This window comes from Calonectris borealis, chromosome 8, assembly GCF_964195595.1.
Source record: "Calonectris borealis chromosome 8, bCalBor7.hap1.2, whole genome shotgun sequence".
Taxonomy (NCBI): Eukaryota; Metazoa; Chordata; class Aves; order Procellariiformes; family Procellariidae; genus Calonectris; species Calonectris borealis.
Genome location: NC_134319.1, coordinates 16897991 through 17003797, shown reverse-complemented (window position 1 = coordinate 17003797; position 105807 = coordinate 16897991). Strand labels below are relative to the sequence as shown.

Genomic DNA, 105807 nt, shown 5'->3' with positions numbered 1-105807 from the left:
CTCTGCTATTAAAAAGTTGTTTTAAATTACTTGTAACTGCAAAGAATAAATAAGTTCCATTCCTGCCATTAACACATGTGTTAAAGTAAGCGATAATTATACTTTAGATCTATCTATCCTGTAAAACTACGACCATAATCATTAAATAATTATATTTTATCTAGATGCACAATAAAATTTTTTGCATCCCCACTTACTGTGCTCATTACCATATGGTATTTCTTCTCTGATCCTGAATGGAATAAGAATATGAGCATTTTGAGGCACTAGTCTATATGTATTTATAGCAGTAAGGAGTAGAACTGCCAAAATGCATGAAATACACTTTTCTGTTACTGCTTTCAGAGAAATCAATATGAGAGCTATCTGCTTTCGGTGCTGATTTTGTCTGTGCAGTTATGTTGTGAAAGGCATAACTGGTCCTCTCCACTTGATTTCACAAACACATTTCAAACAGAACTGAATTTATGTGGTCAGCAAAGCTATTGGCAAGCATATTCACTATGTGAACTGACTTCTCCTAGCAGTTTATTAAGACAACATTCATTCCTTTCAAATAATGTGGCCGGCAGTGTTTGTACGTCTACCTAAAATTAAAGCGGTTGGATTTCCACAACATATTAAGTTGCTATCAAATGAGGAAGGACTTTGAAATATCAACAGATCAGACAGAAGTGTGAGCATCAGTGCAGAGTATCTGTACCACACAGCAAATAGTAATTTACAGGTCATCACAAGTCCTCAGGATTTCGGGAAAAAAAATTGTAACTATCAGTTTCAAGACAACACAAGAAAAGGTGAATGAGATCTTTTACTGGTGTAATTAGGCATAGTTCCCTGGAGCTGAATACAGACGTGTGGTTTCCATAGAACTAAATGGGACAAGCTGATTTTTGGTAGGAATCCTGCTAATCAAGTAAAAGGATATGAGGGTTTGTATAATACATAGAAGGTTGCTGTTGGTTTTAACAACAGTAATTCAGTTTGATCTGCTTTTTTAGTCTTTGTGTTTGGAATATGCTGAGGTGCAAATCTTCTTTTTGAGTTGTGCCAATCTGTGGGATAATTCAGGCGAACCCTGTGAAACCTGAGCACTGGGCTAGAACCAACTTCATGAAGGTCAACAAGGAGAACTGCAGAGATTTGCAAGTGGGTGGATCTGTACAAAATAGGAACCAACCAACCAGGATCTGAGGGTTACTGGGGGCTCCCAGGATCACAGGCTGCAACTGTAGGCTCCAGGTTCACAGTCTGCAACCATGCAAACAGTATACTGGGCTGCACTAGGAGGATCACGGCCAGCAAACTGGGAGAAATTATTATCCCCCTCTACTTGATACTGGTGAGCCCATATCTGGAATACTGTGTCCAGTCTGGGGCTCCCAGGTCAAGAGAGAGATTGAGAAACTGGAAATTGCCCTGCAGAGGACTACCAAGGTAATTAGGGGTCTGAAGCACGTGGCATGGAAGGAGAGATTTAGGGAGCTAGGCTTGTTTGGTTTGGAAAAGAGAAGTTTAAGAAGGAACTAATAGCAACCTATGGGTACTTGAAAGGCAGCTACAAACACAACGGAGACATTCTTCTCAATAGATGCAGAGGATAAATCAGGCAGAAGTTGTGCCTTGAGAGGGTCATATTGGACATTAGGAAAAGCTTTTTTACTACAAGGGTACATGATCCTAACAACGAATACACAGAGATAGGCTCTGATCTTCTTACTGATGTTCAGAAAACAGACCTTGAAGTCCCATAGATGCTTTAGCTCAGCGTTCCCTCAGAATCAAATGTTAGGTGGTATCAAGTGTGCCTCATGTCCTGCTGGTTTACCTGCTGAAGGCAGTGCCCCCTGTGCTGCCTCCGGCCCCTGTCGTGTGCAGTGGCACTACTTGTCAGGGAAATTGTGGGGAGTACACGCAATTGTACTGTGTGTACTATTTGTCTTTCTGTCCGTTTCTGAACTGTACCTTAACTGCTCCATTTCTCCATTCTTTTTCAGCTGGTGAGTTAGAGGCATCCAGAAACCTTTTGGTTAAGTGATAAGGAACAGCACAAGTTCAAATGGAACAAACCGATCACCCGCTGCCTCCTCAAGCCTTTCAACCAGCGTCACTCCTTCCGTACTACCTGCTTCCTACAGAAGCACCTAACCGTTGTTCCCCTATGGAGGGGCAAACAGCTATCGAACATTTCCCTTTGAGGAAGAAAAGATCATTTCACATCTATTCTGTGATTAATTACAGCAAGAGTTATTGCCACCAGCCTGGGTGTGTTAATACTGAAGCTAATCCATGTATCTTTTCATGTTTTATAGCTTCTTAACTCTGACACTTAGAACAGCATATTAATAAACTCAGTAAAATAGCCTATTGGAAATCTTTCACATTCTTAGCTTGATTTGTGATGTATTAATCTGTCTGTTTGTCTCTAGCACTAATCTTAGTGCCAGGGAAGCTGGCAAAAGAACTGCTTGCCCTTTGCAGGCACACAAGGGAAACCACAAAGTTGTTCACTCATGTGCATACATACACGTATATAGATGTGTGTATCTCTCCCTCTCTCTCCATATTCTCTTTCTTGTGGATACAAAAGCTAATTCCACTTTAAGAAGTTTCACGTAAATATACAGTTTCATAGTTGCATTTGCAAGTTATTGACCAAGTCAACACCAAAAATGCACCAAGCATTTACAAACCAAGGCAAAAGATGCCTTGGGGATGGGAATTCATTCTCAGGCAGCTGGCTCCTGGAAGGAATGGAAAATGCAAACTAAGAAAAGCAAGAAATGCTACAGACAAATGTCATTGCATCTTACTGCTGAGCTTGCAAGGTCTTTTCAGGCAATGAAGGGGAAGGACAGCCTGCAACACCTGCGGGGTGCTGCCAGCTGGTCAGCTGGCTCCATAGAAAAGGGAAACGGAGACTTGGGATAAACATTAAGCAACTCAAGTTACATTGCAAAGGGGTTGGGTCCTTTAGAAAATATTAACCTGCATCAATCAGCATTTTTAAGCCTTTGGTTTTTTAGGGAGTAAAGGTATAGTTTTGGTGGAAGACTTGCAGGGGAGAAAAAAACCAGCATGTGCATTATTCCTCTTGTATCAGTGCACCCCAGTTTAGCAGCCATGATTTACCAAAGACTTTATCCCCCACTTCCCTCAGGCAGCCTTTTTGTGCCCGGGGGCACCAGCAGCATCTCGCAGCAGCTGGTTTTTGATTCGTGAGACCCATTGAACAATAACTGTGTAAGTGCAAATGGCATGAGCCACCCCCCACTTCTACTGCTGGAGCTGATGCTTTCTTGCCAAGCTGATAAAATAGCATACTTTATTAAAAATGCTGTCTGATAGCAGGAAAACTCTTATTGCCTAATTTTCCCAGGGCAGCCACAACAACAATTTACAAAGCACTTACCCTAGCCCTATCTCCTCTTTCTCTCCTGGCTGGCGTAGTATTTCTGGCATATTTCTGGGAAGTATGTCCATCAGGGAAACAAACGGTGTCTTTCTATTATTTTCTGTAAGAGAGATGTCAACTATTGTAATTCAGCATAAACTTCCACAGAGTACTAATCTCATTTTTTAGTCGTGGACATCTGAACCTGTGGTACCTAGCCGATGCTTTTTTTTTTAAATTCAACAAGTGACTTTTCCCCTGCAGAGAAAGAAGGGCAGAAGTGGATGTAAGCCATGCTGAAGGTGAGGAGATAGCACGGGAGGTAAATAGTCAGAGTCCTGCAGTTCTCTCCCCAGTGGTCTGTTTGCTCAGCCAAGTGAATCCAAAAGTTGATCCTGGTTGTACTAGTGCAACCTATTGTAACAAAACCTGTGGGAAGACTATAAATGTGAGGAATGCCCTGCGCCTCTGCGTGTTGTCCAGGCTCCTTGGTGCCATGTGTCATGGCAACAATGCTGCCAAAGCTGACTTTCAAAGAATCACTCTTTGACAGCTTTGTCTCCCAACAACTGCGTAGCTGTCAGCTCATGGGAATTCCTCCTTCTCCGGAGGATGCGAAATGCCAGCTGAGAAAACGCCCAGTTCATTATCCGATAGCAGACAAAACAAATATTGTGTTTCCCCTGAACGAGCTATATATAGAATTAATCTGACCCTGGTAAGACTCTGTGAGATAGCTCGGGTTCAACCCAGGCAAGGGAAAATGCTGCTCCCCAAAAGGGTTTCTCTACAGGCTGGCAGATGCAGTATTGATTTACGCCGTCTAGAAGAGGTTGGTCTTCTCTCCCAGGAGTGATCTGTTACATAAAGAATAGATGGCGAACTAAATCTGTTCAGCATTTGGAAAATGCAGAAACACTCGGGAGCTTGTCCATGCAGTGGGGTGAAGTTAAGTGAAGTGACTTGTTGCCTCACGTCTTCAGCTCCTCTAAATGAGGAGCCCAGACAATTATTTAATAAAAATACTGCTTCACTGAATCACTGTGGTTTTTTTGTATTACACTACTAGAGCAGAAATTGAAAACTTCTGTCAACTATCTGGGTGAAAACCTCTCTAAGTTGCTTTTCATGTATCTAAAGCATGATTAAAGTAACATTTTTCTCTTCTATGGCTGTGAGTAAGACCTGATCCTGTACTTTTGCTAGGAGAATGACCCATTGATCGTAATGGGAGCTTTTCCTGCAGAGCAGTGTTTGCTTCTATTAATATAATGGCATTTGGCTGTGCAGTAGTTGCACGGTTTTCTATTGAGGTGAAGAAATATTTCAAATTTGTATTCCTTTTAAAAAGTGAAACTTGGTGTCTCTTCATCTTTCTGGTGCAGATTCCCATCGCCATAGCGGGACTAAATGGCTCAGTTGCCATCTTGTCCTGGCTTTTCACTGTCTCAAGTTTCAAGTAGCATTTCATTAATAGCGTGAGAGAGGTCCATTAAGGCTTCAGAGCCAGCGATGTTGTTCCAGCATCTGCAAGAGATGCTAAGTGTGTTCAAACTTTGCAGCCGTCTAGCACACCCGAGCAATCAGCCCATGTGGTATGCGTTTGTATTTGGCGGTGATCCAAATTCTCCTTTGTCATGGTCACACAAACTGTTCAACAGCAGTGACCAGCCGTGACCTTCAGTCACCTAGTGGTGCACGTAAAGGTTGCACATATGTTATTGGGGACATCAGACTCATCATTACGTAGCTGTTTTCCCTAAAATTATCAATCATTTTCAGTGTAAAAACGATAATAGAATCATAGGACTGGAAGGGACCTCTTGTCATCCATCCTTCTTCCCCAGCTCTGGCTTTCTGCTCCTGGCAGATATTTCTTTAACTTCTTCTTAAAAACATCTGTTACGGAGGCTGCACATTCTTCCCAGGCAATCTTTTCCTCTGCTCCTTATTGTTAGAAAGTTTTCTGTACTTCTACCTTGTGGAAATTATTCCCTTCATCTTTGTGGCAGCTTTTTACACAGCTGCAGACTGTTCTCAAGTCACGGCTGTAAAAAAAAAAAAAATCTTATCGATATGCTGCTGGTGATTTTGTCAAATGGATGAAATTTCCCTTTGTGTATTGATGACTTTTCTGTCATAACTTTCAAACCGTACCTCCTTTTGCAATATCTATTCCTTTCTCCTGAAAGCAAACGCACTATAAACATGTTTCCTCAATTACATTTTGCAAAGCAATTTTCTTCTCTCTGTTACTGCCACCAGATGACTCTGTGTAGTGTCAGTCACAAAACACCTGGATTTGCATCCTTTTCTGTATTTTTCTGTATGAAGCATTTTCTCCTTTCTAAATACAGCTTTCTATCATAGTGCTTAAGCGGTCTGCAATCCATCTTCTATTGCAAGCATGGTTTTCATCGTTCTGCATGAATTCCGTAGTGTGACACAGCTTTTTTCTTTGCTGGGGGGCAGCTTTGCTCTTTTACACTAGTCGCTCCAGCAGGGCAAAATTACAAGAAAATACTGGATATAGAGCAAGGTAGACAATAAATACTGTGTCGATACTGTAACTGACCCATTTTGTATTACTGCATATGATGAATTTTAACATCACTCCCGCAAGACAGTGTGAACACATTCTATTATGTAATGTTAATTTGTGAGTAAACTGATATTTTGTTAATCTTATTATAAATACGCACAATTTCGCTCTGGCTGCATCTGTTCCTACATTGTTAATGATGCCTTTCTGTTCAACATAAATAATAGAACAATCACAATCAGCAAACAGATCTTCATTTGTATTTAAACTGCACCTTTTTATACATGTATGGAAATACAGATTACTTTTTTTTTACCTGTAGTCGTTACTTCTGTAACCTTGTCTAAACAGCTGACGTTTTGTATTTCCAAAACACATTGTATTCATAGCATACCACTATCTCATACCACTGCACCTCATAAAGAGATTTTCCCTCCTCCAGCCTTGTCTCCCATAATGCGGAAAGGTATTGAGAAGCTGTCAGAAGTGATACCTGGCCAGCTCCCAGGGAGCAGCCATGGCCACCTGAGGTCAGCCTGGACCGGTGAGCAAACCTCACTGTCCTAGTGTATCATGTGCGTACAAGATGACTGTGTGGCATCACATCATATCTCATATTCCTGTAATCTTGGTGAGATCTAAAAATTGTCATCACTTATAAATTCATAAGGTATTTATGGATGTCAAAAAAATCTGTATTGCCTAGAACTTTCTGGTCCGTTGGCTGCAAGAACAACTATTTTTAATACCTTTTCAGATAGGAGCCCTGGCAATTTTTTAAATTACAGAAGGATAGTAGCATTTTTTTGTCTGGCTAAAAGTCATGCTAACAAAAAACAAACCAAAGCATGCCAATGGCCATATCCCAAATCTGTAATAAGTAAAAATAGGCTTTAATGACTGTGGAAGGATCACACATTATACCAGAGACGGTATAATACCATTTGTAGTGGTTTCTCAAGAATTTGAAATGTCTGCATGATAGCAACTCAATTACCTGTCCATTTGTTTTAAGGAGAAGAATATTTGCACATTATTCAGTGAATGAAAGTTATTCAAATAACGGCACCTATGCACATTAAGTAAAGGCAGCCTTTACTGGTTATTTGGAGAACGTGTGGAAAACGCAGATGAAAATCTAGTCAGCTGCCATTTTGGAAACACACTTTGATATTTCCTTTGTGCTATTCATTAGCCATATTCCTAAATGCTGAACATGTGCCGATGTCCATGACAGCATGGCCGAGGCAGCTGCCTGGGTTTTGTCTGAGCACCGAAGGGGGAACACGAAGCTGTGTGCTGTGGGGTCCCCTCCATGACCAGAGGGACACTTGCAAGACCCTTGCCAGTAAAAGAAGAGCTGGAAGGAAAATTCATATTCCTCCTCTCTTCCCGTCTGCTCCGGTGAGGAGAGACCTCGGAGGTACCTGGGAGGGCGGCAGCAGGAGCGGTGCAACCCGGGGCTGGTGCTGTGGATGTCGCCCATGGCACGAGGTCTGGCCCAAAGCCTCATTCGCCTCCTGCCTGGAAACCAGAGGTGTGTGCTGGAAAGGGCTGGCCCTCGTCCCGGATAACCTCAAGTCAGGATGAAACCTGGAGACAATGAAAAGGGGGGAACTAAGGGATTATTTTAGGGGAAGGGTGGAAAATGCTCATTGTTTCAGTCCCTGAGGCAGAGGTGGAGCAAAACGCTGGTGTTCTTTCTACCCCACAGAGGTGGAAACTCTGACAGCGTAAAGGAGTGGAAGAAGGGGGACTCGCTCTGCAGGTGAGTGGCGCTGTAGAAAGCCATGATGAGGGATTAGGAAGTAGCTGGGCTTATTTCCTTTGGATTTGTATTTGGAACTGCCTTCGTCATGGGATAGTCTTCCTTTGGCTGCATGGACAAACCGTGCGGCCTCTCGCTCCGCCGCCGGGGAAGCAGCAGGCGGCCGCAGAGGGCACGCATGTGTCCTCGAGCACGAGGAGCAAGCAGCCTGCCCCCTGCCCATGCTGAGCTTGAACGAGCATGGAAATGCGGGAGACGCAGGTGTTTGAATTCTGCCAGCGCCGTTGTGTGTTTATACATAACTACACGAAACTACTACGTGAAACCACGCTGCCCCTCAAGCCACACTGTGGTATGGAGCCCCAAGGCAGGCACAGGCAGCCCCAAAGCCCTGCCCAGAGACAAGGCCTGGGGCAAGCACCGGGGCTGCCTCCACGGAGGGTCGAGGCCCCATCGCCTCTCCCCGGCCGGGCCACGCTGCCCCTGAGGCGATGGCTCCGGCCACGGCGCTCGGCCCGGCCCTGCCCCTCAGGGCTAGAGCGGGTGGTGCCGCCGCTCCCGCCCGCTGCACAGGTAAGCGGCGCCCTGCGGCGGGCGGCCAATGGCGCGGCCCGGCCGCCGCCGCCAGCCAATGAGAGCGCGCTTGGCGGCGGCCCCATGGAAATGTGCCTGGTGGGGAGCCAATGGGGCGCGGCCGGGCCGCGGGCGGCGCTTTATCAGCTGCCAGGGCCGGCGGCGGCGGTCGCGGCCGCCTGTCCCTCCCGCCCTCCTCCGCGCCCCGCCGTCCCCGCCGCGCAGCATGGCCGGGCTGGGCGGCGGCCCCGCCGCCTTCGGGCGCTGCACGCACGCTGTGGTGCGGGCGCTGCCCGAGTCGCTGTGCCGGCAGGCGCTGCGCAGCGCGGCGGGCCCCGAGGTGGACTTCGCTCGGGCGGAGCGGGAGCACCAGCTGTACGTGGGCGTGCTGCGGGGCAAGCTGGGGCTGCAGGTGCTGGAGCTGCCGGCCGACGAGAGCCTCCCCGACTGCGTCTTCGTGGAGGACGCGGCCGTCGTCTGCGAGGAGACGGCGCTCCTCACCCGCCCGGGCGCGCCCAGCCGCAGGAAGGAGGTACGGTACGGGCCGGGCCGGGGCCGTAGCGAGCGGCGTCCGCGCCGCGCAGGTGGGCTCGGGGCGGCTGCGCCGTCGGGCGTGTCCCCGGGCCCGCCCCGGAGCCCTAGCGGGAGCGGGGTGGGGGGGCGGCGGTGCAGCGGCAGCTGCAGGGATCGCTCCCGGAGCAGCAGCCCTCCTCGGTGGGACGGCGCGGCGGGCCCCGGGCAGCGGCTCTTGCCCTGCCTCCAGCTGCCGCCCTGGCAGCGCCCGGTGCCGCGGAGCCCGGCCGCGCTGGGGGTTTATCGGAGAGCGGTGTGCTCCTGCTCCTGAAAGCAAGTGGACGGTGTGAACTATGACTCATCCTTTCTGGGGCGTGCGGGCTCCCGCTCCGTGCGAACTTGCCCAGCTCGGTCCTGCGGGATGGGTCGCCAGTCGGTTGTGCAGGTTTGTGCTGCAGCACCGCTCAGTCCAAACCCCGTTTTCATTACATGTTCAACCTGAGCTCTGTTCCAGGCAGTGCATTACTGATACCCACGGTAATTGTGCCTGCTGGCCTGTGCGCAAGAGCTAGTGTTTGTTTTGGTGTGCTCAGTGTTAGCCTGAATGCCCTTGAACCCGATGTCGCCTTCCCTGTGCAGCCACTGCAGGCTCTGTGGGCTAGAGGTGCGTGGATGTACAGGGGACGCGGGCCGTCTCGTTGGAGAGAGGTGTGAAGGATGCACAGCTGCAGAAGCCTTACTTTAGATACTCTTAGGACTTTTTTAATACGCTCAGCCCATTCATAAACTAGTTCATTGGGCAGTGCATGCCAGTTAACTCCTCAGTGAGTTGTGAGTACCAAATTAAACAAACCTTACCCTGTTTGAAGCTGCAAAACTACTACACTGGCAGCCTGCCTTCCTGTAAGCATGTCTTAACATAACCCTCTTCTCGTCTCTTCCAGTTCCCATCTTCTCTGTGGTACCATAGCTCGTCTTGTGATCCACAAGCATGTACTGTTGTGCCTTGGGTCAGGGCTGGGCCACTAGCTGTAGTATACCAGTAGCTGCTCTTGGCCATTGAGTGCAATGGATGAGTGTCTCCACTTGGGATTTTTGACATAGTGCCCTTCTAGCAATAACAAAGTTTACTTGAATTTTGTCCAACAGTGTAACAGTCTGAGATACTGCACAGATCTTGTACATGTGCACTTCCTTGTGCATACCCATGTGTATTTACTCTTTGAAGCACATCTGAATGCTCTTAAAGGTGACAGCATCAGACTAAAGTGTGTTTGCCACATGCTGCTCTCAGAAGCAGCTGTTTCTCAGCCAGAGTCCAAGTGAGTTTTCATCACTGGTCCTTCCCGTGACTCAGTGGTATGTAGCTATGTGACTCCCATTGCCATTTGCACAATTTCCCCTTTAGGAGAAATATCTTAGTTATTGAATTTGCACAAATTGCAATAACTGAGATATTTCTCCTAAAGGGGAAATTGTGCAAATTCACAAGTGTGTGTGTGTGGGGAATCGGCTCTGGCTCAATATGGTTTTTTCCCATTTTGAGGTCTCACATTGTGCCAATGCACAGTGAATTACAAGAGACAAGATACGGCAGCAGTGCTAAATGTGAGAGTGGCTGTAACTATTTGCTGTAACTATTTGCTGTACCGTTTGAGGTGCCATAAGGAAATTAAAAAGCATGAAATGAAGAAGTAGAGGGTGTGGAGTACTTCTTACTCTCTACAAAGAAGCAGGTTAATTTCTCTTCCTCCTCCCTTCGGTGTCTTTAGTTGTTCTGGCTCAGCAAAGGTAGTGGACAAAGACACATAACCCAAGGATGCAGGAGTAATGGAGGAGAGTTAGTGATGTGTGAGACAGAGAGAAGGGGTTTGCTGGACCCTTGAGCAAAACAGTGTTGGGTGTGAGTACCTGACAGCATTAGCCCTCTCCTGGGGTTAAAAACAGCAATTTAAGCACTAAATTAGTTGTATCCTGCCTGTTATAAGTCAGGTAAAGCAAAGCTTTTCTTTTTTTAACAAAAACCCCACAAGATGTCACATCTACTTTTGTAATCCTAAATATGTTAAATTGTTTTAAACCATAATTAGATGTTATTTCCCAGCATCCACAAAAATTGAGAAGAATTGTGCTGCAGGGTATGCATATGGTAACAATTTATCATTGAATAACACAGTTTATTGTCAGTTTGAGAATAATACAAAATCTATTCTGTTTACATTCTGGGGTTTTTTTTGCTTGGCCCATGCCTGCTGGCCCTGAGACCAGGTTTCTTATTGATCAGCACTCCCTATTTTGCATGAAGTAGTAGTTCAGAAGTGAGTGGAAGGAAAGCCTGAACATAGTAAATTTTTACTAGAAACAGCAGAACAGATTTAATTCTTTCCATGGGTGACTTGTCCAGGCAGAGTCATGAATCAAGAGGAGAGAAAAAGCTTTGAAGCATAATTTGAACCTTAGTTTTCTTCAGCGATGGAGCAATCCCTCCCCTGAGTTTCTTGAAGTAAAAAGAAAAAGTAATTGAACAAACATCCTTTTAAAACTGTAACAATGCATGACACTTCAGTGTAGTGCTTGTCTGAACATGTAACTTCATTATTTACAACAATTCTTCCTCTTGGGAACATCATTACAGCAGCGCTTTGCGGAGAGGGGGAGAAGATGCTCATCTCTGCAGGATGATGCCTGGCTGCTCCTGGTCCCTCTCCCCTCTGAGGCATCTTCTGGGGCAGCCTCCCCTCCCCTGCATGGTGACTGTGAGTCAGTTGTGTTTAGCCAGTGAGTTTGCTTTGTTTTAGTAGTTAGTGACCAGGATGTCATCTTGAAAGCAGTAAGATGGTCAAGGCTTTAGAAAGCAGAAACGAGTACATGACTACTTCACCCAGAGCTCTGTGTGCAGTGGTGGAGGGCTTGGCATGTGCCTTGGACATCTTAGCAAACATCTGTGATAACCTTGCTTTCATAAAGAGCCCCCCCAAGAAGCAGCAGGGTTTCTTGTAGCTTCCTGAGAGGGTATTTCCTATTGTAGCCAGAGTTTCTCTGCTCTTGCTGCCTTCAGCCCTGGTTCTGGAGGTACCAGCTGCAGGTGCTCAGGCAGTCCAGGCACTGAGGCCTGTGGCCATCCTGAGCTGAGGGAGCCCAGTGCCTGCTCCTGACCCTCCTGTTTATCTGGGTGGGTGGCTGTTGGCAGCCTCCCAAGGTCTTTTCTGAGGTCTGAATTCCCCATTGAGATAATTCCTGGAGGCTGGTGGCAGCCCCAAACTGGGCAAGGGTGAGAGGCAATACCCATGAGGTCCAGGCTGCTGTTCAGACGGACCTCTCCAGGCTGAAGGAAGGGGCTGACCCATGGGGACCTTATGGAGTCGAACAGGGACAAAGGCAAAGTCCTGCCCCAGGGAAAGAAGGATCCCTAGATGGGACTGAGTGGGTGGGGGACAGCTCTGCAGAAAAACCCCTGGGGGGGTCTGGTGGGCATCACAATGGCCATGAGCCAGCAGTGTGTCCCTGAATACAGAAGGCCAACAGGATCCTGGGCTGTATTAACAAGAGCAGAACCAGTAGACTGGTGGAAGTGATTACCCTCTCTACTTGGCATGTGCAGACTGCATCTTATCAAGAGCATGGAGCCAGGCTGTTCAGTTTTGTGGCAGGAGGGCAAGAGACAACAGACACGGATTGAAGCATGAGGTTTTAATGGGGTATAAGAAGAAGGCTTTTCAGTGGGGACAGCCAAGCAGTGGAACAAGGGCCTGGAGAAGCTGTGCACTTGTCATCCTTGGAGGTTTTCAAGACCCAGCTGGATAAAGCCCTGAGCAACCTGGTCTGTTCTCATAGCTGGCCTTGCCTTGAGTGGGAGGTTGGCCTAGAAACCTTAAGTCCCTTCCAACCTGAATTATTCTGTGAACATGAAACCTGTTGTATGTTAGGATACATGGAGTCAGGCATTTGTCAGTTGAACTGCTGTGAAATCTTCACTATTGAGACAGCGGATAGTCATTAAATCTGGATGGCTTCTGGTATGATGGATCCGCTGCTAGAAAATCAGAAGGATGAAGCCCTGTGAAACCAGTTTCTTCATGCTGCCTCTGAAAGACTGTATTCCTACTTCAGCTGGCTTGGTCAGCCTGGTATGAAAGTGAACCAAGGCTGTTGTAGTGCATTGTCACTCGTATGGTCAACTGAGTGACAGAGAGGGAAAGAGGGTGATGCAGTCTATGTACAGCACCAGTTTCTCAAAGTGCAATCTCTTATTCTTTTTATGTAACATAAGCGCAAACCCATGAATATTTTAGCAGTACAGTTGGCGTACGCTTGGCTTAACCCAGTTAATGTAAAGCCTAACTCCTGAGCATGCACTCCTGACCTGAGCCTCCTTGTAAGGGAGGACTCAGCCAGGCTTGTCCTGCTGATCTCTTAACTGTTTAATGGACTTCTGTACAGAGTGGGCAGGAGCAGTGGAGGAAGGAAGGGACGAGGGAAACAGGGTTGAGGGTACTGTTTCTGCGAAGAATTAATAGAGGGAGATCTTGTGTCCAGGAAACCTGCTGAGAGGCATGTGGTAGGTCAGGCTCTGAAGCCTGATCAGACCAGTGAAAGTTGAAGGGCACAGGGGGCTGCCAAGGTGCATCCCAAAGACGACAGCCTGGTTGAATATGCAGCTGGAGCAGCGCTGTTTCAGGTGTGTTGTGCCTCCTCATAAACTGTCTGCCAGATGTGTGAACTGAGCAGCACTGTCTCCATCTCCCCTGTTTCATGCTACTGAAAACCCATAATGCAATATTTAAGAACTGATGCAGCATGTTCTTTCACTGACTAGACTCCTTATTAAGAAGGCTTGTCATCAATTATTGTAACACTGTATACAGCAGGCAAATTTCTGCAGTAGTTTGTAATAGCATTGATTGAGCTTTCAGGCTTTATAGATACTATTGCTTACCCTTCCAGCACCATTGGATTCTTTACTGGTTGTCTGTCTGGAACAAAACAAAACAAAATCTGGGATTATGTCTGTTCTTGCTCCAAGTTACTGTAGGGAGAAAAGAGAGTTGAATTAAATTTGGTTATGTTCAGTCAGTACTGGGAAAGAGCCCAGTATTTTTTTAGTAAAGTAGAAAAATTAGTCATGCGTTTAATGATTTGTTTGCAAGAGTCAGACTTATTTCAAGGCATTATGTTTCTGTGTTATCAACTTCTGAACTTATTTTAAAATTCATGGTTTCTGGGGAGTTTTGAATTTGGCAGAAAGGTAAAGCTTTTGAAGTGAGCCAGGGCTAGATGGCTAATGTGGATAAGCTGCTGTTTTGTTTAGCTGTGTGCAGTCACCAGTGTGCTTGATGTTCAAGTTGAGTAACTCCAATGGAAATGTTGTGATCGCTGATCAGATTGCCAGTTCCAGCACCTTTTGTTCCAGCAGTATGTTCTCAGTTGTTTATTCCTCTAGTATAAACTTTTCATGTCACCTAACACAACAGGGTTAGTTGCTGAGAAGAGCCCTCATCAGCACGTTGCTCTTGCTGCCTAGGTTGTCTTAATGTGCTTGGGGTAGCACAAAACAGCATTTCCACTGTTTCTGTGCTTATGCAGACAGATGGAAACCCAAAAGCTCAGCAAAATGCACCCACAGTGACCTGGCCTCTTCTCAGCTGCTGCGTAGGGAAGGGAGAATAGCTGGTGCTGGGAAACTTCAGGAGCTGCTTCAGAGATCACTGTGGTTCCTTCCTTGGTTGTTGAGAGAACACTTCCACCCAAGAGTATTGTCATTCCCCACCCCTCCAAGAACCACTGGGGACAATTTGTGGGGCTGCATTTCTGTGGTGTAAGAGGATAGACGGTAGTCCTTCAGCAGTGAGGACAGAGGATGAGCAACAAAGGAGTATGTTTGTCAAATCCCATCCTCTCAACAAGCATTGGAGGAGCCTCCTAATTGCCTTTGGAGCATCTCTGAGTACCTCTTTACAAATCTGCTTGCTGGGTCACAGGGCTTTGTCCACAGCAGTGCTTCTGCAGAGCTTCCAGCTCTGCTGGACTGGGTAACCCACTCTCAGTAGTACCCTCACCTGCTCAGCTGCCTTCTCCCTCCCACCCTGCATAGCTTCTGCAGGGCTGTGCAGCCATATGTGAACTAGAGCTTGCACCCTGTGCTGGGCTGCAGTCCCAGCTGCAGCTTACTGCTTGCAGGAATGATTCTCAGGCCAGTTGGTGGAGGCTTCTGAGAAAACAGAAGGCAAAAAGAGTTTAAGTTATGTATGGATTGCATAGACTCAGGTAATACTACATAGCTACTGCTAAGTGCTAGATACTTCCTCCACTCCCTCTGTAGACAGTCCTGTAGGGTGATGATGTCTATTGCAAAGTAGTAGAAAAGCTAGGCTCAGGAGAAATAAATTCAAGGCTCTGCTAGCTCCTGAGCTTAATTAGGTTATGGCGTTTTTATTTTACTCTACAGCACATGCTAGTACAAAAGAACCTGTATAATCACTTAAACCAGCATCTCTCTGCACAACTGGCAAAGATCTGTCTTATTTCCATGGAGGATTAGCACTTGCTGATCACTAGAGAGGCAAGAGATTAAAGCATTTTATTACCACTTTAATTCATAGTTCTTTAAGCTGTCATAACAAGTTGTGGAGGTCTTGTACATTTGCACTGACCCCTTTGCATCTCCTTATTGGGCTTTACCCTTGATGTTGCAGACTTAACTTTGGTGTTCTCCTAGAAAGCTTACAATAGAAAGCACAGAGGTTACCACTGTGTCATTGCTTAGTGCTTAAAACAGCAGGTGAGTAAACATGGGCAAAAGCTTCACATGAGGGTTGACAAAAATTAGGAATGGCACTAGGTACCTTTGCACACTCTTGTCAGATTGTTTTTTCTTGAATACCTTTCCCATTCTACACTGAGCCATATACATGCTCCTTTAGCCTATCCTTTTCACCATCTTCTCAGTCTAACCTCAAAATTAGAGTGAAAGCGTGCAAGATGTTGTCAGTGTGTTTTCAGTATAGCTGAAAACAAGTTGAGAAATACCAGTCAGGCTTCAGGTAAGATGTATACCTGAGTTTTAACATGGGTTGTGGTTGTCTTTTGCAGAGCATATAATTGGCAAAACCAAATGTATCGATCTTCCACAAAGTGTGTGTCACTTGGAGACTTTCTCCAGGAGCAAATGGGTAATGCCCACCATGGGGTACAGAAGGCAACAAAATAACTCTCATCAGAATCTGTATCAGTGTTTTCTTTAATACATTTCATTAGCTTTCATTTTCAGTGTTTTGGTACTAGCATATAAATTAACTGAAAAGCACCCAGTAGAGGAGAAAAGCTTCTTAAACAGCACTTAAGTTTGCTCTTAAACAGTATCGAGGAGTTTAAAAAATAATCCTTTGGACAGTATTAGGTAGACCTGTATGAGGAGCCTATGTAATGGTAGTATCAGCAGACGTGAGAAGGGATGTTTTAGCCTCCTAAAGCAGACTATTTCAAAAGCAGTTTGATTTGTTTCTGTGGCTCTGCCCCTTCCATCTGCTTTGCAGTTTGAGTGCTCACGGTCTTAAAGTTCATTGCTGATGTAGCTCTGACCCTACATTAATTGGGCTGACACTTTGGGTGAATTGGCTATGCCAAGAACTGTATTTTTTCATTTTCAATTTTGCTTCTGTGATCACAGATTTAATGAAAAGTTAGGAAGTAGCTTCTAGTCAGATCAATATAAGTGGACTGTATTCATTGTAATTGGTTTCTATCTATAGAACTGTAAAACAATCTTTAAGGACAGTCTAGGAGCAACTTGGGTTTCATGCTTTTCTAGCAGAGGCAATATTTAGACCTTGTTATTAAATTGCAATGTCAAGTTTCTCAGGAATATCTAGGTTGCTGACCAGAAGATTAAAAAAGGCAGAACCCAAATTAAATGCCTGTTTTCAATCTCCTGTGGACACTGATTATTATTGTGCAAGCCTGATGTCAGTTTTTGTACCTTGTTAATCACTGTTCCTTTAGCTGTGATAAATATCCCTTGCTGAGCTTACGGTTCAGTGCAAATGCTAAGTGGTTAAAGGTTCCAAATAACTGTAAGCATTTCCTTAAAAAAGTGAAAAGAGCCTTTTCTGCTGCTCTGACTTACACATGTGGCTTAGAACTACCCTGCTCCTTCCCCAAGAGATTCTGCCCAAACTTTCAAATTGAACCTAAATCTTTCTTTGGTAACTGCCTCACTTAAAAGCATTGTAAAAAACTAGTTTACAAAGTCACTGCTGGAATTTTGGTTTTGGGTTTCAAAGGTGGGTTCCTAACATACCCAGTGTAGGCTGCCTAATAGTTTTTTTTAATCCTATATTCCCTACAAGCCTGCAGCACCCTACGCTTTCTGCAAAAGAGGGTTAGTATGCAGACTGCAGTGCTGTCTTGCTCATCGTGGGATCTGACAGCATCTCCTGAGAGTGGCAGAGCAGAGCGTGTGATGCAGAAGAGCTCCTGTGTGCTCTGCTTCTGCCTGTTGGCCTCTGAGATGCTCTGGTATGGAGAACAAAGTCCCCAGCTGAGGTTTCCCGTGCTGTACCAATGGCACAAGCAGCAGCTGCTCCCAGTGCTGTGTTAGGACACACATGCACAGAAGCAGCATATATCTTCATTTTCCCTCCTCTGCCTCCCACGTGCTTCCACTTGCAAACTTGCCTCCAGTCCCATGTTTCTCCACCTGGGCCCCTTTCTTGCCCTCCATGTCTCCAAATAAGCCTCCCATGGCACCTGTGTAATGGTCCCCTGAGCCAGGATCCTGATGTGCCCTGCCCACCTGCAGAGCGTGGGCTGTAGTGCTGTACTGTACTTCCCATGGGAAGAACGGGAGCTGGGATGGCCTCTCCACTGGCAGGGAGGAGATGCAGGGCTGTGCTGTGGTCAAGGATAAGTGCAACTGTTCGCTGGTCATATGTGTGGAGTGCCTGTCTGTCACTTCATTAAAGTTCCCAAAACTTGATTAATTTCCCTGTTCACTAAACTTTTCAGTAACTAATGCATTATAGGTTTATATAGCAATCTAGCATTTCCTCCGAGTAGTGTGATGCTAGGCCTTTTAGGTGATGTGGAGCTTTTGTTGTAAAGCACTCTGTCTTAAGACAAGATGTACAATGCTCGTTTCAAGGTCCTTTACTCCACTTTCTAGGAAGAGACATGTCTCGTGTTTTTACACAATGTTATTTGTCTAGCTATGTATATAACCCAGTGGAACAGATATTCCTTAATCTTTTACTCCCATTATCTTTTAAATGTTTGTGTTTCTTCTGGCAGTTGGCTTTATAAGAACAGTACTTCCCACATTCTGGTGCCAAGTTCATTGTGCTCACTTGTTGCCCCCAATGCTGCATCTTGCCAAGCTTCCTCCGATCCTAGGGTCCTGATTATTTTATACAAACCTCCTAATGCTGCATATAAACCAGTGTGATTCCCTTGATGCTAATTCAAGAACATCAGTCTCGGCTCTGGCAGTGGGCAGGCTGGTTTGTTGTAAAACATACTTACTTCTGATGTAGAAACATAAATGTGGCAGAGGCAAGAACCTCTGGTTTGTTACTACTTCTCCCAAAACCACATTTGATCAACAAGGCCAGTTGTGTCCTTAAACTCACTGCCTCCAATTGTCCCTCTTGGTGAGGTGACCAGAGCATGCAACTCTTGACTGTCTTGCAAGCATGACTGGTCTAAACACTGACTTTTAAAATTAAAATAAACACATACAGACTTTAATTTCTGCCTACATCACTGGTTATTCTTCCCTTGCTAGTTTCTCTGGAGTGACTCTGGAGCAGGTACTCAGCCTCCGCTGCAGACACAGGATGACTCCACTGAGGATACTGTGGGAAGTGACAATATAGCAAGCTTTAACTTGTAATACTCCACTCATACTGAGTATTTTGTGAGCTTAGCACCTCAGATTAGCCCATGCAAACTGTCTATTCTCCTGTGTTGTTCAGTTTTCAGAGAATTTCTGATGTTTGTCAAAAGTCTCCTGGATCAAAAATGAAGACCTGATTATTAAATGTTTGCCCTGAAACACAAGTCACCTATACAAAGCAGATTCTTCATTGCCTGTAAGTTATCCCAGTACGTACAAACATCTGTGTAGAAGGCATTGCTTATGGCAGGCTTGCAGAAGTTGGTGGCTGCAGAGAATGTGTTCCTACCAAGAAAGAAATTAGTCAGTAATTACTGATCATTAATTGCTTTAAAAAAAAATGTTGTTTTTTTTTTACAGGAGCATATGTCTAATCAATTAAGTTTATGGTGTAAGAGAGCTTCACTCTTGGTATCAGATCTGGGCAGTCACAATTCTAGGGTGAAGATAAATGATGCGTCCACAGTGTCAGGTGACAATATCTTTTCTTGCTGCCTCTTTTGTAGCAGTATTAGGAATTTTTCTTTCAGGAAAAATTGAATGAAACGTTTTATGGCTGAGATGTACCTGAGTCAGGTCTTGCATTCATCCAAGATCACTGATCCCATACAAGTCAGCTGACCCCACTATAACGTACCATTTTTCTGTCACTTTGAGTCAATAGCAAAACCAAACAAGTATTTCAAAAATAGTTTGTTCAAGACTTGTAGAACTCATTTTCAATTCAGTAGAGATTCAGTATTTGGCACTATCTTTAAAAAATAATTGTGATAATTTGTTTCTGGAAGGTTTATGTATGTTAATAGTGAAGGAACTGGCTATCCATGTCTCTCTCTGGATGCCAACTGACGTTCTCTGGCAAGATGAAATCATCTGTCTCAGCTCAGTCCCAGCTGGCCACTGAAGCATACTGAAGCAAGACTGCCACATAATTGGACATTATTGGCAGTGTTGTGATTGATTTTGGATTTATCTTTTCTTTTTCTGAGGCTTAATATAAGAGCTGTCAGGGAAGCTGAATCCCATACCTCATAAAAGGGTGATCTTACAGGACAAGAATCCTCCTTGTGCATATGTCTCTGTACTTCAGTATGGTTGATGCCCTATCAGTCACAGACCAGCAGCCGTGGAGATGGTCATCTCCATGCAAACCCAAACTAGAAAGGCAAGTGTTTTAGAGATGGAGCTAGTTTTTGGCCTGCTGTCCAAAAATAGCAAACCAGGTTTTTTAAAATACTCTAAATGGTCAGCAGTAAACTGCAGACCATGCCTCTCTGTAAATGTGAGAGACATTTACTGGTCCTACAGGAGTTAATTTTGCAAACAGTAAAAGTGCTTTGGAGAGTTTCACCTACCGAGATAGCTGAGTGTGCCTGTCATCACTGTGCTTAAAACAGTAAAAGTGATGAATCTCAAGTATCTCGTGTTCTTCCCACACTGTACAGAGGAGAGGTGGTGTGGCTATTGCTAGTCACTAGGCATTCACTGAAGTTCAATGCAGTAGTTCATGGCTAGGTATCCGTTACAAGCCTCTGATGGGAATACTAGTGCCTGTGCTAGCGAAGTGTGGTGGCAAGAGCTGAAGTGAGCAGTGCTGTTGAGGGGCAAACAGAAACTGATAGAAACAATAGATACTGATGGAGAATGATATGACTTGGATACCTGTATTTTTCCAGCAAACACTGAAGTCCTCTACAAGTTTGCGTGCTTTTTGCAAGGTGACACAGGGTGACTCCTGCAGCCACGTGTATTCAGAAACTTCCGAATATGGTGCTTTCCTGGAGTAGAGGGTGTTAGAGGAAGAGGAGGTGGCAGCACAGGGTTGTGATAGACCCTCTTCCACGTTCCTCCTGGCTGCAGCAGCTCAAAATGTGTGCAAAGAACAACTGGTTTTAGTGTAGTTTCTAGAAGAAATCAGGCAGATAGTACTCTGCTGTTGACTTTACTGATCTTTGTCCAATAATTTTTGATCCTTTTGACTGATCTGAACTGGTTTTAAGGAAGGAAACTGTCTGAAAGGTAAAACCCCACCAATGCAGAAAAAATAGTCAGGGCAGAAGTCGAGGTAGAAGAGACATGCTGGCAAAGCCGGTATGAAGAAAAGCAGGGGGGTGACCTGACAGTCTATGTAGGGGAAAGCCTTTGTCAGCACTTTAAGCATCATGCTGGATGCCATGTCTTCACTGATGCTGGCAAGTCCAGCTGTGAAACTCCAATCCATATGAAATGGAGCTTCAGTAGTGACATACAGCAATCTCTTATTTTTTTTATGACCCTTAAAGTAAGCATTTCTGTTAATCCTCCTCTTGTTCTGGGATGTGACCTTATTGTCACACAGTAAAACAACCAGCTTGCCTTGACCAGAGGGCTCTGGGTTAGGACAGTCCCTTCTAGATGAGCATTTCCAGAACTCTTTTAAATGCTGTATACCTCCAGTATTGCTGAAAGGCCATTTTTTTTTGACTGGGCTTAAATCGATTATCATCTGGACCTGAAATGCTGTGTGAGGTCCTGGTTACCCATCCTGGAAATGCAGTGTAAGCAGAAAAGGTAGGGGTGGACAAGAAGACCTTGCTGCAGTGTAGGACTGCTTCTGTATGAAGTGATGTTAATTAGGTAAATGCCTTCAGCTCAAAGTTATTTTGGGAAGGGGAGGGGAGAAATAGGAGAGCTCTACAATATCTCAAATGGTACAGAGAAAATGAACTGGGACTGGTAGTATGAAACTTGATGACATCCAGAGAAATACCCAGGCAGCAAATTCAAGCAGAAGGAAGTACTTTGTCATGCAGTGCACAACTGAACTGTCAGATTCATTGCCAGGATGTTGCGGGGGCCAGAAGTACAGCTGGGCGTCAACTAATGAAAGAGAGATCCATCAATAGCTGTTTAACACTTTGATCCAGATGCAATATCTGGCTTTGGAAATATGTACACTGCCCCTTACAGTAACCTCAGGAAAATATACTGGAGACAGCAGCACTCTATACTTGTCCTCTTTCTGTTATTCTTTCCTTAAGCTGCCAGTACCAACCACTGTTGGAGTCAGGCTACTTGGATATACAGGTCTCTGTGACCCACTTAAGCTGTTCATGTATTATGAATAAGCTGTAATACTGATAGCTGTTTAGCAGACTCGTTATGAGTCACTTGCTGTGATACTGAAGGTCACAAGTTGTCCAAGGACTGCCGTTTGGGAAGCAGCTGCCCTGCCTTAACCCTGCAGAGATCTTGCTGGTGTTTCTGTCCCACCAGGCAAGGGGAATCTGTGTTCAAGCTTAATCAGGGTGTCCGATGGCATAAGATGGACCATCACTAGCACCAGAAAGGAGTGCTCTGAGGTCAAATGTTGATTTATTTTTTCTTCCCTGCCTCAGTATATCCATCCTAGCACAGATAGTAGAAAATGGAATGATTCCACCATTGAGACAGTCAGAGATATTTTGTCAACAGTATAAAAGGATTGCCCCCTCCCCCCCCCCCCCCCCGCCCCCAGCAAGTCTGATTAACCTTAAGAAACAGTGCACATTTTGTAAAGCAGAGATTTCTCATTGGGAAATGTTGTTTCTAGCTTTTCCACATCAGCTGTGAAAACATATTGCCATCCAAGCTTTGCAAAATGATTCTTAGAAAGGCCTAGCAATGAATAGTTGGCATACAGAGGTTTGATATATTGAGAGCCAGGCTTAACATTATGGAAGACAGTGTCCTAGAAAAGCCTTTGCAGAAAGGTGCCGTGAGGAGGATGGTCTCCCATGGGCTCTGGGATCTATGTTGTTGTGGGGCAGTTGATAGCAGCTGATAACCTGCCAGTTTGTGCTGTGGAGGTGATGGACAGGCTTTTCCCGAATAGCCTGATATAGATCGAGTAAGCCTGAAAATACCAGCATCAGAGCGTTGTTCATTTTCAGAGCACAAGGAACCTTTTGAAAAAGGCACCACTCTTTTTTTGCTCTTCTGCCGCTGCTTCACAGCTAATTGAATCATTAAAAATTTGCAAAGCAGAACTGCTGGTCTCTATGCCTGCAAACGGCAGAAGCGGGAGCCATTTCTAGGTGGGTTTGATGAACGGCAGACTGCCAGGAGTGGCATCCATCTTGTTATCTGAGATAATGCCATGAGCAGCCTGAAGGCCATTTCTGACAGAAGACTACCAAACCAGCTGTGCGTTGTGCAGGGTGGACTGGAGAGCTTTTACAGGAACAGGACTAGAACTGGCGTGGCCAGTGTTGGCTGGTAAGCGCTCTTCCATGGCTGTGTTTCCAAAAGTCCTCCTAGCTGTCAGCCCTTTGCGTGGGAGCCTGGTGTGGACCCATGGCATTGGTGATGCCCTGACCAAGCAGGGACGGTGAGAGCCTGGGACCTGCAGGCGTTACAGCCGAAGAAGGGCTCTTGTGCTGCATCGCTGTTTGCTTTGGTGCGGCTCGCTCGGCTGCAGTAACACTCCCTATGGGTTTGCCTGACCCAGTAGCTGGAGCCGTGGCTCCCCTGCAGCCCAGACTGCTGTGGCACTGTGCCCTGGCCATTCAGGATGACTGGAGAGTAGCAAAAGTAAACGCCAGGGAGGGTGAAACTAATACAAAGAAGGGCAACTGCTATCCAGGCTCTGACAAAGGCAGCTGGGTTTGTGGTATCGGTGGGAAAATACTTCCGTGACTGTACCCTCTGCTAGCAGCGTGTCTTGTCCCTCCCAGGGCTTGCTGTTTCATGTCCTGGGCTTTGATATTTCCCGAGCATGGCTTTATCTTTATCATTTCTCCATCCTTAGGGGAACCTTGGCACAGATGTCAGCAGCCACCAGAAACCGCCAAAAGCTTTTGTGCAGTTGAAATGTGCTCTGTTCGCACTTCATCTTGAGGACTAAAGGCACTGCTTGTAATTCTGCACCAGGCTTCTCTGATTTTAACCCAGTTTCCACTTCGCTTAGTTTCCTTACCCTCTTTACAAGATTGCTGCACACAACCGGAAGCCTAACGGGAACTCCTAAAGGTCTGCCAGCCTTCCAATGCGCAGCAGTATTCCCAAAACTTCTTAAGAAATGGGTTTGTATTTCTCCAGGACGGAATGTAAACGAAGGGCTGCTAATGAAACAGTGTGTAAGGTCTTACTCAGATTTATATAAATCCTGAGACCATGTCTAAAATAGTGCCCTGTGTTGCATTCCTGAAAGCAGATTCGCCGCATACCTATGTCTGCCATGAAGTGCTATGCTAGTAATAAACTGGACTTCTCGGGAGTGGTATTAAAAGTACTGAAAACCCATTTTAATTTTATTAGCCTTACAAAATACATATCGGCAGTCATGTTAAATATTTAAACACATGGAATGGACTGCAGCCTTGGTACTAGCAGGAGGCATCCAGTGTGGGAAGCAGCCTAGAGATGTCCATTGGAGAAGTGCAAGCGTTGCTCTGAAGCTGGTGGGATTTGGAGCCGGGAGGAGTGTGGGGGAGCTGGATGTAGATCTAGCTGATGGTTTCAGTCCAGGAAGGAGTGAAAGGATAAAGACAGACAATGGCTGTGCATTCTGATGTTATGTTAGGATATAGGCCTGTATCAGAGATAGTGTGGCCAGCAGGAGCAGGGAAGTGATTGTGCCCCTGTACTCGGCACTGGTGAGGCTGCACCTCGAATCCTGTGTTCAGTTTTGGGCCCCTCACTACAAGAAAGACATGGAGGTGCTGGAGCGTGTCCAGAGAAGGGCAACGAAGCTGGTGAAGGGCCTGGAGCACAAGTCTTATGAGGAGCGGCTGAGGGAACTGGGGTTGTTTAGCCTGGAGAAGAGGAGGCTGAGGGGAGACCTCATCGCGCTCTACAACTACCTGACAGGAGGTTGTAGCGAGGTGGGTGTTGGTCTCTTCTCCCAAGTAACTGGCGATAGGACAAAAGGAAATGGCCTCAAGTTGCGCCAAGGGAGGTTTAGATTGGACATTAGGAGAAATTTCTTTACTGAAAGAGTGGTCAGGCCTTGGAACAGGCTGCCCAGGGAAGTGGTTGAGTCACCATCCCTGGAGGTATCTAAAAGACGTGTAGATGAGGTGCTTAGGGACATGGTGTAGTGGGTATGGTGGTGTTGGGTTGATGATTGGACTCAATGATCTTAGAGGTCTTTTCCAACCTTAATGATTCTATGATTCAAGGAGAGGGACTTTTTCTTTTAACTTTAAAGCCTTGTGCCTGTGACATAAGTATATAAGTAGCTGGGGCTCAATCCTGTAAGGTGCCAGTGCTTAACACAGAGCCTGTAAAGCACTTAAAGTCTTTCCTGCCCTGTGTCTGCTTACTTACCATCTCTCTGAGCTGATCTCATGATCATGTTTTTCAGTAGTGGAAAGTCTGACATAATGTAACATTTGTCAAAATGATATGGCTTTAGCTTTAAAGTGTTTCTTAGCCTTAAATATTGACTAGGAGATTTTAGACTGTAGCGTGGTGCCCGTGAAAGTGTGTGGTTAATAGTACAATAGAACTTGCATGCATAGTAATATCAAATACAGCATGTAGCAATATTAAATATGTCCTGCAATGAGTTTTAAGGACAAGCTAAATCCATGGGGAGTATGGATCTTAAAAGAACACTTAATCTTTGTGCCTTGCTTTCTCCATGCTCCTCCAGGGCTGGGAAAAAGCTGTCTCTTCATTGCTGATGCATAAAGCATCTAACATGCCTCCCGTATGTGTTGACCGCTCTAGTAATGAGACTTTCTGTAGGTTTACCCCTTTATACCTAGTAGAAAATAGATGCGCTCATTTAGCTTTTTGGGAAGGTACTCCAGAGGAGCTGAGGATGAGGAGGTGGCTGCCGGCAACCCCAGCTTTCCTTGGCACGTGTACCCTGTCTGGTGCAAGGCATTAACCCCAGCCCTACACAGACACCGGCGTAGGTGATAACTCCTGTAGATGAGATCAGCAGCAGAATCTTTTTAAAGTATTTTAACGTGCCTGAATTACTGCTCACACCGTGGTATATGTCCTCTGACCCCTGGCCAAAGCTCTGAATGGGAAGTACAGGCTCAGTGACTCTGAAAGGCAGGCTCTTTCCTCCTGAACCTACACGTGATTTAGGAGCCCAACCCAGCTATAGGCACTTGTACTGAGAAGCTTGGGCTTCTGTTTCTAAACTCATCCTTAAAACTTGAGCTGCCTATATGCTAGGAGTGGAGTTTTTGTTTTTCACAAAAGGTGTTCTTGCCCCTACTTCCCCCGCTTTTGCTGCTGTAAAAAAGCCAAGCATGAGGCAAAGGAGTGTGCCATTGCACGCAGGAGGTGGGAAAGGTGTGTTTGAAAGTATCTTAAGCTATGATTGCTGCTTGTATCAGCACAGGCTGTAGGAAGCTGCGTTACCAGTGAACAACTAGAAGAACGCCTGAGGGTCACCCCTCTTGAAAGGAGCCAGGACCCTCCACAGCATCCAGCATGGTCCTTACTTCAGGCCAGCGGCATGGGCATGTGTTCAGGCTCTCCTACGAGGTGAGACCTGGTATGAGGAGAGGGGATTTGTCTTGAGTGCATCTGTATGTGGCCCAAATTCTGAATTTCCAGCAAGGCTTTTTCCCAAGCTGATCTGTCAGTGGGAGTTGTATTGGCCCAGCAGTGATGCCTAGAAAGATGCTCCCTGAAGTACAGGTGTGAGCTGTAGCAGCCTGCAAGGGGCTGTGGCAGCCTACAAGTATCTGAAGTATTTACTGTGAGACATTAGTCACACTGAGAAATGGCCTTGTCCAGCTGTAGTGCAGGCTTGCATGGTAATTCAATAGAAGAGACCAGGAAACGTGGAAACTCTGGCCTCCTCAGTCCATCATGAGTTGCACTTTTAGGAACATGCATAAAAGATCTGTAGGTCTTGCCTGAGGCTCCTACGCAGAGTTTTCACCAGCTAGGTCCTCTTCATAGAAATGCTTGCTGGAAGTACCCCAGGACTCCTGGAAAACCGAATTCAGTGTACTTGGAGGGTCAGTCGTTTATTCTTTCCATAACACTTGCTCCTCTGGAGTAAACTGCTCTGACGCCCTACTGTGGTGGTGTCTTACCAAGCCGTTTTCTGGGAAGCAAATTTTTTGGTGATACCTTCAGCACTGTAGCTTCCATATTCAGTTAGCCTCAGTGGAAGCAGTCTTTTAGTGTGGTTGCCAACCAGACACCCAGGGCAGCAGAGGGAAGAGCTGAGTTATTTTAAAATTCTGAAAATTAAAAAGTGTTTTTTTCACTTGCATTCCTGGGTCTTGGCCTGAACAAGGAGTGGAGATGCCAAAATACTGCGAGAGCGTCTGTTGTTGCAGTATGTCTGGCCGAACCAGAAGCAGGAAATTCTTGTGAGAGCCTGTCTCATGAGATTGCCAGCCAGCTCTGAGCCTTGCCGGTTGCTCATTGTGAGCGTGAGCTGGTGAGGTGGGAATGTGGTTGAGAGAGAAATATTTGAATGTGGGTAAAATGGTTCATTAGAAGTGATAGCAGAGTATGTGTGCATGGGGGTGGTCGTTTTCTGTTTCGAACATAAAAGCAAGAAGTGAATACACGAAGCGAACTTGTATTGCCCTCTTCCTTCCAGTGGAGGAGGAAACGGGGACAACTCACTGTATAGGTTGAGCGCTTCTCTGCCAGAGCTGGTCTGCGTCTGTGCTCTGCCTTTGGGTCTCCCTCTGGTTTGAAGGGGGCCAGATCCATCCCCCTGGTTCATAACATCCTTTTTAAAACTTGTAGGTCAGGAATTTTTTTCTTACCCTAGGCTAGACTCTGCTCTAAAACTTTCCATGTCGTTGTGTGCAGAGCTGCCTTGGCAGGAGCAGGGATGCAGGCGCTGCAGTGAGAGCCCTGGTGCTTTAACCCCCCTCTCCAGTAGACTTGTTCCACCTTGGCTCCTTTTCAAGACTATTTAAAAGGCCGTAGCCAGTCTATGCTGCCGTTTTCAGCATTATTGCTCCTGGTGGAGCTGTAACAGTGGGAAACCTTAAAGGAAGAGGACATAATGGAAACTGATTAGAAAAGTGGAGAACGTCTCGGGGTACAATAAAGCATTGCCTAAAGAAAGGGGAGGGGGGGGTAAGGTGGGGCCTTAAAAGGCGCGTATTCGATCACAGCAGGGCAGGAAATAGCTTTAGGAGAATTTTTTTCTTTGGTCCATTCATAACCTGGTTTGTACCTCATTAACTTTCCGTTAGTGCTTTTTTCTTCTGAAATCCAGGGTAGCTTATTCCCACTGAAGTCAATGTGAAGAGTCATTCAGCACCGAGCGCATGAATCCTCTTGTGCAGGTTAAACAAGAGAAGCTCCCAGTGTTGCTCTCATCCTAAAGGGATGAGAAGCATGTTGAGGATGTGCTGACGATGTGTGCTTTATTTACTCCATTTCCATGGAGCTACAATAAGCTTTCCAGAGGTGCCTTTTCCAGGGTGCTTGCACCATTTTTCTCTAACAGATTGGATGTGCAAATGACAATCCTTGTGAAACCAGTTGCGCTCTTGCTACTAGTTGCATTAAGCCTGTTAGATTGTTAGAAGCTTCTGATTTATAAAGCAATTGCTATAAAAGCTGCATCGCTTAAAATGTGCCTGATTGTTTAAGATCTTGGATATTCTTCTCTTTTAGCCATTCCCTGCTTACCTAACAAATGCTGGTTTTGCAAACTGTTGTTCTGCAGTGCTAAAATTGGATTCCAGGTATTTTAAACTGTACTTCATTATATGCTTTAGGAGAGACAGCTGGGGTTTTGTCCTGCTGATGAAGCCTAATTTGAATGACTTTCCTCATCAAGCCCATTTAATTAAAGATTCATTACATTCTGTGTAGCGTAACAGTGAAAATGCAGAACTGTCCCCTGGCAGCCAGCTGCTGAAAGGGAGGGATTAGCTATGGCAGATAGGGTAAGAAGTTGTGGGATTAAACTGCAGTGAGCAGGATACAGATTTGATAGTAGGGGAAAATGGGAGGGATAGTGAAATGTTAGAATAGGTTGTGTGGATATCTGGGGGCTTTCCAGTCCTGGAGAGCAGGGTAGGTGTGCATCTGTGGGATGCACTTATCCTGCCTGTGCGTAGGAGGGTGGACCTCTCGCTGTCCTCTGCTGCCCTCTAAGAAGGTTTAGTGTAGACAGCACAAAAGATAGAGGATGGACTCTTGCAACCTTTTGCAAAGCCTGTATGGTTTTTAATTACATGGGGCTCATTAGGGAATGAGGAAACAGCAACCAGAAGATGGAAAATAGAAATCCGTAAAATGATGCACCAGGTTTGAGACAGGACCACTGGTCATACCCCAGCTACTTGGCTTAGTTTTTGTCCCTGCATCACAACTGTGTGTGTGTATGGGGAGAGGAGTGGTTTCTCAAGTGGCTGTTCAGCAACAAACACTTCCAAAGACCCACTGAAAACCTTTTGTGCCAGGGTCCTTGGTGGCGGTCGGCTCTGCACTGGAGAAGTGCTTCTGTGATTCCCCCAAGTGATGCAGCGGTGCCACTGGAGCATCCACACAGGCTATTAAGTTGTAGATCCAACTTCTGCTTCAAGGCAGGGATGAAGAGTTGTGTATTGAGTTTTGGGGAGCTTAGGGGTTTTTTTTTGCTTGAAGTGAGAGAAGATTTGTTGGGTCTTATTTGTATTTGAAATTTGTATTTGAAAAGAGGAATAGCTTAAATGGAGAGGGGCATTTCAGTATAAATCTCATGAGCCTGGAAAAAACTCCAGGCGACATTTAAAAAGCTTGTTTGTACTCTTTCTGAAGTGTCTGTTGATCTTGTTTGCTCCGATTGAGAGGGAAAATCTTAAATGAGCAAATAAACCATCAGAAAACCTAGCATCACTGGTCAGACCTGCCATTCTGCAAGGAGCCTACTGAAAACCAACACATTTCTTCTGGTCCTAGTTCTTCCTGTTTGTTCAGGTTTGCTTTTTGCTTAATTGGGTAGGGTTTTCTGTATTCAGAGCAACAAAACAGCACGTGCAGGTTCTTCTCTAGCATGAGTTTTGTGGCTATCACTCACTCAGTTCCTTAGCATTTGAATGCATTTCGGTTCTCTACCCACTGCAGCCACCGGTTGGTGGCCAGGCTCCCCCTCGCCAGCTCTGCTCAAGCAGAGCTGTGCCACCAGGGAGCTGTGCCCTGGCACTGCCATGCCATGTGCAGTGGCAAAGCACTGGTGGGGAGCCGGGAGCTCCCCTGCTCCCAAAGGGGGCTGCTCCCAAAGGGGCTGGAGCACCCATAGCTTTCCTTGGCTGAGCTGGCTGGGCAGAGATGCACCATTTTCTGTCCATCCACAGCAGATAATGAACCCCCTGAGCTGCAGAGGTATGGGAAGCAGTCATTAATTTCTGTAAGAGCACTTGAAAGCTGTTGTTTTATGTGCCAAGTGTTTGTTATGTGACTCTAGATTTCAGCTGCAAGTGGGGATGGAGAGACACAATTACATTGTGGTTCTGTAATCTGAGCCTTCCACAGGTGGCTCTGTCAGGGCTCCTCTCTTCTCAGTGTTTCCACATTTTTGGGAGGTGTACCTGCACATGAGACTTATTAGGTTGATTTGTCTGTTGTTGCAGTTAATCCAGAGGGGTCCCAAGGCACTGTAGTCTGTGTGGGTTCCTGCACAACAGGACTTTGCCTGGCATCATCCCCCTCTGCTGAGCCAGGCTGCATCCAAACACGTTCACAAACCTGCATACTACAGGGCCTCTTTCTGCTGTCCTGTTATGTTCGCGAAATTCCTTAGAAATAATCATGTGGAGGGATGACACAAGTGCTGAGCTCCTGTGCTCTGCTAGGTCCAAGTCCCCTTTGCAGGAGAGCTTGATGCACAGGATTAAAGTGTATAAATCCTCTGTGCAGTATGTGGAAATAAAAATGTATGCCTGGTTTGGGTTTGCTTCCTGTTGGATCCAAGGTCTAGAGCAGCTCTGTTGTACCTGGTTTCTCTGGCTGAGCTGAGGGTGTGCACAGGTTCTTCAGGGGCCTTAGGATCTTTTGGACAGGGAGCTCCATCCTGTTTTTAATGCTGCAGTAGTTGGTATGTGGGGTCTGATTTGCTGTAGCATGAGCCCCAGTAACTCTGATAGAGGGTAGAGCATGAGCTTGTCCAAACATAGCAACTCTCTTTTTTCAAGGAAAAGCCATGTAGCATTTCATAGCCAACCCTGAAAATACTGTTGGAAAGTTTAACCCTCCATACATTTTAACTGAGATTTTTTTTCATTTTATTTTTAACCCCATGCATGGAGACCACAGTGTCCCAGGCACAAGTGCTGCTCCCTGGCAGAGCAGGCAGGTGGAAAATTAGGTATCTGAGACTTTGCAGGACGTGATCTGAACTTACAGATTTCAGTAAGAGACAAAGAAAACACAAAAATAGTGTTTTTCTGTGGGAGGCTGTCATGGTTTAACCCCAGCCAGCAACTAAACACTATGCAGCCGCTCACTCACATACTCACACCCCCACACCCCTCCGGTGGGATGGGGAAGAGAATCGGGAGGGCACAAGTAGAAAAACTCACAGGTTGAGATAAAAACAGTTTAATAATGGAAATAAAACAAAGTAGAACAGTAATAATAACAATGATAACAACAACAATAACAGAATATACAAAGCAGGTGATGCACAATGCGACTGCTCACCCACTGCTGACTGTGTGTTGCAAATGGGGGGGCGAGTCCCCCCACCCCTAGTTTTTATACTGAGCATGATGTCACATGCTATAGAATACCCCATTGGCCAGCTGGGTCAACTGCCCGGCTATGCTCCGCCTCCCCCCTGCCTCCCCCTCCCCCAGCTTCCCCTGCACTTGGCAGAGCATGGAGGGGCCAAAAAGTCCCCCACGAGAGCACACCAGCAACAACCAAAGCATCAACGGGCCATCAATGCTCCTCTCATACCAAACCCAAAACACAGCACCCCCCCAGCTACTGGGAAGAAAGTTAACTCTGTCCCAGCCGGAACCAGGGCAGAGGCTCTGGTGAGGAAGGGTGAGCCAGGCAGTGTCCTGTGGAGCATCTCTGCCAGCACGGGGTTACATCAGTTCTGCTCTGTGCTGGGCAGTTTCTTACAGACCTGTCTGTATCCGATGGGAAATTGCTATTCCAGGAAGTGCTGAAAATGATGAGGGATCTCCCTTAGCTTGCAAAAGTTCAATGAGCATTCCCATCCCCCGTTGAAAGGTTCTCATACATATATATGCGTAGATGTGCGTATATATACATATTGTATGTAACTATATATATATATATGCTTACTTGTTCATTGTGAATGATACTGCAGTTTTTTATTACTGCAGGGAACTGCTTTTATGTGCTAATGTCTGCTGAGAGTTAAGTCCATCGCTGAGAAATATTTTTGGTCTTGATCTTAGGCAGGTCTTAAACCTGGGACCCAGAGGTAGGAAGAAGTGTCCTAAATGATGACCCTAACTAACTCTCTGAAATAGCATGGTGTTCTTGCTGCCCACCTTTCTCTTTCATCCTTCTCCCTAACTCTATTCCAGGACATCTTGTGGAAAAAGGAAAAGTTGTTTCCTTCAGAACTGTCTGTTTTTCTTCTTCACATAGATGTTCTTCCCCCCTGCCCCAGTTAAATGGGAAAACAGAGTATGCACTATTTCTGCTGCAGAGTTAAATATTGATGAAGATTAAGATGCATTAAAAGACTGAGGAAATTCATGGGACATGAATAAAAATAAACAAACCCCAGAAACTTAAAAAAAAGTTCAAGTGTATGAATAGCCCTTTATCTTTCTACCTTCCTGCATGACTTCCAATAAGATGTTTCAGCATCTTGATGCAAACGTTCCAGTTTAACTGAGCTGGGGACAAGGAAGTGCTGTACAGCAACAGTTACGGGGGGGAAAATGTTCTGTGCTGTGTTGGTCTTGGACTTCCTCAGAGTATTTTTGTTCCAGATGTTAAACTGTTATTTTTTCAGAAGCCTTGTTAAGTTGCCAGAACATTAGATTTTTTTGAAGGATTTTCCGAACCCCAGCTGATTATCACAACATGCAAGAATCCAAACTTCGGCTTGGCTTTGCCACGCTGCAGCAGCTGCAGAAAATCTGTGCGAAGGCACAGGTTTGTAGCGCCATCATCGAGTGCCCTTATAGGGTAAAACAGGGAGTGAGGGAATTCTGCTCCGCTGCCTCGTACAACGTGGGGATTCACGTCAGCCATTGAGTAACACCGAGTTCCCCAAAGCAGAAATACCACCACACGCACTCTGCAGCCGAGGCGGTAGGAGAGCTCCCAGAAGAGCTGCAGCAGAGCAACTCGGGGATGGAAAAAATGACATCCCATCTGCCTCTGCCTCCATCCAGGCAAAGGATAGCCTGCTCGGAGCAGAGGCAAAATCAGTCCCTGGTGTATTTTGTTTCTAGATATAACGGGGCTTTTTTTAGCTGGCAGTATGTGATGATGCTGGTAGTACATGGCACAGATCACACATTGCTGCTTGATTGAAGTCAAATGCCGGATTCCCCCTCCCTGACCAAGGCGCCTGTGCCCCAGCTCCCTGTGGCCCCACTGCTCACATTCTTTTCAGCCCTTTGATCTAATCCTTATGGAAATAAATGGAAAAATCTCCTAGGCTCTGGTTTGTCTATTGAGAGTGTTGTCAATAGGAAGCTTCTCTCTACAAAAGCAATAAATATATAAGCACCTTCTACTTTGTACCTGCTCCTCTCTTTACCTGCCTAATTTTTGTCTTTGTGCATTTACAGAAACTCTCAGCTATGGTATTTGTGCACTTAATGCATCTTCCTGACACTCGAGGTACCTCCCCTGCTGCCTTCGTTTTGCTTTGAACGGTTGTCAGCCCATACGAGTGGAAACCTGTGACTATCCTAGTATTAAGACAGCATGGAGCTCAATGTGTTCAAATTCCTTTCCCTGACCACAGCCTTCTTTTCAGAGGCGAAGTCTGCGAACCAGCTCGGGCACCTTGCTCGTGCGTGCCAGAGAAAGCTACTTATTTAGCCACGTGTATCTGCTTTACCTGGAAAAGGGCTGCTCGAGGCTGCCCGAGTGAGGCTCCTCCCTGCAATGGGAGAGATCCCCAGGCTTCTGGTGGCTGGGGCACGTTGCCGAAATGGTAAACAGATTTAGCATGCTGCAGTTTTTCATGCTTTTCATCGTCCTGGGTCTGCGCCTGCTCCGTAAGGACCATGATGTTCTTTCCTGGGAGTGATGCAGGGTCAGAGCACTTGCGTGGTGCCTGGATGGAGCTAAGGGTGGGTCTGCCACCGGGTGCCACTGAGTCATCCTCCGTCTCGAGAAAGAGCTGGAGGACAAGACCTACTGAAAAGATGGCAAAGAAAGGTGGCTAAAATGTTGGTATTTTTAAATAGGATTTTGCTCAGTTGGGTACCAGGTGAGCAGCGGCTTAAGGCAGTTAAAGTAGAAAGGACAACAGTGTCAGCTCTCTTCTGCTGTGAATGTTGTTGTCTCAGGGAAGGGATGATGAAAAACAGAGTCCAAAATGTGAGATATAAGCAGATGCAATAGACAAATCACCATAAAACAGTGAAAAGCTTTTCAGACCCCTGGAGCTGAAGTTTGTGCCGGAGATCCAAAGGGACTCTTCACTGTAATGACATTAAGATGAGGCTGGGATGCTGAGGAAGGGCTGTCTCCATCTCCTGGGACCAGCCCCTGTTACTCACGGGGGGTTTCACTCTGGTTCCAGCGTGCCACAGGAAAAGCTCCAGTTGTGATTCATGGTTGTAGCTGAAAGGGGAGGGTCAGTGCCCTCACTGCATGGGACTAATCCCAGCAGTGCTTTTCCAGTTTTGTTTATTTTTTCAATAGTACTTCATAAAGGATTTGCTCGAGTCTGTTTTTGTGTATGAAGATGTCCATGTGGAGAGCATAGAGGAAACTCTTCCAAAGCAAAATCTGAAGCTTGGAGTGAAACTGGTCAATGAAGGCAGAAATTTGGTAGAAATACCAACAAGCTTGTCTGTTGCGGCAGCCTGGTCCTCAGCTAGACTTTGGAGGGCGATGAAGAGAGTATAGCAATGCGTCAGGATGGATATTGGCACTCTCCCGTGCTGCTTCCTGCTATTCCCTTCTGACTCACAGATTGCACAGAGATCTCTAAATATTTTAAATGCCAGTGGGCCACACAACAGTAGGTGTGAGATTAAGCCCATCTTTTAACTGATGTGACTCTGGATAGACTACCCCCATTAGCATTCTCCAGACTCTTCCTTTTCTCATTTCAGAGCAACAGAAGTGGAAGAAGTCGTCCCTTATTTACACAAACTGATGGATTTTAGCAGTTTCCCTTGAAAGGTACCATTATCCTAATTAAATGAAAATAACCACTGAAAAGTCTCAGTTATTATAAAATCGAGATGTTGCAGTTCAATTGTGTTTCCAGACTCAGGCAAGCTGCTGGAATGCATGCAGTTTAACTTTCCTCTATGATATAATAGTTTAAAAGAGATCAGGGTACATTTTACCATAGTGTCTAGCAATGTGAGTTTATTCAGACTTTTGGCAGGCAGTTCTGCACACTCTTGCTAAAACTGTGAATCACCCATTGTTGGCTGATTGCACTCTAGTTGCTAAGAGATCTGTCAAGTGCATACTGAGGCTTAATTCTACATTTGCTCTAAGAAGAGCTAAATGTATTAAATTGGAACATGTCACATCCTTCCTAAACAAGTAATTAAGGCGCTGCTATGAGCCTGTCTGATGGAGAGAAGAGAAGGAGCTGGGAACAGCTGGAAGATTTAACTTGGGTCGAGGTTGGTCTCCTCTGTCTGGGAACACTAGACTTATTGCATGTTGGATTTTCACAACCTAATGCATAGTGGAAATAGAAAGAGGAGGGGGACGTTAAAAAAATAAATTTGCAAAAGGACTTGTTTTTCAGTGTCCTTATATAAACCTCTTAAAATGATCTAATGCTGTTTCACAAAGTGTAATTTTTAGTAATGGAAAGACAATACGTCAGTGTTTCCCAAGCTGCCTTGCCCCCCGCCCCCTCCCACGTGAACTCTACCATTCACACTGCTCCTCCCCAGTTATCCCATCGCTCGGACGTGCTGCGATATGTATTGCAGATGCTATGTGCTTTCATTCAAGATTGTACCGTTTAATGTTCCTGTTTGCTAAGTACACCAGCAGAAGTCGCAAGTAAGTGGTACTGTAAGATATCTTTAACCACCTTGTCTGTCCTAAATAGCCATAAGCTTTTCCAGGGAGGCCTTTTACTACCCGCAAAGAGAAAATTGATCCATTTGTTGGTAGTAAACCGAGTACGTCATCTGTTCCTGTGAGCGTACTCCTGCCTGCATGGGGATGTGTGGCAGCAATTAAAAAATAAATGGAAGAAAAAAGTTCTTTAGTCAAGATTTTCAGACTCATCTGTTCCTAAAATTACATCATTTGCACTGGTTTTAGCCACTGTCTGAAAAGTGCCTTAGTTTCTCACCAGGCTCAGTATCTTCTTCCCCTTCACTGAACAAGGAGGAAAAGTGAAGTTGCAGTTTGTCCATCAGTGTTTTCTGGTGCCCAGGCTAGCAGTAGGCACCTGGGTTCAGCCTTTTGCCCATCTTCTTCTCCTAGACTGATGCTGTCCGCATCAGGGGTGGGCTGCTCACTGCTGAGCCACGGCTATCCTTCGCTTGGGCTGCAAAGAGGGGAAAGAGTTTAACGCAGTCCTTGCTAAGTTATCTGAATGAGAAATTATCTTCCTTTTAAAAATAAAACACTATCCCTGCATCAGCCATGGCTCCTGGTTTGGATTGAGCTTCTATGCGCTGTATTTTGTCAGAGCTTGTAACTGAATTTCTATTCCTTGTGTAGGTCTTTGCAGACATGATTGAAGGCCTTTATAATCCTCTCCTTGATCAGCAAAACGGATTGAGCTCCGTGAATGCTGCTTCGAGGTTTTGGAAATTATGCCTTCCTCCTGGTCCTCTCTGAGTCCTTCGTGACTGTTGGATGTTCTCCATGCGGTGGATGTGGTACAGGAGAGCAGCTGTGGCAATGGCACGTGCCGGGACGGTGGATCTCTCTGCCCTTACACGGGGTTCCCCTGCTTGTCTGTCCGAAAGTCTCCCTTCAGTTGCAGGATTGCGGTGAGAGCCCACGTGCAGACGATGATCCTTTGTGGTGGCTCGGTTAACAAAACTAAACAGATGGCCCATCCTCTGGCTGTGGCCTGAGGTCCTGGTGCCAGCCGTGCAGCCTTTGCGGTGCCCATATGGCTGTGTGCGTTGGTTGCTTGTACCTCTTGTGCCGTCCTCCCTGCCGATGACCTGGTTTGCTCACGGTGTGACGCTCCGGTTGCTGACCAGTGATAATTGTGTGCTCTCAGGCTATTTGTGTGAAACTTGAGTGACCTCGCACCCGTGGGTTTCTGTTTGAAACACACCTATTCATCAATGATTTCCATTTTTATCAGGTCTTGAGACATGTGTGAAGACATTTTATTTGCATACCAGCAGCAGTATCCACTTGTATACGTCTTAACCTGGAGCATCAATGCCATCGCTGCTATTGACTGGAGTTATCCTTTCATCCAAAGCTGTATCAAACTAGACAAGATTGACTTTCTGTAAGGATGCTGATTGATATTAATTATTTTATCCTTCAATTCCTTATTACTCCCCTGTCAGTCATTCTGCAAATTTTTCTGGCATCCCTATTAGGCTGTGAAGGATTATGAACACTACAGAACTCCTCCTTAGGTGGAAATCATCCTGACCTGCTTTTTAATAACTGCTGTTTAATGTCTTGTAGTTTCATGGTTGGGATGAAAATTACTCTCCATAATACAATCTGAATATTTAACTGGCTTTTTTTCCCCATGCAGAGCAGAAATATTCATTCAGCACTTTTACCTTTTTGGTGAATATTGAAAATTTCACCCTTTCCAGGTAGTAATGAATCAGCACCACTGTTGCTATTCCTGTTGTTCCTAAGGTAGGGAAGCAAAGGAGAAATAAAAAGGCCCTTGTAAATCTTGATTCTGCTATCCAGAGATTTTCACTATGTCCTTTTGCTTTTATAAGTTTCCTTAATTTGTGATATATTGCACTAAAACTTACTTGTTGTAATTGTTTTGGCTTTTATATCTGATTTAATTTCCCCTCTATACCAATTAACTTATCCATTATCTTTGATCCTTAGTCTAGTACAGTGTTCTTTCTCACATGTGAGAGCAGGCTTTCTGGACATTTAGTGACATTTTCTTAAAACTGCTCCTGGGCATCACTTATTTTTAGCATGCGAATTAGCTGCTTAATAATTCGGCTCAACTATTTCAGCTTTGTGAAAATAAGGCTTTTGAAAATTATTAATTCTGTGTGTTCATTATGTAACTGCTTTTACTTATTAGGGACATCCATTTCGTCTATGGAATCTGTCACTTGTTTGGTGCATTTTCTCTTCACCACATTATCTGTAACTGAAAGAGCATGGAGCGTTATCTGTATTCTGAACAAATTATCGTGACTTTATAAATTAATTTCTGCTAACTGTGCGTTAGGTTTTACAGGAGCATCATTTTTCTGGTTACTGTAACGAGTAGTCTCTGAAGGAGAAGCTGTATTTCTTCCTTTAGAGCAAAGTGAGTATTGAAAAGACTTGGTGTATTCCAAGTGCGTTGGAGACTTGCTTCCTACCTTTGCCCTCTTTTCAACCCGTTACTCTGCTGAAGTTGAAGATGAATGTGGAACAGGCCAAACAAAATATCATATTCCTTCTGCTCTGACCTTGCAGACTGTATTCATTTCTGCAGCTTCTCTTCACTGCTGTGTAACTACAGTTATAACTTCCTGTCACTAGCCAGAACAGGTAGGAGAACAGACTTTCTACCTTTCCCCTTGAGCACTTACCACTTGTACGACATCAAAAGCATTCAGCGGTAGATAGAGACAAGTTTTAAAAACAACACTAACATCTACAAACAACATAGCAGTCGTCATTTTCCCAGGTTTCCACTTTTTTGCTTGACCCACAGATCTGTAAGCATGCGAGGTGTGGAGTTAACACCAGCCAGCAGAAGACCCTTCCTACTGAAGAAGCTAAAAACTTTCTGTACGGTATATGCTTGTGTCTGGTCTTCCTAAGTGTAACCCAGTGGTTGTGAGGAGTGAATGAGGAGCTCTTGAGCTGTCTTCCTTACATGGGAAGATAACTAGCAAGTTTTAGGGCATCTTTATTTCCTCCAGGATGCTTGCAGGAGATGCACTAAGGGCTCAATGCTGTAGTCAAGGTTCTGAGGCCAGGTGCTCCTCTCAGTTTCCCCCATGCTTGCCACATGGTGCAGGCATCGTTTCCCTCCTCCCAGGCTGGATGACATGGCATGCCCACAGCTGAGCCCTCTTGGTAGGGCTGGGGCTTGCCTGGCTGGGACTGTGGTCCTCAGGGAGGCTCAGCCACCCTGGGCAGCAGTGACGTCCTCTCCGGTGGGGCAGGAGCCCCCAGCAGCCGAAGCCAAAAAGGGCTGCCACGGAAGTACAGAGTTCATCTGCTCAATGGCAGGAGTGCATTAAGTTGTTTTCATTTAACTTTTCCATGAATGACCCCCGCTCCAGCCCAAGGCTCGCCTTTTGTTTGCAGCAGGTCCTGCAGGTACCCGTGGGCGCTGGTATTGCCTTTGCCTGGGAGCACTGTGGTTACAAGCTGTCAGGTTACTTCCACACCTCTGATGGTGTTGATAGCATCTGGTGAGGTAATAGTTTCCATTTAGTTATAATTTTATAAATTTCAGTATTTCCCTTTATTTCTGTATGGCAGTGAAGTTATGTAGTACTGTGCAGAGAAAGGAAAAGCCATTAGGCTGACTATAAAGTAATACTGGAGTCTGCTGTATCATTGACTCTTGGCTGTTACTCCAGCAGACGTGCTCCCTATTCCCACACGAGTCTGGAAGTGGGCTGCTGTTGCCTTGCATCCATCAGTCATGCTGCTGCTGTTTGATCTGTGCGGCAGTGGGTTTGGGCCAGGCTCCTGCGAGGAGGGACCACCGAACAGGGGACCTGTTGGGAGGATTGTGGCATCACCGCGTCCCCCAAAGCGGTGCCTCGTGCTACACGGAGCTGGCAGCGGGCAGGAGGGCAGAGCTCGGATGCTCCAGTATGTAACCCCTCGGGAACATCACTGCCGCTCTGCGAAGGGCGCTGGCTTGGATGCGGTGAACATGGGCATGTGCTGCCTCAGATACAGGAGGGGTAATTAGGAAATGTAGGTCATCAAATTCAATTAGCCCAGTGCAGTGCAGCTGCGAAGAGTTCTTACTGGATTTACTCCTCCTTCAGGGTAGCTTTTATTAAATAATACCTTAAGTGAAACCCTAATTTCTAAGGTGCATTTAAAAGCCTGCAGAGAAATATTTCCGTCCCCAAAGTAACTGTTTGCAAGACAAAGTAGTAAGATACCAAAGAAGCTGCGTCTCCAGCACAGTGCTGATGAGTGGAATTGTGGTGGGTGAGTGAAGGGGGCATAACCCAGTCGTGCTCCTTTAGCGAGATGTGCTTTTGCAAACTGAGCTAAGGGTCTCATATCTAAAGTGTCTTTCTACTAGAAGAGCTTTAATTAAGTAGAATCTTTGAACGGTTACTTTTTACTTAGCTGTTATTTTGCCTTTCTTCATTTTTCCCCTCTGTGCATTACAAGTGAGCATGTTGGTTTCCCTTTGTTTAAATCCATTTGTATTTTATGCATGTACAGTGGAAGATGTTTATACAGTAGCAAAGTGCAGTAGTAGCCAAGTTGCAGACATGTCAAGGAAATGTATTTCTTTTGAAAATGTAACACCACCATCACCACCCCCCACTCCCCCCCCATTTCACTGCACTTTCTGTCTGAACACAATATTTAGCTCTATTGAAAGAATAGGGTCTCATACGTAAAAGCGTGTAGCAGCTTGTTTGGCAGGGAAAGGACCAAAACAATGAACCATGTTGCAACTGTTGGTGCTCTTAGAGTGCTTTCCTTACAGGCATGCTGACATTTGCATTTCTGCGTTTACTGTATAAAATGTCAAGGGGTGTCTTGGGTGAGGGGGATTCTGGCTTCGGTGGGGCCAGGATTTCACCCGCTGCTGCCTGCCTAGAGCTCAGGTCCTGTGTTCAGGTTTGACCCTCCTAATTCCCACCTGCAACTACATGCTCTCCTCGCAAATCTGTGTGGAGTTACGTTGATGATGCTTGCAGGTGGTCAAAGCAGCGGTGTCCTCTGAGATTTGAAATGACTATGACTTGAACTTAATTGCACCTAAGCAATTTCTTTTAAAAAGGAAGGAGTAGTATTCTAATCTAGGTTTTGGTTTTAAACTTGATAAGTATTCATTGTTAAGTATTAAAAGGATGTGTGTTGCTGAGCTGCATCTTTACAAAATGTTTTAAATTCTCTATCCTTGTGCCTATATTGCAGAAATTGTTTGGGGGGAGTTGTGTAAATGTCAATGCACTGAAACTCATGTAGACTTCAACGTAATTAAATGCAGGGAGGCCTTGAAGGAGTTCCTTTTGCTTGTACTTCGTTAGTATTTGTGGCATAGATCAGGGCTTTGTAGATCAGAGTTTGTATGCGTACCCGTTTTGTCTGGATGAAACATCACTGCATGAAAGGCAGGTGGCTATTTCCTTTTTCCAAGCATTTAGATGTCTGTCATAAACAGGAAATTAATGATTTTTTTAGGACTTTCAGTGATACATCACCTATATTGCCTATATCCAAAGTTGGTGCTTGGTCATGGCGCAGATGGGTGCCTTTCACAGCAGTTCTGACACTGAGGTTTTGGAGCGGCTTTGGGAAGGCTCCAGTGCTCCCTCCTTGGGGCTGAGGGCATGGTTTTGCATCTGGTGGGTCGTTGTCCCCTCTTGGGCAGTAGGACTCAATGCTGTCACATAGGAGGTTTAATCGCCATAGACTTCCCGTTCTATAACTTTCTGGTTTTGTAATTTTACTGAGCAACAGTCCCCCGAGACATTAGTGAGGGAAGGAGGGGAGGCAGGGTGTGAGCAGGCTGGTTTAAAAGTAGGAGCTGTGTTTTCTTAGTATCGTGTTAATGTAACGTACATTACAATGAAGGTTGTCTGCCTACAGTTGTTGATGTTTTTAAATGAAATATTGCCTGAGAGTTTTATGGCTTAAAAATGCAAAAGGCGAGAAGAGAGCTTGTACTGCAATCCTGCTGTCACTAGAGGCACAGGAGGGTGAGGGATGTCCCGGCAAAGCAGCCCGAGAGGCGCCGTCGTCCCTCTCTGCGTTTGCAGGGTGTGCAGCAGCTCTCGGGGGGATGCAGGCTCTTCCCTGCCCAGCGCTGCAGGCAGCTGCCTGAACACTTGGTGAGCTTGCAAGGAAAGGCAGGGCACTGCCTATACAAAAGTTTCTACCTCTTGAAAATGTGTGGTTATAGAGAGACTGCACCAACTGCTGTATCTTTCATGTGCTCTTCATGTTGTAGTGCTTGCTGCTTTGTTCTCGTTTCCTCCTTATGACTGTAAGCCTCGAATGGGAAGTCGGTGCAGAAGCAGGACTCGCAAAGCTGGCTCTTCCTTCGCCTTTGTCAGTTTGAGTTCAAGGAACAGTAACCGGAGATGGATAATTGCTTATGCTTACTGCATTTTTTTTTCTTTAAAGCTTAAGAATTTATTAAAACTTGTCAGTATAGTATTAGACTGCCAAAGGTTATTTTCAGGTTGAAATGTCCCACCAAGCACTGTGCTGGCTGATTTGGTCAATAGATGACTCTCAGTTTGCTTATTTGTATTGAGATGTATTTTTGACTACTTAAAACTGTTGGTGTGTCTTCAAGGATTTAATCCCATTTCGTGTATACCAGCAAACTTCTGTAATCCTACTGGGATGACGCTTTTCTTACCTGCAGTAAAAACCTTACTGGAAGTAGTTGGGAGGTGGAAAATGGTCAGAATTTACATTTTCTGCCATTATTGTTGTTATATATGTCTAGACACTTCAGGGCATTCTTGCAGGATGCGTTAGCTTAGCTAAAATAAGACAGACAAGTCAACTTCTCTGAAAGCATGAATGAAACCTATTATTAGAGGGGAAAAAATGCTGGGTTAGTATAACCTCTGCCTGTGGGGCCCTTGTTATAAAATAACATGGGAGCAACCGGATGCTCCTCAGTGAAAGGCCAGTTATTGAGTGCATTCAATGTGAAGAAAAATATTCCTTTGGCTGCCTGTGACGATGGTCACTGCTCCTCGAGCTGGGCTGCTCTGGGGGGGCTCTGGGCAGGTGCCCGCAGGAGCAATTGCTTCTCCTCCCTGCCCATCCTCAGCATGGGGCAATGGGCACCTGGTGGCAACCACTGGGTCTTGTCTGTGGCTCCCCACCAGACAGACTAGATGGGGCCAAATCTTCCCAGTGATGGTCCTCGGCCATTTGTGCAGCTGAAATCTGCCTCGGAGAGGCGATGGGAAGAGTTAAGAGCTGGGTGGTGATGATAGCTCCTGGGGTCCCGCTGGGACAGAGCTGGGTGGGAGCTGCTTTTCTGCAATGTTGGGTTAGTTAATATAAAATTAAAGCTTCTAAATCCCCTTCGGAGAAGGAGATTGACATGCTTTTCAGTGTTTGAAATTACAAAATTTGGAGTCCTCTTGGCACAATGACATACGCGCACAGCAAGATCAGAAGGCAACAGCAGGCGTGCCAGCAGCTTGACAATTAACTGCGAGGAATCTAAGCAAAATCCATTTTACTGCAAAATCAACACTCTTCTAGGGTTTTTCAAAGTTCTTTATATTTATTTTGGTTGATAAAAACTAAGGTTTGATGGAGGGAGGAGGAAATGAGTTGCTGAGCTGCAAACTCAACTGAAAATTCAGACCAGACCAAGCTTGACTGAGCGCTAGGGAAGCCGGGAGGTGCTCGTACCATTTACCACTGCGTTCATATTGTGAGCACCCCGTTCAAGAAGTTACAAATCCCCAAATATCCTCGTTGAGGTATAATTATTTTTCACTTCTTTAGTGTAGATTTTCCTTTGAAAAGAGTTCCCTACCTTAGAATAAGCGGAGTATTATCCTTGCTAAAGATCTTTCAGCCTCTTTAGAATAGGGCATTTAGATTACTGGAGACAAAGTGAGTATCTTGAATGCTCTGTGTCAAGGCACGAACAAACGGCACAGAAACAGTAGTACAGTACAGAGTGAAACCTGACAACTCGGTGTTAAAGGAAAGGAATGCTACTGTATGGTTCGATTGTGATCAACTTATCTTCAAGTGGGTTTATTAGCAATTTAATGGAATATTGGTTATTCAAGAGCTATAATAGCCCCAGTGGAAATGTCCCTTCTGTGCCGTTTTCCCATACCCTGTGGAATGAGCAGAATGTGACAGTCGAGCTTTCAACAGGCTTCATGAATTTTAAATACTTTTCAGCTGTGAAATGGGGCACATGGCGTGTGGTCAAGGGTGAACAAGGAGCTGGCAGCCGCTGGGGGTATTATGGGATATTGAGTGTCTGGGAGATAATGAATGCTTGGCTTATCCAGGTGCATTCTTGGCCTGCTGTGCATGTCCAGGCAGAATGGAATATATTTCTCTGTCCAACACTTAACAATTGATCATTTTGTAATTGTAAGCAGAAAGTATTTAGAACGTTACTTTCTCAGCATGCCTGCATACAACTTAAATTTCATGTCATAGTCTTTATCCAGCAAAATCTTCACTGTTTTTCTGTAACAATGCATTCATGCCGCTTAAACTTTTCCACTAACCTGCTTTTATGCTTAGTGGATCTTAGTGAGCCTTTTCTTCTAGCGACTTTAAATCTCCATCTTTTTAAGCATCTTTTCTTTTTTTTGCCTTTTTTTTGGATTTGGGTTGAAATTTCAGCCCAACTTTCTGTAGCAAGTGAGCAGGTTGCTGGCTCCTGTTTTGTGGGAAATGGTGTCCCTGCATTTTAAATGCTAAGTGGTGGAAGAGAGGAAGGGGAAAGCCAGGCGTCGTTTACTGCTGGTGAGCTGCATAGAGTTGTTCTCATGCGCTTCGGTTCTGCTTAGCTATTAAAACACAACATGCTCCAAGGACATCCAAATTAATTGTGTTTTTAACTGCATGTACCTGGAAGAGGAGGTTGCCGCTTGACCTCCCGAGACCTGCCAGGCTGGAGCTCCCCTCCTGCGCGGCCGAGAAGCTTTTCTGGGACAAGAAGCCCCGGAGGCCACCTGCCACTTTCTGCTCCTCCTCCGCGTGCCAGTCCTTCTCTGTGCTGCCCCTGCTCCAGCTCTTTCCATGTTTCCCCTTCCCCATTAATCCCTAGTGGTGCTGTACTCACCCCGACCTCGGGTCACTCTCTAGGGGCAATGGACATTCGGCACCAGGTACATCAGCTCTAAGCACGCAGTTTGTGACTATTTCAGTAGGGCAGTAAGTGGGTTTGGATCCATAATTAGCAGTGTGTGGGCAATAACGGATGGGATAATTACCCATGTGGCCCTTTCTGAACTCCATGGTTCATAAACTGCCCAAGCTCTGCTAAAAGCTGCTCCGGCTTGGTGCAAGCTTAGGGTAAGGGTGAGACTGTCTCAGAGCTGCAACCTGAAAGCATTGGCGTGGGATCTGTGTATTGGGAGCAACCAACAAGTTCTCTTCTTCTTGAGGATGTGGTTTGGGAGTACCTCAGTGTTCCTTCTTGGCCCTCCCATGGCCTTGTTTGATGAAAAATGGTTGAGGACGAGCCATGCTGCGTGCACGCTGGATGGCACGTCTGGCTGAGCGGGGTGGAAGGAGCCCGCGTCTGCCAGCAGAGAGCGGTGCCGGCTGTGTGCTGGTGGGTACTCCGGCACAGCCAGTGAGGCACTGCAAGTCTGACTGATGCTACGGTGCAACTGCCCCACCTTTTGGGTAAGGACCTGGCCCTGGACTTCCATTTTGTCAGAGAGTAACAGGGTAGGATCAACTGAAACTCCCAAAAGAGTTTTCTGGGTGTTATGACTGTGTTTTCCACGTGTTGTGATGCGCAGCCTAGTTTGAAGTCATGCTGGGATCACTCTGAAATGAGCAGTCTGGATGCGATTTGTCCGGCTGCCGTTGGAGCAGCATATCCACCCATGCCATCCAGGAGCGTGCTGCTGAGCAGTTGGCGATTTGCTCTGAGACCAGGCTGCTGCTGGTCTTCACCTTCTCTCCCCTTCCCGAAAGAGGCAGTGGGTTGGACACAAAGGCCTGTGTGGGTAGAAAGGGAGATTGGTTGCCAAAGCAAGCTGTGGTCCATCAGCTGGCAGGTACAGGGCATCCTTACCAGGCTGTGCTGCTGGCTGTTTGTGGGACAGAGCTGACCTTACTTGTCTTGCACTTAGCACACTCTTACAGCGTGATCTGCATTGAATAGCAGTGCTGGAGCATCTTGTTCTTCCACCGCTTCCCTGCTGACCTCTCAAGAGCCAGGACCCTTTCTGGTATCAACACTGGGAGCAGGAGTCAGAAATTCTGCCACAACCCACATCCCACAAATTTCCGAGATCAACATACACGGGGGTGTGTATCTGACCTACTTAAAGCAAGAAAACAAGCAGTAGTGGGTTTTTCTTCTCAAAAAACACAAAACTCCTACAGTGCTGCTTTATTTTCTTGGAAGCCTCTGCAAGCCCAGAAGGGCAATGCTTATCATCAAGAGGAGAGAGACTTTCCTCATCTCCAAATGGAGCAAATTCAGACAGGCAAGAACCTGGATCGTGACCAACACTGGTATCTGGTTTTGCAAAACTGAAGTCTACCCTTTCCTGGCCCCGGATTTGTCGATCTCTATTTATAGCCTTCACTCGGAGCCTTGCTGAAAAATGCATTATATATTGACAGTGGCACTTTGTGAACTCAGAGCTAATGGCTCCAGAAATAGTCACCTCGGAGATATCATAGTCTAACTTCTGCATATATTAAGTCTGACATTTGCTTTGCACAGCTATAAATTACAGTTTAAAACACAATGAAGTGGAGACTGAAACCCAATAATTGTGATTTACCACGTTGGATAAATTGGTGGTGGATGTAAAATTTCAGGAGGCAGTGCGGTAGTGTGTCTTGGGCTGAGAGCCCTTTTTGTTATGGCTGCGGTTGATCTCTGGAGAACTGAGCTGTTAGCACTTAGAGCTGAGCTCTGCTGGTTTAGAGACCTCATTTAATCTCTGGCTCATTGGATGGTCTTCTGCCCTCTGAATCTCTGTGTGTCCTTTCATTTGAAACAGGTCTGCAGACATCTTCCCCCTTTCACCAAGAGCTCGGAGGCAAAGGTGGATGGGCAATTGCAGTCATTAGGGGATGCCTGATTTGGTACCATCCACAATTTCTGCCGAGCCCCAGCTGTGCCCCTGCCTGTGGGGTGTTTAGGAGCCTCGGTGGCACCTTTCCCCCAGCCCTGGCACCCCAGGGGAAAAGCTGCCCTGCGCTTGGCAGGGGTGAGCCCGTGGCTCGCAAAATCATTTCCCTGTTTCCACTGTCTTTTGAAAAGATCATTTCCTTCTTACTGTCAATAACATAAATCCCATAACATGGTTAGGGCACAGAAGACCAGTAAATAATTTAGGAAGCAACCTCCGTTTAGAGTGCATCACATTCTAAAATAAAGAAGGAAAAATCCCCGCACATCAGTTACAGTAATTGGTGGAAGGCACCAGTCCGGAGGGTAATGAGCTCCATTTTTAAAGCACGAGGAAATTAGATTCTTATAAATGTCAAACGCAGTTATTGTCCTCTTTCCTTGAAACAGAGCTGAGCTGGCTGGAGCCCATTGTCTCTCAATCAGCTTTGCTATGGATTAGACACATCCCGTCTCACACCAGGAATGTGCTTGTTAGAAAAAATAACACTACACAAAGCGTACAAACTTTAACACTCAACCAATGTAGTAATGGATACATTTACAATAAAACCCAATATCATGTTACAAACCTTAAGTTGACCTGAGATAATACAATACAGAAATCTTAAAGGATACAGATGAGTGCTTTCTTTGTGTGCTACAATTCTGACTACCTGGGGTTTTAGTCTTCAAATAAAGGATATGAAGTGAGGGAAGGTGACTTTTCCTCTTGGCTACTTATGAAAAAAGCAAGCAGTAAGTCGTCTTCATAGTGAATATGCTTGTAATCAGGTCATTTCCAAATACTTCTGTATTCTACTGGTGTCTCCTGGGTAACTGTGGCTTCACAGAGGACTTTCTCCATCCACCTTTTTTCATCTCTCTCCTGGAGAAAAAAAGCAAGAGGTGGTTATTTGTTATACATCAAAGCTAGCTCTGTGAATTAGTTCTCATTCATTATAAAATCTCACCAGTATGTGTTAATATTCTACACTTCAGAAAAACAGGCATCAGTTGTTTGGGGAGGATAAAATGTGAGGAGGATAGAGGGCTTTGTGAAATCAAACCCCTTTGCTGCATCCCTATTTTTAACTTCTTACTGCAGGATAACAGTCACTTGTCCGTCCTTAGCTAGAGATTGTATCTAGTTTTCTCTCCGGGATAGGAGCTCTGTTGGGAAGTGGCACAATCCTTCCTGATGTGGGAAGGCTTAAGGATGGAGCCAAGCTCTCGATTCCCATTTGCAGTGATGAGATACAGACTCAAGCTACTTGTGTGGACTTTACCACATACTAACCCAAACTCTGAATGATGCAGTACACTGTTTCCAAGATGGTCATATGTCAAACACGTGCCGTGGACATGCTGTGTTGGAGACCCTACTCGGAACTGCTGCAGGATTCTTTTAAAGATGATGTGGTGGGGGTAATGTGCGTCTGTGCTATCCCCAGTGCAGGAAACTCAGCTATTCATTTTTGGAGGGCTATTCATTTTTCCAGAATCCTGTATTTACAAGTTCTTTTTTTACAGTCGCCTTTTTAATAATGTCAAGTCTTCCCTCTGATCTTCTCCATCTCAGTTTGTGCTCCTTTTTTCATTTCTGCTTCTACTGAATGAAGTTCCTGGTGTTGCCCATAGAAAACAAACAGTAACTTGAGACTTCTATTTTACACAAGCAAAGGATACTGAAAGATATTCCTAGCGTATGTCACCAGACGTGTGAACAGCACTTTCCAATTAAAACTCTAGGAATTTCTACTGGTTGCTTAAAAACCCTGCAAAACATTGAACCGTAGACTTGAATCCATTAACACCCATCATGGAAAAAAGATCCAGCTGTTTATATGGCAGTCATTTTATTTATTTAAATTTGGTTTCATAAGCTAAAATGGCTCAACTGTTGGGGAAAAACATCTTGAGCATCTTATAAATATCTTCAAAGCCTAGAACAATGACAATGCAAATTAAACTAGTTTTCTGTGATTTTGGACAACTTTTAGTTCTGGTAACTTTCCTTAATGTCTGTGCTACAGCTGCATCAGCCCCTATAAATTAAATAAAGAAACAATTCAAGGCATCTCTGACGTAGCCTGGTGGTTAAATGGTAATCGGCAGCTGGTGATTAAAACGTATATATGACTCAAATCACAAATCCAAAGTCAGCATTTCAGCATTTACCTTCCACTATTCTCATTAGCTAAGCACTTTACTTAATTGGTACTCTAGCACAAGTGTTATTAATTGGCCGTTCTGGCCCAGGGATGCGAAGTGCTGCCGCCTCCTGCCTGCTTCTCCCTGGGAAGCTCCGCGGCCCTTTGCCAACTGCATTGGAAGTCGCTTCTCAGGTCGGTGCCAGCATTTTGCATAGTTGCAATGCTCAGGTAAAAAAGTAGGTTTCCCACCTGCTGGAGGAACCCACATGCGCCTCCGTGACTGGTGTTTGTTCGCTCTGGTCACAGGCACGTCTTCTCGCAGGCAGATCCACCTTCAGGCTTCTGTACACCCTCAACTTCCCTCACAGAGCCAAGATGCATGCTGCTTTTCTTTTCCCTTCAGTAATATGCCTCCTTCTGACCATTAAGTTTATTAAACCATTAACAGACACAAATTTTCTAACCAGCGTGCCTAGCTTGCTCGCAATATTTGTGGTACAGTTCCTGGCCCTGTTAGGTCTGCAGGCAGCCTGGCAACACATAGAAGCACCTTCATGTCTTCCCTGTAGGCTGCCCAGGTTTTACCTGTTACCCTTCTCAGATGGTCTTCTGTGGTCCAGAGAAGCTTTTGCTTTTGGCTCTTCCCACAGAAAGCGGGTAGAGTGGTCCTCTGCCACCGTAACATGCGCAGCTCTGCTGGTGCTCCAGGCTGGTGGGGACACAGTATCAGGCAGGAGGACAGGAGCAGAGCGGGTGCTCAGCGGGGGCAGCCGCTGGCTGGGCTTTTTCTGCAAGCCTAGACAGCTCTCCCTGGGAGCACCTGCTCAGCAGCACGTCTCCTGAAAGGGCTTTCTCTTCTTGGTGTTTTGGTTTTGGAAGCTGCTGGAAGGGGTGGATTAACTGGAGATAGGTGACGACACAACAGGCTGGGTAATCCTGTTTTTTCCTGCGGTTTGGCCTTCTGCCTTAGGTAACCCCATCTGATGGGTATATTTATTTATTCCAACTGCCTGTGGCTGGTGTACTCGTGTGTCAGGGTGTCCTTATGCCCAGTCATGAGTTTGCTTGTCTGCTTCACACCGGCACAAAACAGTGAGTCTACGTGCCCTTGGATTGGGAACCTTCTTATATAATGCCACAACTGTATTACTCCACATTAAGCAATTGTTTTCTTCTTTGGGGTCTGATGGCTCTTAAGCACGTAGCACCTGCACAGTAAAAACTACTGGGCTTTGCAGGCAAAAGAAATCATTCTGCTATCAGCACATGGATGTTACGAAATGTTGCTGTGTTTGTACAACAGTCAGTTTTCCAACATTAACTCAGCTGTTTCCCCTTTTAGTTTTAAAATACCACATGGGTCCATCCTCCTTATATACCTAATTTTAAAGATCACTGGAGATACAGCAACAAGACTAAGAAAGATGAAGCCTTACTACTAAGTCTGGAGACTCTTGAGTGCCAGGTTTTAGCCTGAAGTCATTTTAGCATAAAGTGAAAGACAGAGGAGCAAAAAGAAGCATTAATAACTGTAAAGGGCATGCTGCAGGCTCGCTCCAGTCTGTGTGCCAAAGCCTTAGATGGGATTTCGCGTGGGGAGGACGAGCCCCTCGGTCTCGGGAAGCTCCCGGGTACAGTACTGCATTGCAGTCTAACCCATTGGCATTCTCCAGATGGCACAAAGACCTGCCTTTGTCCCGTTCAACTTTAAACTGAGGCACCTACTTTAGCAGTGTACTTGTACTGTAAAGTGACTGGAGAGCGAGGACGTGCTAGAGAGAAAAAGGCACCTCCAGAGAGCAGATCAATCTTGGATGAGATGATGTCCCCAGTGTATCTGTTACAGACCTCCATCAGCTGTCCTGGCAGCCCATGAAGACCTGCTCTTGCCTTTTAGGCCTGGGCTTCAGGGTTAATGGCATGACTCACAAATGCCACATGGCCGAGCCATGAAAATTGAGCAGAAAAAGTGGGCTTAGGTGGATCACGTCTGCCCCCGTCCTTTATTCCCTGAAGCCAGCACCACTCTTAGGAAGGTATGACAGCCAAGACATGTGCTGCTATTGCTCTGAGGCTGCTGCAGTGAGGGTGAAGGACTAATCGCCATCACATCTCCTTTCTCTGCCGTGGCAGGTATAGTTTGGCAGAGCCCAAGAGTAGGGCTGCTGGAGTTATTTCTGTTGGTATATGGTGCTGGAAGACAAGTACCATGTCACCTGCTTTAGCTTCCTGTGTTTGTTCTAGAAATGCTTGATTTATCACATTAAATAAATAAATGACCTGTGGGACATGCAAAAATCAGAGATGTCTAACAGGTCTTCACTGTGTCTTCCACATTTATTAATGCTTGCTGGGCATCTCTGGTTAACCACGGTGAGGAGGTTTCACCGAAGACGAAGATGCTGCTGAGTGGGATCAGGTTCACGGGTTTCTGTGGATGAGCTCATATTTATATTGATATTCTGCAAGCTCTAGTCGTAAGCTTTTGGTGAGCAGTTGGTTGTGTGTAGGTGCTTCTTTTGGCTTACAAGGCACAAGACGATGGTGCTTGAACATAGCAAGCGTTAGCCCCTCTTATGGATGGCCAATGACGTGACCCTCTATAGAAACAGGTTCTGCTCTAGGCATCCTCAGCAGCCCGCACTGGGAAAGAGGAAACCTGCTGAAGCTGCATGCCCCGCTCCTGTAACGAGGTCCTTTCATCAGGAAAGGGCCTCGGCAGCCCCAGGCTCCCTGCCACGCCTGCGGCTCTCCGCGGCGAGCAGCCAGCCACACAACACGTAGACATGAAAGTCTTGTAATTCTGTAGCAACGTAGCTCAAAAATGCAAGGAGAACTAGTGCTTGGTAAAGTTGCAAAACTGTAAAGAAAATGAACATTTACTGATTTGGGGATTTTTTTTTTCTCCCCTTGACTGAAGAGGGGCTAGAGCTGCCACTTCCGTGGCTGGTAGAGCCGTGTCTTGTGTTTGAGCAGCGTGGAAGGAGAGAACGTTTCTCCTGCTGGTCCTTTTTCCTGCTCAAATCCAAGGGACAGGATTTGCAAGAGAGGATATTACTGTGCAGAGGGACCGGACTTAACATGCGTTTTGGACCCCTCATCTGTTTCCTCTGGAAGCTGCATGGTTCCTGTGCAAAGGCAAGAGCCCGATCGCTGCCACTAGACACCCCGTCCCCTCCAGACCACAAAGGTCTCTGGAGAGAGTTGGGGAACTGCAATAGGCAGCGATCCATCTTGCTAAAGGCCTGTTAAAGGACTGTAATTCTTATTAACGATATGTATTTCTGGTAGGTTTTTTAAGTTTTTCAATGATACAATATATTCTAAACAACTTTCTTCTAAACAGGTTGAAGCCATGAAGAAAGTACTAGAAAGTCTCAACCTCAATATAGTAGAGATGGTAGATGAAAATGCAACCTTGGATGGTGGAGATGTCTTATTTACAGGTATAGTGGTAGTGAATTTGCTGTTTACATATTCTGACTGCCTTGAAGACTGCATGTTATCTGTCATCAGCGTAATAAAATGCCGTTCGTGTGGTTTGTTAAATCAGTTGTTTACTAAATGTCACGAAGGTAGCTGAAAGATGAATTTTCAATGCAACCCTCGATGTCCTGCCTAATGCCTGAATAAATGAAGTAGCAGTACACACAGTACAAAGAGCAGCACTGTGCATACAAATTTTATTTTAGCTTGTAAAGTGCCAATAAGAAAAATGCTTTCAGTAGTCAGCTGCCTGCAGTTGTTTCATATTTCTTATTACAAGCAGCTACGTTCACCAGACTCATTTTCAGGACTTGTAAAAGCTCGATGGAGACAATTGTCACTAGTTCAATGAATCAAATACAAAAAATGCATTTTTAGTTTAAGGAGAAAGTGGTGGAGTTACCTGCCAGATGTCATGTGCTAGACAACTTACATGCATACTGACTTCAAAGATGAAGATACCGACTGTGGTTTTTATGTCATTAAACCCATTAGGCATTTTCTCACGTCGGCTGCGCACACGCTTGCTCCCCGCCTGTGCTGAATGAGCCTCTTTATTTTGATCAGCATCACAGTAGACTGGCTGCTTGCCTTAGTTCACCAAGGGGAAAGAAGGGTCTCAAAAGAGGCAGAGCGGGAAGGGAGGGCTTTCTAATGCGGTGCAGATCCAGCACTGATTTCCTCTGGAGCTGGAGGATGCCGGTGGCTGCAGAGCTGCCTTCCAGACCAGAGGAAATCTCAGAGGGAGGGGGAAATGGTCAATCGGTGCTGTACTAATCCAGCCCAGCTGTTCTCTTTCCTGACTCAATGACCATTGCAGAGCTTTAGAAGAGGAAGCTATTTATGCTTCTGGTGAAATGTGTCTTCTGGAAAAAGATAATTGCTTTAAATTATCAGCTCACGATTGCAGGTTGCGTTCTTCTAAGCTGAATTTTCAGTTTTACTATTCAACTTGAGAAAAGGAACATATAAAATGATACCCATGAAAGACTGCTTCAGAATGTCTCTAAAGATGGCCTGTTTTTAAAATGTTCTGATGGAGGAGCTGATGTAGTGATTTTTTTGGATGGCTTAAAAAAAAAAAGCTGTAATTGTTTTGCCCTTCATTTTTTCATTCCAGGCAGAGAATTTTTTGTGGGTCTTTCCAGGCGGACAAATCAACGTGGTGCAGAAATTCTGGCTGACACATTTAAGGTTTGTAGATTCATTCATGCCACAGGAAATATAAGCTATCATCCACTGAACCAATTTAAAAATTATACTGGCCAAGATGTTTGTCATACTCAAGTGCTTTATTGGGGAAAAAAAAAAAGGTACAAGTTACTGAAAAGGTTTGAGCATCCTGTAAAGTGACAGATGCTGAAGTTGGATCTGAAGTGTGAGATCACTGCATAAAAGTATCTTGGATAGCGGGAGGCTATTATTTGAGAGCGTATCAACACTCACGTTCTTAATGTTCTCATGTATCGGCAACATTGCTGGTCCCTGGAGACGTTTTATGTACATACTGTTTAATTACGCATTTTAATGTATTTCTTTTCAGTTGCAACAATAGTAATATTTGAAACATGTTCTGGATTTTACTCCAGTGCACCAGACAAGACTGGTCCAGAGGGGTATGTCATACTTAAACAGTTGACACTGTGCCCTGGGATATGTTGCTATTGTTAATTTGCAGAGAGTAAAATTAATTATGGAATGTCTCAATATAATTATAGAACTAGGACAATTTAAAAATATTTATAGCAACCATTCTTTGCTCCTGTACAGGATTATGCTGTCTCCACAGTCCCTGTTCATGATTCTTTGCATCTGAAGAGCTTTTGCAGCATGGCTGGACCAAACTTGATTGCTATTGGATCAAGTGAAGCTGCACAGAAAGCCCTCAAGGTAAGCACATAAGAAAATTTTCTAAACAACAAACTTGTTTTTTTTGTTCTTAATCTCTGCTCAAGGATGCTCGGAATTTTGAAGTAGCTATAGATCAATGAAGGAGGAAATCAGTACATCTCAGGGTATCCTCTATGTGCAAACCATAAAGAATGTTTATATCAGGCAAGAGAACAATGATGTTAATTTAGCTTTAGCTATCTTCAGGAAATAAATGGATTATACAGGTTAAAATGAATAATGCAGGTTATGGCTTACAGCTTTGTTGACTAAGGAGGTGATGATTTGGTGATAGGAGGGAGGAGGGCGATACCATCAGAGCAGTAGGAGATGTTTACTTCAGATGTTGCCATGAGGAAACGTGGCTTTTAAAATTGCCAGAGGGGAAGTAAAAGTTTTGGCATGAAAGAGGAAGGAGAGGGGTCTGATCCCTGTTGTGAAGATGACCTGTGTACACATTTTGCAGTGTAGACTTTCTGGAGAAGATTGATAAGTAACTCCAGCCACAGGGACCAGAGTCCAGGACTCCCCATCTCTCCTTCCTCCATCACCTGGCTGCAAAGTCAAGTTCCTTCCTGGTCATGCTTTCTCCTCTCTGGTCCCATGAGGGTCTCATAACAGCGTGGCTTCAGCAGAAAGGAGGGAGAGTAGTCTCACCCCAGCCTTGGTAATAATTTGAGTCTCTGAACATTTTCCTTTAAAGTGGGAGGTGTGGGTTTGAACCCTCAGGCTAAGAGGCCTCATGACTCTGGGTCTCTCTTTGCTGGCAGACTTGCCAGCAGTAATCCGTTTGTAGCAGGTCAACATTGTCCTACCACCATCATCCTCAATGGGAAATGTTTATTGCTCCTGTGGTTTGCACTGGGCTCAGTGGCTTTCCTGCCTGCTGGGTGTGTTCAGAGCAAATCTACCAAATTAAGCTGTTTCAGAGACGTGGGCACAGAGACACCTGAGGCCATGAATCTCATTACACACACAGGCAACGAGACAGCTCACCCGAGAGATCAGCATCTCTGCTCCTGCACGGTAGCACAGCTGCAGGCACTGATGCTGTGCAGCAGAAACTTTGGCTGGGGCACCAAAACAGCAAAATGCCACTGAGACTTTACCTGAAGTGAAGCTTGAGGGAGTTTGTCCCTCTTGATAAATGGTTTGGTTTGAGATGCAGGTAAGCCAGAGCATGTCTGAAAGCATTACAGCTAAGTGTCTTATGCATTTTTATCAGGATTTGCCTTCAAAGGTTAAACTAAAATCTACTTTTCAGTGATGGCAGCAAGTTCCAAATTTTCAGCTTATGATTATACTGATTCTTTTGCCAGTAAATAAGAACCTAAGTGCAAGCTTTGCTCTTTGGCTTTGCAGAAGCCCCCTTGATGCAACATGGTCACTAACGCATGGAGGAAGCCAGCTGTGTGTCCCTTATAGTAAATGAGGAGGGGTGGAGACAGCTAGTGAAAAGGGTCTCTGAAATCCGCTCAATTTAAATGCAACTTACGCAGCCCGACTTGTAACTCTTGCCCTGATTCTAAAGCATGAATTATTTTAAAGAACAGCACTGCTATCGGTGCCCAAGGCTATTGATCTGAATCTGTGCCAGGAGAACATTTACAGTAGAAGTAATATGTAACCTGAAATCAACATCTCTGGCTCCCAAAGAGCTTAGGAACCCATCCTGCACGTCTTGTACACCTCCTTGGCTTCAATAAGCTAGTGATATTTATTACTTTAAAACATCCTTAAGTATTTGCAAGATGGAGGCCTGAACGACTTCTTGTCCTTACTGCCATGCTGTGATACTTCATTGCACATTTTCTTTTCAGATCTTACACATTTTCCTCATGGGCATAATCCTAGGACTTTTCATTTCCCAGCAGCATCATTTTTACTATCAGAGCTCGGCAGAGATTTGGTGGTTTTTTTTTAATTTTTTTATCTTGTGACAGTTCAAGATTTAAAATGTCTCAGTCCCCAGCTAAGATAAAACCAACATTTCAAATCTCAGAATCTCCCCTGCTGGACATGGGTTGAATTATGGAGGCCAGGAAAGTGCAGTCCTGGCTAGCTCAGACTTGCAGCCTGGCAGCAATTAAGGGAATAGGATAGCAGCCTGATTGCTCTACGGGACCTTAGGGGAGCTCTTAAACAAGAGGACAGTCCCTTGGCTTCCCACGTAGTTTGGAGTGGCTTTAAGTTTGCTCATTCATTTGAACAAGCTGTTGAAGTTACTCTCTTATTAGAAATCATTACGTGAAGCTCTGGGAGCACATTCCCAGCTTATCACCCATGTCTTCTCCCCTGAGAAACTTATGACAAATGGTTTTGGTTGTAAGGTCTGATGTTCCTGATGCTGTGAGATTGATTTAGTCTGGGATGGAAAGTGCCCTGCATCTTTCCCTGTGAAATATGCACTATCCCAAATATTCAGGCTCAAACTCGAAATGCATCATGAGCAGCAGCCTGACGAAGTTTGCAGATATCCAGACAGCCCTACGCTTGTATAGAGTGTTTATAAACATGAGCAAAATTCAAGTACAATACTGGTTGCTCAGAGCTGCAATTTGAACTTGAGCCAGGACTAATCTGAGAACTCATCAGTTTGATTAAAGCCTTTTGCACAGCTCAGCTAATCGTGTTGCAGTGCATCAATTTAGCTATTGTAGCCAAAAATATTTTTTGGATAAGCTGATTAAATGTTGCTGGTAACTAGCTGTTAAGTAAATACCAGCATTAATCAAGGTACAGTAAAAAGCAGATACATTTTTAAAAGAAAATGGTAATTAACAAGATAATCTAGCAGTCTTTGATTGTTGGTGGATATCTTTTAAAAAATAAATCAACTATGTCAGTTTTCTGTGTATTTCTGTGCATTGGAGATTTAGCAGCACGTTTACATGTGTGTGACGGTCGTGTTTGCTCGCACCTTGCCAGCTGAGGTTAGGGACTCTGGCCTGGAGCAGCGGTCTTGTGCCCTAGCACATGCCCTTCTTGCGCTCCCAGCGAGCTGACAGGTTACATCAGGCAACCACGATGCAGTAGAGCAACATACGAAGTTACCCAGAGTGTTTCTTGCTCAGTGTATTGGATCCAACTCCACTGTCATCCTGGGGAATCTCCAGCTGTTCCTCCAGGACTGTAAATCTCTTCAGAGAAATTATTGGAAAACAAATAGGTAAAGCATCTGTCTCAGAAATGACGGAGTTGACAGTGCTGCTTTTCACTGGCTTCCTCTAACGTTTGAGTTCTTGCTTTTTGACCTCAGTGATTTCTTCGTATTTGTTCATTTGCCTCCAAAGAAAAAAAATTCAGTTGGTAATCAGCTTCTTGCAGTCTTGTGGAAATGCAGTTGCAGTAGGATCTCTATGAGGCACTGATACTCAGAATTAAATGCTGCTCCCTGGATTTCACCAGATCGACTGAGCTGTAGCAGTGCTGTCAGCTGCTCCTCTCGTTACCCATCACAGTTTGTGTGGCAGTGCGGTCCCCTGAGCTTCTACTGAGTCATTTGCCTGGCACAGCCCAGCATGCCACTCCTTTATTGTGATAGCTTGTTATTTTAAACCTCTTCTTTGTTGTTGCCATTTTTCATGTCTGCTCTGGAAATGCAATCATACAAGCAAGATGATTAAGCTGTCTTTAACCGTCTCTGGTGGTTGAGTTGTTTCCATTCTGTAGCGTGACTTGTTAGGCAACAAGTCAACTGCTATGTCATGCTGTGCTAAGATTTTATATTTAAAATAGGATTTATCTTCCTACTAACAACCTTGTTTGAAAGAGAATTTTTTCTTGATTGTTCTTACTGGTGCAACTCATGTATCCTTACAATACTTTAGATGCAATTTCTTTTTCTATTTTTAGTGCTCATGTATGGCAGAGTGCAATTGATCATGAGTTTAGTGCTGTGTGTGTAAGGTAAAGCGCTGCAAGTGAGCTAGGAAATGAGTGCACAGAGTTTAGGATTATAGAGCACATGCTAGGAGCAGGTAATAAATCAGAAGTGACATTTTAACCATTAAATCCTCTTCAGGCTTTGGCAAGTATAGAATATTTGGGCTGCAGCTGAAGAGTGGCACTTGAGGAGACTGGGTGAAAGAGAGAGACAAATGAACTGCAGAAACTCCTGGGGCCTGTAGTGGCTATCACATCTGAAACTTTAACTTCCTTCTGCTGTTTTCAGCATGCATTTAATTCCTTCTTGTAGTTAAACCCGATCATAATTCTGTACACATAACTCCATAGTTGGACATTGGCCATAGCTGTTGAGCCAGTAAAGCCTGGGATTATTTTTCTGTTCTCTCAGTGAAGCCAGGATTTCCTCCAAACATGTCACCTTTGGGCTCTGATCCTGCACTGTTGGAGTCATGGACCTTTACTGCGAGCACGAACGAGGACAAATTCAGGCTGTGATGGTGCTGGCCCCGGTGCGGGGAGGTGTCGGGGCAGCGCTGCGGACAAACGCTCTGTACTGCTTTTTCCACAATGAGGGACACAGCTGGGACAGCAGATGAGCAGGAACAGGCCCGGGACGTAATCCAGTTCAGGTTCCAGCAGCAAGGCAAATGCTAGGCAAGATGACAATGAGAACCATGACACAGCATCTGTTACACACTCCCTTCTGTACTCTCTCGCTCTTTACTAAATCTTGAAAAGCCACATTTCTGTCCGTTGGCTGTTCATGTTGGTTGGTACAGAGCACAAATCTCCTCTGCTTTCTGTGATGAGTGAAGACTTGGAGAGCAGCAGATGATGGTGGACACAGTCTTTGGTTTAAGCAGCTTTGGCTACGGTCAAACCATTTTCTGTCACTTTTTGGATAACTCTAGCAATCCCAAAGGATCTGAGGGTTACACGTGTTGTTCCCAGCTTTGGCAGGCTCCACTATTCCCTTGCAAGCAGTACATGTTGAATTTGTAGCAGGTGCCCGCTAATGAAGTTGTTCTCTCACCTGCTGGGAAATGAGGGTTGGGAAATGAGGGTTGTCCTTTGGGTAGGCTCTGATGTCGGGCACTCTCCAAAGGACTAATGCCAGGGACTCCCCACGGGACTGGTAGAGAAAGCCTCCAGCTGACCCCGCTGCTCCGGGGTAATGCCGGGTGCCTGGTGATTGCTGATGGATCTCAGAAGGGAGCAGAGGACTTAGAAGGAAGGTGGGAAACCCGTCATGGTGCCTAGGGGTGAGGGCTGCGACACGGAGAGCACTCATCCCACCATATAGAATCATAAATAGTTTGGGTTGGAAGTGACCTTTAAAGGTCGTCTAGTCCAACCCCCGCTGTAATGAGCAGGGACATCTTCAACTAGATCAGGTTGCTCAGAGCCCCGTCCAGCCTTGAATGTTTCCAGGGATGGGGCATCTACCACCTCTCTGGGCAACTGTGATGGGTGCACTCAACCCCTTAACCAAACTAGCAGTAGTTTGGTACAGGCTCCAAAGGAGGCAAAGGCCTGAGCCGTAGCCAGGCCAAAAACTCCTCTAGTTTCAATCTGTTCTCTGAAAACCCCAACGGAGCAGAGTGACACAGTGAGCATCGATGCATATGAGCTTGGAACACCAATCATGCAATTAACGCGTGAATAGCGGTGGCTTTTCCAAGACTCATTTATCAAGGAACAAAGGAAGTTGTGGGTGCAAAGAAGTCTCATGCCTACCCTTCCATCGCATGTGATTTGACATCCTAAGTGAGCCTAATATGACAGCCTGAGTGAGCCGCCTTTGAGCTCTCCCTGCTAGGCAGCGTGGCTGCATGGCGGTGATCTCCCCCTGAGCTGGGACGCCTCTCAAGGTTGCTCCTCAAGGCAGAGAGACCTTTTACCAACGGCAGGTCTTTGGATAGTCCAATTTGAGCTCTCCCTGAACTGCAGCTGGACTGCACACCAGGTGACTCTTCCCTTGAGCAGGGACGCCTCTCAAGGTTTGAGATTCCTTACCTGAGACTAAGAGATCCTTCCTTGCCCAAGAATCTCTTACTCGTGACAGGTCCTCGGTGACTGATAGCATGCTGAATTAATATTAATGAAACATTACTAATCCATGTAGCTATTAAATGTTCATTACTGTAAACTTTGTATAGATAATTCCATTAGACATAAACTGTTGTCCAAGTCTGAGACTAAGATTGGACCTAGCTGCACCTAAGCTCCATCAGGAGTTTAGAAGGCAAGGGAGTCCACTCTGAACCTCGTGACTCAACAGGAGGGTGTTCCTTACCCTTTGAGTCTCCGGTCTTTGTGTGAATCATTCTAACTTGATTCTAACTCAATTTTCCTTTGTATGTTTCTCCATGCAGTAATTAATAAGGTGACCCTTGCCAGCAAACCCCTGTTAAACTTTGTTAAATTCCATCGAATTCATTGAACTCTGTCAAATTATTATTTTACCTCAATAAAACTTATTGCTGCTTCTCTCTTTTGAGTGAGGTGCATTCCACTCATTCGCGACAGCAACCTGTTCCAGGTTTCACCACTCTCATCGTAAAAAATGTCTTCTTTATATCTAGTCTAAATCTACCCCTTTTTATTTTAAAACCATTACCCCTCCTCCTGTTGCAACAGGCCCTGCTAAAAAGTTTGTCCCCATCTTTCTCCTAAGCCCCGTTAAGTACTGAAAGGCTGCAATAAGGTCTCCCTGGAGCCTTCTCTTCTCCAGGCTGAACAGCCCCAACTCTCTCAGCCTTTCTTATGGCCTGAGCTTAATCCCTGTGGCCGCTGTATCTGGGGTATTCCCTCCAAGATCTGGGATAATGGAGTACTTCCTGGTTTCACATGAAACATCTGGGATTTCACCTGGTCATTTCAGAGGAACGGATGCTAATTACAGAAGCGTCATGGCCGTGGCAGATGTCCGGGCTGCCAGGAGGGGTGCGAGGCAGAGCAGGTAATGCAGTGAGCTTGTGACCAACCCCTTGTGTCCCCTGGACAGACCTGCCCCAGCGGGTCCCAGAGCAATGGTGACATCTGCACTTCTGAGCTCGTCCTTGGTATCCTGGGCTCCAACCTCATTAGTTGATGGGATTTCGTTATGGTCAGGAGTGTATTGGAATATGTACAGTAGTGCAATACCATGACTTCAGCAAATACCTTTTTTTTTCTCCCTGCTTTTGATAAAAGGTGGGACATGATTGCTCTGCCTTGTTCTTGACTCTCCCATTCAATATCTTCTATTGGGAGTGGAGCTGCTCATTCATCCCCTAAGTTATTCCTTGAAGGACACTGCTGCAAATGCAGTCCCGTACGCTGTTTTGACAGAGGTCAAGGGAAGCTTATCAAAACCACATCTTAAGGATAAAATAGAAAGGAATCTCTTTTGGGCAACTAGGCCCTTGGTCTGTATCCAAAGCTATGATCAGAGCAGTGCTTTTAAAGACTTGGGCGCAAGGAGTTGTTTTAGCATTGGCAGTTGCCCCCATTCCTGTGATTAAATGCCTTTTGTTCTTATTCCGTCTTGTATAACTGAAGTCTCTGCAGTGTGCCAGCTTTAAAAAGCCGAGTGCTGTTTCCCTGCGTGAGAGCAGGGTTATGGTGCCTGCACAAAAGCTAAGGGGTTCCCAGCCCTGCCACAGAAGCGCCTCCAGAATGGGCACCTAAGGGAAAACTTCATCTATCCACTTTCTTAGAAAGCAGCCCGGGCAGCATGAAAAGGCTCAGCTAAATCTGCTCTTCCTGTTGTCTGTATAATGTCGGTCTTCTCTAGTAATGCACAAGTTTGCATGAAAACATTATCTCTTCTTCCTTAAGAATTCATCATTTGTGCCTCTGCTTATTCCCCACATGAAGTCATAATCCTCTATTTACGATATCACAATGGGTTGCTGTGGAAATGATTACTAATATTAATAACCCAGAAAGGATGACATCAGTTAGAGAATTAGCAGAAAGTGCAGATGAATGCTGACTTCTCTGTAATGCAGCAACAAAGAAACGTTAGTGAAATCCAGAGAACAATCGACAACTTGCCCCTAAAAATAAAAACTAAAAAATGAGAATTTGCTGCTCTCAGCCTTATAGATAGGAAAATTAGTCAATTTATAAAATTCTGTGCACTTCCCTTTAGCTCTTTCTGATTTTCCATTACTTTATGAATTAGGGGTGTACGGCATCTTAGAGGACGCAGGTCTTCACTGAGTACCAGATGACATGCTACTTTAAAGAGGCAACTAGTTGTGTTTTTTTTTTAATTAAAAGTTAGATGTTGTAATAAACGTACTGTTCTTAAATGAGTGTCACTGCTGTTCAGTTTGCGTCTATGCAGAAGAATCTAGTCTTTTGGAAGATACAGACTCAAAAGTATATGTTTATAATAGAGAGACTGTTGTATTAGTCTTTTTTTTTTTTTTTCCCCAAAAGGTGAGGAGAGTGTCCCTTTCAATATATATTTGTCATCACAGTAAGGCTGTCAGCCACAGGAGCTGGGTCAGAGGCTGACTGAGAAGATGTCATTTGACTTGCGTAAATGGGGACTCGTGTTTCTATTCCTCTGCTGCTCTTTTTTCCTTTGGCTGTTCTCTCCCTGGGTTCCTGTTCCAAAAGACAGGATGCTCGTCCTCTCGCCTTCTTGACTGAAAGCAACAACGCACGTAAGCCGCTTCCTTTTCCCCTCCTCAGGTCGTGGTTTCCCTTTGCAGCGGTCCTTGGGCAGAGCTGGCAGGCAGGTGACAGTGTGGCCGTGACGCCAGGTGGGTCAGAGGTGTGCGTGTGAACGGCACGTGGTACCCGTCACATCTGCGGTGATGCAAAAGGTGTCCTGCACCAGGAAAAGCCAAGGAGCAGGGTGGGAGAGGTTGCTTAAGAACTGTGCCTTCTGGAAAACATGACTGAGAGGGTGCAGCAGGGAGGAAAAGCCCAAAGCCCAGCTGCTGAAAGCGTGGGTGATAGGCGGAAATTAAAGGAACGCTCTGGCTGTGTATGGGCTAAGAAATTTGGCGTATTGACCATGGCAGACTGGGGCATCGCTGGTTTCAAATAGATCTAGAATGCAGTTTGCATCCGTAGGGTCTATCCTGTCCTATACCTCTAGCAGACCTTTCGGTACCTGACAAGAAGCCTTAGATCATTCTACTGTGATTTATGCTGCTCAAAGTGGCTGTCTTGTCCCCTTCCTACTGAGTCTACCCCGCTGTTGTCTCTCCCGCCTGTCTGCATTTCGGCGGTGACACTCCTCATAGATCTTGACATTCAAGAAGGTTGCTGGCTTTTCCAGTTCCGCTCTTCTGTCCCCTCTGGTGAGCCTGGCTGGCTGTTTACCGTCACTATTGTCACTGCTGCATTTCAAGGAAACTCTGAGAAGCTGTTGAGTAGCGTGGTTTGTATGGCAGGCTGAGCCCCCGCACCCAGGCGTGTAGCACCGTGGCATAGCTCTCCACCCCCACTCTGTCCTGCATTTTCTTGTGTTGAACCCTAAGGCTGCTGCTTTCCCTCTCCAGTGCCAATTGTTTCTCCAAGTATAAAAAAATGAGGAAGGAACTTAATAGACAGAGACAGGGCAATAAAACAGTGAATGAAATTCAGTGTAGATAAGTGTAAAGTGATGTGCAGCAAGGGACAGGGAGAATGACGATGTGAACATCACATACGAAATAATGTGCTCTGACTGATCATTACCACAGAAATAAGATCCTTGTTGAAATTGCCAGCTCAGCTGAAAGCCTAATGAAGAACATCATTATGCTACTGATTAAAGCTGTGGTGCATCTGCATGTTGGCTGTTGTATGCACTTTGCATGCATGATCCCTTCATTCTAAAAAAGTTAGAGTAGAACTGGAAAGATTCAGAAAAGTGCAATAAGGATGGACAGATACCTCGAACAGCTTGCCTGAGGAGACAAACTAAGCAAGCTATATGACTATAATCTAAAAAAGAGACAACTGAGAGGGGATGATAGATGCCTATGAAATCAGGAGCGATGTGGAAAAGGTGACTGGGGATCAATTGTTCGCTGTCTTTCCCAGTGCAAGAACCAGGGGAGCTCTAAAGGCAAGGGGCAAGTTCAAAATAGAAAAGAAATGTCGCCTCCAGTCCCTGTCTTAGGATCCAGAAGTGGGATATCGTCACCCCTGACGTAGGGGTGGAGACCCACATCATGCAACACTAAAAAGGAAGCACTTCTACAAGCATTAAAAAATGGCAGGTTTGGTAATCAGAGGTATTTTCCAGGTAGTGAGCAATAATTTACCTTTCTCAGTCCTCCCTCCAGGTGGCAATATACCGGGCAGGTGCCTGTCCTCATCTCTTGCCTTAAGTGTGTAAGGGCGTAAGTCTGCTGTTGTTCCCAGACAAGTGGTCCTTCCTCCAAGCAGAGGAGAAGCATGCTGTCCTCCAAACTCCCAGCCAACCTGGGGGGATTGACTTCCGTATTGCTTGAATTATTCTCATCATCAGTGTTAGTTGCCCTGCACCACAAAAGACTTTATTTTCATCGTTGCAGGCAAAGTCTTGATGTAGCTTAATCTTTTCTCACAACTTTCAATCTCTTGAATTAAAATCTTCCAACTTGCACTGTATCCCAGGCCAAATGTTATTTAAGCATCGGTGTAAACCAGGCCAAACTTGAATGTGTTTGGAAAGAAGGAAGAGAAGGGATGGGAAAAATATCTTCAATAGTTTTAAGTGAATAGTTTTCTTTTAAGAATACTGTGACTTGAAGGATTTAGGACAAGGGAACTGAAATCTGGTGAGGGAATGATCCTGTCGGTTTAGAGTTACATGCATTTGACTTGGGCTTAGGTTTGTTTTTTCTTCTAAATGTTGGGGGCTAGGGAAGCAGGAGCTAATCAAAACAAGAATCAAACCCTGAAAATCTGCACTTCTGCTTCTCTATGGACACGACACAGGCATTTTTAAGTGCAGTATTCATGTTAGCAAGAGGAACACTCACTGTATATTTGGTTTTGGTTGTGGGGTGCTGGAGATACAAAGGGGCATTGCAGGTGTGGTGGGTTTGGTCGCTGTCTGTCCCGCAGCAATCTGGATGTGAGGAGGTCCCAGATGGCAGCAGGGCTCAGAGTAGGGCCGTCCTCATGGAGGGGGAAAATTTGTAACTAGGCTTGGCCTGGTTTAAAAGTGCATGTGGTCATCTTAACTCTGTCAGTGATAATAGGCCTTAAACACATGCGCATTTTTCCTTCATGCATAATGCTGCTTCATATTTAGGATTATTTAGCTTATCCATTACCTCAGTTGTCGGAGGACACACTGTAAAAAACTACAGAAAAGGCATTTTAGGCTATGCGAATGACTTCAACATAAGGAAAGCATGACTAAGGGCTGAGAGAATGTGCAATGAAAATCACCCTCTTCAGGCTGAAGAAAATTCCCAGAAAAACTAGGCATGCGGGAAATGCCTGGCTCTTAACGTAGCTGGTCGTACAATGTTTGTGGGCAGAAAGCCAGCCCTCCGCAAACGCATTGTGTGAGCTCTATAGTCTTTGTAAACTTGTCATTTAAAAAATATGTATTTTGGGGGTGTATCTGATAGAAAATATAATCAAAGGACCTTGCTTTTATCTCCTCTGCCCTGGAGTCCTATCTGGCCAGGCACACGTGCTCAACGACTTGACATAATAGAAATATGGAAAACCCCATGGATCTTTAAAATAACCTGATTGCAGCCTATCAGTGCATTTTTGCTGCATCCAGAGCCTCCCTATCAGGCAGGTTTGGGGTGTTACTGCCAGGGTGCTTTCTCAAGAAAGTGGGTTTTGAAATTTTGCTTCAACACGCAGGCATAGTTATAACAGGGATGTAAGCTTGCAAATGTGATTTCCTTCTTATCTTAAAAGCTGAGGAAGAGAGTAATCCTGTATTGTCAAACCTCCAGTTACTAATAAATGCTTTCTTGCGGTGATGTTCGAGCTAGCTGAGAGCCCATTCCCACAGTCGCAGCTGCATACTCTAACTCTCGAGCTGCTTTATTTCACTTTCCCACTCATTTTTTTTCTCCTCATTTGTTTCTGAATTAATGCAGCTACCACTTCTGTACTTCTTAATCTTGAAAAAAATCCTCCTAACATGCCCTCCCCTCATGTCCCAGGCTTCCCGAAGCTGGTTCGTGCCCCATGCTGGCACACCTAGAGCCCTGCCACTTGTTCTTCATTTCTGCTTGCTGCTGGTGTTCTCACTTCAGCATTTTGCAGAAGCAAATAAATGGGAGATGTGTCCGTACCCTTCTGCTTAAGAATTCATTCGTAATTTCATATGGAAATGTTACACAGTGATTCACAATGTATTTGTGATGAATGAGCTGTTCCTACAGAAAACCTACAATATCAGGATTCTGTTGCCAACAAGGACTGGAAAAAGCACAGCTGTTTGGGAGCTGAGTGAAATCCAGGCACAGTGGCTTTTCGTCCACTGATACACGTATTTCGGTACAGATTTAGTAAATTTGTTTCCTTAATCCAGACTTAAAAAGATTATGTAGGGAAGAAAAGAGAAGCTGCAGGTAGAGGACGAGTCTGCTGGCTCTGATTACCAGGGAGAAGAGTTGCACTGCGTGCAAGCATGTCATCTGCTGCTAGATGTCTGCAGCATCAAGGAAAGCATAATAAAATCCATCTTGGCAACATAACAGAAACAAAGTCATAAATAGGAAAGTCTACCATGGTAAGCACAGTAATAAGAATGCATCCGGTGAAGTAAAGGTGCAAGGATTTTTCCCCAGAAAAACACATTAACCTTTTACGGAGGTAGATGTGACCTTGGGAACTCGGGAAACTTTCATAACTTCAGAAGGAACAAGAAATGACATCTGATAACACTTCCTCAAGAATGCACGACATTCTTCGTTGTGAGTTTCATGTTCTCCATGGGATGTGGATGACTCAGGCTACAACATGAAAAATGTATCCAGACCTATGAAGGAATTACTTACTGTAGGTTTGTGCGAGCGTGAGTTGCTTTGTTGCTTCCCAATATGTTGCAGATCCTTGTTACAATTCAGTTCCATATAATATTTTTTAATGAATGAGAAGTAGTACAAATGAACTTGCAAATAATTTAAAGATGAATTTAACTGTGCCTAAAATCAAAGTCTGCTCTCTGCTATGTGATGTAAATCTGTGGGGTTTCCCTGAGAAGGTGTCGTCGTTTAACCCCAGCCGGCAACTAAACACCACACAGCTGCTCACTCACTCCCCTGCCTCTGGTGGGATGGGGGACAGAATCAAAAGAGTGAAAATGAGAAAACTCAAGGGTTGAGATAAGAACAGTTTAATAATTGAAAAAAAAAAAGTTAAATAGTAGTATTAGTAGTAATAATAATAATATAAAAGAATATACAAAGCAAGTTATGCACAATGCAATTGCTCACCACCCGCCGACCGATGCCCTGACAGTCCCTGTGCAGTGGTCACTGCCCCCCGGCCAACTCCCCCCAGTTTATATACTGAGCATGACGTCATATGGTGTGGAATACCCGTTTGGCCAGTTTGGGTCAACTGTCCTGGCTATGCTCCCTCCCAGCTTCTTGTGTGCCTGGCAGAGCATGGGAAGCTGAAAAGTCCTTGACTTTGTGTAAGCACTGCTTAGCAATGCCTAAAACATCAGTGTGTTACCAACTTTATTCTTATACTAAATCCAGAACACAGCGCTATACCAGCTACTAGGAAGAAAATTAACTCTATCCCAGCCAAAACCAGGACAGAAGGGAATTTACTTGAAAAATTTTGTTATCAGAATACCAGTTTATTTTTAAGATAATATTAGTGTGGGTATTTTGAAGCTGAAGAAAAGCCTTTTCTTTCTGTTTGCATCTTTGCAATGTACGTGGGAACAGAGTGCGGCTAGGAGAGAAACTGGAACACTTGAATTTGCTTAGGCTTTCAGTAGGACCAAAGTTTTTGACTTTGAGCTTTGTTCACTTCTGCATTATTCTAGGTCTCTGTCAGGGTGAAGCTGATGTAAAGCTGGAACGGTACAATGGGGAGTCAGGCATCTTGTCTCCAGGCTTTTCCCATCTTTATTAAAAAGTTGAGACTGATCCAAAACATGGGATCTCAGGCTTCTCATGTGCTGAGAGTCTCTGTCTCTGAAATTCCAGCCAGGATCCAAATCTGTGCATGAGCCCTATATTTATAAACCAAACCTCTGAAACCCACCAGCTCTAGTGTTCTGAGGAGGTTATTGTGTTGTCCCCTTGGGAACGAGGATTAGCACAGACGTGCCTTCTCGCTCCCCAGCACAGGTGCTTAGTGAAAGAGTAACTGCTTGGAAAGCAGAAAGGAGGTCCTTGAAAAGAATTAAGACTGGGCTGATATCCAAGCTGGGAACTGTTCCTGTCCTGTTTGTGTTAATTCACACTCATTTTATAAATACTGAATGATGGCTGCTTATTTTGAAGGTGCTGAGCACCTATAGTTTCCATCAATGCAAGCAGGACTTTTGCATACTTGATGCACATTCCGTAAGGAAAAGACCCCATGGACGATGCTTACTGAGTGCCCTGCTTAATCCTGCTGCTTGCAGGAACCATTTCACAAAGGTTTTCTATTGCTCATTTCAGTTAGGGTTAGTAGATTGTTCCTTGAAGGGCAGAGATGAAAAGAGATCTCCTTACTTGCTGCATAGCAAAATGGCTCTTGGCTGACTTGGCAACCGCAATTAGCTATTTTTTGAAGGTTCTGTTCTCCCATTTGTTTGGGGCTGCTAATGTGTTTGGTTTAAATAGCTGCGCTTTGTGTCTCCTGGCAGACCATGCAACAGATGAGCGACCACCGCTATGACAAGCTGACGGTGCCCGACGATGCCGCAGCAAACTGCATCTACTTAAACATTCCCAGCAAAGGCCACGTCCTGCTGCACCGAGCCCCCGAGGAGTACCCAGAGAGCGCGAAGGTGAGAGCCGTGCTGAGGGTGCCTGGGGGCCCCCCAGCATCCAGGCGTCGCCGGAAAATCAGTGGGAATTAAAATCGGGTGCTTTCCAGAATGGGCCGTTGTATCCCGTCATGGAAATTGCAGATAGCGAAAGGTGGGAGTCCTGGGCTCTGTTCTCATCTGCACTGCTGATTTACTTACTGTGTCTCTTGTGCCCCTGGTGCTTCTTCTGCATAACTGGATGTAGCAACAGTTCCCCTCACTGCAGTATTGATGTGCGTCAGTCCCATAGCCAGAAGGCCACGTATACTGTAAATGTTAGTGTTGGTTACGAATGACGAGGCGGCTTAGCACCCGCTGATAAATCCATGCCTGTTCATTCTGTAAATACTTAGAGAAAAGGGAAAATAGAGAGGCATAAAGTGTAATGATTTCTGTTCCGTTTTCTTTCCTAAACAGGTATTTGAAAAACTGAAGGACCACATGCTGATCCCAATAGCCAACACAGAACTGGAGAAAGTAGATGGGGCACTCACCTGTTGCTCGGTGCTTATTAACAAAACTTCAGAATTATGAGTTTACAGAGTCCTCCCTTGTAACTGGCAATAATGTTACACACAAGGTAGATGAATCTGTATCCACACTTTTATTGTTTTTATTGACAATCTACTGTACCACTGTGCTACTAACCCTTGTTTACAAATTTTTTGCTTTGTGTATTTTTATGATGTCCTTGCAGATGGTATTTAAGGTGGATGTACGGTTTGTTGTGGGGCACATAACTCTGAAGTATGTTAGTCCTATGGGCTAGCAGAAGAAAATTATAATGGCTAACCCCTAGCTTTAGTGATTTAACATATCTGTGTGAAAATTTTATGAAAACCAACTAATTCTCAACATTTCAAGCACCTCTGTTGTCTTTACACTGTTCCCTTCTCCTGTCTTTTTTCTCTTGCTTCCTTGCTCTGCATCTTTTTTTTCCTTCCTCGGTCCTCTTTACTTTCAGTGATGCAAGGTATCAGGGGGCCTGAAGAAAACTCAGTGGGCTCATGAACTCGGTATCTTGTGTGGTAGGGAAGCTTTCCGTACACGTGTCTCGGCCATCTCATGTGGCTGCTGCTGGGCAGAGTTGTGGCTGGAATCAGGTTCAGATGCCAGGTAGCAACTTTGGAAAAAGCTTCGTCCAACGGGAGCATTCAAGGGCAATGTCTGCCTGGGAAACCTGAGTGACAGAAAAAGAGAGAATAGTGCAGCCACACAAGATACATCCTGCAAGTTCAGGTCCCAGTTTGCTGCTAAGGCTGTGACTTTCAATTTGGTGGAGAGGAGAATGGAAGAGGAGTTTTTAAAAAGGCCAGATCCCAGGGAGCACCCGGACCGCAAAAATGAAAGATTGAGATGCTTTTGGAAAAGTTAAATCTACAAAAGTAATCTAAAATATGGGGGGGTGTTTAATTTTCTTTGTTTACTTTTTTATTTATTTCTGTCTCTCCTTTCTGTTTTCTCCTCTTTTGGAGGCCACTTACTAGCAAAATTCAAAAGAAAAGGGTGATGGGAGTTGAAGGACAGCTATTCCTGGATTATGCTCATGAATAAGGGAAGCTATTTTTTCCTGAAAGATTGGCATTTGTACTTTATCTGCCCTTGGGGTAGTTTTCCTTGGAACAATAACCATCTTATTTTTTTTAATTGCATGAATATTTACTGTGGTATTCAGTTAAAACAAATACAATTTTTGTAGCAAATTCCACAACATGTTTACCCACTGAGTCATACTTTTTTCACCACAGTACAGTGAAGCATACCCCATTGTATTCACATGCTTCTTGTTAAATCATTGTAAACTAAGGATGGAGGAATTCCCAAACAGAGGCAGTAGTGGGAACTCTCCAGAGACTGACAAATAGTCTGAACATGTTATCAACTTCCTAGACATCTCCTCCACCTTTCCTGAACCACTTGTGGCATGTTGCTAAGGTACAATAGGAAGCGAGCAGGGGGGGGGTCAGGCAATGTGGACTGCAGGAAAGCAAACAGTATTAACCGACCGCACACTTGGATATCCTTTGGAAACCTGCGTGCTTTTTTGTGCAGTCATAAGGGAGGAAACACAAGTACTCATATCCGTAGGTACTCCTCAGCATATCTCTCACTGCATCTCAGTGGCTAATGAGGAGGAAACCTCCTGGCAGCTACCAGAATACATCTGATGCTTTGTGGGCACACCGTGTGTTGTGATGACATGAGGTATCACGAGGGAGAGAGCAGTGATGAGCGACTATAATGTATGTGAAAAGAGAGCATGTCCCAAAGGAAGTCTTTAGCCAGGCAAACAACAAGTGCTGTTTTTATGGCTCTGTGCTGTCCCAAAGGGTTCTCCTAATGTTTCCCCTTTGTCTCTTCCATTCCCATGCACCATCATTTAAGCCTGACCCAGGTGATCAGGCTCTAAGGATGTAAACATTGAGGTGGGGAATCTCTTTTTCTACCTTTCCTTGGTGCTTTTTAAATATCTGATAAAGCATCTTGCATTTTAAAATTACTTGACATTAAACAAAGATTTTGTGCCAAAAAGTGACCCTGCAGTATTTAGCTTCTAAAGGCAACCTGTGACCTTCTAAAGGCAACCTGTTTTAACATAGGTTAAAAACCTAAGCAGCTGTGGGAGCTGTCGTACAAAGCCGGAACAGAATCCCCCCAACCTGTCCGTGCACCTCCTGGGGCCTGGCCCCCATCCATGTCCTTCAGTCCCTCTTCCCTCCTCTTGCTAGCGAGCCAGAGCATCCAGCTACACTGGGACAGCATTAGGCTGTGGGATTTCTATTCAATCTCTCTCTCAAACTTTCTGTTGTGGGTTTTTTTTTCCTTCTACCCTCTCTCACCTTTCACCTGTCTCTCTCTTCCTCAAACTCTCGTTTCTAGTTTATGGCATGATGAGCACTTTTCTCTTTTAACCCCAAGTGATTTTGCTTTCTGTTGTCTCAGTTCTCCTACTTCAGCCTTCTTTTTCTGTACTCCTCCCTCTTCGCTGTTCACTCCAAAGTATCCCAACCCACGGTGGACTATCCTAAACTCCCTCCTTGAGTAGGTGCCAGGAGGGAGGAGAAACTGAGGGGTCCACTTTGGCTCTGAGTGACTTCTTTTGAGCTGGAAGGATGACTGTCAACAGGAGCTATAGATCCGGAGAGTGACAAGGGTGACTCCTCTTTAGCATTACTCCAGAAAAGGGAAATATTCGTGGTGGACATTGTTGATATCTTGTGTCCCTGAAAGCAATAGAATAGGTGACAATGAATTCCCTTGGCTCCCCAAGGGAGGGAAAGGGGGAGTCGGAATCTCAGAACTGAGAAACATCTGCGTTGACAGAGAGGTTGGTCTTTCACCTATTGCCATTTAGATTTTCTTGCCTTCAAGGCTGCATTTTGGTATACAGAAAGAGCAAGGGAGTGGTGAGGGACCTGAATTCCCTCAGGTGATGATTTCAAGTTGTATTCAAACTGTCTAACTTCAGGCGCAGAGTTTAGGTGCTCTAAATCACACCTGCTTTCTCTCTGTTGGTCTCAGTAGGTATCATAGCCTCCTAACATAGGCGCTCTAAATTAAATCTTAGCCCGATGCCAAAAGTTACCTAAGCTGGTTAGTGGGATTGCTCTCACCTCTCCGCTATTAGCCTTACTCTTTATTCTGGCATTATAAAGCAAAAACATTAAGAGCACTTCGGTTTGTGCATTTGCAGTATGGTACTAAGAACTAAAATCATGCCAAATGCTTCTCGTTCTTGCTGTTTGCTATTTTTTCTGTTGCCCAAACGAAGAATTCAGTTGTGAGGACATTTCTGCTGTGATACATATGCATCTAATGGGCATCCTGTACATCTTGTCACCAGAACATTTCTCAGATGCCTGATATAAATCATCATCCTTGATTAATATAAATAATAAAATCCCAAACCAAAAAAGGAGATGAGACACTGAATGCTAATAGCTGCCCACATAAAACACTTGATGACAACTGTCAGGCTATATGACATAGCAGGCCAGTGCAGAAGTTCTTGCGGTTAATAGCTCAGCAATGGGGCTTGAATTACTCATCAAAGGTTTTTTTCCCTTTGAGCTACCAGGTTAGCTCAGTTCAAATGAAAGAGCTACGAAGTGCATTGTGATATGTGGGTTTCTTTCTTCACCAGAATGTGAATACAGTGTCTCACTCTGCAATGAAAATGTGAATGCATACTGTACCTTATAAGATAAACTTGAATTCTTCCATTTCTGCATTTTTGTCTTTTCCATGCTGATATACTCCTTTTCGGTCTTAAATAGATGCCACTGTATGAAGCTATCCTCTGATTCTTTGGTGATTTCCGTGTGATAGGTACAGAGCTCATAGGCAACACTATGTCCAGTTTTAAAAACAAAAAGTCAGTGCACAGAATGCTGTTTGTTCACAGCAAATTGGGGATGAAATATGGGAAAAAAAAGAGCTTTTGATTTCATTCAGTTTCTTATACATTATATCAATGAAGTCAGAGCCAAATTACTTTGATAGAAAACATCAACATTCATTTGGAACCATTTGGGGAAAATAACTTACTATTTAAGATTCTCTATTTTGCTTTTATCAATAAGGAAGCTGAAAAGATAAGACTGCTTAAAGAATGGTATCTGTTAAGTGATTGTGAACAAAGTGTCATTGGACCTCATGTATTTTCAGAAAAGTTTTAACTGGACGTACGATGTAACTTGTATAGAGTTGCATGTGAATCGTGTTAGTCACTGTTTTACATTGTATTGTTCTGCAGTGCACAAATATGACTACTGAACACAGAAGTATTAAATTTCATTAAACTTAAAATCTTGTTGCAGAATATAGTTCTCCACTTTTTGTGCCAAAAACATCAATACATTCCATAATCTGTTCTAATAGAGGTTTGCACTTTGATTTTTTTTTGTGACTCTTGCAGTTTCAATACTATATATCCCCATCACGAAGGAATAAAGTGTCAGTTGTACCGTGCACTGTGTATTTTTTGCCTCTTTTTTTGAAACTGAAAGCATATGCATTTAATTTAATACTGTTTCATGCCATCTTTTTATTTGGAAGCTTGTTACATGCGTAGAAATAAAGCCAATTATAGACACTAGTGCTAAAACCTTTAAGCCTGTTAGAAGAAATCTTGACTCTTTAAAAACAAATCATTATTTTAGACTCTACATTTAAGAATAATGTATTGAGAGGGGATATTGCCTGTATGTTCTAGATACAAGGGTTGTGACTAAATTTTATTAATGTCCAAGATAACTAAACAGATATTGCTGTAGTATAGTATTTTCTCTGCAGTTCCTGTATTTATGGTAAATTACAAAAGGTGAAACTACAAAGGTTTAGTGGCATAATGGTTATGTTTAAGTTATTCACGTAGCTCTTGTGTCTTTTCTCCCCCAGGATGTCAAGAGAGGTGACTACATTTCAGACATTGCTTTGTGGTAACATGACAGATGGTCGCATGTTTTATATCTAAATACTACTTGTTGTGTGCTACAAATAGTGCATGTGGGGCTAATCTCTGCTTGTACCCTTGTGCTCTAATATCATTAGGTTATGATATTAGGATTAACGATCTCGGGAGACAATGCAGTTACTTCATGGACATGTGTGTAAGTGCTCGTGGGCCTTCAGTGCCACCTTGTGGCAATATAAGATTCAATTGTTCAAGGCCTCGATATTGTTGCTTGAACTTTTTAAGAAACCCAACATAAATTAACAGTGCTGTAGCAAAAAGAATTACATCACTTCCAAACTGTACAGCTTTGCTAGTAATAGGACTTTAAACAAACCATAGTCTAATACTCTTCTTGCTGGAGAAGCAGGGACAAGGAAAGATTTCATTTCATGATCTAAATACAGCCTTTATACTAATTTAACTACACTGGTTAAAAATATGATTTTTATACTAATATATTTAAATCAGTGCTAGGTCTAGTGTGAATACATTTATCTTGGTGCAATTAATACAGTAAACTACTGCATTTACATGCATTTTTGTGTAGCCATATCTACAGGAGAGAGTTGGTACCAATTTACTTGAATTTGTTTCTAAATGGCAATAATTAAAAATAACAAAAGCTATATAAGCCACTCCCACTTGCCACATTAAGAAGTTCCTCATAGAATATCAAAACCTTCAAAAGCAAAAGCATAATAGTCATTTAAAAAGGAGTGCCCTTTACAAAATTTAGCTGTAGAATATTACTTCAACAAGTTGAGAATTCTGCACTTGGGTGTATGAATTCACTCTCTGTAAGTACATCCTGCCGAAAAAGCATCAGTCGCAGACTCCTGCATCATGAAGTCCAGACATTCTGATGCTCTCAACAACCTCGCCCCCAAAAATTCACGAGCTGTAGGTTGATTGCTTTGGGTTTGTAGTTGAAAACTTGCCATTCGTAGCTGCAGATATCTATTCAGTTTGGGCAAGGCCCTCAATCTCGATCTGGATCTGTAACTGAACCAACCTCTCTTTCCCTTCTCTCTGCCTGGCAGCTTTCCTCCTCCTCCCTAGGGAATTGTGGGTGTAGAGCCCCGCCACTCTCACAGGGGCCGGGACAGTCATGCCAGCTCCAAAAAGGGGTTAGACCCTTGAGTAAGGACCAGGAGGCAGAATGGGATGGGAGCACATGAAGCTCCCAGGTAGAGGCATCTGCTCTGTAGTAAGGACAGGCTGCCTGGAGAGGGGTTGATCAATGAGGGCAGAGGGGGAAGCAAACCTGGAGCCAGTCACAGTTCTAAAAAGCCAACCAACCTCTTCTCATAAACTGTGACAGTGTTACAACATTTTCTAGACCAATATTGTGAAAGATTCGAACAGCTCTGGGTTGTAAACAGTTTCTAAAACTTACTTGGAAAGTTACTATAGAAATCTAGTCTAGATGGACATTACATATGTACATACTCATAAAACCAATGCAGTGTCCAAAATCTTCCCAGCTCCCTTGAAAGAAATTATCTCTAACTCGCTCTTCATTGAGGCTCACTTCTTAATACTGAACTGATGTTAACCTCCTGAAACGAGTTTCATGCTGAGAGTAGTCCAGCTTGCCTGGGCCATTAAATCCTGTTAGGGTTTATCGGCATTGAGTCTGCTAAAATATATTCTGTTCTTGTATTCTCTAACCACATGCTTTTTTTCTGATTGCTGAAGTTAATTCGTTTCAGTTTGTCTCATCCATGGCTCCAGAAACCTAACCCTCCAGACATCGTGTGGCTTTGAACTGCGCCTCTCGCTGTGTAAGGTTATTAACAAATACTCTAAATCCAGAATGCACAATAGCTGTTTTGATCGGCATTGTACAGAGCCAGCAAAGTCTACAATATAATTCACCTTGAAGAGGAGGCGCTGGAAGGCTTTTGGTTTAATGAACAAGGATGGGAGTCAGGGGCTGGGAAGACACCTGGCTCTGTCTCAGAAGTGTCACAATCAGCTCGCTGGAAGCATCAGAGAATCTGAAACCTTTCCATGTATTTGGGTGCCTAGCACAGATTAGGGAGTGGACTTGAAAAAAATGGCCTGCCCTGCAGCCCTCTGAGCAGGAAAACTCGTTTACTTTGTATTTCAGATGTTTAATCCAGAGATACATAGACAGCTTTGAGAAATTTAAATGCACCACAGCAAACAAAGGCTTCTTGGGGTGGGAATAACACCACAGAAGGACTTGGGTTGTGAGCGGAGGTGTGCTGACAAATTACCAGCAATCAGGTCTGCAGGGCTGGATGGTGAGGGCGAGTCTGAAGGAGTTTTCACTGGGCAGAAGTGACCTTCACAGCAGCAGCAGGGAGCAGAGCTGGTTGGGTGTTTTCTGGCAACCAGCTTGGGGACTGGCTGTGATTTTCACACCCAGCTCTACAGGAATCAGCCCTGTCGCCAGGTAAGAATGTTCTGGGCAGGACCTTTGCTATCCAATGTGTTTATTGAAAAGCTGGGAATGCTAGCGATGTAAAATAGATAGCATCGCAGTTAATATTTGAAGTACGATTGCATTAACAAGGCATATCAAGCAAAAGGACTTTGCAAAGTATCGTAAAACTGGTAGTTTTGCCTTACGGACAGCGAAACCCAGTATTGGGTTCTTGCTTCTACTTCTATATGCTTTCATGTTTAACTGCTGGAAACGAAGTTTTCAAGACTGCAGCAACAGCCTGAGTTTTACCTTTGACAGCTGAAAACATACCGATTAAATAAGTTTGTCTTCTGTCCTTTCCTTAAGAGTTCGCTCCTGCGCGGGGCAGGGCCCGGCGGGCAGGGCGGGACCGGCAGCCGCGGCGTGCCCGAGCCCGAGAGCGTGGGGCCCTCCGGCCTGGGAGGAGTGAGACGGGGCTGCTCCGCTGCGCGCAGCTCGGCTTGCTCTCAGACCCTCAGCAGCCTCGGACGACAGCCCTTTACGGCAGTGGCTTTTGAAAACCTATTGTAAATCCCCACGTCCTCATCACCGAACGTAAAACGCTGTCACGGGTACAGATGAACCGCAGCCTTCCAACGCAGCGTCGCTGAGTGCTGGCAACCCCCGGAGCCGCAGCCGGGGCACCCGCTCATCATTTCCAAACACCTGCTCTAACGGAGCGGGTGTGACAGGGTCCTCGGGAGGCAGCTGCGAGCTGCCGACACAGCCGACTGCTACGGTCTGGTGACAGTTCCGGAGGCGGGCAGGGTTTCACCCGCGAAGGGAGCCGCTCCCTGCGCCTCGGCAGGGCAGGCGGGAGCCCCGCCGCCAGGCCCGGCGGTTCATCGCTCCCTGGACCACCGAAGGCCGCGGGCCCGGCCCGCAGGAAGGAAGCCCTTGCCCAGGCCCGGCCCGGCCCGGCCCGGCCCGCCCGCTTCAGGCGAAGGAGCGAGACGGCGGCGGCACCAACACCCGCCCTGCCGGGTGGGGGGGTTCGGGGTGCGACGCCCCTCCGCGCACGCGCCACTGGGCGGGGCCACGCGCAGGCGAGCGCCGGGCGGTGCCGCCGACGGGGCGGAGTGCCTTCCCTGAGGGCCCATTGGTGGGGGGGCGGGCACGGGGCGGGGCCCGGGCCGGAAGCGCTGCCCTGAGCGGTTTTCCCCGGCGGCCGCGGCGCCGGCGGAGGGGTTTCCGCTATGGAAGGCCCGGGCCCGGGCTCGGGATTGGGCTTGTGTTCGGGCTCGGGCTCGGGGGTTGCGGGGCGGCTGCTAACGGAGGACGAGATGGCGGAGGTGAAGAAGGATGTAAGTGCGGGCTGGGCCGGAGTGCCCGGGGCCGGGGCGCGGAGCGGCGGGGTGGGGCTAGGGCCCCGGGCTAGGGCGGGGGAAGCGGAAGCTCTGTCAGAGCGGGCGTCTGAGGGGGGAGGCCGGCGCGGAGGCGGGAGGGCCGCCAGCGGCCGCTGGGCCGGGCCCCTGCCCCTGCCGCGCCGCCCGGAATTCCCCGCCGCCCTCCCGGAGGGCGCCCGCGGGGGCGGGCAGGTCACGTGCGCCGCGGCGGGCCCGGGCCTGGGCTCCGCGGCGCCGGGCTGGGGCCCCGGGGCGTCCTGCCCGCAGCGGCAGCCCGGGCTCTGGCCTCCGGGGGCCTTCCCGCTGTAAGACTGATAACGACTTGCAAAAACGTAACCCTGGGGCCGGGTGTAAGCCTGAAAGTTCCGTTTTCTTTTGCTTTCCTCTAAGCGGTCTGCTCCTGCGTCGCGTTTTAGGGCCAGAGCAGCAAGGGTTTGGTTTTCACGGTGTCCCACGACGAGGCACAGGAGGCAGAGTAGAAGTGATGAGTAATTAACATGGTATCCAGAGGTTAGCTGCAAATGTACATGGTTCTCTTGGTGTTAATAAGATTGTTTCTTACAGAGCATGAATATGTGGATTAAATATTTATAACTTTTTGAGGCTTTTTTCCCTATATTTTCCTGATTTTTTTCCCATGTTTATTCACTGGTGTCTGGAATCTGAGGGAAGACGTCATCCTGATTCAATCTGGATTTACTTATCTCTTTGCTAGACTGGGAAGCAAGCCATGTGCTAACCAACCTCAACAAGTGATTCATTAATTTAAAAAAAAAATTCTAAAAAAATCACAGTTTATCAATTATTTATTGACCATCCATGCTTCTGTTTGTAATTTACAGTGCCTTATGTTTGACTTATTTGGGTTTTTATGTTCCTTTAAAGTACAATAAAGAATGTTCGGAGTTCAGTTTTGGTTTCTTACTAGCTTTATGCATACATAATTTTCTTTAAATGCTTTGTCATAGTTTTGTGAGGCATGTTTTTCAAGTTATTACTTGCTTCTGTGGAACCACAGGGTAATACTGCAATAGTTAGCATCCGGTAGTTACACCAAAAAAAGATAAGAACTGCTTAAACCAGACTCTGTGTATAACATATGTGTGTTAATCTGTGTCAGTGACTGAATTCACGGCTGCATCTCACAGAAGTGCATGTATGTCACTTCAGCCCTTAATCTTATAGGGCCTCCCATAGTAATTGGAGGACTTGATGGAAACCTAATATGTAGAAAGAAATAATATTAGTTTTATCATCAAAATACAATCCAATAAATCTGACTTTAGAGCTGCTTCTCTCAGATTTTAGATGTTGCGGCTTCACAATACAAAGTGCTGGTTCAATGTAAATTTACTTAGCTGTTTCAAAGCTGTTGAGGTAACTTTGATAGGATCACTTCAAACAAAAGCGCTCCATTACCAGAAGGTCTGTCTATATTATGTGATAGCATACCTCAGAAAGCTAACTTGCAAGGATAACTTGGTCTGGGTAAACTTATCTTGAGGAGGAATTATAAAGGTTGAAGTCTTACATTCGAGAGCTGGGAAGGCGGCAGGAGCCATACAAAATAATCAATATAGCGCAAAGTATATTTAAAACTTCTGTTCTAATGTGTTTACTCTTTCTGTCGCTCACAAACTGTTACCCAGGTATTTTTTCACATCTGACTTCTTGTGTAATTCTGCATGGTGAAAAATGAGAAACTGAGAGCTTTTATTTCAAGCACAGAGATGTCATTTGTGATTCTTGTCTTCATGGAGTAGTAGATACTGAAACCAGAGCGTTGTGAACATATGCATTAATTCTGTTTCAATGTTGATATCAAGCAGGCTCGTTAATGTACAGATTGAAATAAGATTAATATCATTTACATTTTGGCGATGTTTGTGCTTGTATGTACCCTCTGAACAAGGTGGAGGAAGATTGTTTTTTATTTTGGTAACTGTAAAAATGAATTGATAATATAGGAGAGGACACTTCAACTTCCAAGGAGGAAATCGAAGTGGTGACATGGCAGTCTTTAGTTCTGACATTGCTCCCATAAAATTACCTCCGAAATATATTGGTAGTCAGGTTAGAATTGAATATGGTTACAAAGGATAGCATGTTTCCCCAGGAAGAAGATCTCTGAGGGAATGTGATCTAATACTAGGTGTTACAGTTCCTGAAGATGCAAAGTGGCACTGCTGCTGAAGTGCTCAAGACAGATGTCTCTGCTTCGTCATACCCATGTTAATTGACTGCATGTTAGGGTCTTTAGACCGTGGATGGAGACTCCTCCCATGGGCAGTTTGTTCCATCTCTTTCTTTTTGCTGGTTATGGAGAGGACTTAAGCAAGCAGTTTACACTTGCAAGCTGAAGTTATGCTGCAGTCATTTTGCTTTTGCCAGAGTCATCAGAGTTGCACTAACTCTCAGTGGTCTGTGCAGTATGTTAGAGGTGTGCAAGTTGCTTCAGGTGTTTAATATAAAATCTTGAACCAGAAGAAGGAAGCTTGATGAAGACAAAAAGCAGCCAGTGAAGTTGTTGAGAGTAGGTACATCTGTGGATGAAAGTGCATGTGTTTTGGATGCCAGTAACCTGTTGAACTTGTACATAGTGGTGTTTATTAAACAAACCTTTTAAACAGTGAGTACATTTATGCTGTTGCTCTGGGTCTGCTTTTACTCAATGTACAGAAAACATCAATAATTGTAATGTTTTGGAGTTGTGCCTTGTGGATACAAATAATATGGAAATGTGGCAATCAGGTAGTCAGTGAGAATAAGTGTGTCTGTAGACAAAGTGAGTAGGTGCTGTTGTGTTTTGTTGGTATCATTTCATTTTTACTTGGTGAATGTTCTGAAATGTGATAACTACAGACTTGATGTAACTAACATTTTCAGTAAGTATTCACCGTATTAATTAACATGCATTAAAACTCCTGAGTTCAGTCAAAGAAAACTAATGAAAAGGATAAGTAAATTAGATAATGTTTTTTAAAAAAAAAAAGTAATATTTTTTTTACACTGAGAAAAATCTCTGCTAGGTAACACAGTGGCCACTTTAAAAATTGTTTCATTAACCTGTATCAAAATCATATGGGTTTCAAATACAGGCTTCTAAATAAATTGAAAGATTGGCTAATACTATTTTTTTTTTTCAGGCTTTAGAAAGGATGCGTCCTTACCTGTGTGATAAAATCATAGCTGAGAGACACTTTGATTACCTACGTTCAAAGAAAATACTCACTAGAGAGGACACAGAAGAAATTTCTTCTCGATCTTCCAGTAGGAAAAAAACTGGGAAGTTATTGGACTACTTAGCAGAAAACCCAAAGGGACTAGATGCTTTGATTGAATCTATCAGAAGAGAAAGAACACAAAACTTCCTGTTACAAAAGATAACTGATGTAGTGTTGAAAGTCAAAAATGAAAAACTTGAAGCTCTCAAAGGTGAGAAGTTTATAATAATATTTTGTAAGTCGTAAGTTTTATTTTGAGGGTCTGCAAAATTAAACTTCAACAATTCTTTAAATCATGTTTCTTAGTACAGATTTTTCTTCTTTTTTTTTTTTTTTTTGTGCTTCTTCTAGTGTTTGGGACAACATTCCTGGAAATATCACCAGTTTGGGTTTAAGATCCTAGTGCATGTATCCTATCTTTGCCTTTTTACTATCTGAACACATCATAAATAACAAATTGCAAAGAACCCTGTCATGTGTTTTTATGATGGATAAGTCTGTCTTCACATTTCAGTTTTGCTTTCTATGGGGTTCTAATTCAGAACTCAGAATAGGTGGTTATCTTCCATCTTGCATTTCTCTTGCAGCTCTTGCAGGATGCTCTGGTTTTGTTAGACGTTGCATCTCAGCAGAAGATAAGCCAGCAAATGCAACCTGAGGGGAATTCTCCTGTATGCCTTCAATGCCAAAACTTAAAATTAGACACTGTAAATGTATGCATGTGTTGCATCATACAGGTGGAGAGGTTTTGTTGACACACAAAGCTTGAAGTGACTATGTGTACTCATATTTTAAGGCAGATAAAGTATCAGCCTTCCAAACCAAAAACCTTACTTCCCCTTCCACACCCACCAAAAGAGAAGTAAAGAAGGAAGAAGTACATTTTAGCCTTGGAGATGAAAGGCCTGAAGTTTTCTTTGGCTTCAGGTAAAACAGCCTTCAAATGCAGTCCACTCTGGAGTAGAGCCGTATAGCTGAAGCTTTTAAAAGTTTGAAGAACACAGTGAGAAAAATCTATCAAAAGATAGGTCAAAGGGCTAAAGTGACGTCCTAAAATGAAGTTTAAATTATGGTGCATCTTTGTCAAATAGAAGCTGATACAGAGAAATCATTCATGTCAGCCCAGATAACCTGCATGTATTTTTTAATTTGTCATGAATATTGGGATGTCACAGGTGAGATGAAGAGGTTAGTCTGTTAAAAATACAGACAATTGATCTTTGACAAACTGATACTAAATTGGAGCACAGTTTTAAGACTGCACCATATTGTAATTAAATCCAGTCTCTGTTTTTTGTCTTAGGTTTAAGCTGCAGCACCTGTATGACCTCATTGTATGGAGGAACGAATAATCTTTCTAGATCATATTCTGATGAATCTAATTTTTTTGATAAAACAAAAGACAAAGAATCTACCCAGATACATCATCCAGAAGAAGATTATAGCACCGCCGCATTTGTGTCTGCTGTCTCTCTTCATTCAATGAATTTACCAGTTGCAGAGATAGGAAATGCAGAGAGTGCTGTTTTCTCAGCCACCCTTCCAGGGCCCGGAGACCCCGGTGCACCCCCTCTCCCCCCAGAGCTCCAGTCAGAGCAGCAAGAGCCATGTACTAGTTCAAGTGACAATTGCTTTTTGCCTTTAAGATCACGTTCTCTTCAACCACAGTGAACATAGTGACTTTTTTCTGTTCATCCTTTGATGAACTTTGTGTGATGTCTTATAAAGGTTAAAAAAAATGTTTTCAAACTGCGAACTAGCAAAATCAGAGGAAACAATCTATGCTATCTGCTGTTTTTAAGGAGTAATTCTTTTTGTAATTGGATGACTCTGGAGCTGCTTGATTTTATGTTCTTTAGGGAGCTTTTTTGAAAAGATCATGGTATTACACCAGCAAAGGTTTGTTTTTTAAATGAATGTATTTAAGATTTCACATTTAGTTGCAGGTATTTAAGCTGCAGTTATAGAATAAATGGTTTTTTTTCTTCCTACAGAAACTAACAAATCTGTTTTTCTTAAAGTTTCTGCGACGGGTGAATTGGGAAAGATGGTTAGGAAAAGTATTGAGTATTGAAAAATAACTTTCTGAACTAAAAGCTTAAGCTCACTTGCCAAAAAGCTTAAACTCATTTACCAAATCAAATGTTTCTCTGTAGGATAAATTCTGTCCTCTATGTATGTATGTGCAGCTCCGTTTACAAAAAACAAAAAAACAAAAAAAAAAACAAAAAACAAAACAAAAACAAAACAAAAAAACCCCACACAACAGTCTGACCAAATCTGTAGCTATACTTATTTGCAATAAGTCTCTCAATTGCCTGAACTTTGTTTTCTGTCCTACCAGTAAATCAAAAGGCACTTGGTATCACGGTGATTGGAGTTAGCAAATATACTTCCACAAGTCTTAGCATGTTACTGTTGTATATTAGTTAGAGTTTTCTGATTTGAGATGCACTTTAAATATAAATTCTCCTTAGTACTGGAAAAGGAATGTAAACAGCTGTAACAGAATCATGTGGGCTGTAAGAAAATGTTATTGTATAATGCTATTAAGGAGCAAAGCTTGTATGTTTTGTCCCAGTAAGTAGAGGAGTCCTGTAGCAAGAAAGTATCCTTAACTGAAGGACTGTTGGAAATGTTGCACCTCAGGTACCTACTTTTCAAAGCAGATAGACAGGTTTACATTTCAAATTGTTTAGAGTCAAATGCATTTTAAACTATTTCAACATGGGAAGGTTCTCATTTCTTGACGCAATGTAACATGCTGTATTCCTCTCATACTCTACTCTTGAGTTGTAATCTACTTTTTATGAAGTTGGCTTATAATCACTTTAAAATTACAAGGCAAAGACAAACTCTTACTTGGAAATGTGTACAGTTGTGTTCTGCAGTACTACACTTTAAAGTGATGGGATGTTTTCAGTATATCAAAGGGTAGGTTTGTATTTAAGGCTTTAAATTATTTTGGCTCTCTTACAGTCCTATAGCCATGTCATTCCATTCAAATTCAAATCCAGGTAATATTCCTAAACTGTGTTCTCCTTTTGTGGAGACAGGCCATCTGCAGGCCCTCAATATAGTCTCTAATTTTTTTTCATGTTTACTCTGGTTTTGGAAGTAGGTTAAAATAAACTGCAATGTTCATCTACACTCCATACTCAGTATATGACTAGTTTACATTCGATAAAGATGTGGGCTTCTGTTTAGTGTTTATAAAAATCCTTGTTTTTCTTGTATACATCTAAGGTCATAGACTGTTATGGTTTTCAACAAAACTGCTTGGTTCTGAAGGCGCTCTGGAAGTTAAGTGCCTAAGTATGCAAGCAAAATTTTGCTCTCTAGCATGAAATTAAAGGTAGGTTTAAATCCCACTCTTCCATTAACTTGAACTGTAGTTGCACATACTCGGGATGTCTAAAAATTGGTTTGTCTAAATGCCCACTGTAACTACTTAAAGAGCTGTGCTTAAGTTTGGGTCCCTTCTTGGATTCTTGTAAATGGAGGAGAGTGAGCAAGCTTGGGCTTAACTGAAAACCAGCATCAGCTCAGGGTGAGGACGGCCTTGCAGATCTAAATCCGAACACGCGAGGTGTGCTGCCTGCCCCACAGCGCGGCGCAGCCCGCGGGAAGCCTACCTCTGCAGGGATCGCTCCTGCAGTGGAGCCTACTAACCTGAGACTTTGAATGAATGTCTTATCTTGCCAAATGTTTATAACGTGCATTTTTTAAAAATTTGAAGTATTTTTATCACAACTTTTGGAATAAATTCTTTTGTATAATTGCCTATTTTCCTGTATGCCTCTCTCATTATTAAAATTTATAGGTTGTAAGAGCAGTTCATGCCAGTATCTGGATGTGTGGTTTTGGTTTTGTGTGGGGGGGAGGCTTTTGTTCTCATTCTCTTGTTAGAGAGGTTTGTCTTTGGTGGAAAGACTGACTTAATGTGAAACACCCGTATCTGCAGGACTGTGTTCAAGAGCAGTGCATGGGGAAAACGTGCATGTGAAATTAAGACCTCGGCTGCTTAACGACGCTTTCTGTGGTTCATGACTAGTATTGCTAACCTGATTCTTGCTTTTTGTCAAGTGACTCAATCGCTGAACTTCTTAAAGATGTGATAAGTGTTGCTTTCAGCCATGCATATATTAACTTCATTCTTAAATAAAGATTTTTTTTTTTTTTTTTAACGGTGGGGGAGAAACAAAACCTCTGAGCGCTGAGGAGCGCGACTCAAAAAAGGCTTCGCAAATGTTGCGGGGACTATGAAGGCTCACTTCAGCGGTTGTTTTCATTGCACTTTGTGTGTAGGGTTTCTTTCAAAATAATGATTATAGAACTAATTATGAGAGATAGCTGGACCCAGTTTAGTATCTCTGCAATAAAGGAATTGATCATATTACAACCAAAGCCCCTTCCCTAGACCTTATCCTGCTTCCTTGGTGGTATAAGTAACCTGAAATGCGCTGGTAAGTATTTTAGCTGATGGAAAAGCAGATATATGGGCTTTGTTGACAGGAGCAATCTAGTACAAACTTCTTCCAACAGATTTGAAAAATCTGTTTTGGTAAATATAGCCCAGGTGACTGCTTAAGCTCTTACTGGATAGGCGACGTTCAAAGCTCTGTCTGCCCTGCGTTAGCTAACGCTCGAACATTAAGGAAAACGTGTTTTCTCCCTGCTTAGGTGTAAAAAGGAGAAACGGAGGCCGTCCCAGTCTCGTGCCCGATTCTCCGTTTCTGTCTGTGGTCTCTGAGGGGGAGAAAATCCCGCGCTGCCGGGGAACCCCGCCCGCCCCGGGGGACGCGGAGGGGTCAGCTTGTTCCACCTCCTCTTCTGCTGGATCCCGTTCGCCTTGTGCAAACTGGGACCCCACCCACACGAAACCGCCGTGGGTTTCGCCTCCCGAGGGCCAGCGCGGGGCCCGGCCCCGGCGGGGCTCGGGGGCGCTGGCTCCCGGCGGTGCGGCGGCAGGCCGGAACCCTCGGCGCGGGCCCGGTTTCCGTGCGGGCGGTGTCGCGGCGGCAGGCCCCGCCATGGCGGAGGAGGGCGAGGACCCGCTGGGGTATTTCGCGGCCTACGGCAGCTCCAGCTCCGACTCGGAGGCTGACGAGCCCCAGCCCGACGAGCGCCAGGCGGGGGGCGGCGCGGCGGCGGGGGGCAGCCCGGGGCGGCGGCCGCGGCTGCCGCCGCCCGACGAGCTCTTCCGTAGGGTGTCGCAGCCACCCGCCTTCCTCTACAACCCGCTCAACAAGCAGATCGACTGGGAGAGCCGCGTCCTGCGGGCGCCCGAGGAGGTGCGGGGGCCGTGGGGCCGGTGGGGTGCGGGGGGCAGCCCGAGGCGGCGGGGGGGGCCGGGCCGCGCCGCCGAGTCCCGCTGTGACGAGTGCCCTGCTCTCTCCCGCAGCCCCCCAGGGAGTTCAAGGTGTGGAAGAACAACGCCGTGCCCCCGCCGGAGACCTACAGCCCGCCCGAGAAGAAGCCCCCGCCGCCCCCTGCCCTCGACATGGCCATAAAGTGGTCCAACATCTACGAGGACAACGGCGACGACGCGCCCCGGCAGGCCAGCAAAGCCCAGTTTCTGCCGGAGGAGGAGCAGGAACCGCCGGGATCGGGTGAGGTCCTGGCGAAAGGCAGCTGTGCTTGGCGCAGACCTGCGTGTTTCAAACTCGCGTGCGCTGGGAGGCGGGTTGGGGGGTTCTGTGAGCGGTCTGTGGCTGGAGCCCTCCCTGCCCCGCACTCAGAGGAAGCTCTGCCGGCCTCTTCGGCCCCCGCTGCTGCTCAGGGGCAGAGCAGGAGTTGGCTGCGGGGACGGGCAGGCTGCGGTGCGTGTGTTCTGGTTTTCCTGGGATCGACACGGACTCTCTGGCAATCTCTCTGCTCCCCTTCCGTTGTCGTCAGCGGAAACAGGGAATGATTAAAGAGTCTGTAGAATTGTAGTTATATGAAACTAACAGGTTCAGTCATGGTACTGCTAAAACAGAAAGTGGTATGAGAGCTTCTTCAAACACTGCTGTCTTGGCCTTAGGTGTACATGTAGGTCAGATTATTTTTATAATGTTTGCAGAACTTGAGGGCCGAGAGGGGAATTAAATAAAATGGCCATGTGACAGATTACCAAAGAAAACATTTACTATCCTCTTCACCTTTAATCATGGTACAATCTGTAATGGTAATCTAGGAAGTAAAGAAATATTTGACAAGAGGGAGGAATTATTTTTTTAAAACTTGCTGGAGAAAGAGAATAGCCAGTAACAACAAAGAGAATAAAACCAGAGGAAGAAATTCTGGGCTTTCAGAACACTCGATAACTTTACTGGCAAACCAAAACATTGTCAGCAAACCTTTTCCAAAGGAAGGTTTTTTTGGTGTATTGCTCCTTTTTTTGTTCTGGGTGTTCCTTCCCCAGTGGCAGTTTTTCTGTCTCTGTCTTGCTCCATTTGTTCTGTACGCTTTTTCCCCGCCCCCCCCCTTCACATTTCTCTTAGTCAACCTTCATCCAAAGACTAAGAAGATACACTGTTAATTGATCTTGACATTACTTCCTGCTTCTAAAATGTAATTTTCTAGCTTTTTGTATTATCCAAATAGTAAGTTTTTTTAGAACAGGTACTGTACAGTAGCATAACAAGGCCTCTTCTTATTTATTCTCAATGGTCTGTGGTAGTAATAACAAGTAATCATTCCTATTCTGTCCACGTATTCCCTGCATTCCAAAAATGAGGATGTTGTCAGTTAATACTACTGTGTCTTTTTTCCAGGCATCTGAGATATGGTTAAATCAGTTGTTCTGAGACGAGGACGGTGTTTAAGACAAAAATACTGGCTTTGCTGACTTTGATTAACTCTGTCTTTTATTTAAAGATGGGGAAAAAGATGATGAACCAGCTTCTGCTAAGAAACGTAAACTAGACTCTGGGGAGCAGACAAAGAAGAAGAAGTTATAAGCAGGGTGTGCTGGATTTAGCCATGATGAGAATTTCAATGAACTTGGATTCCTTTGCCGGAATGGGAAACAAATACATGTTTACCTAATTTCTCTCTCCTATTGGGTAGGGAATTTTATTTCTGTAGTATGCTTGCCTTTTGGAAAGCACAAATTTAAATGGACAGTGTGGTGCTAGAAACCTGTCTGCTGAACAAAGTTTAAAGCTGTTTATTTAAAAGAGGGATTTAGAAGAGGGATCCATTGTGATGGATTCTTGTGCTCATGCAGGTTGCAGGACTTCACAGTATTTTGTTTATCAAGAAACCTGGTAACGTGAGCTTTTCTGGACTGACTTTTCCATTGTGTCAAAACCTTTTATAAAGGAGTATATACTTAAAGATTCTTTAAGTACTGTCCTGTGATATGTTTGCATAACGTTGTTTTGAAATGTATGTAAAGACTGCAAATAGGTCACTGGAATAAAACTACATTTGAAAACATCTACGGTATAAATATTGCATTTCATGCTTGGTGAACAGGAGGGATGAATTCTGTACTGTATGCATTTCAGTGATGTATTTCTTACGACACAACAGATTCCTCAGGGTTTTGTTTGTAATCAATATACAACTGCAAACTGAAAAAAAACATGGACCTAATAATGGAGTTTAATATTTGATAATTAGTTTTGTTACGTGGTCTGCATCAGTGAAACGTGAGACTAACTGATGCAGGAAGAATTGAAGCATTTAACATATTCTTCCTAAACTTGAAAATAGAATCTAGATATTTATATGGAAAAAAATATATGACAAAGCTGTGATAGTCTTTACTACCAAATTGTATTTATTTCAGTAGAAACAGTTGGTAATCTTCTCAGAGTGCTAGTCAGTATATGTTGCATTTGTGATATGCTGCTGCATGGATTTTTGGGTCTGTATATGTAAAAGTACCAGCAAAACTGGGTTGGAGGGGGGTTGCTCTAGGTTTATTTTCAAATAAAGCTTCTGTGCCTTAGGAAATCTGCAATGAGGTTAGGCCTACTCATAGAAGTTTATGTAATTAAACTATTAATGTAAACATTCATAATTTTTACTTCTGTCTTGGACTAGCTTTAATTTGGCAGAACAGATTCTGTATGCATATGTGCTAAAATGATGTTAATATTTTTAAAAGTGATTTTTTAAAAAATTATTTTGAACCTCCATATATAGAAAAATGTGTTCATTTTTAGTGAGTATATGAAGCTGGTAACAGGTTATGCAATTCTAGCCTTGGCAGTGTGATAATGCTTTCTGTGGATCCGTCTCTACCTGCAGACTCCACAATGGCTCCTTGCCAGTTTCACAGGCTGTCGGGCCAAACCTGTGATATATTCCACCCCTTCCGCGCTGCCAGTCTGGAAACCATGCAAAAAATGGTACTTGTACACAGCTGAGGGTTCCCCGTGCCCCAGCTCTCCTAGCACAAACCCAAATATCTGACACTGTCGTAGCAAGCTCCAAGATGAGGGACGGCGTCATAGGCAAAGCTGATGTACTGCCAGATCTTTGTATGGTTTCTCAAAATACTGCTTCATCTCGGGTGGCGATGGCCAGGCTGGAGCAGGGACTAGGCTAGCAGGGAGCAGAGCAGAGCTGGCCTCCGGGTTGCAAGGGGAAACCTCCCACACCTGTAATGTTGACCCTGCTGAGTTCCAGCTGGGAAGAAGACCCCTTCGCAGCAGTCGTGTTCATCCCTTGCTGAAATGGAGCCTTCACTAGATGGACAGCCAGTGGAGCGTGACAGTTCCGAAGGTGTGGATATCTGCATTTTGTTGAGTTGAACGACTGAAAGTGCCTGTACTTCGCTTTGTCTAGAACGCTAATGTAAATTCTCCCTCATTCTAGTAATCACACATGAAACTTCCGTAAATATTACCATCTAATGCAGACCAGTTCTCGTACAGGAATAGCTGTCTCCGTGCAGGTAATGCAGCCTTACATCATCTACTTCAGGATGTGGATTGTCACAAGCTACTTAGTAGCTGGTCTCTAGGTCCTGTTCGTCTGGGATCAAAAGGTTTCTCTGAACTTTGCTTACAAAGAAATGAAGAATGTTTTTCTCAAAGTGCTGAACGTGAAGTCTCTGAATGAAAAGGCTCACTCTAATCTGTTTTTTTTCTGTATCTGCTGTCCTAATATTGCCAAGTTGAAGGTGCCAATCTTCAGCGAATGTGGTAGAAAAAAATACTGCTTATGCTCCTTTTTTACCAGGAATGTGTTTATACTATAGCTGGCATAGAGGCCTGAGGGTAGGGAAAAGCAGCAAGCTCCTGGTCAGATAAGAAAACCAGATGTTCACTCAGTTCCCAAAGGTTCAGTTTGTGTCCAGGCAGCGAGTTGCAGATTACAGTGTGTCTAGCAAGACACTTTTTGAGAAGTCTGCCTCTGCTGTCCTACATGTACAGAATTTATTCCAGGGTTGTGTGGGATGTATAGTACCATTTCTTGAAATTTGAGGCATGTGACATGAAGAACATGGTTCAATGGACTGCCTAATTCAAGTCTTACAATAGTTCTGTTTGCTACTGGAGCGCTCGTTGAAGAGCGTTATAGCTGAAGGTTAATGTCACCAGCTCTGGAAATAGGATGCATTCCCATGACTGCCATGACCAAGGCAGCTTTTGTCCTTGTATGGTTTGCTCTGCTATTCTACGGGGCAGCTCAGGAAGTTACCATGCTAATCACTCCTTTTGTTTTCAGATAACATGATATACGTAGTATCCAGTTGTCTTGAAGTTAACACCATCTGGTACTCGGTTTCCAAGGAGAAAACAAGCATGGGTCATCTGGGAGAAGAATGATTAATTGTATTATTTACAGGTTGAGGAAATCTTTATTGTAAGCAGTGACCATGGCAGCTTCCCTATTTAGGAGAAATGGTGAAAGCAACTATGCTTCTTTTTCTTTCATAAGACATCTGAAACAAGGCTGTGAGAAAGCTGTCTGAAGCTGAGTTATCTGGGTGGATTGGTTCTGCTGCTGGAAGTTTTTTGGTAGAGATGCTTCAGTGCATCATCTTCAGGAGAAGATGATGAGAGAAGTGCTAGTGCTGCAGCTTCTGAAGCAAGCCAGATTTCTTGACATACAGGGCATACAAAAAAGCCTGGAGCAGGGAGGGGCCTGCCCTTCCTGAGTTCAGAGATAACGGACAGCATGTGCATTTTATTGTAAGTAAATGAGATTGCATAAAAGAAATGTTATGCTTGCATCATGAGTGATTTATAATGCAAACAACTACAGAACTCCCCGTAGCGGAAAAAAATGCTAGAGTCCTAACTGTGTTGAGAAAATGGCTGGATAGGCACAAAATGTTTCCAGTGATCAGCTTTGATAGTATGGTACTTACTACGCAGTACTTGCTTCTGCGGGGAAAAAAACACAGGTATCCATAACTGGTACAAAGAGGCTGTTCGGAAGTGGCTGGGTTGAGCTAGATAGAATGTAGCTAGTAGCCAGGAGAGGAAGAAAAGGAGAGAAATCCCACTGATTTTGCAAGGATCTGTAAGGTCTTACTCAGATACCATAAAAAGCGTCTAAGAAAAATGGGCAATAGGCTAAATTATAAATGCTCATCTGGAGTGGGGTTTCTAGATCAAGATTACTGATAATGCATCCATGGCATTCATAGCTACAAAGCTGTAAAATTACCAGCCATCGTTCGAGTTCTCAGTAAGTCACTAGACAGTACTACGGGGAAAGATGTGGTCACAATAAGCCTTGCAATTATAGGAGTGTGACCAACGGTCCCCCAAAAGGGGATTCAAGTCTTCTCCGTCCCCTTTTTGCATGATTAGAAGTGACACATTTACAAAACAAGAAAAATTGCTAATGATGCAGTGCTTAAAGGAAGCAGATCAGGTAAGTGTGAAGAAATGAGCAATAAGATTTTTCTCATTTGTTTTGAAAGTAGAAGAGGGAAAGACTCTGAAGAAGCTGAAGGACAAAGCTTGATGGAACAAGAAACAGACTTGTAGGTTTTCTTCAGGTTTGGGCAGCTAATAATGAAAAATTGACTACTCTGTGCGTCAGGATCAGTGAAATGCGCGAGTGAACACTTACTAAACTTAAACTGAGAGCTCAGATGTTCAAAAAAATCTCTAAACTAGAGAACAGTTTATCCTGGATTGTCTTTCAAGAGGAGACAGGGACAGTGAACACACCCCCCCGCTGAGAAATGGGGAAGACTGGCTCTGAAAATGAGCCCTCTATTGACTCATCATTGCACTGTTTTAATGATGAATCCAATGTGACGGTGTAACAGGGAAAAAAAGGCAGTAAAAATGCATACAAGTTTGATCTGAGAAAATTTTCTTAAAAATTTATCAAGATTAGAAAAACGGTGGCTGGAAGGCAATTAATTTGCAATGAACACATTGTGTTGCCTCCAGATGCTGGCACAATAGCAACTGCATTACCTGGATTTCCAAGAAAGGCAGGATGATCGGGAAAAGGAGAATTCACGTCAGTACAGAAGTACCGCTGCTGAGGATAATGGCTTTCATGGCAGGCAGCGCTTCCTCCCAGGAATGCTAACGGAGAGGTTGTTGCAAGGCATCCCTCCCTTAGCCTGCTATTCCCGCGACAGCTTGATGCATACTAACGCTATTGAAGAACTGATCCATTTACAAATGTGTGTGATAAGCTTAAGGCTGCCAATCTGAAACTGAATCCAGGGCCATGCAGTGTGTTCCACAAAGGGTCACTGATTGGGAACCTGTAATCAGCGCAGCAGGAGGATTTTTTATCAATAGAGAGAAACAGCAGCTGTGCGGCGCTGGCTGGCTCGCGCTTGCTCTGGTGACAGGAAGCCCATTTGCCAGCTTGCTAATCTTGCAAAATCATGGCAGAATTTGGATGAAAAGATGTAATGCTTTCAGTCAGCAGCAGGATACAATTTGGGTTTTCTTTTCACGCTTGAAAGGCTCTTGTGCCTGTTTCTGTCTTAGCTTGCTGATTTTTTCCAAACCCCTTTGACTACTGGTCACAGATGTTTGTGCTTTTGCTTTGGGTGTGGGTTTGATGTGAGAACAACGCGGGACCGTCTTAAAAGTGTGGAAGCTGATTACAGCTGAAGTGTGCATTCTTCAGGGATAAATGGCTGTACCAGTTGAAAGGCAATGGCTACAGCTGTGCAGCATTTCTATTTTGAGAGAAAATGTGTAAGGACACCCACGATTACACGGTAGACTGGAAAATACTGAAAGGTTGGTTTCCGAATAGCTGGAAAACCCCAGCACCATCAGGCCTGGGCAGAAGCCTGGTGGTACTGGTGCCCGGCAGAGGAGCGCTTGTTGAGAGGCTGACTGCGGTAGCAGCAGCAGAGTGGAAATGGCTGCCCAGGCGTGCTCAGGAGGAGACGCCAACTCCTCTCTCTATAGTTCACAGGAGGGCAAACATTACAGAGGAAAAATCTTCTCAAAAAGAAGGCTAGCTGGGATGTGTTCAGAAAACCCTTGAGCAAATGGAGGCACCTTGCTAGGAAGGCCGATTCCGTTACTGCCAAAGGCGTTTTCTGGATCTATCGACTAAGGTGACGTTTCAAGGAGGATGCACCAAGAGGCGGCGATTAGCGAGGCAGTCTGCGGCTGTCTCAAATTGTCAAGACTGAAACGCAAGGATTTCTGCAGAGTAAAAGGTTGGCAAAATACCGAAAATTGCTGAAAGAAATACAGTGTTTTCATTGCACAGGATGATTCCCGTGGGACATGGGAATCTCAGGGGATGGTTCTGTTTCTGAGACAAATGTATTGGTAGCAGTGGACTGCTTTCTAAAAGCTTGTAAGTCATATAATTAGGAACCAAGAAATAGTGGGAATAACAGAGGGACAGAGATTCTCGTGAGCTAGTTCTTCATGTGGAGAGTACCACAGATGGAAGGGAGCAACCTCGTATTCAGAGGAGTCCACAGAATTTGTGTTGCCGATAGAAATGTGCAAAGATCAGTTGGACCTGGAACACGGAGTAGCACCAGAGATTGGAATGGGTTTGTGCTGCTAGTTCCTTTGAACTATTTTCTTCAGGGCACTTCTGAAAAAAGCAGGAATTTTCAGGGAAGCCAGGACCTGTGGAGTTGGATTGACAAAAGAATGCAATGAATTCAATGAATGGAGATAAGCATTTTTGGTCCTTATCAAATAATTTTATCAGTGCTTTTCATTTAGAAGATGAAGTGCTCTTCATCTTTAGAATGCTTTCGTCTTGGTAGCTTCAAAAGATAAATCACATCTTTGCTTTGCTGTAGCTGCGAGCAACAATGCAAGTACTCTGTGTTTTGCTGGCTTCTAACAAGGTGAACCTACTCTTTGGAGCAAACGTTGATTTCCCATCCCTTCACTTACCTTCTCCCACCATCTGTTTCTTGCTGTAGATGGATTGATACGAAAACAAACACAGGATTAATACAGGGTAACCCCAGGAAAGTGTAATGGGGAGTTAAACCTAAACCACAGGACTTATCAGGAGAGGATTAACATAGCCTCCTCAAACCAACCCAACCAACCAAACACCCCCCCAGCAGTAGGCTCCCAGCAGAAGTGATTGGGGAGCCTTTCTGTGGGGAAGCAGAACATAGTCCAGTTTTGTTAAACAAGTAACTTCTCTGACACAGGGCAGTAAGGGATGCCTTGAGGAACCAGACCAGGTAATGCGAGAGGCTCATTTTACTTCTTTTGTAGGAAGGATCACAACTACTTAATAAAGACCTAAAGAAGGGTTTACAAAAAAACATTTCTCAGTTAGGCTTCTGGTCTAGAAAAAGTGTCACTCTCTGTTGTAATTAGAAGATTCTTAAGAGAAATCCACAAATCCCTTCCTTAGGACTGATAAAATGGCATTTTGTGAGACTAAGAGCTTATATATTGTCCGAAATGTTTCAAAGAGTTGTATTATTTAATGTCGTTATAAGGCTGGCAATGGCAAAGGCTTGTTTGAAAACGTAGTGTTTTAATAGTTAGGAATACTGATTTTTATACAAGATCTAAGGTTTTGCTTACCATTAGAGACTTGTCAAATTACTTGTTCTCACAGGAATCTTTGTGCACGCCTCTTGGATAGCTGTAAATAAGCTATATCTCTCTGACAGTTTAAATTAGCCATGTCACCATGATCTTTGACATGGTAATGAAATACTGCTTAATCTTACAAACTTAAATTTTTCAAAGTATCTATATAAAGCAACGCAGAGACTTATATAAGACAACACAGAGAGTTATATGCTACAGAATTATTATATTATTCTAACATTAATAGATTCCTTGTATTATTTCCCCACAGAAGCATAATTGACAACTCAAGCTGGTAATAAGAAAATAAGTAGAATCCATGTCATTAAGTGATTCCAGTGTTGATGAAACAGGGAGACTTACCTGACACAGGTCACATATATCTAAATTATATCTGTATCATATATATCTAAATTCAGAGCTCCTTGAATGTTTGCCAGTGGCAAATAAGTTCCAGTCCCCACCCTCCTGCTGGGGATCCCATATTTCCCTGCCTTTTCTCAGCCTTTTTGGGACAGCTGTAGCACACAGTAGCTGTTGAGTCAGTAAATATCACGTAGCTGGCAGAAGCATGCACTGCTCCACTGGCAAAATCACCCGACAGACCCCTGGACAAGTGAAGCCCTGCAGTAAGTTAGCTCGTCCGTTCCACATCTGCCGGCTGTTCAGCTGTGCTGCTCCGGCAGAGGGTGCTTTTGTCCGCTGCTGGCACAGTGCCTGTTGGAGTTTGCACTGCTTTCAACTATAGACCCTGATTTTCTTCCATTCAGCCTAATACCTGATTAAGTGACTCGAAACAGTACACATCTATTTTGGTTGCTTTCTTGATATCGTGCTCTAGATTTTCCTGGTGCTACAAAGGCTTTTTGAACTGTTTTTGCACTGTAAATTTCAAATACTTTTTGAATGCTATCTGGGGAGAGTTACTGTAATCTTTTCTCTTTCAAAAATAATTCTTACATTCTGCAAAAGTCCCATAGATTTTAATAGCATTCTGTGGATATTAACCTGGAAAGCTATCACATTTAGTAACAGCACTAATTCCTGGGAAACTCTATAGGATTTTCCATCAGTGCTGTGTTTATATCCCAAATTGTGCATATACACTTGAACAGTAAGAACCAGAAATAAAAGCTGTTGGGAAATTGGCTCTCCTGGTACTTGGGAAATAATCCACTTCAGAAGGTCAGTTCCATGTTGAACATTTGTTTGTTTTTCTCAATTATATGGTATATGGGGTTTATTTGTTAAATAAGTAGCTCTTCTGTTTTTACTGCAGAATAAGCAGGTTTACTGACCCTCCTGATTAATGCTATAGGGTTGTTGGGAAGCTATGTGAGATATAACCTCTTCAATTCTATTTCTAATATTATGCTAAAGGATGCTCTTTAATCTGTGGCTACCTTTATGTTAGTAAGTCATTTGGCACAATAGGAGAGTGCCTGTAATGTGGAGAGTGCTGTGGGCTAGCTCTGCTTTGCTCCCGTAGACTCAACGCCCAGCAGCAGTCCAAGTGCATTAAATGCACTCCTGGAGTGCATCTCCTGGTTTGAGTTTCATCTGAAAGGAATCCCGTTGGTGCACTCTGAAAACCAAAGCAGAGTCTGCCGGGCTGATAGGGAGAGTCACTTCAAAAGCAGCCTCCTGATCCAAACCGAAATACTTCTGCAGTCACACCCTGCCTGTGCAAGGAGCACTGCACGCGCAGAACCGGAGTGTCTCCGGGACACACCTTCGCGCCCAAAATACGCCTTGCTGGGAAAAACACAACTGTATGCAAATTGGATTCAAGGTCTGTGCTCTTGGTAGCATGCCAATATTGCCTTCTAAGCTTAGCTATTTCATCACCTTAGATTTTTTTTTTTTCTATTAATTGATTCACTGATTCTTATATTAAGTACAAGGGCTGGTGGAGAATGAGAGCCAGAGTAAATTGCAGCACTGATCATTGCTTATCCACTGTTCCCAGACCAGTAATACTTCTCCTTAGAGATGCTGCATTCATTCCTGCAAGAATCTATATGTGTGTATAGCTCAGCTATGTATGAATCCCACTGTGGGCAATGGAAAGACTGTTGTATACGAAGCTAATCACACACATGAATTTACACTGCCAGGGGCCATAGCATTGAGCCTCTGATTCTTGACAGGGGCTGAAGCCTTGCTGTGCACCTAGCAGTAGAATAAGGAGAGTAATTTGTGGTTTTTTTACTCCTAGAAACTCCCTCCCTACGCTTTCTTCTCAGGAAAACTTAACTAGCATCTGAATTTAGCAAACTTACAAAAACATTTATTTCATTTCAATATAGTTGTCTTAAAAGACAAATTTCTCCCTGAGGACATTTGGGCAAGCTGGAGAGAGAGATTGATCATTTCCAGATGCTCTTTGCTGACAGGCAAAGAAAAATTCTGCTTCAGCTTAACATTTGTGAATGTATTTAAAAAATACATATTTTTGTACGCAAACCTGACAGGGAGAGCACAAGCCAGTATGACAGGCATCTTAAAAGTGCCTGAGATGCATAGATTTACATTGTCATAGCTTCATTAATAAGGTGGGGCTCGCCCCTGCTGACTGGGCTAAAAGCCTTTGGAGTTCCCTCTCTGTATCTCCTATGGACCAGCAGAGGAGATGGATGTATTTTTCATACGGAAATACAGAGATCATGATCAGTGTGCTTTGCAGTAGACAAATGACTCAGCAGCGCTCGCTGAATTGGACAGATAAAAATATATCATTCACCTTTTATTTGATGCTTTGGGTACGTTTCCTGATGGGATTCCTAAATATTGCATGCTGGCAGGACTTGGCACAGTGGAGTGACAGTGGTTCGACTTTGGGGTTCTGGGGAGTACCCCAAATTACAGAGAGAGCCGATGTCTTACATGTTATCTGAGAAGAGCCGGTCGGAGAGAGCGATTGCGCACCGGCGTCCTGCGCACTCTGTCTCGCCTGCCCGCAGCGCACGAGCAGCACCCGGTATCGGCAGCGGCAGTCGCTTGCACAAGAAATCGGTGCTTACTCTGATATTGGCTCTCTTGCCTGGCAGTAGTCTCTAATGACTACAGCGTGAGGACTTCTTAATGGTGGAAGCTGAGACCCAACCAGTTCCGTAGGAGCCCCTGATACCTGGGAAGAGCAGAGTCGTCTTCAGTTGGTGCTGATCTCTAAGGCAGCAGCAGCCGCGGCGCTGAGCACGGGAGGTAACGGGGCTCACGTCTTCAGCGGCAAAGGAAACACCTCCCTGGGAAGCGGTCCTTCCTAGCGTCCTTCCATAACAACCGTTGTCCTTCTCAAATGACGTGTGGAACCAGAAATGCTGCTGGACACCAGGACGGTTTTGAGAGTCGCCGGCCGGTTTTCACCAGCTGGGCAGAGGAGGCGGGGGCTCGCCGCGGGACCAGCGCACGTGGCCTGCTTGTGCACACCGAATCCTGGAGACACGGCTTTCTGTCAACATGACCAGTACGCCTGTCTCCGTTCAGAGGTGGCTGACTGTTAAAACTGTTTTAACTGACTGACTGTCAGAAAGACGGATAAACAGACGTTGGCTATCTAGAGAGGGCTCTGCTCCTGTGCGTGGCAAAGCTCAGGGCCTGGGAGTGCTACGGGCAAAGCCCTTCCAAAGCCAAAGAAAGAAAGAAAGAGGTGCCTGAGGCCTGCAGTGGACGTGAGGTCTGGAGATGGTAAAGTCCCGCTTCAGAAATGAACCTTCTATGGAGCTGTATCATGGCGCTTGTCCCAACGCCCTGCAGTAAGCTCAGCCGAGACCGAGTGAGGAGGCTAAGGGGGTGATGAGGGGCAGAGAGGAGGTAAGACTAGGGGCATCCTTCTCTGGGGTTGTTCAGGTAAAGCAGGTAAATACCTAAGGGTCTTCATTAAGCCCATTTGCTGTTCAGAGAGGAAAAAAGTCCTGGTTTACAGCATTAATTCATTTGTTGTGTTTCAGGAACAGATAAAGTAGCGGGGGAAGATGACTCTGAGTCAAATTTTTGGAGTGTTTTCCATGAGAGCAGGACTGGGGAAGAAAATGAACGTTTTTGTCCTTAAAGAAGGAAAACGTGCTGTGCAAAAGAGGGCTTTGAATCCTAAGACAAAGTGCTAATGATTCCTGGGTGTTAAAGCTCTGAGACTTGATACTGTCGGTGACAAAGCATCAGCTTTACCGCATCGGCAGTGTTGCTGAAAGCAACTGCCAGTTTGGGGCTCTTTATAGAGCAATGTAGGAGGTAGTCTTTGGTGTTTGCTTAAGGGTTTTTTTCCTCCTAAACACTTAGTAGTGAACACGTGTGAAGACTTGAAGAAACACGTTCTGCGTGTGCGCGCGTGTCCCCAAGGTTTTCCTTTCACAGCCTGCAGGCTTTGACCTGCCGATGGCTGCCAGGCAGGGTCCTGTCCGTCACAGAAGTGCGCAACACGTCAGCTCAGAAAGGCTGCAAACTTGTAACCGGGTCTTAGCGCATAATTTAGCCCGTGATACCTGATGAACTATATGCCTAATTAGAATGTGCTATTTGGGGATATGTCTTCCAAAGGGATGCTAAAATTGGCAGCTTTACAATTTGACCTGATTTTTCTTTGTTGTCGATGGTAAAGATAGAAACCACACAGTTAAAATCTGTTGTGTTGTGTTTGGTTGGTTGAGTTTTATTTTGAGAAGGAGGGAGATCATTTTAGTTCTTCAGAACTAAAAATTAGATCAAAATCCTGGCAACTGTTCAAGATAAATGAGCAACCTTGCAATAAACGGGTTTCTGTCACCTTGGAAACACAGTTTCAAAAAGCCTGATGGAGTAATTTTAGTTTCAGACTTCCCTCTGCCCTTGGCCCTCCCATGCAAATTCTGTTTTTACACTCAGCATATCCTGTTTAGCTGTCTTTCTTTTCTGTATAAACAACAGAGGAATTTGCCAGACAAAAGTGGAAGAACACTGAAAATGACCTTGTGCGTGACGTTTCAGAGCAGCAACTGGCGTTTGGAAACACACAAAGTTAAACCCATCCAAAAATAGATTTTAAAAAAATCAGTCATTTTAGATCTTACAGCTCAATGTAAAAAACCCAGAAGTTGAACTTTAAATACTTGCTTTTTACATACTGTTGAGTCTTTTTATTCTGGAGAAGAATATGGCATTTGGGAAACAAATTTTAGCAATGAGAAGGAAGTTTGGGGGGGTTGTTAAAAAAGGAAAAATCTCCTTTGAAAAATGGATGTAATCTAGTAAATATATATGGTCTTTCAGAATCCCCACCATTGTGATATCCGTCGGAAACTTGTATTAAAGTGCTGTGGGTCTTTGTTGTGGGCGTTACACAGATTATGCCATGGCACAGCTGGAAACTCAAGTAATTAGAGAAGAGATTAGGATAAAGTAATGCTTCTATCCACTGAAGAATGTAAATATTTTGCATATTTTCAATAGCTCACACTTCTCAGTAACAGATCTCACCTGACGAGTGCCCTTACTGTGAGGGCCCACTAGAGAATACACCGAAGCTTTTGTAGCCTTTCCTGCCTACTTGAAATCAGCTGAGATACATGGACTTTCCCTCCCACTCAGAAAATATTTCAAGGTGAAAAGCAAATTGATTTTCAATTATTTGAAAGACTAAATTGCATTTAAATATATATTCTATTGTCCAGGTGATATTCCCGGAAACTCAGAGGAACCCATGCAGGACTGGCTGACAGCCCCTGTGCCAGCGTCTGGTGTCACCTCTGCCTCTTGGGCTGCTACCAGCCGTGCGGTCTGTCAGCTGGGTAGGGAGAGATGCCACCTAGGACCACGTGCCATAGTCTGAGCAGCCACAGAAGACTAGCAGGACGTTATACTACTAGATCACATGAGACATGACTAGATAGAATAGCTGACTAACATTTGGGTTAAATATTTGGAAATGCTTCCTAACCACATGACTGGTTAGACTGTTGGGATAATAGTAGGACCATATAGCTTGAGGTATTTAAAATGAGATTGGTCTGAATATGAGTGAATGAGGAGATGTGTGATCAAGGGAGCACAAAGGAGATGATTATAAATCTATTTTTCACCTCCGTTTGCTTGGATTCTGTTGTGTCTCCCAGGGGTGACTGAATGTTATGATGGACATTAATAATTAAAAGAAGCTTGACCATGCCACCTTCCCATCAGCTGCCACGCTTTTGTCATTCCTTGTTCTCACCGGAGCGAGTGAGTGTCGGGAGCTAGCTGTCAGCAGACGGTAGGCAGCAACCCTGGCAAGTTTGCAAATGAGGGACTTTCCCGGCTGGAGCCAGCAGGATCAAGTAGAGTCTTCTTGCTGCATTGTTCTTTGCAAGTCAAGAACGCTCATCAGGTCAAAACATGTGCTCCATAGTGCCTGGCCTTAACAGGAAAACTTTTTTCTCCTGTGAAACGCATTTTTTTTCTGTTCTACTTGACCGGTGCACTCCAGGAGATGCAAAAGAAACTCCAGGGTTCATCCACGTAGCTATACAAAAATGCTTTTCTAGTTTTCAGTCCCTGTACTGAAGCGGTGTTGTTCAGACTCTGCAAACAAGCTAAGTACGAGCACGCTAATGCATGCACAGACTTCATTGTCATAGTTTCTTACTATTAACTTCTCTGATTGCCCCCTTTGACGCACACACAGCGGAGAGAAAGAGGAGAATATTTCATATATGAAATTCCACAGATCTCTCAGCAGCCTGAGGTGATATGCTGGGTTTCTCTGGCTTTTTTTCCCTCTTTTTGGCTTTGTAACATACAGGATGACTATAATGAAATGATCATATATGCACACATATAAAGTTGTTTGAGTGATAAAATTATTTAGCTCACATAAAAGAGAAAAATAGACTAGATCCTTTCAACATGTGAAAGTCATTGGCAGATTTTGCCTACAGAAACAACATCTGTTGCTTAAAATTTAAGATTATAAGAACACATCTTTAAGACACCCTTGTGATTATCTTAAGTAAAGTACTTTGAGCACAGCACACGATATACAGTTCTTAAAAAGGATGTCTTCCAATTTAAGGACCTTTCCACTTCTCTTTTTAAATACTGCCTTTCCTTTTACAGCATTTAGAAATCCTCTATACTTTGCTCTGATTTGAAACTCAGAGTTTTGAGACTGATGATTGAAAAAAAAATTGCTATTTCTAAAGATAGAAGTAGAAGAAAGGAACTTTAAGAAAGTGGATTCCCCTAAGAACATCTTCATTAAATGTGTTCCCCCATTCTGGCATTTTATTGACTGTTAACAGGCAATCAGAAGCCATTCAAGATACTCTTCTTACAGTGTTTAAGTTTTGCAGGGTTTTTAATAAATAAATTTTGCATATGCAGCAGGTTTTAGGACCCTGTGCATAACGGGATTTACAGTGGATGTACCTTGCAATATCTCCTGGACTCTGCTGTGTGCACTGGCAGACCCTTGGCTCTGCTAAGGGTCTGTCAGTGGGTACCGCACTGCCACACAATATTAACCGGGACTGCTACAGGGCACAGCTCAGAAACCTTATGGATCCAGCTAGCTGGGGGATGAGATTCTCAAATGTTACATTTAATCAAAGTTTGGATTACTAGCCAAATATTGTGAAAGGCTGAATAATGGCGGAGACTTTGGGAAGGCATGAGACCGAGAAGAAAGACGGACCACAGGCGAGCATGGGTGAGAGCTCTGCTTCTTCCCTGCCCTCCTGGGGCAGGAACGGCAGGACCACAGATGTGGTCCTGGCCTAAAGAGATAGGACAAAATAGACAGGGAAATGCTTATCTAGTGATTTCAGTTCTTTCACAGAGGATCTCCTAATGTTTTGAGCATAAACTTGAATCTGTTTTTCTTTTGCTTGAACTCATTACACTCTTCGTTGGTGTTTACTTTCACTGCGACCAAGCTGGACTGTCACTGATCTGCTGGTTTTGTCTCCATGTTAGGAGAAGGTAATGGTGATGATGGTTATGATACCAACTATTTTTACTGTATGGGTAATGCTTTGCCTTCTTTGTATCCAAAATACTTTGGTATTTTTAGCATATCTTCAGTGAGACTGGCATCCTACCATAGCACTGGCATGCTCTAAGATTGCAGTCAGGGGTGGTAATGACAGCCCTGAAGTTCAATTACATGTTTTGAAAAGCTCATAGTGATGTTAGCTTGCATTCTCTAAAAAGACAAATACCAACTTAAAAAAATAAGTGCAAGATACTAAAAAAAGCATGAATTACTGGCTTATCTCTGTTTAGTCAAAGGACAGAAGGCAGAGCCGTGAGCGCTCCTGCTGCTTAACTTAGCTAATAGCTATGAACAGAAGTATTTCCATCACACTGCTCATTTGAATCTAGGTTAACCGTACATGGTTCTTAAAATCCTCTCCTGTTTAACTTTAATTACAGCTTAACAGGACAAGTAGACCATGCCACTGGGAGCAACGGGCTCAGCACTCCACAGACAGCCAGGGAGCAACCATCCTGATGCTACAAGTCACGTCGCCAGAGCCCAGGAGGCCCATGCCACAGGAGTCAGAGAGGAACTGATGATGGCAGTGGCTTCTCAGAGGTCCGTTACCTCCTTGTGAGAAGGCACCAAGTTTAGCTGGCCACGGCCAAGCAACAGCAATGCAGGTGTGGTGCACTGGGTATAAGATCTCAACAGTGGTGCCTCTTAAAGCAGTTTTGGAATAAGGAGGTTTCTGGCAAAGATGCGCCCTAGAAGGGAGTCAGTGGTCTGAGCCAAACACTTGACTGGTCTTGGAGTCTCTAAAATTTGCTTTTAAAAAGTGCAACCCCAACTGCAAATGGTTCTGGAGAGCAGGGAGCAGACGGTGGAGCCGTTTGGGTAATGAACACCTTCAACTTTGTCCAGCCTGTTGTCTAGCAACCTGCTCAGGTTTAGAATATAAATGGTTTATTCTCCCATTGGTTTGTCTTCCTAAGAAGATAACCAGCTGTATCCTGGACCCTCTGGGCCTCTGGGCCGCCTCGGGCCAGTTCAAAATAGGGTCTGGGGGTAACAAAGGTATGGATGACTGTGGTGGTGTCTGCGTCTGAGAGAGATCAGTCTTTTGGCAGGCTGGGGATATTGCACATGGCTATTAGCTGCCTGATGGAGTTTCATGGGACTCTTATTTCAGTCCATTTCGATGTCAGGAAGGCAGACACTTTCAATAAAAAGAGTGCTCCCACATTTTATTGGGGCATTCCAATGCTTCCAGTTCCCAGCTGTCATCAGCTCCGCTTTAGTCATATAGTTGTCACTTTATCCCCCTGCTGCGACGGGTCTTGGGAGAAGAAAGATACCGATTTGCTAAGCTTTAATGAAAAGGAGACTCACTCACGTTTCCAGACACTTTTAGTTTTACTCATATGAATGAATCCCACTGAAGTAAAATAAAGTATATCTTTACACAGTTACACCCTAAATTAGTATGTAACTTTTATTCCAGGTACAGAGGCAGGTCTTAGATGTTATGAGGGATGGAATTTTCCAAAATCAGACCAGAGCAGTTCAAAACCAGTCCCTCAGTTTGTACAGAAACGAAAGCCTGTGTACTTAGGAAAGCACAGCTTCTTCACGGTACCTGCGGAGGCAGAGCTGACCTCTGAAACTGTCAGCAGGGCTCTAAAGGTTATTTGTCAGTCTTTTATTAGGAACTATTTATCTGTGTAATTTCATCATTCAGCTATATCAGCGCCCAAACATTGCTACCTGTGCCTCAGCTTCTTTACCGGGGATATCCTTCTCATCAATGCATTTTTTTCCAACTTGAGTTTGACTTTTTTGCTTGTGCAGTCATTTATGACTCTCATGTCATCAACTGAGAAAAGATTAAGTAATTGGCAAAATCTGAGTCTGTTAATGAAAAAAACTTTTAAAAACATTTCTCTTTGTACCTTCAGAAGAATACTGCTTTCTATTTGTTTAAAGTCACACGGTTTAACCGGTCCTAAATATTTGCCAGTCTCCTAATAAGAAGCCTCTTCAAGTCGATGCAAGCTCTAGTCCCATCCTCTTGAAGTAGCTTTTATTTTTTGTAGAAGGTCGAGTAAAAGGACTCAGGCTCAGCACTGTGTGCTTTGCA

At 44.5% G+C, this 105807-nt stretch overlaps 3 protein-coding genes across 6 annotated transcripts; all 3 read left to right on the top strand.

Moving 5' to 3' along the window:
* Positions 1–8420: 8420 nt before the first annotated feature.
* On the top strand, positions 8421–77524 carry DDAH1 (dimethylarginine dimethylaminohydrolase 1). 3 transcript variants are annotated; one of them, XM_075156201.1, is made up of 7 exons: positions 8426–8809; positions 52434–52533; positions 53694–53767; positions 54344–54463; positions 69144–69287; positions 69726–69888; positions 74709–77524. In XM_075156201.1, the coding sequence occupies exons 1-6, from the start codon at positions 8504–8506 to the stop codon at positions 69840–69842; spliced, it is 861 nt and encodes a 286-aa protein (XP_075012302.1). In that variant the 5' UTR covers positions 8426–8503; the 3' UTR covers positions 69843–69888; positions 74709–77524. The 3 variants fall into 3 exon arrangements, 2 of the variants coding, with proteins under 2 accessions (XP_075012301.1, XP_075012302.1); XR_012674488.1 differs by having other exon boundaries at positions 8497–8809; positions 69726–69900; positions 76479–77521; XM_075156200.1 differs by lacking the exon at positions 74709–77524 and having other exon boundaries at positions 8421–8809; positions 69726–74279.
* A 799-nt stretch (positions 77525–78323) lies between these two features.
* Positions 78324–85549, top strand: BCL10 (BCL10 immune signaling adaptor). The gene is made up of 3 exons (XM_075156197.1): positions 78324–78504; positions 81693–81981; positions 83074–85549. Exons 1-3 carry the CDS (start codon positions 78397–78399, stop codon positions 83439–83441), a joined length of 765 nt encoding a protein of 254 aa, XP_075012298.1. The 5' UTR covers positions 78324–78396; the 3' UTR covers positions 83442–85549.
* Positions 85550–86766: 1217 nt separating this feature from the next.
* On the top strand, positions 86767–89195 carry C8H1orf52 (chromosome 8 C1orf52 homolog). Of its 2 annotated transcripts, none has more exons than XM_075156199.1 (3): positions 86767–87064; positions 87175–87382; positions 88529–88718. In XM_075156199.1, the coding sequence occupies exons 1-3, from the start codon at positions 86804–86806 to the stop codon at positions 88534–88536; spliced, it is 477 nt and encodes a 158-aa protein (XP_075012300.1). In that variant the 5' UTR covers positions 86767–86803; the 3' UTR covers positions 88537–88718. The 2 variants fall into 2 exon arrangements, with proteins under 2 accessions (XP_075012300.1, XP_075012299.1); XM_075156198.1 differs by having other exon boundaries at positions 86773–87064; positions 88632–89195.
* Positions 89196–105807: the final 16612 nt, after the last annotated feature.

Coding starts and splice junctions, on each gene's coding strand:
- DDAH1 (XM_075156201.1), top strand. CDS start 8,504: ATGGCCGGGCTGGGCGGCGGCCCCGCCGCCTTCGGGCGCTGCACGCAC. Junction 52,534..53,693: donor TGGAGATGTCTTATTTACAG/GTATAGTGGTAG, acceptor TTTTCATTCCAG/GCAGAGAATTTTTTGTGGGT. Junction 53,768..54,343: donor TTCTGGCTGACACATTTAAG/GTTTGTAGATTC, acceptor GCTCCTGTACAG/GATTATGCTGTCTCCACAGT.
- BCL10 (XM_075156197.1), top strand. CDS start 78,397: ATGGAAGGCCCGGGCCCGGGCTCGGGATTGGGCTTGTGTTCGGGCTCG. Junction 78,505..81,692: donor TGGCGGAGGTGAAGAAGGAT/GTAAGTGCGGGC, acceptor TTTTTTTTTCAG/GCTTTAGAAAGGATGCGTCC. Junction 81,982..83,073: donor AAAACTTGAAGCTCTCAAAG/GTGAGAAGTTTA, acceptor TTTTTGTCTTAG/GTTTAAGCTGCAGCACCTGT.
- C8H1orf52 (XM_075156198.1), top strand. CDS start 86,804: ATGGCGGAGGAGGGCGAGGACCCGCTGGGGTATTTCGCGGCCTACGGC. Junction 87,065..87,174: donor TCCTGCGGGCGCCCGAGGAG/GTGCGGGGGCCG, acceptor TCTCTCCCGCAG/CCCCCCAGGGAGTTCAAGGT. Junction 87,383..88,631: donor GCAGGAACCGCCGGGATCGG/GTGAGGTCCTGG, acceptor TTTTATTTAAAG/ATGGGGAAAAAGATGATGAA.